Source organism: Gavia stellata, chromosome 17 (genome assembly GCF_030936135.1).
Source record: "Gavia stellata isolate bGavSte3 chromosome 17, bGavSte3.hap2, whole genome shotgun sequence".
Taxonomy (NCBI): domain Eukaryota; kingdom Metazoa; phylum Chordata; class Aves; order Gaviiformes; family Gaviidae; genus Gavia; species Gavia stellata.
This window is the reverse complement of record NC_082610.1, coordinates 20,455,592-20,594,836: the sequence shown is the minus strand read 5'-3', so window position 1 is coordinate 20,594,836 and position 139,245 is coordinate 20,455,592. Positions and strand designations below refer to the sequence as shown.

Below are 139,245 nucleotides of genomic sequence, written 5' to 3'. Positions count from 1 at the left end.
TCTGCGGGGTCGCGTTCCTCATGCAGCGAGAATCGCAGCTCTGCTTGCGGCGAAGAGAGCGAACGCATGTGCGCACATGCTGTATCCGCAGTGGTTATGAGCGGGAAGCGTATCGGAACGCCGCTTGCCTTCTTTACCGGGCAGTGCCTGCTCGGGAAGGGGCTGCGGGGAAGGGGGGGATGCTCTTACCTTCTGCTGGTGCCGCTGGAATGCCAGGAATCCTCCCGCATCCCGGTTATCTGCCCGGAAAGCCTGAGCAGGGCGCCTGGCCTCTCTCTCGGCATAGCTCCGCTGGTTTCCCCACGCCTCCCTGAAAGAAACAGCACGGAAATCCAGAAGCCCCCCCCCAAGCGCATACATATTCCGAAAACCTTTATTGCACCTTTTCATAAGGCCGGGGAGCACGGTTTGCAGCACCTGCGGGTGCCCGGCACCCCGCAGCATTGAGTACTGTGGGTCCGGGGGTCCTGCACTCCGAAATTTCCTAGCAAGGGGATGCCGGTTGCTCTAAAAAATAAAACTCTTTGCAAATGTGTGCGAGAAAAACGCGGGAGTTAGCTTTACCCAGGGCTTGAAGGGGGGCACCCGAGCAACAGCCTGCCCCTGCGATAATAAAACAGCTTAAGAACTAAGTCTGATTTATTTTAAATTCTTTTTTTTTTTTCTTATGCTGAAGAAAAGCGAGTTACGGTTCAGGCGCTTGGTAGCTTTGGATACCCGCAGGCCCCAGCGAGCGTGCTGAGGAGCTTGCCAGGCTTGACCAAACCTTTTGGCAGCGGGTGGCGGCCGGTCTGAATCATCCCAGGGTGCTCCCTTCCCTGCTCTTTGAAATAGGACTTGACTAAAAAAGGTAGCGTGGTGTAACTGCTGAAGATACAGGGATTTACTGCGCCCGGGCGAATAGAGGAGCTTCTGTGCCGAAGTATTTTGGGGACTGGATGGAAAATGGGATTGGGTGGGAGCCGGTTGGCTCCGGCACCGTGCGTGTTCTCCACCTCCACGGTGGAGCCGTGTGTCGTGGTCGGCTTCGCCGTCGCCACGCGCTGCAGAGAAATATTGCCCGAGTGCATCTGCTGGGGTCTCCCCGGTTCATCTCGGCCACATCCTTTCAACAGCTCTCTGCCCTGTCCCCTTTGTGTCTTCTGCTATGGGGAAAAACCTCCAGCGGTGGCTTGGAAGTGACCCAAGCCCACGTTCTGCCATCCCCCCATGTGCCAGCGCAGGTGATGCTTTGGGACCAAATCCAGACAAGGGGTTGAGCCTTCCTGGCTGGGAGGCCGTGATGCACGTGCCAAGGCTTCGGAGCAGGGTGTTTCCTCGAGTCGGGCGCTGCGGAGAGCTAGGAAGAAGTCCGGGTGCTGCTTGGTGATGGGTTGCTCTGTGCCCGAGTTTGAGTAGAGGCGTGAGGGATGTTTTTAAGTATTAGCTCTGTGTATATGCGTTGTTTTTAAGAGCATCTTTTTAAGGGATGTTCCTCGATCTGTCCCAACTTGTCTATGCCCTTGTAAACCTGTGTAGTCAAATTAAGGCATAAGCGTGTCTCCACGGAAGGTTTATAACAAAATCCTATTATTGTAAATGATTGCTAACAATTTTATGCCCATTTTTCAGATGCCAAGTTCATGAGCTTCTAAAAGCAGCTGATTATCTGGCTTTTTGTGGACTGGAGTCAGCACTTTCTTGAGGGCTGGGGTGCTTCCAGCTGCCCCGGGGCTAGTCATCTAAAATAACTCGTTGCTTCAAAAAAAAGATGGGGGGGGGGGAAGAAAACCCCAAATCCCGCAACACTTCTTACCTGGATCAGCCCTGAGCTGGAAACTTTGGGACAGTCGAGCGCTGCCTGAATTCGGGGAAGGCTTCGTCTGCTGCGTCGTAACCCCGCTGCAGCGCAGGACCTGCTGGAGCTCTTGGTCTTGGGAACCACATACTCAAACCTCCCCAGGTTCCCCCCCAACAAGTGCCTCCTGCGTAACTGGGAGGACTGGCGATGGGATGCCGCGGTGTTCTCAACGGCGTTTTGGGGTCCGGCGTCCCCCATGGAGGTCCCCCATGGAGGTCCCCCATGGAGGTCCCCCATGGAGGTCCCCCATGATGCTAGACCTAGAGCACGGGGACTTTGAGGGCACCTATAGCATCCTATAGGAGAGCAGCTGGGTCAGCAGAGAAGCCCGGCGAGCGGCAGCATCCCCGTTGCTCCCCGCTTTTCCTGCCAGCCCCGGGGAAGCCGTTGGCAAGGGCTGGGAGCACCCGGCTGGTGGTGCGAAGCTGCCCAGCCGAGGGATCGTGGGGAGAGCGTATTTTAGGGTTTTGGCTGGGTTAATGATTCCTGCTGGGAATATTGCTTTTCCCAGGAGGCGTGAGTGCGCAGCGGGGAGCTGGTCTCTGCCTCTGGATGCTTGCCTGAGGCGGCTGGTGGTGTGCAGGGGGTTGGATGAACGCCACCGACATCTCTAGCTAAGAATAAAGATGGGTTGGGTTGGGGGTTTTTTGGAGGCTTTGTGGTTGCTGTTTTCACTTGCTGATTTTTATTTCTTTTCCAAGTTCTGGCAGCGTTTGGAGGTGGCAGTGCTCCTTTCTGCAAAGGGCCAAACATACTCGCGGTGGGAAGACGAGGTGATGGGCTTTTACTTCTTTGCGTGTCGTGATCGGTGCTGGCTGGTTCCTGCGACATAAACCCCCCGCCGCTTCTCTGAGGGGTAACTTGAGCTTAATTAATTGTTGGAAAGCAGCTCCCGGTCTCCTTGGGCTCTTGACCAGTATGTCCAGGTCTTTTCTTAATGGTTTGTGCCTGTAGAAAGTCAGGCGTTTCCCAAGCTTGCTCCCAGGACATCCCTCCTTCCTCTCCTCTCTGCCCTGATTCCTCTGGGACGGGGCTTTCTCAGGGCGGCTCGTCGAGTCCTCGGGGTCCCATCCCAAAGGGGTGGCTCTGCGAGGCTTTCCCAGGGCTAACCCAGCCTGGGTTGTACCAGGTCGTACCACGTCATACCTGGTCCAAGATAGTCCCACCTTGCCCCACCATCGGTGGGGGAGAAAAGCTGTATCTGCACAGGGATTTGTATCGCGGAAAGGATTCCTGTAGGGGTTTTTTTAAAAAAAAAAAAAAAAAAATTCTTTTCTATTGCTCTTTCTAGTCTTTTAAAAATCTTATAAACTCAGCATCTTGTGTTGTGAAAGGGCATTTGCTCTCCCACTCCGGCAGGGAAGTATCCCTGGGACCCAGGAGCGGGCGCGCGAGGAACAACACGGCTTTGCATCTTCGAGATGCTGCACGCCGAGGACTAGTTGTCCCTCAACTCTGCTTCGCCTCGGGGAATTTTGGGAGCGTTTTAATGTGGTTCGAGGATTGCCTAGGCTGCGGCGTTGGACTTGGTGCTGTCCTCTTTGAATTCGTTTGGCTTTTTAATGACCTGCTGGGAGTATAAAGAAGTTGGGGTAGGAGGTTCAAAAGGCTGTTTCCCCAAAGCGACCCCAGCTGAGCGTGAGTTGCGTGAGGATGAAGCTCCTAAATGCTTCTGAAAAAACAAGATATTTTTATTACACCCCTCTCCGCGCAGGCGGGAGGGCCGGCGCGGTTCCCGGCACTGGTTCCCATCCTATCTTGGTCCTTCAGGTATCGCCGGGTGCCGGCGGAGCCCTTGACCCGCCGGTGTTTGGAAGGAGGACGCCTACGTGTGGGGCGGGAGATGGAGCCCTTTGCTGGCATCGAAACCCCTTCAGCCCGAGGTTCGCCGCCTCCCAGCAAGGCGGCTTCGGGGATTATAGTCCTGCAGCCGGGATCTCCGTCGCTTGTTGAAGGACGGTGACTTGTACCCCGCGACGGATGGCCCCTCGCGTTTCCGTGCCAGATCGGGGATTGAGTTGCCTCTCCAGAGATGTGCCTCCATTTTAGTGCTTTAAAGAGCTTGTTATCTCTGGGTGGGTTCGGGCGGGGATGGAGAGCACCTCTGCCTAATTAATCATGTGCAAGCAGAGACTTCTAAAATACCCAAGTGTCTTATCAAAGGTTTCAGCCTGGATTAATTCTGGGTCTCTTGTTTATTTGACTCTGCGTCTGTGTGTGAGGGGAAAGAAAGGAGCGATTTCAGCTCTTGGCAAATGGTCATTAAAGGCCTTTTTAATCCTACAAAGTTATAAATAAATGCCCGTGGCGGCATGCACCTGCATATTCATCAGTGCATCCTCTCCTCCGGAGACCCAACAGCGCGTCCTTGGCGTGTGGCCGCTTTCCGAAGCAGGGTAGGAAACGGCGAGTTATCCTGGAAATGGAAAATAAAATCTGGAAGGTTTATCCCCGCTTTTGCATTTGCGAATTTCTTAATTACCCTCTCCCCTAGGATGAGAATTGGCGTGGAAAGAGGATCGCTGGTGGCTGACGCCAGCTCTTCCGAAGGAGGCTGGAAGGCAGGTTGTAGGGAGAATATTTGTAGGTCATTTGGCTTTTTCATGTCCCTGGTCCTGCTCGGAGGAGAGGTGCAGAGCCTGAATTTTCCTGTAATCCTATGGAAATGAAAGACATGATTGCTTTGAGATGAGACAGGGAGTGCCTGTCTCCGCTTGCCTCGCAGGTGGCCAAGGTGCATCTCGTCCTCTGGGCTGGACCGGGTGAGCATCACGAGGAAGCTGCGCTTTGAGGGTCGTTTCTGGCTCTTCTGGAGGCATTGGGAGAAATAGCTCGTTGGTTGGGTTTTCCCCATTTTGGTCTCGCCCTTGGGGAGGGAAAAAATGGAAATTTGGAGGAAATTGAAACACTTCTCCTCCTCTTTGCCTGGGGAGGAGAAAGCAGGTACTTTGGGTACTTCGGAGTATTTCCAAGGCTTGAACAGGCTCTTGCATCTCCAGATTTGCAGCATTCCTCCTGCATCCCGCGTGATGAGAAAGATAAGCTGTTTTCTGACTTGGGGAACGGGCTGCGTGTAATAACGGGGGAATATTCACAAATTGCGTCGTGCTTTCGCTGATGAGCGCTGCGGAAGATGAACGTGGCGGAGATGCCGGAGCTGCTGGCAGATGCGTGCCGGGGTTGTGTTTGTGTGCGGATGGTCTGGCAAATACCCCTCGGAGCCTGGCTTTTATGAGCTGGCTTGTAAACGACGCCCTGAAGACGACGGGCGTTTGGGCATCCTGGAGCCGCTGGGCTGGGGCTTGCAGCTGGGCAGCGGCTGCAGGTACAGCGGTGCCTTGACAGCTGAAGAACGAGCACCAAATTTTTTTGTATTAAAAATAAAGGCAATAGTTTTAGGGGAAAAATTGGGGGGGGGATGGACTCAACCCTGAAAGGTTTTCAAGTCCAACCCCTAATCCTGAAGACTGATCTAGGTCAGCCTAGAGCCCAAAGGTACCTAGACCCAGCCTTGCCCCTGTGCTGGGAGCTGAACACCTAAATACTTTCCCAGCCCCTCCTGCGCTCGGCATCCAGGCGGGTTCAATTGCACAAGAAAAAAGGAGCGTGGCAATGCAAGAGCCTTTCCTCTCTCCTCTCTTATCTACACGTTGTTGCTAATTTTGCTTCGCCCCCTTGAGAAGAAAACATGAATTGACTCTCGGCTGCTTTCACGAAGTCGCCCTTCGCTGGCTCGTCTGGAGTTGGTGGCGGTGGTTACGGCAAGAGCGGGTGCTGCTCATGTTTCCCTTGCAAACCTTCATCTTTAGGGCACGCTTTGCTAGCCAGCCTTGCCAGCTCTTCTCCCCCCATGGACGGTAACCATTAGTGCTGCGGGGGAGAAATACGATGCGTGAAGGGGAGGAAGATGATCCTTCCCCTTCCAGGCTGAAACGCTGTAACGTGAGTGTGTGCAGTAGGTGAAGGGGTTGGGGTTTTTCTTGCGTCTTTTAATTTATAATGAGCTTTCGGTTGGTTGCTCATCTGCGGGGTGGACGGGCTAGTAAACATCCCTGAAATGTCATCGCTGCCCGCGATCCTTGATGTTTCAACACGGCTCTCAACGCTGGCCCGCCACGGCCACAAATCTTGGCTCGTCTAAGAGGGGAAAAAAAGTTCCCCAGCTCCTTCCCAGTTGTTTCCGAAGCCTTTGTGTGGCTCCGATACTGCAGCAGACCCAAAAGCTTGGGTGAAAGAAACGGCGAGAGAAATCCCCGCAGGTGGAGCTGGGATGGGCTGAGTCGGCCGGGGCATGAGTGTCCCTCCCCTAAATCTCTGCCGAAGGCCATCACCCCGAGGGCCATCCGCATCCTGCATCGCAGCCCTGGGCAGGATTTGTCCCCAGCTCTTCCCGCCCTACTCGGCATCGGCCAGCCTCGCCGGTACACCCCGGGCATGTTAGCGTGGGTCTGTAATTTTGGGGAGGAAGTGGAGCAGAAAATCCCCAAGCCTCTGTTTTGCTCTTAATGGGGGGTTGCTGGTGTGGTGCTGACGGTTGCGAGATCCTAATGTGTGGGACATGTCCCCCTTGGGGTGCCGGGGGACTTCGGCGGAGGTCTGTGGCTTCAGGCCCAAGTGATGCTTCAGCTCTTGAGCGATGCAAGTGCCATGGGACTTAATTTCCCTGGTCTTGGCCCTTCGATCTCCTTTGGGTGCAAAAAGCCCTTGAAATATGGATGTAACTTCTGCAGATGCTGAGTGTGCGTTAGGCATCGTACGATGCCCCCAGCAGAAGCCGCTGGCTGTCGGAGCCCGGGGGGTGCACGTGGGCTGGGATCCATCCGCACGTCTCGGGTAAAGCTGCACCTTCAGGGTATGTTTGCAGTGGTTATCCCCGTCCCCAGCTGGGGTTTCTCCAGCTGAAGGAGGAGAGAAAAGCAGAGTCCACAAAGCCCTCGTGTGGTTTCGAAATTACTGATTTCAGTAATTTGCTGATTTTTTTTTTCAGGCTTGCTGTCAGGCATGCCGTGGCAGAGCAGGGAGCTGAACGGGGCATGATGGGTGGACCATGGATGGTCCCCAAGGATGCGGGGACTATTATGGCCACCCCTAAATAAGCCACTCGGCTGTGAATTAGAGCCCCGTGCCTGCTGCTTCCTTGCTCCTGGGTGCTTGTGGCCGCCTTGCATAAGAGCTGGCGGCTTCAATAGGCCTGGGGGGTGAGTAACGCTTGCACACCCTCCCTGTGAAGAGGATGAGAGCTGCCTCTCTGGGCTGTGACAGCTCTGGTAGGACTCGTTTGTCACCTCTCGAGCTCATTTAACCCCTGTCAACTCTGTGCTGGGATGGAGTAACCCATTTGCTGCTCCAGGCTGGAGCTCCGCGCCTGTGTCCTGCCCCCATGCTGCAGGAGAGGATGAGGACCTCTTTGGTGGGTGGCTCTTGGCTGCTTTGCACAAGGCCAGGAGATGGTGTCCGTTCAGGATCCCGGGGCCAGCGTCCTCAGGACGAACATGGCACCATGGAAAGGTTCCTGCACCATGTCGCTGCGGGCAGGGTTTTGCCTGGTGCTCCCTGCTGCGGTGGCAGTCACCATCGGTGGTCACCACTCTGCTGCGTGGACAGCTCCTTCAGAGCTGTGGCTGATCATCTTCACCCAACGCGGGACCTGCCAGCCTGGGAAGAGCCATGGTGTCAACCCTTGCCGTGGCTGATCATCTCCACCCAGCGTTGGACCTGCCAGCCTGGGAAGAGCCATGGTGTCAACCCTTGCCGTGGCTGATCATCTCCACCCAGCATGGGACCTGCCAGCCCGAGAAGAGCCACAGTGTCAACCCTTACCATGGCTGATCATCTCCACCCAGCGTTGGACCTGCCGGTGGCGTCAACCCTTGGCCACGGCCTCAACCTTTGACCACGGCATCGCCTTCTGGCCTGGGATGACGTGCCATGGAAAGCCCAGCCGAGTTGCTCTGTCCCTGCAACACCTTAGCTGAGAGCAGGTGATGCCACTCCAAAAGAGGGACCCGAGGCAGGAGGACACTGTCGATGGGCTGGCAGGGAGCCTGGGCCGCGGCCCGTCCCCTCCAACCTGCCACAGGATTAGCGCGGTCAGGAGGCTTCGGTTCCCTGTAGATCTTCTCCATGTTGGGTCGCTTCTCCACACCTGAGAAACGTGGTGGGACAGAAGCCTCTGGAGCATTTTGGCACACGGGCAAGTACCACCTCTTCCCGTTGGTGCCCAGGAGCTGGGCCCGGTGCTTCCGGCAGGGAGGGACCTCAGGAAGCATAAAATAACTGCTGGATGCGTCACCGCAGCAGCTGATCCAGGGCGGTGAGTCACGGCCAGCCTGCCAGCGCTCCGGCACGCGGGATGGCAGCATGGGGCCACTCCTCCCCTCCCCTCGCCGCTTGCTGTTTAATCATGTATTGGGGTTTTGTTTTTTTTTTTTACTCGTGTGTCCGCAGGCAGCTGGGATGAGCATCCCCCTCCCCAGCGTCGGGCGGGAGAGGAGCGAGAGGGTCGGGTTCAAAGAAGGAATAAAATAACCAAGAGTACCCCAGCATCCGCCCGGAGCGCATCCAAAGGGATGCAGAGCTGCTGGTCCCCATGCACACCTTGGTCCTCCTTGGATGGTGGGCTCATCACAGCCTGCTCTCAAGTACAAATACATCTTCATTTATTAATTACGAGTCTTTATAACCCTACCCCCAGCCCACACCCTGACCCAAAAAGTTGGTCTTCTGGCTTTTTGCAGTTTTAATTCAGTTTGTCGGGGAGCTCTCCCAGTGCCGCTGCTCTCCCGCCTGCCCGGCCCCGTGCCCCGCTCTCTGCCGGGGCTTGACATAGCGAGGGAGGCGAGTGAACCCCCAAAAATGGGTGAAACCTCAGCGCTGGCGGGTTGCTCGGCTCAAAACCTGGTCCCAGACGGTGCTTGTGAGGAGCTCTGGTAGAGGCGTTTGGGATGCAGCGGGGTTTGGGTCGCAGCTGGCCTTGCTGTTGGGTGCAAAGTTGGTGGGTTTTTCCTAACTGAATACTTTTTTTTTCCTTGTGTGTGGCAAAACGCGGGAGAAAGGCACTTGCAAAGTGTTCGCCATCCTCGGCTGGAAGGTGCTGTCTCAGCTTCTGAGGGGACATGGGTGGGGGTCCCTGCAAATCGGTGGCGGTCCTCGCTTCCGTAGGGCGACTGGCCAATTTTCTTGGCTGGCCGTGTAGTATTTCAGGGCCAGGGAGGACACCGGACCCTTGCGAGTCCCGGCAGCCATCAGGATGGCGGTTTGCGGGAGCCACGTAAAACGCGCATCCTCCCGCACGTGCCGAAACGCTCCTTCATCTCCTCCCCCTTTAGCCCGACGGCTTCGGGGAGGCTGGGAGGCAGCAGCGCCAGGGAACAAAATAAAGCTGCAAGATCTGAGATCGCTAATTTTTTAACTTTTTTTTCTTTTTTTTTAGCGTCAGCATTTGAAATTCCAACTCCCAGTTAGGAAATTTTGTTGAAGTCGTGGTATGAATCATCCCTACTCTCAATTTTAGGACCCATCGCATGGGGAAGGGAGCAGAAAATAAGTCACTTTGTTAATCTGCTTCCAATAAAAACGATTTAGAAATCCAGAACGGAGCGGAGGGGGGGGAATAAGAGTAAAACGAGAGCAGCTTTTGGGAGCGGCCGTCACGCGTCCTGGCGCCCGCAGCCACCTGCTCACTTCCCCGTGCTGTTTTCGGGGGCCTGGCAGCTGCCTGCACTTCTGGTTCATGATCAAAGTGGCTTTATAGAGCGAATACAAACAGAGGCAGCTGGAAACTGAGAAGCGCCGCTTCCCCGAGAACAGCGATTCTCACCCCCCAAAAAAAAAAAAAAAGTCCTTTTCGCTCGCTGGTGGTGTAACGAAGGCAGCCGCTAATTACAGCAAGGGGTCGGCAGTGAAGTTTGGGGAGAGGGGGGGTCATACTTCCGAGTGGAGCAACGAGACCGCCCGTCAGCTGCTGAATTTTTAGGAGTGATGGTAAAGAGCTGGCGGGGTACGGCGGAGGTGATGCTGGGGGCGAGGTGGAGGTTTTGGGGTTTATTACCTGGTGGTTTTTAGGGGGTTGGGTGTTTTGTTTTTTTTTAACCAGGGTGATGCTGGCGTGGTGGGATATTGGGGACTAGATGTTGCCTGCGGTTTGTCATGTGTCATCCCCGTCCGTCCCCCCTTGAGCAGGGACTGGGGAGTGCGAGGAGCATCGCTGGTCCCCCCCCAGGTGAGGATGAGCTGCCTTCATCCCGTGAGCCCAGGGCTTTGGGGGATGAGGGGCAGCCGGGCTGGTTTTAGGTGGGCTGGGGGAGCTGATCCTGCCCTGGGAAGGGGCGAGGAGGGCAGGCAGAGGAGGGGGCAGCCCCCAGCCCTATTTACCACCCCCATGCAAGGGGGTGGATAACATCCCCTATCCAGCAGCGAGCTGGGGACGGCGACCCCCAAAAACCCCAGGGGTTACGGCGAGCGATCGGTGAACGGGGACCCCCTGTGCTTGCAAGGATTTAAGGAAATAGCGATAAAACCGGTTGGATTTTGGGGTGCTGGGGGATGCGGCACGGGGAGATGCAGCGAGGAGGGACGCGCCGGCTGCTTTTTGGCAGGGGGGTCCCCCATATCGGGAGAAAAGCCGGCCGCCGCTCCCAGCTTTTTGGCGGTGGTGTGCCGTGCGCTGGCTGCTGGTAAATGATTGCCGGAGCGGGCGGCCAAGGCGGGGCCGGAGGTTGGTGCCGGGTTTGAACCCAAACAGGTGCCTGGGACTGGGGTGCTGGCGGCCATCCCGCTCCCGCACCCGGCAGCGTTCGGTCAACCGCTGGATTTTTTGGGCAAGGTGAGGCTGTGCGACGCGGCTCAACCGTCTGGGTGATTTTTTTGGTGTTTATTTTTAAGCTCCTGCCCTCCCCACGGGGTCGAGTCAGGGGAAGCCGCGTTCGATGCTAGCCGGGTCCCTGGCCGGGCTGGAGCGATGCTCCCCGGGATGCGTTGCCACCCCAAATTTGGTGTTAGGGTGCCGCAGCGGCAGGGGAGGGCGGGGGGACGGTGGCTTCGGGGTGAGCTGGGTGGTGCCGCGGCGGCGCCTGGACTTTGCTCCGCACCGGGGGGCCGGTTGCAGCCTTGAATGCAGAAGGCTGGGGGGAGCGGTGCCAAAACCCAGCTTTGAAATGAAATTGGGCAAAACCTTGCAAATTTTAGTGGGTTTGGGCTCACAGGGAGGTCGGCCGAGCCCAAGGTGCCCTTCACCCCCACCCGTTTTCCCCGGCCGCCCAGCCAAAGCAAACATGAGCTCAGCGCCGAGGTATTTGCGGCGGCCGCTCCGTGCCCGCGCTCCGTGCCCTCGTTTCGGAGGTGGGCAGAGGGGTGGCACCGAGGGGACGCGGCACCCGCGGGGAACGGCCTCGCCGAGCCGTATCTTCCCCCGTTTCTCCTTGCCTTTCTCGCACCCTGGCTAAAATCCCTCGTGGCCGGAGGCGGAACCCTTCGAGCCCAGCCTTGGATTACTGGAGCAGGCAACAAAAAATAAGCAAGACGTGGTGTTTAACCCGAGGTCAAGCTTTCTCGCAGCCCGGCTGCAAACTTGGGAGAGCCGGAGCTGCAGGATGGAGAGGCTGCGACCAGCTGCGTTAGGTTGGGAAAACGGTTTGGGACCCTCTGGACGGAGGGCCTGGATATTTCCAATGTACGTTCCTCTGCCCGGGGCTTTCAGGCAAGGCTGATGCTAGAAAAAAGAGTGTTACGGGGGAAAAAGATACATCTTTGTTTGCACGGCGTTTTCAAACACTGTAAGCTCAAATATTTGAGTTCTTTACAGCTTGTGCTTAATTTTTATTATTCTTTGCCTTTTTTTATTATTCTTTGTCTTTTTCTTTTTTTTTCTTATTCCTTTTCTTTTTTTTTCTTATTCCTTTTCTTTTTTTTTCTTATTCTTTTTCTTTTTTTTCTTATTCTTTTTCTTTTTTTTTCTTATTCTTTTTCTTTCTTATTCTTTTTCTTTTTTTTTCTTATTCTTTTTCTTTTTTTTTCTTATTCTTTTTCTTTTTTTTTTTTCTTATTCTTTTTCTTTTTTTTTTTTCTTATTCTTTTTCTTTTTTTTAAGACTGTCACCGTTGTTGAGCTGCTGGAAGAGGCAGGAGTTGGGTGCGCCCGGGCTAACAGGCGTTATTTTAACGCAGGAGGAGTAACCGCCGGCTGGGAGTCGAGCTGGACCCCGGTGTTGGGCAGAGCATCCCGCGGGAGCCCGGGCTTCGCCGCGGGCGTTCGTGCCTGGCTCCCTCTCCCAAACCCCAACTTTGCTCACTCTTTTTTCTGTGGAAAGCCTCTTTATTTTAATTTCTTAATCCCTCTCTGATAAATTGATATGGAGGTAACTAGATTAAAATGTCTGCACCTTCTCTCAATATCCCATTGCGAGGGTGGGCAGCCGGCGGTTTCTGCGTGTTTTCCAGTATTGTTTGGAAAATCCCCCGGTGTCACGCTGCCAAATTGTCAGAGAAATCGCAGTGGAAGTCCAGCAAACCCATTAAAAGTCTGCGCTCGCAGCAGAAATAACCTGGGCATCTTCTTCTGGGCGCCGTGCAGGCGCACAAACCCCGTCATTTCCCACCACGGAAAGGTTTGGAGCCGCTGCCCAGACGTGAGCAAAACAAAAAAAGCTGGGTTTTTTTTTTCCCAGATGAACATCGGTGCTTTAATATCAACAAAAAATGCAATCCGTGCGCAGGGAGAGCCGCGGAGATGGATGGAGGGCGGCAGCGAGCAACTGCTTGGTCCAGGATGCACCTCACGGGATGCCGGCGTTAAAGCTGATTTAATGACGCTGCTCTTAAAGCGTCTCGTATTCCTCGTTAGCGGCTTGGGATGGAAACCTGGTTTCTTCTCTCCCCGCAGGCAGTCCGTCCTGCGATGACCCAGCGCACCTGAGGCCCGGCAGCCGCGGGGATGGAGCTGAAGGTCTGGGTGGACGGGATCCAGAGGGTCGTCTGCGGCGTCTCGGAGCAAACCACCTGCCAAGAAGTGGTCATCGCCTTGGCGCGGGCCATCGGTGAGCCACCTCCGTCTGCTGGGGGCATGCCCCTTTGCGGGCGGAGGCATCTGCCGAGGGGATGCCCCGTCTGCAGGCGCTTCCCGGGAAGAGGAGACCTTGGGTGGGTGGGGGTCCGGCTCTGGGGCGGTGGGGATGTCACAGCACCTCGGCACACCGCTGCTGGCCGTGGCTTTCCCCGTCTGACGTGCTCACCTCCTCCCGGCAGGTCAGACGGGCCGCTACGTGCTGGTGCAGAAGCTGCGGGAGAAGGAGCGGCAGCTGCTGCCGCTGGAGTGTCCCTTGGAGTCGCTGGCCAAGTGCGGGCAGTATGCCAACGACGTGCAGTTCGTCCTGCGGCGGACGGGCCCCAGTGTGGCCGAGCGGCCCTCCTCGGAGGGCGTTCCCCAAGCCCCCGAGAGGACGTTCATCCGGGCTAGTTTGCCTATCAAGCCCAGGCCCACCGGCACGGATGCACCCCGGTGCCGGGAGCCGAAAAAATCCATGACCTTCAACTTGGGTCCTGCAGGCTCCGGCGACCCGTTCGCCATGAGCCGCTGGAGGCACCAAGCACGGGAAGGGATGGACTTGGAGGGCGGTGGGGTTGTCCAACCCTCCAAGGAGGAGCTGTTTAGGAGGGTGCTGTGGCAGCAGGAGCAGCTCCATTCCTTGGAGGCCCACGGGGACACCCTGGAGACGGACCTACGGCTCTGGGAGCGCGGCCGGCTCGCCGGCCAGGAGGATGAGATCCTCTACCTGGAGCACCTGGTGCGGAGGAACGAGACGGAGCTGGGCGAGGAGGAGTTTTGGCAGAGCGAGCTCCGGCTGGAGAAGGAGTGTGAGCGGGAGCGGCAGGAGCGGGTTAGGAGCCTGCGGGCCAGCCTGGAGGAGTACACCCAAAGGATCTACGAGCTGAGCGCCCGGACCGAAGCCCTGCAGGAGGAGATCCAGTGGGAGATGGCCGAGAGGGCCAAGAGGGGGAAGGAGACCCCTGTGCCCAGCCCCACAGAGCTGGAGGACATGGCCACCAAGATGAAGAGGGACCTGGAGGCCAAGGTCAAGCAAGGCACCCAGCTGGAGAGCAACCTGGCCAGCGTGGAGAAGGCCCTGGAGGAAGCTGAAAGGAACCTGCAGGTACATAGGACCGGGCTGAGCGGCCCCATGGGGTAGTAGGACCTTCGGGAGGGCATGGGACCGGCTTTCCAGCGGCATGGGGCTGATGGGTTGAGTGGGGTTGGCCCTGCCCCACCTGGCCGGTGAGCGTGGGGCTGGGTGCGCGGAGGTGGCTCAGCGGCGGTGACCGCTGTCGGGGGGACACCACCGCTCTCACCCGGCCGGCGCAGGGTCCCGCGCCCATCGCTCTCCGTGCAAGCTGCGTCTGGGCTGGGGCTCCTGCTGGCTGGAGCACGGGGAGCACAGCGTCACCCCGCTCCGGCACGGACCATGGTGCTGGAAGAAGTGGTCCGCGTGCGGGGTCAGTGGTATTGGCGCAAGGTTCGGTGTCATCCTGGGTAAAGGAGTCACGGAGGGGGATAGCGTAGGTCCCCATGGCGCCTGTGCACGAAGCCTTTTGACCATGCAAGCTGTGCAGGGGCTCGGGCTCATCGCGGGGAGATGGCAGCCGTGGGGCTGAGCCATGATGCCCCCCGCCTCGCCTGTCCCGGCCCCCCCCAGCATCAGGGGGTCCAGACGCTGCGTGATGCCCGCCCTCCACCCCCCGGGTCCCCTTCGGTGGAGCAAAAGGGAGAAGCTTTTTGCCCAGCCAGGCGGTGGTAGCCACCCTTCCCCAGGGCGGCCATGCTTCCAGCATCTCGTCTTGAGCATCGCGTTTGCGGCCGGCGTCTCCCAGCGCCGCGGCGGCCGCCATTTGACGGCTGCTCGCACCCTCTTGTGGAGACGCAGCAAAGCAGGGCTGTCCCCAAAACAACACCTTCCTCACCCCCGCTGGGCACCCCGCTTCCCGCAGACCCTCGGAGAGGGGCGGCTGAGCCGCCGTACCCCAAGGTCCCCTCCACCGACTCGGGGACGGTGAGCCCCGGCTGGGGAAGCAGCCCCCCGGGGGGTATGCCAGCTGGTTTTGGGGCACGGGGGGGACAGGCGGCTCACCCTGTCCCCCTGCCTCGGTGTGTGTTTTGCAGGCCCAGACCCAAGAGCTGGAGGAGTTAAATAAGGAGCTGAGGCAGTGTAATTTGCAGCAGTTTATTCAGCAGACGGGGGCCACGGTGACTGTCCTGCAGGCCAGGTCCGAGGAGGACGCCCAGCCGGAGCCGAGCCCGCGCGAGCTGCCAGCCTGCCGGAGAAACGGAGGTCAGCACGCCGCCGCCGGCTCGGCCGCGGGGGCTGCTCCGCGGGACCCCCGCCCGCTCCCTGCCTCCCCCTCCAAGGGGGTTGGCCCCAAAACTGGCCGGTTCTGCCCTGGGCGCTGAAGTTAGGCAGCAGGGACGGGGTTTCGGTGGTGGTACAGCAGTCGCTCACCACCTTGGGGGTCTCTGGGGTCTGCCAGCCCCGGCGCTCCTTCCTCCTCACCCCCGTTGAAGCCTCGGGGCTGCTCGTAGCCATGCTCAGGGGTCAGATCCTGCGTTGCTGCTTTTGGGGCCGGGGCGGCTGCAGGCAGCTTTCCTTCGTAGCGTTGCCGCATGCCACCGCGGCGGTGGCAAAAAGCAGGCGGCTGAGGGCCAGCATCACCCCCCGATGACCTCTTTGCGTTTGGCGAGGGAAGGGCGAGCGTGGTGGCCGAGGCCATGTCCGCATCCTCGCAGGGACGAGAGGAGGCGGCGGGGGGTCTAGTGGAAGGGGACAGGGGAAATCAGGGACCCAACTGTTTCTCCTCCGGAGCACCCGGAGAGGGTGACGTGGCTGCCCCGCAGCACTGCAGCGGTCGTGCCCGGCGAGCACGGGAGACGCGAGCCCTGCCTGAGCCAGGCGTTTTTTCCCCATCCCGTAGGCTTTCCTCCCACCGCCGGTGCCGACTCGCCTCCCCGGGCCAGCACCAAGCAGCTCCTCGGCCACGCCAGGACCCTGCCGGAGCCCCTGGTGTCCAGCCTGAACCCCGAGGGTGCGTACGTCCCCGTGGGCCCCGGGGAGCGCGAGCCGGGCTGGGGAGGATGCCTGGGAAGGGGGGAGAGGCTTTCGCTGCCCAAAATGGGCTGCAGAGAGCGAGCGTCCGCTGGGAGCGGGAGGCCGGAGCTATTTATAGATACCATTAGGAAGAGAAAAGCTTACACCCCGGCGGCCTCCGCTCTGCTGCCAGGGGCTCGTGCGCTGGCGGTCCGGCTCTCTGCCCTGCCGGGAGCCGTGGAGGGTGCTCCTCATCCCCTCTCCGGCCGCCCCGCATCCCTCGGGTCTAAGACCTTGCTAGGGTTAAGACAGGGAGGATTTGGTTCCCGTCTTTTACAGGAGTCATTTTGCTCCATCTTAGGGACCAGTTCACCCCAAAACCCTTTCTACCTCCCGTGACCCTTTTTCCACCTTGCACCACGTTTTCGGGTGCAGCAAAAACAAGCTGCGGTGTCCCCGCCCGCCGTGGCGATGCTGCCTGCATCCCGGCATCCCATTCCCACCCGCACCACCATCCCCTCAGCGAAACCCTACTGCCATCCTCCTCACGGCCCAAAATGTCCCTCCCCGTCTCACCGGATGCTGCGGCGTCTGCATCTCCATCTCCCGGTCCAGGCTTTGCGCTCGCGTACGTCCTGTTTTCCATTCCCCTTTTCTTTTCGCGAGCGCTCGCCCACCGCGATGGGGTCGCTCAGGTTGGGTTTGTCTTTTGTCTTGCAGTCGTATCAACCAGGCAGAGCATCTGGAGGTAGAAGGGCCCGGCCAGCGGAGGATCGATTGCCTTGCAAGTGTAACTGTATAAATAAACCGTATTATATATATATAAATATATATATATATTTTTTACCGCTTTATATCGTGGATGGATGGATGTGGACAGCCAGACAGAGTATTTTTACAGACTGTAAAGTAAACCCAGAGACCAACGACACAAAGCAACCCTCTTCCCCTGCGGATGGAAGCGACCCCCTTCTATTTTTTTAAAGCGCTTTCTAGACTCAACAGAAAACAGCGGCGCTCCCGTTCCGCGTAAGCCTCCTCAAAAGACCCATCGTGCGTTCGGAAAAGTTCTCGCTCCTTTGCCTAAGGGAGCGAAGCTGCGGTGGAGACCTGCCTGGAGGCTCGCCCGGATGGAGCAAGTCAAGGGGGTTTTACAGCATCTCGCCGCAGCAAGCGGGGCCGTGACAAACAGCTTCTTCACTGGCTGCAGGGGAGGCACAAGAGCAGCTTTAAGAGAAATTTCTGCCCCCCTCTTTTTTTATTAATAGAAGAAACCTGTGGTAGAAACCCCCTTTCCACGGTGCCACGGACCAGGCTTCAAGGGAGCAGGGAACATACAGCGGGGGCTTGGTTTTCTTCAATCCACTTAATTTTTCAACTTGTTTTTAAAATAAAATCGCAGAACGCGCCCTTCCCGCTGGCAGCTCGGGCGGGGAGCAGGACCGAAACGCTCTTGGTGACATTTCACTGATTTATTTTTTTTTTTTACTTGATGGCCAGTAGTTACTCTCGGTTTTTGTTCATCTGTCCCAGTGGGTCGCCTTGGACTTTAATTGCGAAACCAAAGCGGTTTGGGGAGGGGATGGGTTTGTCCAGGAGGTCCCCGAGCCTGTTTTCAACACGTCGTATGCAAAAAACCAAACGTGAGTGGGGCAGAGCGTTCGCCGTAAAACCCCGCTTTCCCCGTGCGAATGTAATCCTGCGTGCCGCGGTTTTAATTTTCAATAAATCTTTGGGAAAGGATTTGAGCAAAGCCAGCGTGAGCGTGCTGTTGGGGCCCGGGGCGAGCCGTCCCCGCCAGCCCCTGGTCCGGTGTGCGACGGGCACGTCCGAGCGGTTGCGCACTCCGCAGCCCCCTCTTTCATTTCGAAGCCATCTCTTTCCATTTGCCGAATTAAAGCTGTTAAGTATTTTATGACCGAATGCATCTTACGTGCACGCTGCTCTTCTTTCCTATTTTTTTTTTTTCTTTAAATCAAAGTGCTTTATGACCAGCGGATGAAGCTTGTCTCCGGTGAGAGGGCGGCTGTCTCTGGGATGAAACATGGCAGCGTTTTAATAATGCACGGCAGCAGCTCGGAGCATTTTAGGACAGGAGGCGAAGGGGATGGCGCTCGGCTGCAGATGGGAGCAGGTAAGGGGGAAACCTCCCGTTCCCCTCCGTCTGCACCCGGATAACCGCGAGCAAGAACGTCGGCTCTCGCTCTCCATCAGCCTCTCCCCTGAGGCTCTGCTGGGCTCTGGTCCCCGGGGACGTGCCCCTCGTAAAGGTGATTTTCGAGGTGCCACCGCAGCTCCGCGGGTTGGTCAAGTGCTGTTGAAGGACTCAAGTTGGCTTCGTTGGGAGAGCGCGGGTGCAGCCGCGTCTCTGGTTACGACTGGAGAGCTGCCGGAGCAGGGAGATGCAATTGTAGAGTTGTCTTTTTTGAATGAGGAGGGGTGTATTTTTTGGTGGTTTTTTATGCCCCTCCTCGCTAACCTTAACTCCTTTTCCCTGAGAGACGTGATTTAAAAATACATTTGCTCCACGCAGCCGCATTAAGGAGTTTCTTCCCCTGCTTGCTTGCTTTTGGGGCTTCTTGCGCTCGTTTTTTGGACTCTCGCTTTTAAAATGAGACCCCACCTTGCTAAGGAGAGAAGCGGAGCGTGATGAAGGTTGTAAAGAGCATTTCGGTGCTGCTTGACGGGGCGGGGGGAAAAAACACCCGAAAAGCGGGTTCGGAAAATCTGCTTGCCTTGGAGGTGGCCAGATTTTGGGATGTTACGTGAAGTCCTCCGCGTGCCGCGGAAAAACTCCCCTCCACGGGTTAAAAACTGGATCTTTGGCTCTTGGGGCTACATTTGTAGCTTTGCCTTCTGCAAAATAAATGGGAATAAAGAGAAAAGTGTCGTCACTTATGGCACCTCCCACTGGGAAAAACAGGACCGAAAATTATTTTGCATCTCTGATTTTTGCGTGGGATTTTTACCCTGCGCTTCCACTTATATATTATTCAATTATTATTTTTGCGGGTTATTTCTCTTCAGCCATGATCTGACGGGCCCAACCAGCACCAATCTTTCTTGGGGGCGGGGGGGAACAAGGGTTTAAAAAACATCTATCCCGGCAGATTTTGGCCCTGCAGCTGATGCCCCTTGGCTGGGATGCCGGATTTGGAACTGCTGCGTGGGATGGGGGACAGTCTAATTCGGCTGCGTCGCCCACCGAGGTCTGAGAATCGGGCGTGGGGTTAGGGAGAGCGCCGTGGCCGGGGGCTAACTCTGTTTTTTCAGCTCAGGGCTGTGGCGTTTTGCGGATTTTTTTTTTCATTTGGTGTCCTATAAAGCAGCCCCCAGCCGCTGCCAAGGCAGGGGTGTTTCGTAAGGTAATAAATTACTTTGATTAACGCCTCTCCCCCTGCCGTGCTGCACGAGAGGCGTTAATCAAACTCATTTATTAACTTAGGAAACTCCCCAGCCGCGGGTGACCTATATTCCTCCCGGCACGGGGGGTGTGCGACGGCACGGCCAGCGTGCGGGTCCCCGCGCGTTATTTAACCGAGCGAGGCTCGATACCCGCGCTGGCTCCCCCGCCTTTCCCCTTTTATCTGCTCTAAAGGCTGTGTCAATAATACATTTCTGCCATTGAATATTTTATTGAAGGTTTGACTTTTTTGCTGCTCGCAATTCCCATTTCAAGGCTGCGTGATTGTTCCTAATTAAAATTTTATGCCCTGGGAGAAGCCTTCTTGCTACAGTGGAGATGATGCTGTCCTTTTCTAGGCCACTACAGAGCGGTAGGAAGGAATTACTCATTGTTATGAGATTAAACCAAAGCAAATAAATTATTGTTTTTTCCCCTTAAAAAACAAACCAAAAGCCCCACGTACGGCGCGTACTGGAGAGGGAACAACTGGCTCGCGGGCGAGGCAGGGATCCAAGCGTACGGGGTGGCTCGAGGATGCTGTGCCAGGGTGAGCGGGCAGACGCGTCCCCGCGTCCCTCGGGTGCCACAGGGCAGCTTCATCCTTCCCTGCGGCAGGCGGGAATGGGCTTCAGGGCTTCTCCCTCGTAGGATGCTTCTCACCCCCAGCTCCAGTGCCATCTAAAAATCACGAAGCCGAGGATGTATGTTTTTCGCTGGCGAAGGGGCCCAGCATCTTTTTTTTTTTTCTTTTTTTTTTTTTTTTAAATGAAATAAATCTGCAAGCTACCTGCAGGCTCTCTCAGCACAAGGAACCATTCAGAAGAGTAATTCAGCCACCTCCAGCCTTCCTGGGGCTCTTCTCCTCTCCACGTTACCCAACATTTTTTTATTTTTTTTTTACTATTGCATAAGAAAAACGCCTCCCAGCTCCTCACCCATCTACCCCGGACTGTGTCGGCTTGTCAGGCCGGGCATCCTCCGCAGATGGTGGTCAGGGCGCCAGCGCTGCCCCAGGCCAGCACAGCTGCAGACACTTGAAACATCCCCAATTCGCAGTCGCGGATTTGTACGAGCTCCTCAGTGTTGGGGTTTGGGTTTCCGCTCCCCCCCCACCACCTAAATTTCATCTAGGGCGTTAGAAGCATTTGTGTTGCCTCCCAGCCCCTGGATTTGGCAAGCAGCTTTTAAAGCACACGCTTCAGCACCAGTTATATAAGGAAAGGTGTGAACGACTGGAGGAGAAACTGCCTCTTGGGGTTTTTTTTGCTCCCCAAGCGGCGTACAGATGCTCTGCCGCTCGCTCCCGGCTGCACAGCTCCTACAAGGGTCGTACACTGCAGATGGAGAAGAGAAGCTATTTGAACCGGCACGCATGTCCGTGCAGGGAGCGTTGTCTGCTCTCCCTACGATGATTTTCCTTTCTCTGTCTCAGGGTAAAGACTGAGCGTATTCTACCTTGCCCTGGAAAAAAAAAAAAATCCTAAAGCACTAGAGGAGGCCGGGAAATTTTCTTGTTTATGGATGAGCAAGTTTCTCTCTCCCAACGGAACCTCCTGCCAGCAGAAATATTTGTTTTTTTTTTTTAATGTATTATATAAGTCCCTGCTTGCATTTAACTGACTGACTTCCTCTTAAACAATTTATGTACTCCTATTCCTCACAGGCCAGCTTGCTCCTTCGGCGAAGCTCACCACGTAGGACCTGCCGCTGGCGGACGTTATAGACGGAACGCGACAAGGCGCTTCCCAACGCTGGTGCTTGAAGCGTCAGGCCCGCTCGCTTCCCTCCGCGAAGCGCTGAAACAAGAGAACAAAATCTTTGAGGAGCGCAGCGAGTCCCTTCAGCTTAACGGCCCTGACGCTCAGCACCTTCCCCTCCTGTAAGGCGCACCCCTGGCTCGCCCCAAAAATCTTACAGCGTCAGTTCTGAGCGAGAGCTTTTAGCACCCGACTACTCTTGTTACCGGGCTACGTCTCACCTTACGAATCTGCTGGTTAGCTACTGAAAAACGTGAAATTAAGGGGCATCTTAGTGGATTTTCTCAGTGCGCGGGAGCACCCTTGGGCTAGGGCAGGGGTGAAGGCACCGATGGGGTTTCCGCTTGATGGACAACCGGGTGGCAGCCGTGCTTCTCCTTTTCAAGCCAACTTCACCGGCCACAGAGGCAAAATAAGAGATGGGAGGCACAGGGCGCGTACCGCACGTCAGACGCGTCACTGAGAAGGCGCAGCCTTCCTCTTCAGCTGCTCCGGCGCCCTGGGTTACAGTAATAAGCACCCAAACACTGGTTTTGCACTATTTATTGAAGGCTTCAGGTGAAAGCACAGCAGGTTAGTTTTGAATCACGCCACAAGAATTTTAAAAACAGGAATTGAGCTGTATGCCCCCCCCCCCACCCCCCGGCTTACTGGAGACACACACACACAAAAAAAAAATAGCAAAACCAAACAAACTTCCCTTCAACCCCTTGCCTTTGCTTACTGGAGCTGAACAGGATGGTTCTGCAGGTAGCGGGAAGTCGGAAGCGTTCATACCACGGCGCTGCTCGTGGGAACCGGGACAAGTCTTGCCAGGCGACCCGCGGAGCTGCTTCTGCCAGCGGCATCTCCGGGGGTTAGTCATCGGGCAGCACAGTCCCAAACGCAGGGCTAGTTCTTCAAAGAGAAACAGAGCGCCTTCATTTTCAGATACGGGTTTGTTACGTGCGCGGTCCCCCGTGAAACGGGGTGGTAGGGGACTGCGGGGCTTCAGGTTTAGCTGGCTCGTACACAGGTGTATTTTGCACCGGGGTTTCCCCCCTCTCCCCGCGGCCCCACCGTGCTGCCGCCTGCGCGGGACCAGCAGTGGGAAGATGCTGTAGGTGCAGCCGGGGAGGAGGAAAGCCACCTGGGGCTGAGAAAGCTTCGAGCTTGTTCCCCCCACCCCACCCCGTCCCCATCAAAAAAAGGGCCCATTTGGCTTTTGGAACAAGTGCGAAAGCAGCTTTGGTAAATTGAGGCGGTTTTTCCCTCTCTTTCCAGCGTGTTTGAGCACCCTGGATTCACCCAGTCTGCGCGGGGCACAGAGGGACTGATTTTTTCTTGCGGAAGAGCAGATGCTCCTCCAGGACCCGGGGTGGGGGGGCGTGGGGGAGAAACGACAAATGAGCGCAGGCAGCAGAGATGGGGACAGGCAAAATTACTCCGTGAGAGACTTTATTAGTGCAGAGGACGCGTTGCTCTGTCTTCCGTGCAATTAACTACTTACTGACCAGAGCGCTGCCGATTCCTTCAGATCAAGCCTTTACAACGGGCCAGGGCTACACGTGAGCAGCCCAAGCAAGAGGGAGAATACCTGAGCCCTTTCAGGGAACCTCGGCCGGCTGCGGTGAATCCTAGCTGGTTCTCATGAGGCTAAGCTGCTGATGAAGCTGCGCTGCGCTTCAAAAAAAGACACTTTTCAACTCCCCGGCTTCTTCGCCGTCCCAAAAATCGCAAGAGAGAACTTTGCAGGAGAAGCAATCCGCTTCGTCACTTCCTCCGTTTCTAGTGACAGCCACCCTGGGCGGCTGGAGGAGTCCCTGCCCGGCGCGATCTTCCTGCTCCTCAGGGCCATGAAGTCAGAGTCCCCCGTGTGACATCACAGCACGATCGCGCAAAGCAGCTCTGCCAGCGCCCAGCCGGGGCCGGGGGGGGCCGACAGAGCCCCGGCGCAAGAAGTGGAAAGCGGCGAGCAAAGGTGAGGGGCAGGATGGGAAAGAAAGCGGCGAGGAAAAAGGAGAGCGAGGCTGGTTTCTGCTTCTGGTTTAACAGACTGGCGAGTCTCTCTTTAAAGGTGACTCATCCGGGGCAACGCCAGGCACGGTTTCTTCTGTTAACACACCCTTGGCAATAGCAGTTCAGTTAGTCACTGGCTGGGCATCAAGACGTCACCGGCTGGGATGGAGCGACTCTTTAACTTGGTGCGGAGTCCACCGGCGCTTATTTACTTTGGAGAAGAGCAGGGGAGGAGAGAGGGGGGCACGCCGTCCCTCCCGTGCAACTCTACCGCCGACTCTTCGCGCCCGCCGCCACGGCCCGCTCCCCTTCACCCCCGCTCCCGCCGGCCACACCGAGCCCCGCCGCGAGACGCGTGAAGTCTTTTCACGCTCCGGCGTGCGGCGCGGCCGATGGCGGGAGGCTACCGACCGCAGGCCGGCCTAAGGGTGGGAAGGCGCCGGAGGCTTTGGGTGAGGGGGAGGCGACTCCTTTACGCGCTGGAGCCCCTCGGCTGGGTGGCGGGGAGGGGAGGCCGGCGTCGCGGCGGCGAGGCGCGGGTCCGTGGCGGCGAGGCGAGGCGAGGCGAGGCGAGGCCAGGCGAGGCGAGGCGAGGCGAGGCGAGGCGGCCGCACAGCGATGTCCGAGGAGCAGGTTAGCCGCTGTCACACGCACAGTGGAGTCGGCGAGAGCACAATGTGCGTTAGTCAGTGGCTCACCTGCTCCTGGAGGGTGACAGGGGGCGGCGGGGCCCGCCCTGCAGCACAGGAGACACTTGGGCAGCCTGAAGGATGGCGCCGTACCCGGGCTCCGCTCCGCGCCCCGGCACGGAGGGCTGCAGCTCCGCGTACCCGCCCCCGGGACGGGCTCCCTCGTGCCGCCCCGCGGTCGGCGGCGCCCCGCCGTTCGCGGGGCGGCGGTGGTGTCTATGTGTGTGTGGGGGGGTGTCTCGTTCCCGTCGCGGCCGCCGCTCACCTGCGCTCCCGCCGCTCCGCGCTCCCCCCCGTCGCCGCCGCCGCCAACTTCTCGCTCTGTCCCGGCCCGGCCCACGCCGCGCGCCGCGGCCCCTCGCCCCGCCCACCACGCCGCGCTGGCCAATCGTAACGCCGCCCGCCCGCCCGCCGGCCCCGCCCCCACGCCGCAGCGTCCAATGGCGGCTCCGTCCCCGCCCGCCGGCAGCGGCGGAGGGGCGGGGCGGGGCGGGGCGAGCGGCGCGGGGCTCCCCCCCCCCCCGCGAGTGACAGCGGCGGGCGCGGCGCGTTCGCTTCTGCACGTCGCTGCTGCGGGGAGGAACCATTTGTACCTGTTGAACCGCCGCCCGCCTCCCGCTCACCCCGCCCCGCCGACCCCCTCCCCGCCCTCGCCGCTTCGCCTCACGCCGGCGGCCGCCGGCGGCACCCCCGTACCCCGCCGCCGCCCGCGGGGAGCCCCTTCCCCCTCACACCCCGGAGCACCGCCGTTCCGCCCCCCCCCCCCCCGCTTCTCTCCCCCCTTCCCCTCCGTCCCCTTCCCGCCCCCGCCCGGCCCATGGTACGGTCCGCCGGGGCCGTGCCATCAGGGCAGTGTCGGGGCGCACGTAGGCGGTGTGCGCGCGGCGCGGGGGGGGGGGGGGGCCGTTGGCGCGCGCCGCCCAACGGCCGCCGCTCGCGCCGCGGGCGGGAACGAGGGGATCCCGTCGGCCGTCCTCCTCCCCCCTCAGCCGCCGCCGCGCGCGTCGTTGTATTAAATTTCACGTAGTTACGTTAATTTTTTTTTTTTGTTTTTTCTTCTCAGATTCTTTTTCTTTCCCTCCTTCCCCGCGCGCCCCTGCCAGCGCCGGGGGGTGCGCACGGTTCCTCACGCCAAGGGGGGGGCCCTCGGCCTGCGCGGCCCCTCCACGCCTGGTGGGGTCAGGGCCTGGGCGCCTCCGGAGCCTTCTTCCAGTAACTCCTCTTCCCCCCAAAAAACCCTGACGGGCTGTGGAAGGCCGCCTGGACCTGCTGATCCTACAGGTCTTTTCCAGCCCCAGTGATTCTGTGATTCTCGGGGTAACGGTGCACAACTCCGCATGGGGAGAGCTCGCTGTCGCCCGCCAACCTACAAGCCGGCAGCCGCTCCGACGGCTGAAACGCTGGAAATTTTAGGGCGGCTCAAGGAGGATTTGCTAAGCGTCAAAGAGACCCTTTACGGACAGGCGTAGCACCGTCCCGCGGAGGTGAAGAGCCGTGTTTGGGGACAGACGGAGAGGTGGGCATCGAGCCGGCAAGCTGGCTCCCATCTGCCCGAAGCCACACGCCTTCCTCAGACCGGAAAACAGCGCAGGGGGAGCGGGCACGTTCGGTGGGATCCCCGCTTCACAGAATCACAGAATCACTACGGTTGGAAAGGACCTGTAAGATCATCAAGTCCAACCATCACCCCACCACCACCATGCCCACTCAACCATGTCCCGCCACGTCCACACGTTCCTTCATCCGTACTGCTGATCTTCAGGATGAAACACTTCGGGCGCGAACACGGGCGCTGAGCAAACGGCGGCCGGACACCGCATCCCTGCTGAACCGATAACGCACGCCGTCTAGCAAAAGACACGAGCGCTGCGTCCCTTGTGAAAACTTCCCTTGCGTCAGCTGTCGCGGCTCTGGCGGGCGTTTTGCAATCTGGTGCTTTTCCTGCGAGGTGTGGTGCGAGATTTGGAAGGGAAAGCCAGTGCAGGTTCCCTGAGAGCTGGTGGCGATTCCCCGCCGAAAGGATTTCCCTACGTGTCTTGCTGGAGCGCTTACCAGTCATCCACGGCCCCGCTCTCCCGCTGCCGCTGGAGGGGGGGGGACACGGGGGACAGCCCCACTTCTGCGTGACAGCCTGCACAATGACAGCCTCTGTTGTCGTTTTGTGTGCGTGCTACGTGGGGGTTTTTTGTTTTCGCCCAGCAGCTGTAGGGAAAAAGTCACGTATTTTACATCTTCCCCAACACTGGGCTCACACCCGGATTGGAGCGAAGTCGGCCGTGGAGCACGCTGGCCCCCGCGCCCTCCGGGGTGAGCCAACACAAAAAGCAAGGCCCGGCTGTGGAAAATACTCTCTTTGTTTAAAAATAGGTATTTTGTGCGGAGTAACGTGGCTGGGTAGTGTCCCGACACCCCCCTGCAAGCACGGCTGCTTCTGCCGGGCCGCTCCGCAGGGCACGGGGCACGCGTGCTGTCGGCTGCTGTGCTCCACCAAGTCCCGCATCTCTTCTTCCAGGCACTGCCTTACATTTCAGGTTTTACTTAAAACCCAAAAATAAATAAAATCCTTCTTCCCCCGACACAGAGCGCACAGGGAAGGAGTGTGTTCCGAAGCGGCACTCGCACAGCCGGCTGCCTGCACAGCTGAGCCCTGCACGTTGCTCAGACCTCCCCGGGTGCCGTGTTAAACCGTCCGGCGTGGAGCGGGGCTGGAGGGACGCCAGCCCAGCGGCACGGCGGGCGGACGGCCGAGCTGCGGCGGGCAAAGCGCTCTCCTGCAGCCTGAGTGAAGGGCGTGATGGGTGCTCGTTCTGGAGGTGCCATCGTCTGTGTCTTTACACCAACAACGGGACACCCCCCCGGGCTCAGAGGACCGTCTGCCATTGCCCCGGCGAGGCTCTGGGCCTGGGGGCTTCGCAGCAAGGCCGGTGGGTGCTGTTCACCCTCCGCTCCCGCTCCGAACGAGCTCGTGGCTCAGCCCTTAATCTCCTGGATGAAATTTCCTGCTGACACGGCCAGTGCTGCCTGAGGAGAGCCCCCGCTTATTCCAGCCCTGCAGCTCTTCCCTTTGTTCCCAGCCGGCTTTCAGTCGGCCCCCGCCTGTGCGGTGACAGGGAACCGTGGCTGCTGATGGCGGGAGGAAGCCGAAAGGGGGAACATGCCCCCGTCCTACCCCCGTGGGGCCGGCGAACGCCCTATCCGTTAACGTGCAACTAAAAAGCTGCCCCTTAACAGCGCAGGCCTTGTCTTTCCAAACACGAGGCGCTTTGTGTGTACTGGCTGTGGCTTTACCAGCGTTCCCCCCCCCGTCCCATCCCGCCTCGCCCTTCTCCCGAAGCCCCGAGCGGGCAGGCAGCAGCAAGGCTGGCGCAGGTTTTGCTCCGCTCTGCGTTTTCAGGAAAAGGACCGTGTTTTCTCCCCCCGGCCCCCATCTGCTGTCTGACAATGACCCGAGTGTCTGCGAGGACGTGCGCGTTCGCTCTCGGTCACGTCCGGGCGGCCGAGGCTCAGGCAGAGAGCGGCGGCTGATGAAACAGGGCGAGAGGGGGAAGAAGAACAACTCCTCCTCCGTGGCGTGCGTGCCATCACCCAGAGGAACGGGAACACTCGGTGGGGATCCGCCGCACGTAGTTAGAGGGGAAAAAAACCCCGTCAGCCGCGGCCCGCGTCGCCTGAGGGAGGTATTCGCAATCGATCCGTGCCCCTCGGAGATCTCCTCCTCGGAGACCAGCCCGCCCTGCCGCGGCTGCTGTGGGGCTGCCGGCAGCCCAGCCGCCGGCCCCGGGGCTCACCCCGCGGGCTGAGGCCGCCGAGCCCGCCGAGGTGTGGCGGATCTCCGGAGGTGCGGCGCCGGGGGGGGGGGCGGAGGCAGCCGGGCGGGCCCGGTCCCCGCCAGCCCCCCGCGGGCCTCGCAGCCTCGACACCCGCGGGGCTCGGTGGCCTTTGTGCAACCCGCCCCGCTCCAAGCTCGGGGACACCGGCCGAAGGGACAGCGAGCGCCCTGGGGATGCCGGGGGGGACGCCGGACGCTTCCGCGGGGCAACCAGGAGCCGCCGGGGCCCGGCGCCCCCGTCCCCGCACTGTCCCCGGCGCTGTCCGCGGGGACTGAGCTCCCTCCCCTCAGGGCGGTGCGGCCCCGCCCTCCCGCGGCTCCGCCGTGGTACAGCCCGGCGCACCCCTCCTCCGATGGTTCGGTCCCGCTGCCATTCTCCCCCCCTTCCCCGGAATGGTTCACCCCGTCGCCGCGCTCCTTCCCACCTCCCCCCGCCGCACGCGCGCGCAGTGGTTCAGCCCTCCGGCCGCGCCGGCTGGCGCCGGCACCGTAACCCGGAAGTGTTCCCGCAACACTTCCGGGTCGAGGGGGCTTCCGGCCGTGGAATCCGTTACGCAGGCCCGGCCCGGTTATGTGAGCGCCGGGGCCTTCTCCTCGCGTGAGTGCCCGGGAACGGGGGGCGGCTACCGGGGCCTGCCTGGGCGGAGCGGGGCGGCGGCGGGGTCCGGGCCCGGGCCGAGGGGGCGGCGGCGTCGGGCCGCGGGCCGGAGTTGCGCGGAGCGGCCGTTCCCCGCCGCGGCGGGCTGCCAGCTCCGGAGGGAAACTGCCCCGCCGCGCTCGGCATTGTTTATATTTACTTAATCTTGTTGCTATAAACGCGCTTATTTATTGTTTTATTCTCTGAGTAATCGCTGGCGGCTGTCGGGAGATGCGGCTGAGCGGCACCGCTGCGGGGGGGCTGCCCCCGGCCCGGCCTCCTCCCGGGGGTGTTTTCCGGGCTGTCCGGAGCCGCCTTTCTCGTGGAAGCTGTCCCGCCCGCTATACAGCGGCCGAGCAGGCGGCGAAGGCGTCTCTCTGCGCGGGGGGGTGTGGACCTGCGCGGCGGCGGCCCCGTGCTGGGGAGCGATCCGGAGCGGTGGAGCAGGCAGCTTCCTTCGCTGCGGCAAAGAAGATTTACTAAATAAACGCCAACGTTTCTGGCGTGCCCGCCCCGCTTCCCGTTGTTTGTGGTGCACGCGTGAGTGCGTTTGAAGAAGTTAGAAGCTATCTCAGCCTTTTCCAGTGAAGTCACTGGGCCTCTCGCCTACCAAGTAGAAATGAAGTTTTCCTGCAAGCATTTTTTTTAGCTCGCCTTAGCTTATTCCAAAAGCGCGTTTAGGCTTAAAAACTTTGCCTTGAGGGACCTGTGCTTACTGACAGGTTTTTAAGCTGTGGAGCTGGTGCCCTTCACTGGGCGCCCCATGTTCAATAACAGTCTGTGCGGGGGTGCTTTTTGGCCCTGCGGTTACTGTTTTTCCTGCTGGTTGTTGCATGGATGCATCACTGATGTGTTGCAGAGGTGTTCACTGTGTTATTTCCTTTCTTGAAGGTCATTGGGTCTTGGTATCTTTTGTTATGGCTCTGCATAAAAAAACAAACCCCAAAAATCATAGAAGTGCAGGAGGGTTTTGTTTGGTTTTTTGGGGTGGTTTGGGGTTTTTTTTCCCAGCCGTGCCCATAAACAGCAGGGAAAGCTGTAGTTAAAGATGGGAATGGTGTGAAAGACTGATGCTGAAAAGGAACTTACCGGTAAGGGTGACTCTTTCTAAGAAAAGAAGTCTGTTAAGAAAGAGGAGGATGTGCAGCGTTGGAGAGTGTTTGATTCACAGCTGGAAATGGAGCCAGTGGCTTCAGGGAATTGCAGGCTGGGAATTGTACGGAGCTCGGCTGCCGCTTTGAATACAGAGGTACCAAACGCCCAGCTGCTCCTCTGGGTAAGGTGCTGCACTTCAAAAGTGCCTTTGCAAAGCCTGTGCGTTGCTTTGTTTGCGTTACAAGCTCCCCGAAGAGTGCAGTGTCAGCTCCTGGGGAAACTTCAGTGGATGGTTTTGGTCCTGGAATTTAGGGTGGCTACGTTTAGGGCAGGGCCTGGATGGGGGAAAGATAAGCGCTTCCTTACCTACCCCGGGATTAATTTTCTGTGCCTTATCTGTTAGGTTCTTAGGTGCTTCCATTATTTAAATCGTTGCATGGGCAGTTCTGATAGCGGTATTTAAGAGTTAATCTTTTTGTAACTTAAACAGGGGAAAGTTGGATCTAAATTTAGAGGGATTTTTTTAAAGCTCCCTGTGCATGCTGGATTGGCACTGCGTGGCTGTAGGAGTCTCTCGTTAATCTGAATACTTTCCCTGCCTGGTTCCTCTTACTTTTACCTTTGGAACGTGGTGGCGGCAGATACTAGTCACACCATGTCCAGGTGTTTTCCAACCGGGTACAACCGTGATTTTTACAACTCTTTATTTTCTTTGCTTTCAGCATAGCATATGAAATGGGAAACAAAGCCAAGTGCTTTCTAATGTGTGACACTGATTTTTCCAGAGGGAACTGAATTGTTTGGTTGATTTGGCAGGGGGGAATCAAACCAAAAAAAAAAAACTAAATAAAGCAGATGTGCCGACGAGAGCAGAAAGCTCATGTGTTTGAGTATTTAGTAGACTTTAAATTCAGTTATAAGTGCTCTTTGGAACACGACTGCTCAATAATTGCCCATGAAATTAGATCAGCATTCAAAACCACCCTGTGAGAAAATCCAGCTGACTTGTTTTCTTTGCCTGTGTATAATGCTGAACGTTACCCACGCAGATTAAAATAAATGCCTTGTCTAGTAGCTCTTCTGTTTCTAAAAACTAGAAACTACTGTAAGAAGTTGGTGATGGAGGAGATCGGTTGGTGCTAGAAAGGAAGGTGCGTACGACTGGGGGAGTCGCTCGCTGTTGTAGGCGGCTCCATCGGCTTCGTGTCAGAATGAGATGGAGCTTGAGCGTGTTTTGCAGACCGTGGCTCCTCTGACGGTTAGAAGCCTGCACTTGCCTTCTAGCTGGAACGTACTTAAAGTACCTTAAAATACTGGTTTGTGGTAATGCGTGAGGATCTTAGTTCAAAAAGTGAGATGTTTACTGCAGTGCTTGTTTGATAAACATTTGTTCTGGAGGAAGCACTTCATCTTCTCTGTTCTTAAAGCCAGCAGAAAACCCCGTTGCTAATACGGCTTGAAGGAAAGTATTTGTAATTGCTATTTGATTGTACAATTAAAATGACTTAAGGCAGCTCGATGTAAAAGTGTAATCTGTCTTAACAGCAAAGCCCAGGCTTACGATTAATACCGCAGCAGAGCCGGTGCTGCGGTAGGCACGCAGCGCTCCGTGCAAACCCGACTTGGCCCTAGTGAGGTTGCGCCTCTGTGAAGGGAACCTAGGGCTGGGGAGGAGCGCTGGTGCATGTAAAGTGATCGAACACCTGCCACGTGCTCATCGTTTTTGCGGTTTGATGTTTTATTAAAATATTGTGAGGCTCTTCTGAATGAGAATTTGAAAACGGGGGGATGTTAAGGAGGAGGAGTACGGTGTCTGCCTTTAGCAGACCTGGTGCGTAACCTGTAATTCAAGTACTGGACGTGTTGTGCGCAGACTGCAAACGTGCGAACGTTGCACCTGCCCAGGGAATTGAAATGGGTTGTGCTGTAAGCGGCGATGCCTTGCGTTAGTGGTATCGAGTCCAAAGACAAGGGATCTCTGGCCAGGTTACGCTGCATCTGCGTTCGCGAGCTGCCTGCTGGGGACGCATCCTAAATTACTCAAACAGAGTCTTCAAAGCGGGATGCAGAAGAGAGGATCAGCGGATGTGAGAGCCTCCGCTGCTGGAGGGCTGTATGCAGAGTACTGCACACCATGGGATTTTCCACGTGAGCAGGCAGCGAGGGGCTGGATACAGCAGTGAGGGCAGGTCCTTGGCACCCCTAAAACTGAAAGCAGCTGTAGTTGCCTCAGCCGAATGGCCTTCAGGGATAACCGGCTGCTTTTTAGCAGTCTGGGCTTTTATGTTACAGAAGTGCATAGTTAAGGTTTGCCTCAGAGCAACGACTACAATCTCCTTTTTAACGAAACTTCTTGGTTTACATAATAAAAATAAAAATGTTTCCTATCTATTTTGTATCTACCGGCTGTAGCTCAGGGGGGTTAGAAAAATTCTGATGTGGCAAGTGCTGGAACAAAAGCTGGGCTTTTGTACAGGTGGGTGAGCTCTCTGAAGTGTGTCATGAACGTGTTTGTGTTTCACGGTGGTAATTTGTTTGAAATGTCTCCCATAAGAAAAAAAACCTTGGAGATGCTGCTTATTGTTCTTAAAAAATAGGAGAACAAGCTCTCGTATTAGGTTTATAGTCAACTTTGGTTTCCTTCTTTTTTCCTTAAGAGCAGCTGCCCAGTTTGGAAAAGGTTGTTGATAAAATAGGATTTGTGATGTGCTTAAAATCTCAAATTCAGTTCATTTCGCTTGGTTTCTCCTTGTCTGTTCCCAGCTGTCCACAAAACAGACGACTTTTACTGACAAGATTTGAAGACTTCATTGTTTGCTGCAATACCAGATTTTTCCTTAACTCCGAGTTTTGCCTCCGAGCAAAGTACAAGCTTGCATTTGCGGCATAAATATGTCAGTTTAGATTGTCAAGTCACAAGTGCTGATTTGTTTGCCTCTGTGCTTAAAGGATATGTTTCCGTGGAGTAGCAGGGCGAAAATAACATGGGTAGTTGTTTTATTCCACAGCAGTGAAGAAATGCATGCTGTTTGGAAATGTAGTTAAGTATATGTTGGTCAGAACTGTGGTTTGTGGGAATCACTTCGGAAAAGAAAAAGATCCTTTCCTCACTGTGCTTACTGCTTTGCTTTAAGGAGAACTAGGGAGCAGGGGAACGAAGGTCATTATGGTGGTGAAGTGGAGGCTTAGCCACGGTTTTACCCCCGCGGTGGCTTTGGTTAGTGGCTTTGGCTGGCCGCTGTCATCCGCCGTGGCTCGGGAGTGCCGTAGCTGGCTGGACGTGGCAGCGGCGGCTCAGCAGGAACCCGCTCTGTTCCCACAGCCTGCCCATGGGGAAGCGATACAGGCAGAGGCTCTGCATAAAATCTGAATACGCTATGGAAATTCCTGCTATATAACATAACAAATACGCCTGCCGCTGCCCTGCTATGGGACCGGTGCTGCTGGTCTCTGCCCTTACGTATCCTGGCTGTAACATTGCCGCAGATTTTGCATTGCTGTAGCTAACTTAGCTTTTGAGAGGATATTATATAATTGAGTTTCAGTTTGAATAATTCATACATACGCACTGCTGAAACTTGAAAAATTTCCGGTGTTTCTTCCTACTTTTTTTTCAGTTACATTATGGAGTGACTGGCTTTTGATGAGTCTGCGTGTTTTGAGCCAACATAAATTGTTTTTTAAACACAGTCCTGTTAACAGCCACGAATTTAGCTAAAAGTTTAAACCTCTATTTAGGCAAGATTCTTACTGAGGTTAGGAGAAATCTTTACCAAGAACTTGATTGTGTTGAAGCTTGATCTTTTTTTCTTTTTAGCTTTTTTTTTTTTCCCCGAGCATTGAAGACTCCATTTGCAGTTTAGTCTGGTTTAGCGAAGCCTACATTTTTAAGGCTCTTAAGTGCAGAGCTGTGCTACGTGGCTCAAAAAGGGAGAGTGCAAGTAAAGACACACGTCAAGAGTACTTGAATAAAACATAATGTTTTGTTCCAAAAATTCTTTTAATATGCAAGATATGTAATGCGGAGCAGGGAGAGTAGGAGAAGAGCACCCGATTGAAACTTTTTTGCCACGCTTATAGAAGAATCCAATTTTTTTTTCGTATCGCGATATGACATGTAGCTTTAAGTGTCAATGAATTATATTTTTCCATGACTTGCTTATAGAAGCTTGCAGGGATCTGTCTGTCTTAATGTTTCGTAGCGTTATATATTAAAAGCTCTGGTTTGATTGTCATTATGAATTTGGATCATGAGACATCTCTTGGTATCTGTCAGTTTTATTGCCAGTCTGTGCTAATGCACAGCAATTAATGTGATTGCATTAATATGCATCAAATGAAGTCTCCTCCTTTCTGCGGAGTAATGGTTGTGAGGTCTGAGACTTCTCTATTTCACGACAGAGCTGTGAAAGGCCTTTTTTTAAAAAGACCTAAAATACGTAGTCTGTCTTTCTTATTTCTTTTCAGTTGAGCAAGATTGTGTGTTTCAAATCAAAATACTCTTTGTCATCCCGTTAGGCCTTGTTCAGAGGGCCTCTGGTTCCTTTCAATTTTGCATTTTACTGCTAGTCCACAGGATGGTTTTGGTGTTTGCAGGTTTTCTATTCTTATTTTTCAGTGCGGAGTTCTGGTTATACCATTTTCTGTCACCTGGGAGCCCAAGATAAAGCTGAATCTTTCACCTAACTGAGTTTCACAGGCAGTTGGTTTCATCTAGCTCAGCAGGGACGCGACGCTTCACGTAACGATAACTGCTTACCTCTAGCCACCTCTGACTTGAAACTGGGAAAACCAGTCAATGGTGCGAGGAGCCTTTGCTGTAGAGCGATGTCCCTTCTACCGTTCACGTCTCCGCAGATGCCTTGGGTGCTCTTTGCCGGGCTGACGCCTGCTCTGCTTGCGTAGGTGGTACACTGCCTCACTGAAGTCTGCCTTCTTGCAGGGAGCGGATTCCAAATGTCCTGCCATGGATGATGACAGCCAGGATGAGCTGATAAACAAGAATGCTGCGCTAGGCAAGGGCAAAAGACAGAGTCTCGCGCTCCTCAGTGAAACAGGTAAATGCAGCCTCTCTGCATGTGCGCATTTATAGTCCTAGGTTGGACAGCCTATTGGTTTAACCTCCAAAGAGAAGTAAAGATACGTTTTTGACCATTTATTTCCTTTTCCCTGAGAATTTTTTTGGTTTGCTTCCTAAATTCTGTTTCTTGAACTGCTGGCATGCTTCCCTTGAGTTTCTCAGAACAGGCAGCTTTAATACCACTGAGGCAATCTGGGTTTTCACTTCCTGTATAACGCCCTGAGCAGGAGTTCTGGTGTGTCCTTCACTGTTCTGCCTGTCTGTGTGCATCAAACAGCTATTTCCTCTCTTCTTCGCTTTTCTTTTTAAGAAAGCAATGGTGGAAATAGCTGTGATTCAGAAGATGATACCAGAAGTGAGGAGGAAGAAGATGACACTGAGGAAGAGGGAGGTGAGGAGGACAAGGAAGAAAGTCAAGATGAAGAACTAGAAGGTAGGTCTGTTAACGTGAGTTAACGGGCATTTTTTTTAATAACTGGAGGAAGAGTGGGATGAAAGCTTTTCCTCCAGAAATTAACCATGAAATGTAAATCCACAGATGCTGCTGCATCAGGCCGATGCCCAAATCCTACAGTAATAAACAAACAAGTAATATTCCCCAATTTCTAAGTTTTTAAAGCACTTGTATGTTTGAAGACTATCTGCTAGCCAAAGTGGTGTAGTTATAGTCAGTAGGAGTGAACTCTGCCCCAGCATGAGTAGAAAAAAAAAGTCAAAATTGCAGCAATGGCTCATGCTATCTTTTTACTTATGAAAAGCAGGTTTGTTTGTTTGCTTTCGCATGGGGCTCTAAAGTGAATGTTGTGATGGGGAGTTTTGGAAATAAATTACCACTGCTGTTAAGCCTAGGGAGGAGGGAAGAAGACTTGACTGATTTTTCTTTGAAAAAAGGAGTGTGGCAGTTATTTGGATTTGTTAATTTTACTGAAAACATACTCTGTAGACACATGTACTTCTGAAACTGCAGCACTCAAATTAGTGTTTGGATAGACAAAAATAGAGTTTTTTGTCACAGCTTGAAGCTTGTTGGGAAGGCAGGAGCACAGTTTCCAAGTTACTGGTTAGGCTGATTTGAACACAGACTAAAAAGTTGACACCAGGTGCCAAAAAGTTTAATTAATCCATCGTTTAGAGTATTCTCGGCTATGTCCAGACAGGAGAAGTCAATAAAAAAGACAAAAGACAAAGGCCTCATTTTCATCGCTGAAAAAAAATCAACAGAACAACAGCCACCCCCACCCCCTAAAAAAACCCAACCAACCAAACAAAAAAAGTGAGAGTGGTTTTTAGGTAACTTTTCGCTGCTTCTTGAAAATGACAACTTAATTCACAGGTTTTAGGGAAAGACCAACACACGACTGTATTTTGTACGAAAAATATAAACACCTTTCAACAATGTGTGCTGAGTGTTTAAAATTAATTTTACTCAAAACCAAGCTTCTTTAAGCAGTCTCCAGCTAGGCACCCAGATCCCTTGACTCTCAAAATCATGATTTACTGGTGAAATCTTTAATCTGCTCTTCTGCAGGTAAACGTATGGCGGCTGCTTGTTGTCTGGAGTGTCTATTTTAAAAAAAAAAAAGTTGGATACACGATAACTTTATTATAACTTTATTCTTTAACTTCAGTGTTCAGTGGTCACCTGACATATCCTACTCTCTTCTTGTTTTGATAATCTGTTGTTTTTCTGCTGTCTGTCCTTTTAATCTCTTACAAGACTAGTCATGTTATCAGGCTTTATTTTTTGCCAGAGTAATCCATTGCTTTTTAGTGAAGGGATTTAGGAAAAAAAGAAAACGGCGGAATATATTGCCTCAAACTGGGGAGGCTGTGCTTCACCCTTGCAGCCCTGTAAAATAAGCTTACTTGGAATTTTCTGAGAACTGGTACCCCATCCTGCCCACCCCCTCTGCCCTTGCTGATGAAGCCCTGCAGCACACGAGAGTTCTTTTTCATCTCTCGCTTTTTAAGATTGCGAAGACTATGATGAAGAAGAGGAAGAGGAGGAAGAAACTGAGGCCGCTGTGGGGGGAATGACCGATTCTCTGAAATTAGAGCCACACGTAAACGGAGCGAGCATTTCCTCTGATGAGGACGGTGAAAACTGCCCCATCTGCCTCAACACGTTTAGGGATCAGGCTGTTGGGACTCCTGAGAACTGTTCCCATTACTTCTGCTTGGACTGCATCGTGGAGTGGTCTAAGGTGAGCTGGTTTGTCCCTGATGTCCTGTGGCCTTCTGGTGTGCTCTGCTCTCTCCCCTCTGATCGTGCTGTTCTGCTGTAATGAGAACAAAACATTGTAATATTTGTATTTGCTTTCTTAGGCTTTTTTACATAGACTTGGCTTACTGCTCTGTTTGGCAGGATTCACATTTCTGAGGTGTGGATCTGTTTTTCTTGTACCCATCCTGATCTGTGCTGTTCTCTGAAAGCTATAATGTCATAAGCAAGTGTGTTTGTAGGCATCTAAAATTCTTTTTTTCAAGTCAAGACACCAGTAATACTGGTTTTCTGTGTGTGTGTGTATTTCTCTGTGTATCTACCCTTATCTCTTGTTGAATTCTGTGTTGTGGCCATTGGATGGGGGTCTGTTGCGACAGCGAACATTTAAACATAGAAAAGATGTAAAAGAATACTGACTAAATCAGCAGTTTGCTCTGGATTCAGTTTTCAGTCAGAGTTCCTTGCCACCTAACTCTGTAGTTCCCATAATCATAATCCAGGGTGAGAATTACAACAAAACTTACTGTGCATGCAGCAGTACCAGTGCAAATTGAATTAAAAAATAAAAAAAATCACTTTTACTGAATATATTAGTAAGCCATTTCCAGTTGCTTATTCATCCAAAAGAAAGAAAATGCCCTAAAACCTGAGCACTGTTTCAAGGCAATGTTTGGAAGAACTTTGATGTTGCTTTGGTAATTGAATAATAATTAAATGACTTTGGTATAATAAATGCTTTTCTAAAAATGCATGTTTTCTCTGATACAATAGGTTGTTTGTAAACCAGATAAGTACTTAAAATGTCAAGACCAATAGCTGTTAAAATGACTACTACATTAAATCAATGCTTATTACATTAATAATTGAGGATTTCCTTTTTAAATTGAATCAAGAGATATGCTTATTAACGGTATGGGGAATTTTTTTTTCTCTTTCTAGAATGCAAACTCCTGCCCAGTGGATCGAATCCTCTTTAAGTACATTAGCATTCGGGCACATTTTGGTGGGAAAATCTTAAAAAAGGTAAGCTTTCTACCGTAACCAACAACAAGGCCAATTGCCATAAAATAGCTATTCAAAGGTTTACACTTGTAGCATATTTATCTGATATTTGGTATTTGGATGATTTACTTCTTTCCTATTTTGAGATTGCCTTTTAAGGAACTGTAACAATTTTTCTTCCTCCTTAACCACGTTTCCTGCAGTATTGTGTGTGGATTGAAGCATGGCATCGTTTCTGAGGGCAAAAAAAGCTGGTTTTTATAACTGCCTCTTTTGCCTAATGGACATTTGACTCTAAGCTGTTCTGCATTGATAAGCCTGTCCACATGGGGAAAATGCCCCACATACTGCAACTGCTGTTATAATATGAATAATCTAGGCTATACGTGATCTTTTCCTTACGTCTTGCTATCAGCTGTGCTGTGTAGCAGTCAGGTTTGTAAGGGGGGAGAGACACAAGGCAATAGTAGAGCTCTTAAAGGTACAGGCTGAGTGTGCCACTAGTCTCTCACAAAAGAATATGGAAGAGCTGTCATTGCTTTTTACTAATACCAGAAACATGTTGGTTTTCAGGGGACACTTAGGAGTTTGATGCTCTGTTTTCATAAACTGATGGTTTATTATTACATGTTTACATTTTAACAGAAGTGCGAATTAACATATGTTACTCATATGTTATGGGGGGGAAAGCTAAGCTTACGCTCTTCTTTTTGTCTTGTTTTTGGGGTTTTTTTGTTTGTTTGACTACTTTTGATCTTATTTGGCAATTTTGGATTCGCCTGTTCTTAAAATGCAGTTTTCAATAGTTGTTAATGTCTGACATAGATGAGTTCAATAGATGTTTTCAAGCATTTGATCGTGTCCTGGATGGTGTTGAAAGAACTAAAGGAAGGTTCTGGTGTGTAACAGCCATTTTAGTTCATTCACTTTTAGATTTTGCTGCAGGTACTGTTAACGTGACAGAATTTTAAAAAGTGCCACGTTCTGCATAAAATGTGAATCTGTCTTTTATTTAGATTCCTGTTGAGAACACGAAAACTCAGGGTAATGATGGAGAGGATGACCCAACCTTCTGTGAGGTGTGTGGCAGAAGTGACCGTGAGGATCGCCTGCTGCTGTGTGATGGCTGTGATGCAGGGTAAGAAAGGTCCAAATGAACGTAGCACCTGCACGATTGCAGATAGCACTGCAGGGCTGGCCAGCGTTTGGTCCACAGGCACTACCTGGTCTGTAGGCTGCACCTTGGGGCTCTCTTCAGGCTCATCGTGTGGCCAGACTTGTCTCCATGTGCTTGTAGAGCAGGCATCCCCATGATGCGATGGATCCTTTTTCTGGTCATGTAGCAGCGTATGTGTGGAGAGTCCTGCACACATCAGTGCTGCAGACCACCAAAACAGGTGACCGTACCTTCAAGCGATGATGACGTTTGCTCATCCGTGCAACATCTGGGTGCATGGAAGGTAAAAAACATACATCCTTTACGTCTCCTCGAGAGCATGCATGACTTGTCACAACTGACTGGGCATTGGTGCTGTGCAGGAGAAGTGCTTAAACTTCACAGTTCCATGAAATTTTGAGGTCTTTATAGCCACAGCTGTTAAATGATTCCTTTACTCTTGCTTACTTCTGCCTCGGCCTAACATATCTCTTTTTTTCCCCTCCTTGATTAATGAAATAATTGTTTAAATAGAGGCATCAAGATACTGGAATAGAACTTTGGGCCTACTGTATTCTGCTATAATTTAAAGCTCTTATACTGTTTAATCATTCTTGCAGCATTGCCAGTCTGATGATGTCAAAAGTTACCCATTGAACAAAGAGAGATACTTGCTTGCAAAGAATATGTAAAATAATCTTTCAAAAAATTACTTCTAGTAAGCTAACTAGACGTCAGGCAAGTCTAGTTTTGTCTTTGTATTCTGTAGTGTCCATATACACTGATTCACCTTCTGGAGAAGAGACAAAATCAGGAATGCTGAATATTCTTAAGCGTGTCATCAGAACACTGAGTTTAAAATACTTAACCAGAACCAGCGTTTCATAGGTCTTATCTGAAGTAGTGTCTTTCGGTTCTTTCTGAACTTTCATAAGCCTTATCTGAACTCAGGATATTGCTTCAGATTTTCCTTTGTGGTCTCTTAATAGTTCCTCTGATTTTTTTTTTATTTTTTTTTTTTCCCCCCTCAAGTCTGATACAGTTTCTGATTTTTATCTTATTTTCCTAAAATAAGTTCTTTATAAATGCTTGAATTCTAGAGTTAGCACTTCTGGAAGCACTTCCTGAAGAAAGAACTTGCAGTCTTTACTAGCTCTCCATGGCTGAGATGAACTATAGAAAAATGTAGAATAGCATGCTTCAAATCCTAGTTTTATTCTTCTACATTCTTTGTCTGACCTGACACTGGAGTGAAAATTTTGTCAGTTATTTTTGCCAACAGTTTTAAAGCCAATGGAGTCATCCTGTCTTTCCATTGCTTTTAGCTAGACGTGGCTTTTCACAATGTCTAAACTGTGTGGTATAATGCTATTATCTTATGAATTTTGGTTATGGTTTAAGTAATCAAATCTTTTTCCATTGAAACCATTTTCAGGTAAGACTTGTTGGAATGTGATAACCTAACTTTCTGAACTGTGTAACAATAGCATTAAGATTGGTATGAATACAAAAGTGTGCACGTCTAGATGCTTGAACAAACATTAGAAGAAGTGTTAATTGCATTAATGGTGTGACACATTAATGTGTGACTTCATTCAGGTTACCAAGTAGCAAGAAGAGAGTAACAGTGATATAGAGATAGAGGTCAAGAAGATGAAGAACAGGGCAAAATTCTTTAATTTCATAGATCTCATTTTTCTTACTGTTTGTGAGGACTGAGACAGAATAATGAGGCAGAAGGTCCCCAAAAGCATCCATGCATTCCGTAAAGGTACAAGAAAGAAGTCCAAAATCAGTTCTTCACTGCCAGTCACAGAGCCCAAGAGATGTGTTGAGGACTTGATGGCCAGTGTCTCTTGCCCTCTGCGTTGCACACAAATAATCCTGGCCAGACCACTTGGGAACACACAGTCTTTGTGCTTGTGAGTGGGTGGGTACAAGAGTGCAAGTATAGAATCATAGAATCGTTTAGGTTGGAAAAGACCTTTAAGATCATCAAGTCCAACCGTTAACCTAACGCTGCCAAATCCACCACTAAACCACGTCCCTAGGCACCACAACTACATGTCTTTTAAATACATCCAGGGATGGTGACTCCACCACCTCCCTGGACAGCCTGTTCCAATGCTTGATAACCCGTTCAGTGAAGAAACTTTTCCTAATATCCAATCTAAACCTCCCCTGGTGCAACTTGAGGCCATTTCCTCTTGTCCTATCACTTGTTACTTGGGAGAAGAGACCAACACCCACCTCGCAACAACCCCCTTTCAGGTAGTTGCAGAGAGCGATGAGGTCTCCCCTCAGCCTCCTCTTCTCCAGACTGAACACCCCCAGCTCCCTCAGCCGCTCCTCATCAGACTTGTGCTCCAGACCCCTCACCAGCTTCGTTGCCCTTCTCTGGACACGCTCCAGCACCTCAATGTCCTTCTGGTAGTGGGGGGCCCAAAACTGAACACAGGATTCGAGGTGCGGCCTCAGCAGTGCCGAGTACAGGGGGACAATCACTTCCCTACTCCTGCTGCCACACTGTTTCTGACACAGGCCAGGATGCTGTTGGTCTTCTTGGCCACCTGGGCACACTGCTGGCTCATATTCAGCTGCCTGTTTATCAGCACCCCCAGCTCCTTTTCCGCCGGGCAGCCTTCCAGCCACTCGTCCCCAAGCCTGTAGCGTTGTGTGGGGTTGTTGTGACCCAAGTGCAGGACCCAGCACTCAGCTTTGTTGAACCTCACACAGTTGGCCTGGGCCCATCGATCCAGCCTGTCCCTCTGCAGAGCCTTCCTGCCCTCGAGCAGACCAACACTCCCACCCAACTTGGTGTTATCTGCAGACTTACTGAGGGAGCACTTGATCCCCTCGTCCAGACCATTGATAAATATATTAAACAGAACTGGCTCCAACACTGAGCCCTGGGGGACACTGCTTGTGACCAGCTTCCACCTGGAATTAACTCCATTCACCACAAATCTCTTGGCTCGGCTGTCCAGCCGGTTTTTTACCCAGCGAAGAGTACACCCGTGCAAGCCATGAGCCGTCAGTTTCTCTAGGAGAATGCTGTGGGAAATGGTGTCAAAGGCTTTACTAAAGTCCAAGACAACATCCACAGCCTTTCCCTCGTCCGCTAAGCGGGTCACCTTGTCATAGAAGGAGATCAGGTTGGTCAAGCAGGACCTGCCTTTGATAAACCTGTGCTGACTGGGCCTGATCACCTGGTTGTTCTGTACATGGTAATGAAGGCACTCAAGATGATCTGCTCCATAACCTTCCCTGGCACCGAGGTCAGACTGACAGGCCTGTAGTTCCCCAAATCCTCCTTTCGCCCCTTCTTGTAGATGGGTGTCACATTTGCTAATGTCCAGTCCACTGGGACCTCCCCAGTTAGCCAGGACTGCTGGTACATGATGGAAAGTGGTTTGGTGAGCACTTCGGCCGGCTCCCTTGGTACCCTTGGGTGGATTCCATCCGGTCCCATATACTTGTGTATGTCTACATGGTGTAGCAGGTTGCTAACCACTTCCCCTTGGATTATGGGGGATTCGTTCTGCTCCCTGTCTTCCAGCTCAGGGGGCTGGGTGCCCCAAGAACAACTGGTCTTAGTATTAAAGGCTGAGGCAAAGAAGGCATTAAGTACCTAAGCCTGTTCCTCGTCCTTTGTCACTATGTTTCCCCCCGCATCCAATAAAGGATGGAGTTTCTCCTTAGCCCTCCTTTTGTTGCTAATGTATTTATAGAAATGGTTTTTTGTTCCCTTTAACAGCAGTAGCCAGATTAAGTTCTAGTTGGGCTTTGGCCCTTCTAATTTTCTCCCTGTATAACCTTATGATATCCTTGTAGTCCTCCTGAGTTGCCTGTCCCTTCTTCCAAAGGTCGTGAACTCTCTTCTTTTTTCCCTGAGTTCCATCCAAAGCTCTCTGTTCAGCCAGGCCAGTCTTCTTCCTCGCCGGCTCGTCTTTCAGCACATAGGGACAGCCTGCTCCTGCACCTTGAAGGTGTCCTTCTTGAAGAATGTCCAGCCTTCCTGGACTCCCTTGCCCTTCAGGACTGCCTCCCAAGGGACTGTCAACCAGGCTCCTAAACAGGCCAAAGTCTGCCCTCCGGAAGTCCAGGGTAGCAGTTCTGCTGACCCTTCCTTCTCTAACAATCGAAAACTCTTTATCATTTCATGATTGCTGTACCCAAGATGGCCTCTACCCATCACATCCCCCACAAGTCCTTCTGTGTTCACAGAAAACATGTCCAGCGGGGCGCCTTCCCTAGTTGGCTCCCTCACCAGCTGTGTCAGGAAGTTATCTTCCACATGCTCCAGGTCCTCCTAGACTGTTTCCTCTCTGCTGTATTGTATTTCCAGCAGACGTCTGGTAAGTTGAAATCCTCCACGAGAACAAGGGCTAGTGATTGTGAGACTTCTCCCAGCTGCTTATAGAATATTGTGTCTGCCTCTTCATCCTGATTGGGTGGTTTATAACAGACTCCCACCATGATATCTGCCTTGTTGGCCTTCCCCCTGATTCTTACCCACAAACACTCAACCCTATCAGCACCATCATTAACCTCTAGACAATCAAAACACTCCTTGACATACAGGGCTACCCCACTACCTCTCTTTCCTTGCCTGTCCCTTCTGAAGAGTTATAGCCATCCATTCATTGCAGCACTCCAGTTGTGCGAGTCATGCCACCATGCTTCCGTGATGGCAACTATGTCATAGTTTTCCTGCTGCGCAATGGCTTCCAGCTCCTCCTGTTTGTTGCCCGTGCTGCGTGCATTGGTGTTGATGCATTTCAGCTGGGCTGTTGATCCCGCCACCTTTTTGGGGGGAGAAGCCCTAATTCCTACGTCACCATTCTCAGGCACTTCCGTGGTTTCTAACACGTATCAATAACCATTGCGTGTTTGCTGCTGTGTGGATCTCCATCCCCTACCTCCACTGAGATGGCAGACCGAAGGACCTCTCTAGCACACTGTCCCCCAAATGTTGGTGTGCTGCCCCCAGGCTTGTCTCTAGTGAGCCTGGTTTTATCCCTTTCCCCCTTCAAATCTAGTTTGGAGCTCTTTCAATGAGCCCTGCTAACCCCTGTGCAAAGATCCTTTTCCCCCTTTGAGACAGGTGTACTCCATCTGTTGCCAGCAGGCCTGGTGTCGTGTAAACCGGTCCATGATCAAAAAACCCAAAATTCTGCCAGTGACGCCAGTCTCGGAGCCAGTTATTGATTTGTGGGGTCTTCCTGTTTCTTCCCTCATCATTCCCTGCAACTGGAAGGATAGAGGAGAGCACTATTTGTGCTCTTGATCCCTTTACCAGTCGTCCCAAGGCCCTGAAGTCTCTCTTGATTGCCCTCGGACTTCTTGTTGCAACTGCATCACTGTCTACCTGAAAAATCAATAATGGATAATAATCCAAGGGCCGTACCAGGGTAGGAAGCTTTCTCTTCTCATCTTTAACCCATGTCCCAGGGAGGCAGCAGACTTCCCTAAGAAGTGGGTCTGGTTGGTATATTGGGCCTTCTGTTCCCCTCAGGAGAGAGTCTGCTGTGACAATGACCCGTCTTTTTTTCGTTATGGAAGCAGTTTTGACGCAGGGCCTAAGCCGACTTATCCTCGGCGACACCTCCAGGCTAGCTGAACCATCGTCCTTGTCCTTGTTATTGTTCAGTTCCACTTGCAGAGCCTCGTACCTATTATGCAAGGGCACCTGGGAAGGTGGGGTAGTGACAGAGGAGATGCGCCTGCTGCGCCAGGCAGCAGGTAAATGAACCGGAGAGTATGAGTTTGAGTAAAATCAATTTACTTTGAGGTTTTTTGTAAAACAAGTATCACCTTATCCTTCTATAAGATCTGGCATTGAGTTTTGTTATGATGGGTTTCTGTGTAATGAGGTTCCTTCCCTATCTAGGGGACTCTAGATAGCTGTTGCAATAGGTTCTCCAGTGTCCAAAGTTTTAGGGCTGAAAGTCTTTGTTTGTCCAGTGGGTCATAATGTGACTTCAGAAATCCCAAAGATAATTTGAAAAGTATGTAATGAAGTTCTTGCTACGAGTACTTTTGTTATGACTTTGGCCTGAACCTAACAATATTGCTTGTCAGAATACTATTTTGGGGAAATGATCTCTTTCCTGGTAGCTGGCAGTTGGAGAACAAACTCTCCTTTCCCAGAGAAGGAAAATACTTTGCTACTCTAATTTTAAAGTAATGATTTTTTGCAAACATAATTTTTCAACTTCATCTTCTTAAGTCTCTGAAAGAGTGTAAAGTGTCATTGGCTAAGGTGCACTCTTTCACGCAAGAAGGACGTGATTTTCCATTTTGTATTGACAATTAATATATTTTAGTATAAACATAATATTGGTGGTTTTGACAGTTCAGCTGCAAATTGAGCTTATCACAACGTGGTGGGGAACAGGTTTGAAAGACACGATCTGAAGTTGGGCTGATGGGTTGAAGGTAATTTAACAGCTGTAGTCCCTCTGTGGTTTTTTTGTATTGCTATAAAATGGGGTTAGAGCATCAGACGGATGTTCCTTCCCTTTCCTTACTCTGTAGCCAGGCACTGAGATATGTTATCAGGCAGTGAATTTTGGCATGGGAAGGTGAAACAGAGAGCTTCGCTTTTTTTTCCTTTACTTGTTTCAGAGTTAAACACTGTACTACATCAGAAATAACAGTAGGGTTTTTTTCTTTTAGAAAAAGAACAAAGTTGGTCATAGAAATGTTGCTGATTTGAACCTGAAACTTAGTTGAAGGCTGTGATCTCTCCGTGTTCCTTGCCTAGGGGAACTTGGTCTAAGCACGTGGTTTTCATGGGAAGCATCTCATTTACTTGGGAAATCTCTTTTAATTCTTTTTAGCAGTGTAACTCGGACACAAGTTGCTTCAAAAATTCTGTGCTACTAAGCCATTCGCTTTGGCTGGGTTTTAATTGCTGAAAATGGTATTGAACAAACGACAGAACCCAAGTTGGGTAACGTTGAAGGGCTTTCCTGGGTAGCTTCTCTGTAAGTGGTTGGTGAGACTGTTCAGTCTAGCTGCTCAGCCTGGTGGGTAGAGAACATTTCAAAAGGTCTACCTAAGGGAGCATTGTGCTCTCTTCTTTCCCTTGGAGATTTGATAGGGACGAGCCCGGTTTGCAGTTGGATGGTGTTTGGAAGTCAGTGTGGTTAGTCTCCAGTCCTGCAAGGAGCCGTATGAAGCCAGTGACTGACCGATGCTCTGCAATCCAGCTTGTGCAGTTACACAGAAATCCGTATCACCGGTTGTCTTAATCATGCCACGTGTATGTGTGGTGCAATGCATTTATTCAATGTAACGAGGCATTGCAGTTGACCTGTGTCTAGCCATGCAAAATAAAATGTTCAGAAGTACCGGTAACATTAATACTATGTTGCTTTGCAGGAAACGGATGTTGTTTCCTGATTGCCTGTCTCCCCAGCGTCTCAATACTTCTCTCCTTTCTCTTTGCTGCCGTCAGTTTTGGTTCTGCACGTTTCTTGCAGCTTGGGTTCAAATGGCAAGCGATACACCACACAGCAAGGGAAAAACGCTCACTTTTCTGAGCTTCTTTGAGTCTAAAGTGATCAAAATACCACCTAGAATTGAAGACCTTATATAATATAAGTATCAGGTAGCATTGTTTCTCTGGAGATTGGTAGAAGCATCGTTTCAAGCTTAAGAAAATGTGTTCGCCTTTTGTAGCATGTGGATAGAGGTAAAAGGCTCTCTTCCCTTGGTAAGGAGCACACTGTTTGGGGTTTTTTTTAATTATTTTACTTTTTTTTCTTTTCTCAAGGTATCACATGGAATGCCTTAATCCACCTCTGAGTGAAGTCCCTGTAGATGAATGGTTCTGTCCAGCCTGTGCCCCCATGGATGTCAGTGCTGCTGCAGGTAAGGGTTTCGTGGTATCCAGTCAAAGTAAATATTTTTCTCCTGACTTAGATGATGTGAAGCATGTGCTGTTTTGAAGAGATGTTTTACCCCTGGTTTTATCTGTTCTAAATAATTGTTTTGATAGGCATTCTGTCTTGAACCTCAAGAGTTGACTTGAACTCTTGACTGATAAGAGGATCTTGTTTATTAAGACTTTCATCTGCAGTTACAACCTGTGGAGCTGCTGCTTATAAGCATTCTTGAACCTTCCTGAGGCAAGCCCAGCACCTTAGTGCAACTGCATTGTATTACATTGGAAAGAATTTATTACTGTCCTGACCTCAGATTGCCAAGGTAGCAGCAATTTCTGTTACCTAGAAAATAATCTTTCTGCGTTACAGTTGAAGCAATGGTGTCTGTGCTCATTTCCTTTTGAGAGGATAATGTCTGCCTTTGGAGGTGATTGGTTTAAGAAAGGGAATACTGATTTTTTTATTATTTTTTTTGTCCAAAATTGTTGAAATGCTTTCACCTGTAGAAAGACAAGTGACCTGGGTGTATTTTCTTTCAAGATACAGATCATGTCAGTGAAGAAGAGGTTGCTGCCCTTGTAGCTGACGTTATTCCCACCACCAGTAGGCTACGCCCTCACGTCCGAACCCGAGCTATAGCCAGAACTCGGCAGAGCGAACGAGTTAGGGCGACAGTGAACAGAAACCGGATAACAACAGCGCAACAAATTCAGGTATTTAGGGGTATTTGCTATTAAGCCTCTAGAAGAACCTTGTGGAAGAGTTGAAATCAGTCCCCCCTTAAGTAGCTCAGCTGTCTGTGTTGACTGTCCATAGCATAATGGTTAGTAGTTGTGGAGTTCTTTTAAATTAAGATGTTAGAACGTGTGCAAATAGAGTGCAGCGCGTGACCAAGACTCTCTATTTTGAAATCTGCGGTAGCTTCCTCTCTTAATCTACATTTTTATCACCTCAGCTGTGAGCAAAATAGTATTTTTATTCCCAGTGGCTGTTAATGCACAGTTTGTGCGCCACTTCTGGTTTTTTAGCATGCTTTTTTTGCAGAGACAGGGCATGGTTATTTGACGTTTGTGTATTTGCTTGTTTGTCTTCTTGCCCCCTTTCCCATAGCGGTAGGACCTGTTGGCCACCTTCAGCCAAATTGAAGAGAAAAATTTAGTATTTTTAAGGTTTGTATGTTTTTGTGAAAATCAGCCTCTTACTGATGAGAAAAAACCTAGGTGCTAGTGTCCTCAGTGATGTGGCAGTGTGAGTTCAACCACATTAACAGGTACCAGAGAATCTGTGCAAGAAAGTATCCCAAATACCCGAGGTCCCTCAAATCCTTTATTCATTGAACTCTGTACTGAAGATGGCTGCAGCTGATATGTTTCTGGATGTTTCTGTTGGCGGGAATAGTTACGATCCTTTAGGTAATAATTAGTATGCTGCAAACTGACAACTTTCAAACTTGGGCATCTCCTGCCTGCTTTGCCCTCTGGCTTTAGCCAAAGCACTCTACCTGTCACTTGCATAAATATAAAAAAGCTTAAATTGCGCAGGAGCATATGGTGGCTTAGTGTGGAAGCAGAGCCTGTAAATAACCTCCATGGGACTACTGATGCTTTAATTGGTTCTTCATTAATGCTGCTGTTGAATTTGATAGAAACATGTGAAATTCTACAACTTTTGAAAGGAAGAGGAGGATCTGACTTGACATTAGGAAAATTGTTTTTCCCCTGGGGACGGTCAACCGTAGGAATAGATTACTTGGACAGTTTTTGAAATCTCTTGTCTCTGGTGGCTTTCAGCACCCGCCTGAAGAAAGGCCTAACCAGCCTGGTTTGAATTCAGTGTTGACCAGTGAACAGAAAGGTCAGACCCTTCTGAGGGACACCCCGAGATCCTGTCCCACCTGAATTACTCTGTGATTCTATGAAAATAAACTTGGTTTCATCTGACAGTAACATGCCATTTTGGTTTTGATTGTGTTAAGTCAGTTTTTTTCCAAAGATAGGAAAATATAGAAAAGAGGGAGAAGGGAAGAGTGGATAAAACTAAGTATTTCTTCAAGTCCGTCAGCTGGCTGTGGATTCCGGGTTGGGTCTGCTATAAAATCTCTCCTTGGAGTGTGAAGTGCAGACTGGGGAAAGATTGAATTGGAGGCAGGAGGTCTGGCAGATTAAGCTTTCCCTTGTAATCCAGTTGAAAAGGTCCCATGAGAAAGAAAAAAGGAAATGCACTTGAGATTATGAAGTGCCTCAACTTCATGAGCTACACTTCTATATTCTGTAACTTCAGGCAGAAGAAACAGAGGTAAATAAAGACAGGCTTAAGGGAAGCAAAACAAAATGCCAAAATCTGGGGGGGAAAAGTGGAGGTTTTCCATTATCTTATCTTCCTGCTGGTTAGGAAGAACAGTCTACTGTTAATTAGTTCCCCGCGGTTTACCTGTTACATTTCTCAACAAAATCATTGTAAGTGGGAGGAGAGACATTTGTAGCAAATCCCAAATTATCTGAATTACAGCAGTAAGTACAGTTTGAAATAGGTGCCTTGAACCAAGAGCTAGCTTGCCGTAAGTTTTTATCACACTTTTTTCCCTTGATTTAAAGACTTCCCAGAGTGCTTTAGCAGTCCTTAAATTCATTAAGTCCTCCACAGTGGAGGTCACCGTATTTGGCTGCCAACCCCCCTGTCTCCAAACCCAGGCCTTTTAATTTCAACTTTACAAGAATTAATAAAATAGAAAAACCTGATGAATGATTTGATGCACTGTTGTTAAACAATTAATCTGAGTTGTCAGGGCTATATGTTGAAAAAAATAACTGTAGAAGAATGTTGTTTGAGGTGAAAGGCTACGCAAGGAAACTGCTAGTGCTTTTCTTTTTTTCCCTACCTGTTGTTTTAGAAATAGCATGTCGCTGTCTCCTGCAGATGAGAGTGGTGCTGCCTGGGGACTTTACCGTTGCATAGTAGTGCAAGCCTGGGAGCCCAACACTTCCCATTCAAGAAGCTCTGATTCTCAATCTGTGGCGATTATTACAAACTATACCTAGAAAGGCACTATTACTTATTCCCTTTGTCTCTGAATAAAAGTCCATCTTATTCTAGCTTGTGCCTTGAGTTGACCGAAGCTTAATTCCACTGGTTAAAGAGTGCATAAGCTGTTGTCCTCAAAGCATAGAGAGGTGCTGATTTCAGATCCTTGGAAAGCTTTAGTATTCGGGGAGGCGGCTTGTTTTGTAACTCATCTGTTTTTCTATCGGTGCCTAAACTAGTGGTGGTTAACTAGATGCACTATTTTAGGCCCTTCTAGAAAAATAAATATGCTTAGGCTAATGTTCAGGGCTTTCCTTACTCCATCCTGTTCTCCTCCAATTCAGAGAACCTTCCGTAGTATTTATTGGCACCCATGATATTTAAAACAATGACATTCTAATAAAAATAGCTCAGTAAAATAGTTTGGAGCATGCATTAGTGACACTAACAGAGAAGCCTGGCGAAATAGCTTCAATTCCTCTTACTATGGAAGTATACATTTCTGTTGGAGTATTCTATTTGCAAACATTTTGCAGTTTGAAGCTTCTTTGCCGCTGCAAGATACTCTAAAGCCATTCTTCTCTCGTGTTTGTGCCACATATGCATTTTGCAACTGTACAAGGATCTGATGCATATGCTCTTTTAGAAAGTAAGCACAGTGAATAATGTGTAACATCAGAGGCATCTTCGCATCTGCTACGCTCATAGGAAACTTTACTAGTTCTTGATGCATTGTAGTTGCTTGAAGAAAGGAGAGGGTGTAGGAAAGATGTCCCTGCCCATGGCAGGGGGGGCGGACTAGATGATCTTTAAAGGTCCCCTCCAACCCAAACCATTCTATGATTCTATGACATTTTAGGAATATGGTTGGTGTGGGCATGGCCAACTTAACATATATGTTGAGAGAAACCTACTCTTAACATCTTTCCAACCAAAAGAAGGAGCAAACCTGTGCTATGTTTGCCCAGCAAGGAGGCTTTGAGTTCACATTCTGAGGCTGGTGGTTCAGCATCCATACGCTTCAAATGTGTTTGTTTAAATGTGGTTGACCCTTGAGTATAGAGAGGAAGAGGAATTTGAACCTTGTAGGAGCAGCCCTTGCTTATTGCAGTGAAGTGATGCTCTGGAGGGGGATTCACACCTGCCATTTCAGTGAGTTCCCTGAGGTGTGTGTTTGAGATCCTGCCTCTGGACATGTCTCGCAGCATTAGGTAAATCTGACCTAAAGAATGAGGAGTTTTAAGACGGGGGACCTGTACTATGTTGGCTTTTCAGTCTTTGCTCATCACATTTTGCTGCGTGATGAGCCAGAGGTCAGTTAGGTGGGTTTGGGAAAGTTCTTAAGTGAACTTTTTCATTGAGGAAATGTCAGTCTCAGGGATTGTTCTCATTTAAAGAGTCAGAGTTAGGCTAGCCATGACTTGTAATACTGAGGGAGACTGAAGAGCAAGATCATGTTCTCCTTAATATGACAGTCAATAGGTGAGAAAGGTGTCATAATTGCTTAACTGGCAGCTTGGTGACACGAGTGCTTCTCATTCGAATCTCAAATCCATTTTTCATCAAATGCTTTTATAACTAACTTGTTGCTGACCTTTAGAAACCTGTATCATGTAACTTCTGATCCCCCACACAGCACGTGCCAAGGTACCTCATGTCTTCTCTTCTGGATGAAACAATTGAGGCAGTTGTAGCAGGCCTAAACACAGCCATCTACCAGCGTCCTCTTACACCGCGGGCTCCTGCTAGGCAGAAGAGAAGAACAGGTAAGGGCATTGGACACCTTCTGTCGTTCCCATCTGCAAGAATAAAAGCTTTGGGAAGATGAGTTTGAATCATACAAAATACTCTGTATGCTGCCACACCTGTGCAGCTACAGAAGTATACCACGTGCATTTTCTTCTTTCCCCATACTGCCTCTGCCCACAAGTGTCTTGAAGGTTGCTTTAAAATAAATCCTAATGATTTCACTTTTTCTGCTCTGCTGTTTTATACTGTTGCAGCACACTGTAGGTCTCTTTGAGCTGCTTTGTGTGCCATGGGAGAATGAAAAAGGGAGTACAGAATAAAATACAGTGCCAGCACTTAGCCGATACTTGGTTGTCTTTTGTCCCATCAGGTAGGAGGAAGAAAGTAGGAGGCAAAAAAAGAACTCAGACGAAATCTTCTGCTGGGAAGAAGAGTTCAGGGACACAGCTGAAGAGACGCAAGCGTCCGACAAAGAAGAGAAGGGGGAAAAAGATGAGAGTAAGATCACACGTGAGTTTCTACCAGTGTCGGTATCTGCCATTTTTCAGCCATCTGTAAAAGCACTATAACGTGGGATTCAGTGGAAACAATACTGTCTTATAATGATAGCAGATAACTTTTTTCTGGTGGGAGCATGTGCAGGATGTGTCCAGTGTACTTCAGAAAGATGCTGTACGTGGAAACGAATTGCAGCTTCCAGGCAGGCCTGCTGGATTTGCTGACAGATCCTGTTACCTGAACTGCAAGGATAACACTGTAAAGCATGTCCTGCAAGGCTTTGTGTTATGCCTTGCCATTCAGCTGTAGTGCTTACTTGGTGCTGATGCAAGTTAAGTTAAAATTGCCACCACTGATGCTTTTTTAATAGGCTGTGGATGTTTGTTGTTGCAAACCCAGTTCATCAGCCATAAGGTATGCTGAAATAATAAGCCTTGTGAAAACCTTTAATAAGATCTATGGGGTTATTCAAAGGCTAGAATCTGTGGATAGTGTTCTCACGTGAACTATACTGAATACTCTGCACCAGCTTGACTTTTGTCCTCGGCTGCCTTAACTAGAGTTTACATCCTACAGCCAGAACTGTCCCTCCAGCATTTAATAAGGAATTGACAATTTTGAATGACATCATTAAAGATTTTTAGAAACGTAACTTATCTGGTCACTTAAATCTGATACGTGCAATCTCTGTATGAAGTGACATATAGGCCATAGTTGGAAGTTTAATAAATGCTTTAAAAAAAATAGAGACAATAAATGCACACCACTTCTGCTACCGACCGTAGTAACCTGATGACTGTACTTAGCCTAAGTGAAGCATTTGGGGCTTTAAACCCAGGGTGCATACCTGCCGTAACATACAAATAACTTAGGCTCTTTATTTGTGCAGGTGAAAAATGAGGTTACTACTCGCTCCCGTATTGCAAGAACCCTTGGTCTTAGTAAACCTGTGCGTGGGGCCTCGCTTCCTTCCATGTACAAACCAATGGAGCCCTCACTTGGTCTGATGAGAGCAGATATTGGTGCAGCTTCTCTGTCTGTGTTTGGAGATCCGTATGAGTTGGATCCTTACGAAAGGTAAGATATCTTTGGATTATGATCAGGGACCTGATAATTTCCCAAGTGTCGGGTTGTTTGTACACATGACTTTTTGTAGAGTGTAGATCTCGCATATGAAGACAGCTTTGGATACACAGCTCATAATAACACATTGGCCTGTTCGTTCTTTCTTTCCTTCTTGGCTGAGTTGCTGAGCTCTTGCAGAATCAGCCTTCTTTGAAGAGGTATGCTGAAATAATAAGCCTTGTGAAAACCTTTAGTAAGATCTATGGGGTTATTCAAAGGCTAGAATCTGAAGGAGTCAGATCCTAATCAGCCATTTTCTATTTATTTATTTTAAATTAAGATAGCTAGCATCTTTGGTATCCAATAAACAGTAACTCCACATAGAATTAAATGGACCTGTGGAATCTTCCAAGTTTCTCCTTTTCCCATCTTCACTTTTCCAGACGCTTTAAATTCAGGAGGAATCTTACTATGCCATAGTTTGTGTCTTAAGCTTTTGATTTTGGGGAGGGGACATCTGAAATTATTGCTGGTGAAATTTAATTTTCCAATGAATAAGTCTTTTTGATCCTATCATAAAAGGAAAGTACCCATTTAATATTTTAAAAATAAAAATCTACACTTGAATCTCTGCTGGCTGAGTTACGCTGTTCTATTTATGTAGCCACAGAAAATAAGCATATTGCACAAATCTTTTTTTACTGTATCATAATAAAACAAACGATGCTCTCTAACCATATCTGTCCTCGTAGCATTATCTACTTCATCTATTTGACATGAAAAGCATTCAGACAATTTCAGGGTTCGTGTGTGTGTGTTTTACCCCCAGTAACGAAGAGGTTCCAGCAAATCCAGATTCACCAGTGAGTGCCAAAAGAAGAGTTCTCTCCCAGTCAGCACTGAGGTCTCACCGTCCAGTAGCTAGACCTATTTCTGTGGGACTTCCCAGGTAAAAATCCATCAAGTATTTACTTAATTTTTTTCTTAATTGTCTAATGACCCTAACAAAAGAGCAGACTGGGTTTAACTCTTTTCTTACCCTGAGTATTTGAAAGAGTGTGTGTGCGTGCGCATGCCTGCACATGCGTAGATAAATAACCACAGCATTTTATGCAAGAATTCTTTTTTTATGTTGAAGAACATACACTTATTCTTTCATAATAGCTCTTAACTATTGCACTGAAATTTCAAATTAGTATTTCCACCCTAATCTGGCTGCTCTTGCTTTCTGTTTTGGGACTGTTTAATAACCCCATTAGTATGTTTTAAATCCAAGTCTCATTAACCTTTAGAAAAATGCTTATTTGAGAGGGCCTGGGAATTTAATTGCACAGCCAGAGGAGATGAGGGATGTACCCACCTCACCCAATTCCTCTGCCATTTGTTGGAGCTCAGAAAATTGAGAGAAAACTCCCTGATCCTGTTGCTTTTCTGTCTGACAGATGTCTGTGCGTGTGCAAATTGTGCGCCTCTGTGCCCGCCGGGGCCAGGGAGCATGGCTGGGTGCCTCCCACTGGCACCCATAGTGGGTGTTCAGGACTGGGGTGTAGGACGCAGTGCAGAGGGGTAGGACACAGGGAGCAGGAGCATGACGAGAAGAAAAGGGATGAGGAAAATGACTGAGGCAGGTACCAACCGAGTCATAGAAAACTGCAAGGCTGAGGGAGCTGAAGACTAGGAGAAATGGAGGGAGCTCAGCTGAAATGATTAAAAATGTGAGAGGCTTACATGGCTGTCCTCTAATGCATCTGACTTATGGCGAAGGTTGGTGTCTCAGGATTAAGATAGTATATTTCTATGATAACTTGGAATATTTCTCTACCTTTCCCACCTCAATCCTGAAGGAAACGTTTCAGGAAGCTTTCCGTGTCCTCCCGAGTTATTTGAGTAGCACATTGTTTAGGAGGTAGAACTGTTTAGATGAAATTCAGCTTTTCTAAAGGCTTGGTTCACCTGGACTACATTGAGTTTCCTGGTCTGGCCTGGGCAGCCAATTCTTTTAGCCTTCCCATTTTGTCTTTCTATTGTATGTTATTACAGGGTTTTGGTGTACATCATGCTTGGAAAGCTTGCTTTGTTGTCACACAGGAATGAAATGTAGCTCCCTCTGAGAGCTTGGGTCTGTTGGTCCCTTTTAAAGTTGTAGGGTTTCTTCTTTTTTTTTTTTAAAAAAAAAAAAAAAACAAGCAAAACAAACCCCAAAATCTCACCAACACAAAAGCAAAGAAAGAAAAACGAAAAAGCCACACCCCAACACCAAAAACACTCAAACCTTTTTCAGTCCGTATTCCAAGATCGGAGAACTTACAATTAAACCGTTTTCATAAGATTGAGTAATGCATAAAGCGGAGTGTTTGTGTTGTCCCGTGTGCGGGAGCACTGCTCTTGTTTTTCAGTGTAATTCCTCCTATGCCATGCTCTTAGCTACCCTACCAGTAGGCACCTATATGTATTTTGACTGGTGCTAAACACTGGTTCAAACTGCATCAATTTTTTTAGATAGCAGTGTAGGCCTGAGGACTACATTTGTGATCGTGATTTGGTGGGGGGAAGAGAGGCAGCTGGGATGGAAATACCTGTGAAGTGCTGAACAATGGTTTACACTTCAAAAATGCATCTTAAATGCACTGGGAAATTAATCTTGATATGCGACACAGTGAGCACCACTCTTAAATAAGACTAAAATCATTTGCTTACCAAAGGTCTCTGGTATGATTACATGCTTTCCTATCCTGTGGTGTTCCTGTGAGAAGTCAATAAAAGCTTCACCTTCTGTTTGTCAGAGGGAGATGGGGGCTGAATGACTCTAGTGAAGCCAAAACTACAAGTAAACTTCCCTGGCTGACCTCTGTTTATGCCCTTGATTTTGGTTTCTTTTTAATGTAATGTGTGTGTATAGAACAAGTGCTGTAAGAGTAAAGGAAATATAACCCCTCTGAAACATGCAGAAGCAGTGTACCTGCCATGAGTCCTGATCAAGAAGCAGAAGCTGCTCCTGTGCCTGATCTGTTGGGAAGTATCCTGTCTGGACAGAGCTTTCTCATGATGAGTAGTTCGGATGTGGTCATCAACAGAGATGGTTCGCTGACAGCAAAGAAGGCAGGTAAGGGTTTGGCACTTCATAGTGCAGTTAGCCTCTTTGTTTCATCCCCGTCTGCCGTCGTTCTACAGGCTGCATAGCTTCAAACATAAGGATACTCTTATTGAGAGTTTGAATATATAGGATGGATTCAGTAGTTGCCTGCAGTAATCCATCTAATAAGATTCTTACGTATGCTCTGAAATAGCGTTACTTGTCTCTGTTCTAATTCCAGAGCTAAGACGTTACTGGAGGATTTTGGTTTTAATAGGTAGTTTTCTTCTTTCAAAAGTACTGCACTGTAGTTTCATGCTTTGTTATAAAAAACGGAGGACTGGATAGAGCAGACTTATCTTAGTACCCAATTCTTCTGGCATTTGTCATGCATTGCTGCCATGCCTGTGAACTGTGCTTCGGTTTGAAGAGCAGTGATGAGGACCTTGGCAAGAAGTTTCTTTGCAAAAGTAGAGCCCTAGAATATATGCTATCATCTTCAGCTGTGTCTTCCCTTGGCATGGTATTATTTGGAAAGAATCTCTTCAAATTGAAACTTAGAGCTTTATTCTTAAAGTAAGTACCTATAACATCCTCTGTTATAGTCATTTTTATCCATCAGCGACTACAGGATAATAAACATGAGTCTGGTGATAGCTACAGAACACAATGATTTATTTCCTAAACATTAGTGACCTCAAAGATGCAGTTGTCTGGCATTAAACCTTGAGCATCTGACGAAAAGAACTATTGGACTGCCTTATGTGACTGTGTGGTATGTCTGCAAACCAAAGTGGAACTTAAAATAATTAGCTCAGTACTCCTTTTAATGTTGGGGGGAAACGTCCAGATACGTACTGAAAAGCTTAATTGTTTGCTTGTGTGCCCTAGCTCCACTTCACAGAAAATCAACGAATGACTCGAGAGTGGATGATGGTGCAGGACATAACACCCAACCGAGTACAGTGCACTCAGGGACCACAGCAAGCAGCTCCATTGATGGACCTTCAGTTTCCTCAGGGCTGAGTACTCGCACCAGACCCTCCTCCTCAAGTTTGTCTTCATCACCTTCACCCTCACTGAGCAGGATTGAGCCTGCAGCAAACCCTGCACAGACTACATCAGAAAAGGCAACTGTAAAATCAGAATATTCAATGACACCCAGGTCTGTTCAGACTCAGAATATAGCTACTCTGAGCAGGCATGGCTCCAAGTCAGATGAAATGCCCAGATTTGATAGAAACTCTAAGAGCTTTGCACCCACTGACTCATCTTCAAAGCCCCTTAGCTGTAACTTGAATTCTGGCTCAAAAGCTGTGACTGTGAGGCAGCCACTAAAACCACCTCCCAAGAGAATTGACATTTTTGAGCTTCCCAGGATACCAAAGATTAAAAAGGAAACCAGCAGCAAGCAGGTGGAGCCAGAACCCACAGGAAGCCAAAGCTGTGACATCCCCAGCTCCTGTATAACCCAGCTGACTGGCAAAGAGAGCACTAATCAGCCAGGAAAGGGTAGCAAGGTGGAAAGTCAGAAGTCAAACGCCAAGGAATCTCAGCAACAAACGCGTACAAGCGGGGTGTCTTTTTCTAGCAATACAGGCGTGTATAGCAGTTCATCGCTACTGGGCACTTCGAGGAGCAAAGGCCCAAGCTCTTTCGAGAGTTTTAAAATCAATATTCCTGGAAACGCAGGGCATCCCAGCAGACTGTCTAACCCAGGATTTTGTAACACCTTCCGCCCTGTGGACGACAAAGTGCAACAGAAAGAGAGTCCTTCACCTCTTTTCTCAGTTAAGAAAAAGCAGGTCAAAAGTGAAATATATGATCCCTTTGAGCCCACAGGATCGGACTCGAGTTCGGCAAGCAGCAGTCCTGAAAGGCTCGGCTCAGGGATCCCGCTAACTAACATTACCAGGACTATTTCCATTGAAAATCCAAAAGTTCAAATGTTTCAAACTGTCCGTCGTTTCACCCCTTACATGGTAGAAAATATATTTGGATCTGAGGCTGACTCCGACGTACCATCTAGTAACATAGAGTCTCATGATGATGTGACGGTAGAAAGCAGGATTGTAGAACAGATCTCTGATACAGATGAACGAGACAATATGGATGAGGAAGACTTTCTAAGCAGTCCTTGCACTTCATCTGCTGTTAAGCAAATTTCTAATGCAGAGTGTTTAAAGGAGGAAAGCAGAGAGGGCCCTAATGTGTTCTTTAATGCTGAAGAATTGATTAGACCTAATATTAACGTGAAACTAGAACCAGATAGTCCCTCAAAGAATGATGGGCAGCCCAAAGTCCAAAAGGTAGAACAAACAGAGAGGCGATCGCGTTCCAGATCCTGTTCAAACTCCAGCTCCCGAAGCAAGAAGAAGATGAAAAGGAAAAAGGCACTTGTCAAAGAGCGTAAGAGATCCCGATCAGGGTCTAGGGGCAGAGCACACTCAAGGGACCGAAGCTCCAGATCTACCTCTTGGTCAGGTGGAGAAGAGCATAGCAAAACACACTCATTGAAACCCAAGAGCAGGAGGTCTTCTACTGACCGTTCTAGCAGTCACGAACGATCTAAAAAAAAGAAAATGAAGGATAAAACCAAGGATAAAAAGGCAAAAACTTCTTGGTCTAGGGAGAAAAGGAAATCTAGGTCACGTTCAGGTAGTCCTGGAAGTACTTCTGAGTTTCACGAAAATAGGAAAAAGAAAAGACGGTCTCGATCAAGATCAAGACGGAGGGAACGTTCCCGGTCAAATAGCATTGAGAGGACTAAAAGGCGGAAACACAGGAGAGACAAAAGCTATGAGAGGTATGATAAAGATAGTAGCTTGAGGTCAAGGGACAGAAAGAGATCGAGATCCAGGTCTCGGGAGAGGAGAAAGTGGAGGTCTCGGTCTCGGTCTGCATCTCGATCTCGGGAGCACAAAAGCAGCAAATCAAAGGACAAAAGACCACGATCGAGATCACGCTCCAAAGAAAGAAAACACAGATCGAAAGAGACCTCGCTTCCTCCTCCACCAGAAAAGGATCAAAAGCCTCCAGTTGAAAACGTGTCCAGGTGTCTGGAGCAACCCCATTCCTTCAAACAAGAGCCAAAGGAGGAGCTAGTACTAGAAGAGCTTTCCATAACCATCCAACCAAATGTCAAAGTTGAGGAAATACAGGCCGAGACCCCAGTTCAACTGAGAGAGGCCCAAGAAACTGTAAAGGTAGAGCCCATCTGTCAGGAAGTGACTGGTGAAACTGCATTCCCTGTGCCAGAGATCGCAAACATTTGTGTTCCAATTGGCAATGTGGATTCTTTTGCTGAAACAGAATTAATGAGTCGTAGAGATCCAGCAATGCTCGGTAGCTGTAGCAATGCAAACCTTGAGATTACAGTTAAAATAGAAAATACTGCGTTATGTCCATCTCTGATGGAACCACCCCCAAAGAAGGAAGTTACCATGCACGCTCCGACTGAGGCTGCGCCAATTCAAAGCTCATCCAAAATAACCGATGGTGCGAAGGAGGTTAAAGATGAGTGCTTTGTGTCAAATGAGAAAACCGGTAATTTCAGCAAGCCTGAACTGGAGGTGGTACCTCAGGGTCCTGCATTGAAATCAAAAGCACCAGTGAAGAGAGTTACCTGGAATCTTCAAGAAGAAGAAAGCGGCACATTGTCTGCCGCAAAAATTCCAAGTAAGTCTTTCTTTCGGAAAACAAACAGCAGTTGAGGCAGGCTGTATCAGGCTTAGGGTTTCGGTGCCTGGCTAACCCTGGTTGTAGTGTAACAGCTCTGTCATCTGAGCTGGGGTGATCCTATGGTTTGCAATCCCGAGAGCTGGCATTTTGCACTTGTTGAAATCATGAGGTGTGAGTTGTGTTAATGAATCAGAGCGGACATGCTGTCAGCACAGCTCAGCTAGCCAACGGCAGCTTGTTTGGCCGTGAAGCGCGTATTGCAACCTGATCTCTGAACTGGCAGCCCGTGTTCCGCCCTTTCTGCAGTTAACTAGAATGGTTGGTTTGCCTTCAGAATTTATAACTTTCTCAGAACCAAGGAGCGTGACAAATCTCTGTAGCTTGCTCCTGTGAGCTCTGCTAAGCCAAGGCTGCTAGAAACAGTTTGGCTTGGGACCCTGTGCTATGTGTGTTGACAGAGTTGCTTGTGTGGTTCTCATTGGTTATGGAAACCCAGTAAAAAGCAATTGCTCAAGGGGATGATAAGTCCTCTATTATCAGAAGCTTTAAAATGTTGATGACCGCTAAACAAAATCTTTTTACAGCTAGCTTTGTTGTTAGATCCTTTTTATTTTGATTTTTTAAAATATAATTGGTCTTGAATCTCTGACCCATTAGGTTCATTTTGTTCTTAAATGTTTTCTATTCCTTCTCTTGGGGAACCTAGGGATGCCGTTTTACAAACTTCAGCGAGCAAAAGAAGGGGCCTGGAAAGCAGAGGACTTGAACCAAACGTTAAATCAGGTGCAGTTAAATGAGCCTCCTCCAACCAATTATATGATTCCTGAGCCTATGTTTCCTGATCTAGATTCCTCTCAGGTTGGTTCCTATTCCGGCACCCAAGTGTCATGGAAGGCATCCCACCTCATCCGTGCCCTCGTTGTGCAACACCCTCCTCTCATGGCAGAGTTCGCCTTCCTCTGCGTGTGGTACATTTCATATAGACCATACACCTCAGCAGTCCTCTAATCATTTAATCTCTCAGGTGGTCCTTACAGTTGAAGAAGCACATTTTCTTTTAATTCTGCTCTACACATGCAGCTTCTGTTTTCAGCAGTAACTTGTGCAAAGATGGTACTGTTTGAGAAGCTGTGAGCTTCTCCCTGATTGTGTTCAGGCTGTAAAAATTGGCCCCGTGGCATTGGTCCGTGCCATCAGTCTGTGTTGTCCACCAGTTAAAAGGTGAGCGGGGCTGGTGCGAGCTGCTGGTGCACAGAGACCTAGCTGAGGGCTGGGATGTTAGCCTCCCTGATTTAAACTGGTAATGACTTGCCTGTTTGAGTGGATAAAAGGTGCTCTGAAAATCCTCATCTGATGCTCTCTCTTCTAAGTACAAGCATTTACGAAATGCTATCTGTTTCACAGGTGTACTGTCAAAATATACCTTTGACGCCACCTCTACCCTCAAGCCTTCCCCCCTATGCCCCTGTCAGCCAGCCCACGGTTCAGTTTATCATGCAGGGTAGTCTTCCAGCGCTTGGCTGCATGGCAGGACAGAGCCTGACTCCGGAGCCGGGCAGCCTGGCTACTGCATCTGAACCAGGAATCCAAGCTGCTTCTGTTGGAAACGCGGAGGAAAAGATCAAAGCACCCAAACCTCCAGTGGATAAAACGAAAAATGAGGAAGTGAGTGAATGCTATCGAGTAGCAAACACATAACATTAGTGAGCTGTTTATTTGATCTTTTAAAGTTTGGGGGTTTTCAACTTTCTCTGTACTGTATTTTCCCAGCCCCTGTTGTCACTGTTGTTTTTGGTGACTGACTGTGCTAACCCAGGAGAGGCAGGCAATCCTTTCTTTGAATTCTTTTGGGATTTACTCCATTTGATGGTTCTAGTTTCTACTGCTTCATAGCAATAAGACAGAGAGGGATTAAAGCATCTAAAATGCGTTTTTAGAGTTCTGAAACTTTCTTGCATGAATGTTTGGAAGGGGCTTTCCAGAAGCCAGAATGTCTAAATTTCTCTGAACACCTGGTTTTCTCCTTTCCCCTCCAGCTTGGAAATTAATGTCAGTTCTCATAACAGTCCTGTAGAGAGGTAGGACTGTATCTTGCTGCTTATCAGCACTGAAAATGCAGAGATAGTAAAATACTTTGGAGATTTTGCAGTGCTAGTAGTCCCTTGCTGCTGAGTTTTGGGTTTGCTGTACACACCATCTGCTGTAAGCATAGTGGATGTTAACACAAGAACAAAAACTTCTTAGCCAAGTATTTTACTTTCTACCACAAAACAAGAGAGTAAGATACTTTTCCCACCGAACCTGCCGTTTATGAACAGCAGTTTTTATGAACTTGTTTTGATAGAATATGTTCTGATGTCGTCTGTAATCCTGAATTTATAGGCAACTCTGCAATTTTCAGAATGCCTTTAGAGCTACCTGAAGCTTTATATTCGTAGGTGTGACTTGCTGCTTTTAGAATCTGATGCCTCTCGATGGATGTATGTTTACTTCAGAGGTGTTGGAAGGGAAGGAGGAGACCAGAATTAATAAGCGGACATTGTAGTCACTTGCTTAAAACGCATTCTCTAAGACAGAATAACTGTTACGCAAAACAAGGTTCCTCATCATGCGAACTGGTATTTGTTCCCAGATTGCAATTTACAGTAAAGGAAATCGCTTTGAGGCTAGCTTTTACTTGGGTCGTTGAAAGTGTGAAGTGAGTGTTTTCATTGTTAGAGCATTTCTAAGAAAAACAGATTCAGAAAGCATTCCCAAGACAGCACAAGGTGATGAACTTCTCTTTGCTGTGCAGTACATGAAGAAGCTTCACATGCAGGAAAGGGCTGTGGAAGAAGTGAAACTTGCTATTAAACCTTTTTACCAGAAGAGGGAGATTACAAAGGAGGAGTACAAGAACATTCTTCGAAAAGCAGTGCAAAAGGTAAGGTGACAGTGAAATGAAGAGGAGGAGCTGTGCAGATCGTTAAGTAAGTGGCAGTACTTCGGATTGCACTTGCCAGCTTCAGCAATTACATGCCGTAACTGAGTAGCTGATCTTTGGACGCTGACTCGTACTCTGCAGTCTTGTCACGAAGCAGTAGTAGCTTTAAGCAGGACTGAGAGGTGCCATTGATGAGAGCTGTCAGGCTGTTCCTTTTAGAAGATTGTGTTTTCAGTGGTCCAGAACATTGCTAAGCTTAAGCTACCTGAGCCGAAATGTTAACACGGTACGTGCCTTGGGTGAGAATGGTCTAATCTCTCTCATTAAGAGCTTCAGCCAGAAGCGTTGAGCTGTTTCTGATGAGGTGAGAAAATACTTTGTGCGTTAATTCCTTGAGCATCTGTGGTGTCCCTGAACTTTGGAAGAGGGCCTTGTAATTTGGCTGATGTTGACTTCTGTCTCAAATCTTAGTGCTGACCAGGTCATGGCTAAAAAAGACCTGATCAGCAGGTAAATGTGGTCTTGTGAGAGTGAGTAATGCTCTTGCGGTCAAGGCAGTTAAACGATACCCCAGAGAACTGTATTCTCTCCCTGCTCTGCATTCTTGCTATCATCCGTCATAAATCAAAATTCCTGAGATAGCGGCTGCAATTTCACATCTTCTACGTGACCCATATGAACCTTAAGTGTGGTTTGTAGGAGAGCTGAGCAACACCAATTGCTGCTGAGGTCACTGTGAACTCTTCTCTGAACACTGATAAAGTTCTTTGTAGGGTCCGTTCTTTCTCCCGTATCTCAAAATGGGCCCTCAAAACTGCCAGATTCTTTTAATCTGAGCATCGCTTCTTCAAAATAGTCAGAAAAATGGGAAATCAACACTTCCTTGATTACCAAGTATTGTGTAAAACTGGCTGGACAGAAAAGCCTGTAGTAAAAATGAATAATTCTGCTTTCAGACATGCTTCTGCATTCAGTTGGTGCTCAGTAGAATAAGCCCTGGGTCTTTTCTGGAATGCTTGAAGTAAAATATTACTCTTACCCTTGTTGAGTTTTTTGCTTTATGTATCCTGCTGAGAGACTCGAGGGCCTGTGCAGGAATCAATTCCCCTGGCAGGCTTAGGGCTTCTCGATCATTTGTCGCCTGCCTGAACTGCTGTAACACTGTTAATTGACCGAATGCTTTTTCTAATCCCTTGTAGATCTGTCACAGCAAAAGTGGAGAGATCAACCCTATGAAGGTCGCTAATCTGGTGAAGGCATATGTGGAAAAATACAAACATATGAGGAAACATAAGAAATCCGATGGTGAAGATACACGGGAAGTGGAAAACTGAGAGCAAGCCACAGCCAGCATGACTTGGACTGAACTTAACTCTGGCTGCAAACAGAATGCCAGAGGGAGTCACAGATCTGCAGTTGCATCTCATTGAACACAAAGTGCAGAGACGCAGGATTATAATAGGACTTATCTGCGGAACCTTCTTTTGAATTGTTTCCATATGGGAATGAACTTGGGGTTTTTTTTGCATTACCTACAGATGTAGAAGTAAATAACAATCAAATGCCTCAGACCAGCAGAGTAATTCGAGGGGAAACACAGAAGAGATTAATGTTTGGGACTCCCGGATTGCTACAGTTTTCAGGGTTACTTTGATCACATTTTTGGGCTGTGCGCCTGTCTTGCTAAAAGTTTAAGCGGGACACCACTTTTCATATACAGTATATTGAGAGCTGTATACTGTTTCCCTTGTGTTTATTTATCAAAATATGGATTGTCTTTAGAAACTTCTGATTTAATACTTGAAATGTTGTATTTTTAGCCTGTTCGATGGTGAGCGAAGCTTTACTCGCTCTGTCATTTGGGGATTGCAGAAATGAGCTAACCTTTATAAATTTACTTCAGAAACACTGCCCAAGCCGTGGTGTTTATTTACATTCTGTTGGAAGTATCTCATTAGTGAAAATTTTAATTTCGGGGTGGGAGACTGTGTTGCACTTCTGTAAATAATGCACTGATGGCTGGTTTTGTGTCTGCCTTTCAGGAAAAAATGAAACAGAAAGCAAGCGTTGTGAATTTTCAGTCACAAGCTGGAGGCATAAGGTTGAACTGATGTACAAAGCAGAAATGTGACAGAATTTATAAAGTTATTTTGAATGGTTTTAGTCCTATAGCAGGTGTCATTTCTTTCTCTTACAGCTGCCTCTTGCCGTGGGTATTCTGTATAAACCTGCAGCCGTGGCTCTTGTGTAAGGAATACTGTGTTTCTGGAAGAGGGTTGGAGCTGGATAAGTAATTGCTGTTCCTCCTCTGTAGGAGGACTGGTTTTCCTATCAAGATGCAGAGGAGGCCAGCACGTGTACTGACTGCATCTTGCTTTCTTTAAAAGCACTCCTTGTCCGCATGTACTGCAAGAGCAACTGATCTTTTGAGTGATCATCTGAAATACAGTCGCTTACAAATACATTCAGCGCCCTTGAGCCTGACAAAAAGCATTATTTCCTATCTAACCATGGTAGGGAGAAGACATTTAACAGGGAAGCTGAAGAGAAAACCACTAAGTTACGACTTAGAAACTGGCTTTCCCTTCAACAGGAACTGAATGTACGTGGCCTCTTAGAGGGTGCTTGGAAACTGCCCTCTTTGAGGATAGTCTTGCTGCTTGTCTTCAAAGAGGAAACAGGCTCTCTAGAGTGAGTTTTATAAAGCAAATAACTGCAGCTCTTCTTTTTATTTACCCGGTGAGCATAGGAAAACTCACAAACAGCGAGACCTTTAATCCCCTGCTGGCGTTCCTAGCTTTTCATGAACTCTGATTTTGATTATAAGATTTTTGTCTGCACACTGTAATTTCGGCTGTGGGTCCAAACAGGTGCTTTGGGGACTTCTTTATTTAAACAAAACAAGCCCATATAGCAGTACTGTCTGGGCTGGCGAAACGCTTCACTCCCGTTATTCACCATCCTACAGTTGTGTTTATGGACAAGCCCTGAGCATTTTGGAGTTACAGAATCACTAAGGTTGGAAAAGACCTGTAAGATGATGATCTTACCAACCATCAACTCAACCCTACCATGCCCACTCAACCATGTCCCACAGTGCCACGTCCACAGGTTCCTTGAACACCTCCAGGGATGGTGACTCCACCACCTCCCTGGGCAGCCTCTTCCAGTGCTTCACCACTCTCTCAGTGAAGAAATTTTTCCTAATATCCAGCCTGAACCTCCCCTGGCAAAACTTGAGGCCATTTCCTCTTGTCCTGTCACTCATCACTTGGGAGAAGAGGCTGACACCCTCTTCTCTGCAACCCCCTTTCAGGTAGTTGCAGAGAGCGATGAGGTCTCCCCTCAGCCTCCTCTTCTCCAGACTGAACAACCCCAGCTCCCTCAGCCGCTCCTCATCAGACTTGTGCTCCAGACCCCTCACCAGCTCCGTCGCCCTTCTCTGGACACGCTCCAGCACCTCAATGTCCTTCTTGGAGTGAGGGGCCCAAAACTGAACACAGCATTCGAGGTGCGGCCTCACCAGTGCCAAGTACAGGGGCACGATCACCTCCCTACTCCCGCTGCCACACTATTTCTGATACAGGCCAGGATGCCGTTGGCCTTCTTGGCCACCTGGGCACACTGCTGGCTCATATTCAGCCGGCTGTCGACCACCAACACCCCCAGGTCCTTTTCCACCAGGCAGCTTTCCAGCCACTCGTCCCCAAGCCTGTAGCGTTGCGTGGGGTTGTTGTGACCCAAGTGCAGGACCCGGCACTTGGCCTTGTTGAACCTCACACAGTTGGCCTGGGCCCATCGATCCAGCCTGTCCAGATCCCTCTGCAGAGCCTCCCTACCCTCCAGCAGATCAACACTCCCACCCAACTTGGTGTCATCTGCAAACTTACTGAGGGAGCATTTGATCCCCTCGTCCCGACCATTGATAAATATATTAAACAAGACCGGCCCCAAAACTGAGCCCTGGGGGACACCGCATGTGACCGGCCGCCAACTGGATTTAACTCCGTTCACCACCACTCTCTGGGCTCGGCCATCCAGCCAGTTTTTTACCCAGTGAAGGGTGCGCCCATCCAAGCCATGAGCAGTCAGTTTCTCCAGGAGAAGGCAGTGGGAAACAGTGTCAAGGGCTTTACTGAAGCCCAGGTGAACAACATCCACAGCCTTTCCCTCATCCCCTAAGCGGGTCAAGTTCTCATAGAAGGAGATCAGGTTGGTCAAGCAGGACCTGCCTTTCATAAACCCGTGCTGGCTGGACCTGACCCCTTGGTTGTCCTGCACGTGCCCCGATCTTTCTTGGCTCTGTTTGCTTCCTATATGAAAGTAAGTGCAGCCTGAATGGAGTCTGAAGGATTGATAACTTTCTTAGGGATTGATAGCTTTCTTTGAAGATTTTGGAACAAAGGCTCACTAAGACTGCAAAAGAATAAGAACTGGAAGAGAAGCTTTAGTTTTAAAGCTAACCGTGTAGCGAGAATATATAGCTAGCAGATGGGTGTGGCGTTGTAAATACAAACGCTGATGATGATTGATTTCTTGACAAAGTTTGGAAACTTTGATGGCGCTGTTAGCACAAGTATGAGAGAGCGTGATCTAGTTGTGAATACACTTAGGCTGGAAACTGGACACTTTTGGATGTATCAGAGGAACAATTCTGGAATAACCTGCCTGCATGAAAAAGGGTAGGCAGCGTGAAAAACAAAGCTTGCCCAAATAATAGAAGCAACTACATTGTTGACCAGGAAGACAATGTCAGTCTGTTTTGTTCCTCAACCTGATTCACCGCTTTAAAGTCTTGGTTAGTGTTAGCCTTGAATTAGCAGTAAAGCTAACAGCCTGTTGCAAGCTATGTTAGGAGTGCATGTACTGTAAGGACTGTTAAATTTCAGTTACCTCTGCCCCTGCCATTGCCCGGAGGAGCAATGAAGCTGAAGACTATACCTTCTGCATGTGCTTTCTCCTGAAGCTACGTGAACAAGAATACTGGTTCTTTCATTCTGTCTACCGTTAAAAATAAATCCAGCAAATTGTAAGCTGCCCCTTGGGAGAGGCAATGAGAAACAGAACCAAAAATGCCTCTTCTGGCGTGTCCTCTAGAAAAGTTTTTCTAGTATACCATGTATACTACTTGCATTCTTTTTTTTTTTCTTCTTCCTTCTGGTTGACCCTCGTGGATCAGATGCTGCTACCTGTTTAAGGGAAGAAATCTTATTTATTCAGCACATGCAGTAGTTTGGTAGTAGCATAACCTCTTGTTAGAGTCGTTTCCCTCCTCTGCAACAGTGGTAACACCAAAAGCTCCTTTAGCAAAGGCTGTAAGAAGTTGACCCAGGAGCTACTCTGCCACCATCGTTGTCTCATAGGTGACCTCCAGAGCTGCTTTCGGGACATACCCATGGCCCTGGTGTCTGGCCAGCAGTGCTTGGGGTGTTGGGAGCTGCTCTGAGGATGGATGGAGAAAGAGAGGGTGGGGTTCGTGGGCAGAGCTCTGGGAGGCGGGGAGCGAAACGAGAGGAGGAAACGAAAAGGGGAGGCCGAGCGACCGGGAGGATCCAGCTGGTGCCACGCTGCAGGGCCATGGCCCAGCCCAGAGCCTGTGAGTAGCTGCCGCGGCTCTTTGCCGCTCTGGTTCAGAGCGGTGGTGGGAGCCCTTTGGGTTGTCTCTCTGATGGCGCTGGAGGAGAGACCGGGTGTTTGGGAGAGGGTGAAAGCTTGCTTTCCTGCTGGGCTCGTTGAATGTCCCCGTTTTAGGTGGTGATGCTGAGCACTGATAATGAGTTGGTCCTGAGCAGGCAGCCTTGCGCAAGGGGATGCCTTGCGCAAGAGGACGCCGTGCTCAGCATCGTCTGGTGAGGAAGTGAAACGAGGGAGAGGAAAGCAAATCTGGTCATGGTCTGCTCTAGTATCGTGTGATCCCCATCCCATATCCCCCTGGCGCTCTTCTCGCCTGCAAACCTCTGTGCTCTAAACACCCTCCTTTTGGAGATGTTCTCGGCCACCACCGAGTCCCTTCTTGTGCGCCCTGCCCTGCGGGGGACCCCACTGTCCCTGCGTTATTCCCCCGGTCTCCCGGGGCTGGGATCACCTCTGTGGGGAATTGCAGCGTGCATCTGGAGCAGGGGGAGGATGTGAGAGAGGAAGTGTCTGAACTTCTTAGCCCTGGTCTCAACGCATCTCCCGAGCCGTGGTCGAGACCTGAGGGTGTGCTGGGTGAGTTGTTTGGAGAGCAGCTCTCCTCCTGACGTCGGCTCTGCCCTCCCAGCCTGCTGCTGCGTTTAGAAACCCGCCGGTTTCGGGGTAGCCACATCTGCGGCTGGAGCTCTCGCAGTGCTTTAATGAGAGCAAAGCTGTTAATGTGGCGCTTGGGCTACAGGTCAACATCTGGTGGGCAACATTTCTTCCTGTGTCTTCAGGCCCAGCCAAGATCCTTGTGCTTCGGCGTTGGTTCCTCTCTTGAGAGGACACAGGAGCTGCTCAAGTAGCAGCTGTGGTCGCGCTGTTCAACCAGCTCCTGGGTTTTGCCTCTGCTTTTCCTTGCCGGCCGAAATGATCCCCAAGTCGTGCAGTGCTCAAGGGAAAAAAGCGGTCTGCAACCCGATGGGTGACAGTCTCTCTTAACCACCTTCCCTGTCCCGTGCATCCAGGTCAGGAGCAGGAGGACGCTTTGCGTGAAGTGACTCTCTCTACCCAGAGGCTGCGCGTGCTGCCTCCGGCAGTCCTGAGCAACCCTGCGCTGGAGAGCCTTGACCTTGACAGGAATAAGCTCAGGAGCATCACCGGCATTTCTAAGCTTTGCAACCTGAAGAAGCTGATACTGTCCAAGAATGAGATTGTGGACTTTCCCAGTGAAATCCAGAGCCTGGTCTGTTTAGAGAAGCTTGAGCTGAATCAGAACCAAATCCGGGTCATCCCGGAGGGGGTTTTCTCCCATCTCCTCAGGCTTAAACACTTGCGGCTGAACAACAACCGTCTCAGTGCCCTCCCCAGGGACCTGGCAGCTTGTCGAGGCAGCCTCCAGTACCTCAACATCTCCAACAACCTGTTCCGGACCTTCCCCCAGCCTGTCCTGCAGCTGGCACACTTACAGGAGCTCCACGTGCAGAATAATGCCCTTCGCCAGCTCCCCAAGGAGCTCTTCCAGGGACAATCCCTGAAAATGTTCAAGGCCAATGGGAACCCCCTCCGGGAGCCGCCCAGTGAAGTGTGCGCTGGTGGCATCCAGCAGATCCGGAATTACTTCAACCAGCTTCAACATGGTTCAGGGCAGGAGGACAAGAGAGTCAAAACCATGTTCCTGGGGGCCTCACTGGCGGGGAAGTCCACTATCTGCAAAAGCCTGAAGCAAGGGCAAACCAAACTGGTGCCCAAGGAAGAGCGAACGGTTGGGATAGAGATCAGCGAGTTCCGGATCGAGGACTTCACGTTTCTTTTCTGGGATTTTGCCGGCCAGCTGGAGTACTACATGACTCACCACGTGTTCATCACCCCACAGGCGCTTGTCATCCTCGTCATCAATCTCCACATGTAAGTGCGGAGCTGCTTTGGAGTCAAAGTAGAGTGGGAGAAGAAAAAAGGGTGTGGGGAAGCTTTCCCCCGTGCGGGTTCACATCATTTCCATTGGACCTTGATGCCTGGTCTTCTCACCACTGGAGTAGCCAGCTCTCCTTCTCCCCCTTTTTGCAGATCACTCTTTTAATTAAGCCACTAGAGCTGCCATCACCTTACCAAAGTCTTCTGTTTTGAGGGGTTAGATGAGCATTAACTCTTTATGTGACAATTGATCCCCATCTAAACGGCTTTGCTTTCTGCCTTGGAAATACCTCTACGAGCTCTCCTGTATCTTGTGGTGCTCCCTGAACGTAGAGGGAACATCAGGCTTGGGCTGTGTGGTACAGAGGGATGCTCCCATCCACAGCAGGGATGGACTCTGCTACACCCCGTAGCTTTAACTGGCTTAGCTTGAGGATGGGAAACTTAAGGATGAGCTTGGACACGGCCCGTGACAGCTTAGGAGATCTGAGCTCTTCTCCAGTAATCCCCTGGGACAGCACAGGGTGCATTGTCAGGCCTGTGCTGGTGGAATTTGGCTGGAGATCTGGAAGGTTAGAGGTGAATTTGGCATTTTCTTTCTCTCTCTCCCCAGGTACCAAACTAACAACAAGACTTTCAAGGAGCTCGTCGGTTTCTGGATCAACAACCTGTCCATGCGAGTCCCAAACTCCGTGGTGCTTCCCGTGGGAACCCATGTGGACTGCTGCCGGGAGGAGGAGGTGGAGGAGAAGAGGCGTGACATCATGGCCAAGATCGTGGCCATGCTGGCAGAGAGAAAAAGAAACCTCGCTCACTTCATGGACAACTTGGAGGGCAGCGAGGAGCCCGAGTTTTACGTGGACCAGTGGGAGAGGCTGAAGGAGATGGAGGGCTGCATGTTGACCGTAGGGCTGAGATTATCGTGGTTCCTTGCTGTCTGTGGTCACCCTGTTATCTCTGGCAGCCCAGCGTGCTACTGGCGATGATGACCTGGTGCTAATGCTGCTACTGCAGCCGCTCCCCGGGGCTGGGGTGGGTGTGGTAACCCCTGGCTGTGACCTGCTGGGTCCTTGTCCCTGCTCGGCGATGGGCATCTCCTCCTGTGGCTTGTAGCAAGTGCATGGGGAGGAGTGTGAGGGGGGCATTTACCATCCCCAGGTGATTTTTTCCGGGAACTGCTGCAGAGCAAAGGTGTGAAGGAAGCGTGCTCCAAAGCTGAGCCAGCAGTGTGTCCCATCCTTGGTCACCTCCTTGGCATTACGTCCCTCCTTTACCGCATAGGCTAAAAGACTCCTCTGGATGTGCTTTTGGCAGGTGTGTGCTTTCTCTCTTCCAGATCTTAAACTTAGTTGCTGTCAACTGCACGGATCACCGTGATATCAAAAAGCTCGAGACCACTATTCTGGAGCACGTGAAGAATGAGGAGCTCTTCCCCGAGGTCGTCCGAGTGCTGCCGCCCGTCTACAGGCAGGTGGAAGCTGCCATTGTAGATATTGCACAGAGCGAGGAGATGGCAGACCACGGTGAGTGGTCCATCGCCCCTGCCACACCTTCCTGGGAGGACCTGCTGTCCTGCGGCTGGGACGGGCTCTCCGGTGCTTGCTGCACCTTCTAGCCCCGCTTGCGTGGTCGTGGGGTCGCTGCTGAAGGCTTAGCAGTGTTAGTGCTGGAGCATTAAGTGCTACCACCCAGCTCTGTCATTATGAGCATCTGCCCCCCAGGCAGGTGCCTAGGGAAAAGCATAGGAAAAGGCCAAGCATGTCTTCACCAGGAGGCTCTGCCAACATCTACCAACCTGTGCTTGGAGGTACCCTGAGTTGACCACGTTGTCTGGTGCAGCTGGTGAGGCCGCACCTCGAATCCTGTGTTCAGTTTTGGGCCCCTCACTACAAGAAGGACATTGAGGTGCTGGAGCGTGTCCAGAGAAGGGCGACGGAGCTGGTGAGGGGTCTGGAGCACAAGTGTGATGAGGAGCGGCTGAGGGAGCTGGGGTTGTTCAGTCTGGAGAAGAGGAGGCTGAGGGGAGACCTCATCGCTCTCTACAACTACCTGAAAGGGGGTTGTGGTGAGGTGGGTGTTGGTCTCTTCTCCCAAGTGACAAGTGACAGGACAAGAGGAAATGGCCTCAAGTTGTGCCAGGGGAGGTTCAGGCTGGATATTAGGAAAAATTTCTTTACTGACAGAGTGGTGAGACACTGGCAGAGGCTGCCCAGGGAGGTGGTGGAGTCACCATCCCTGGAGGTGTTCAAGGAACGTGTGGACGTGGCATTGCAGGACATGGTTTAGTGGGCACGGTGGGGTTGGGTTGATGGTTGGACTTGATGATCTTACAGGTCTTTTCCAACCTTAATGATTCTGTGATTCTTTCCAGTAACGGTGTTCTTTCTCCCCTTTGCCCTATAAGCAATTAAAAAATCTTGCAGGCAGGAGCTCCACAGCCTCAATGCTTCTGTGTAGTTTCCAAACCTATGGCTGGCTAACTTTATTTAATGGCCTGTAGCCCTCCCTAACCCCTTCTCCGTGTCTCCTGTGACTTAGCAGGACTAGCAGGCAGCCCCGGCTCCTTGCTTACATACCTAAAGCAGGTATGAACACCACCAGCACCCGCTGTTGTCTCTGGCTCCCCTGGCCACTGTAGGATTAGAGGATGAGGAGCAAATGCTTTTCTTTTGTGGAGATAAGCCAGGTTTTGTTGCCTGACTAAATGTCGATCTGAGGTTTAACTGGCAATCTGAGGTTTTCTGGCTGGATACAAACCTGCTCTCTCAAACAATGAGAAAAACCCAGTATTATTAGCCTCGTTTTTCAGATGCTCCGTTGAGGTCCTGGCAGGCTGTTGGCACCGCTGAGGCAAGGCAAGACCATGGGAGCCACAGGGTGACAGTGGGACAGCTGAGGATGGGCAAAGCCTTTTGGGCCACAGCCGCTGAGCATTGTGCTGGTCCCAGCTGCTTCCCCAGGGACGGCATGGGTGACGTTGGGTGCTGCTGGTGTTCGTTTGCTCTCCAAAGCATCAGCCTTGGAATGCAGGTGTCCGAGGGATGCATGCTGAGCTCCCACGTCTCCCTCTAGGCATGATGGACCTCCAGTACCTGCTCAGCAAACTCTCCCAGTGCGAGCACCTGGCCAACCTAGGCAGAGAGCTTCTCCAGGACATCTTGCGGTACCTCCACCGCATCGGGCTTGTCGTGTGGTACGAGGAAATCAAGCACCTGGAAAGCACTGTTTTTCTCCAACCTACCTTCCTAATAACTATGTTCAAGGTGAGCGTGGGGATCAGGACCATCTTCTCTGCAGGGCCCAAGCTCCAGAGCTTTGCGGGGCTCCTCTCATTGCTGTCTCTTCTCTCCTTCTCTTCCCACCCAGCTCCTTGTGAGGTACCGCCTAGTCCAGCAACTCGAGAGCATCTCCGTGGACACGCTGATCGGGGAACATGCCACCATCAGAGACAGGTCCAACTGGGTGTGGACCTTCAGGTCAAAGGCAATGCTGTGCCACCGGGCCGTGCGTGCCTTGGTGAAGCACCAGCTCTGTTCGGAAGGGATGTGGCACGTCTTTGAGGAAATCATGGGACACAGGCTTCACAGAGAGAGAGGGAAGCTCTTCAGCCTCCTGGAGCACTTTGAGCTCTGCCTGGAGGTGCGGCACGCCGCAGCACTTAACCCACAGGCCAGTGAGTTTGTGCCTGGAAAGCCGTGGGAGACAACGCGGGGCCAAGGCGAGTCCTGGTACTTGTTCCCAACCTATCTGAACCAGACTGAAGAGGTCTCTGAGGTGTGGGGAGGAGATCACCCCGAGGACCTCCACATCCGTGCCTACTTCTCACCCGAAATACCGGAGGGTTTCTTCCAGAGGTAAGCAGTGGTTTCCAGCCCTCGATGAGGCTGCATGGTTCAGGGTTTGCTCGGTGCAGCGCCAGTATGACTGCCAGCAAGCCCTTGGCTGTTGAGACCGTATCAGCTGAGGCATGAGGCTGAGACTCAGGAGACCAGGGTGGCTTCTTACCTCTGCCATGGATGTACCATTTCGATGTTTGCTGCCTGGACATGAGTGAGGACCACTCTCCTTCTGGTTCACCTTTCATCTGGGATGGTTTTTGGCTACTCTGTGCCCATCCAGGCAATCAGAGGTCTCCCAGTCCCACCTGAGGATGGTCCAGTTTCTACAGGTGCTGGGACTGTTCCAGTTTCTGGAAGTTCTCCTGTCCTTGTGGGGTTCTCAACTTGTGTCCAGAGTTTTATCTGATGGCCAACTCTGGAAGCAGCTCTTGGCTTATGAGGCTGCTCCTGCTGCTTGAGCTTTCAGTAGGACAGGGTCCTCATTTGGTGTCTGCCTCTGTTTCTACTGAAGTTGGGTTCATATCTTTCAAGTCCACCTGGTGCCACGCTTTCTGCCAGTGTTAGAGATAAGCAGGGAGGAGGGTGGTAAAAACCACGGGCAATCTCCTTGCAGGTTCCTGGTGAAAGCTTGCTCCTTCTACTCCACGCACTGGGTGGCCAAGGCGACCTGCCTGCTCGTATGCAATGGCAAACCTCTGCTGATCAAAGAGAATAACCAGAGGGCCTACAGCTACCTAGAGCTCCGGTGCAGAAAGCCGGCAGGAAGGAGAGGTAAGGATCCCTGATCCTTATTTCATGACTCCCAACCACATGTCTCTCCTTAGCCTCCCCCCCTGCCACCTCCACCCCTCTTGGCAGAGCGTCCCAGAAGCCTCTGCCACATGTCCTAAGCTGGCCAGGGTCCACCAGCAGTTCAATTAAAGATTGCCCCTTTCTCCATGCAACCTGGTTGGGATTCCTCTCAAGGTATCACATGAAAGTGATGATAGGCTGGATATTAGGAAAAAATGCTTTCCTGAGAGAGTGGTGAAGCACTGGAACAGGCTGCCCAGGAAGGTGTTGGAGTCACCATCCCTGGAGGTGTTCAAGGAACGTGTGGACATGGCACTGCGGGACATGGTTTAATGGGCATGGTGGGGTTGGGTTGATGGTTGGACTTGATGACGTTACAGGTCTTTTCCAACCTTAATGATTCTGTGATTCCATGAAAGTGGAAAGTCAAGTTTTCAGTCTTCTCATGCAGCAAATGGGTCATCCTTCCCCATAAGGTCCCAGCAGCGTACCGTCTCAGGCAGGGTCTCCAAGTGATAAGCAAAAGGGCCACATGAGTTGGGGAGCTCTTCCAACATATCTTTAAATTCCCTTTGAAGGCTGATGGACCTTGGTTAACTTGAGGAACAGAGCTGGTCCAACCGTTCTGACTGTGGTCTGGTGGGCTGGAAGCCATGCGTGTATCACCACAGCAGCTCCTAGGCTGCCATGGTTGGGTGGCTGTGAGTAAGCGAGACATTCTCCTTTTGCCTGGAAGGTTTCCAGTTTGCCTGGGACTTCCTCATGGCAGTTGTGTCCATCGTCCAGAAGCTCGCCGAGGAGTGGCCAGGGCTGCACGTGTGTGTGAAGACCCCCTGCCGAACGACCGGCTGTCCCGCGGAGCTCATCTGGCCGGACATGGATGGCACAAATGCCATGTACGTATGTGCTGTGCCCCTCCAAGCTGAGGGCTGGAGCCGGGTGGTTGCTACTGCAATGCTGGTGGGGCTGGTCAGCTTCTAAAAGCCATGTGACATTAGTGGCGAAACTCGCCGGGCACTACGTTGCCCTTCTCCTGACCATAGCAGCCCGTGTCCCACGTGGTGTTAGCATTTACTTGTGTGGGAAATTCAAGCGTGGAAAGAAAAATGAGAGTTGAGCCTCTGGGGCTCAGGCAGACAATGTCCACTGCGGCCAGGTGCCCACAAGTCCCCCATTTCACGAAGAGCTGAAGGTGCTCAGGCACCCGGGAAGGCAGCGGCCGTCCCACCAACGGCAGAACCTCAGGTCGGGGTGGAAAGAGGGAGCCTCTTCCATCACCCTGGCACCATCTTCCATGGGAAGTGCTGTGGGCAGCTCCTGCCCCTTCTTCTTCTCGGGGCTTTTTCTTCCGCAGGACGAAGGAAGACGTTAAAACCTGTGGGACCTGCGGGCACCGCTTTGGCGCAGAGCTGCTCCTGCCCAAAGGTGAGTCCCATGGTCCTGGCTTTGTGCCGCAGCGGTGCTCAGCGGGGAGGAGGGCTGAGGGTTTCCTGGAGCTGAGGTGCTGACGGTGTCTCCCCACCCCACAGTGCCCAAGCAGCTGGAGGAGCCCCCGGCACAGCCCCCTCCTCATTATTACATGACAAGCTACGGGACCACCACCAGCGGCCCCAGCAGCATCCACATCAACCAGCAGGTAAGGGGCTGCCCCCTCCCCTTGCCCAGGGTCCGGCACTGATGGCCAGGCTCCTCCTCGCCCCTCGCTCCTGAAATAAGGGGGTGCAGCTGCTTCCAGCTGGGCAGGGGACACCCCATCTTTGGGCAGCCCTCTGGTTACCACACTCCTCCCTGAGCTACCACCACCTCTGCGCCTCAGAGCTGAGCTCTGGGTGCTTCACCTTGCAGTTACTGCCTTGTTTTTCCAGAACATCTCCAGTGAGTAACTCCGGGCCAGCGGGGAGGCACTCGCCGAAGAAAGAAGAGTTAATATTTTTGTTTAGCCAAAGCCAAGCTGTCCTCAAAACGCTTTGCTTGCAAGTCACTTAATGCATGGAAATAAATGCATCAATAAACGCAACCCTTCCTGCGTGGGAAGTCACCTCATTCACATGGAAGTAAGGGGGAGAAGGCGCTCCCCTACGAGCCCGCTGCCGGCAGGAGCTTTGCTGGGACAAGGCTGGCCATGGACCCCCATGGTTTTGGGGGACGGAGGGGGCGAAGGTCTCGGACTGATAGTGGGAGCAGATATGCGGGCAACATCAGCAAGCAGGAACCACCTTTCTATACATATATATATATTTAAACTTAGAAAACTTGAAAAAATAAATCTGTAAATGACCACACTCCACAAAAACACACGTTAGCAGCTGACGGAGGGGAAAAGTGTCAGCTCCGGGACCGGCCGGTGAAGCTGTCCTTGGCGTGGGGAGAGCGGAGGAGGAACGGTCCCCACCATAAGGCGTCTCGTCACGGTGTTCCTGGGGGGGTCGGCTAGTGCCCGTCCCGGGGCGCCGTGGGGAGTGGGGTGGGTGGGGGTCAGTCTATCTGCATGTTGCACTGCTCGATGAGCTCGAAGAGGCTGAAGGAGTCGGAGAGCTGCAGGCTGACGGTACCGCTGTCGAGGGAGGAGGCTCCCTCCCGCAGCATTTGCTCGTGCCAGTACTCGCAGAACTTGGGCACCAGCTGCGGCAGCAAACCGGCAGGGTTACGGGCAGGGTTGGGGCAGCTGCCTGATGTGGCCGCGGTGCCCCGCACAGCCCCGTCCTCCTGGAGCGGAGGAAGGAGGTGTGCGGGGCACCCTGTATCTCCCCCAGCCCCTGAGGGTCCCCATCCCTGGGCAGCTGCCTCCCACCCCACCCTGCCCAGCCCCCAAGGGGCTCCTGTCCCCGTCAGCTCCCCCCTTGTCACGGGTGGCCCTCCCTGGACTCCTGGCCCCCCCTATTTCCCTTGCTCCCCGAGGGTTCCCCTCCCTGAGCACCCAGCCCCAAGGGGCCGCTCCTTGGGCACCCAGACCCCCATCCGCCCTGGACCCCGATGGTCTCCCTCCTCGGGCACCCAGACCGGCATGTCCCCGGACACTGAGGGTCCCCTTCCTTGGGCTCCCAGACCCCTATCTCCACCGGACACCGAGGGTCTCCCTCCTCGGGCACACAGACACTCGCCTCCCTGGCCCCTGAGGGTGCCCCTCCCCGGACCCCGAGGAACCCCCCCATCTCCCCCGGACCCCAAGGGTCCCCTTCCCCAGACACCCATCTCCCCCCAGCTCCCAAGGTAGCCCCTCCTCCCTGGATACCCAGATCCCCATCTGCCCCACACCCCGAGGGTCTCCCTCCTCGGGCACCCAGAGCCTCACCTCCCACAGACCTCCAGCGTCCCCCTCCTTGGGCACCCAGCCCCCCATCTCCCCCAGCCCCCCAAGAGCCTCCCCCTCCCTGGTTAGCAGTGGGGCCGTGGGGGGTGTTGGCCCCCGCACCTTGACCAGGATGAGCTTGGACTCCTTGGGCTTGGCCTTGGAGAAGGACTGCCCGAAGCAGAGGTAGATGGTGAAGTCGGGGGACTGCTGCCTTCGGCCGTTGCGGAAGTCCCTCAGCTCTGCGAGGGGAGACAGACCTCAGTTTTGGGGTGAGCCCGGGGGACGCCCAAGGGTTGGGAAGGGTCAGATGCTCGTGACATCCTGGAGCTGGCTCCCATGAGCCCCAAAACCAGGGGTGGGGTGGGGAGGGTAGAAACATGGGGACACCACCCCGCTGCCCACCTGTGCAAAAGTCATTGAAGTCAAAGATGGGGGTTTCCTGGTTTCGGCAGAGCAGGTTGGGCGGGGGGTCCTCATCGCCCTCGAGCTGCCGGGACAGGGCCCAGAAGACCCTACACTTCTTCAGGCGGGTGGCGAAGAGCTTGTGGGCGCGTTGCTCCAGCTGTAGCCCCGCGCTGACCAGCAGCTCCTCGGTGAAACGCCGCTGCTTGCTGTCGGCCAGCTCGGCGGGGCTGGGGAAGCGCACCAAGCGCCCGGGACGCAGGGCCACCGCCGGGTCGGAGGGCTGGTACACCAGCAGGCACCGGCTGCCCCTCACCTCCTCCTGGTGGAAGAGCCTCCCCCGGTAGAAGATGCTGACGTCCAAGATGGGGATGATGCCATCTGCAACGGGCAGCGATCAGCAGCCGCATCCCCCAAACCCAAATGCTGCCTCTCCCCGCCCCCGAGCATTAATAACTATCAACAATTATCCTATTTATTATTAATAATTATTATAATTATTTGTGGCTGTTGATAATTAATAACCCTCACCTGTGTTATCCTCTGGTGGCGGCGGCGGCGGCACAGGGCTGGCGGCGGGGGCGAAGAGCATCACCTCCTCCGGTGAGGGCACGGGGACAGTGGCCTCCGGCGGGTGGCATGGCAGTGCCACGGCCGCTGCGGCGGGAGATGGGCAGCGTCGGCATCGCGATTCAGGGTGCAGCGGGGTGGGGGGGGTGCTTTGGCATGGGGTGCACATGGCAGTACCCCAGACTCTTCCCACCCCGTTACGGCGTTCCCATGCCCAGGGCTGGCTCCTGCCCCACAGCACCCACCTGGCTCCTCCAGCAGCATGGGGTCCGGGGGGCTGTAGGCACCCAAGGGGTGCTGCTCCACCGTGGGCACCCATTGCTGAAATGCCGGTGGGTGGGTGCAGTTGTTTTGGCTGGGGTCTGGGTGAGGCTGGAGCAGGGTGTCCTGTTGGGGGGGGTCCCCTGCAGAGAAATCACCGGTGGGAAGGGGCTGGGGTCACCCACTCATGGTGTCACCCACCCCCTGAGTGGGGCTGGTCTCACCTGCAGGCGCCCAGGATGGGTTTGAGGGGCCGAGGTCGCGGGGGGAGATGTCGCACTGCTGCAGCACCCACTGCAGCGCTTCCAGGTCCTCCAGCAGCTGGGGCCGTGCGGGGTCGCTGCTGCCTGAGGCGGGGGTACAGCGGGTGGGAGGTCTCACAACCCCAAAAACAGCCCCGGCTGAGCCTATCGGGGTGCCCCCCAAAAAATTGGGGGACCAGAACCTACCTGGTGGGGCAATTTCTGAGGCCAAGTCTTGGGGGTCGAGCTCCAGCTGCTAAGGGAAGTGGGATGGGGTCTCACCGCTGTGGATGGGGGCACCCAGCCTCCCCCTGCCCCGCATTTTGGCTGGGTGCTGGGCTCCAAGGACATGGGGGTGCAATGCCTGAGCAGCGGCACTGGGGACCCCCCAGCCCGCCATGCCCACCCCGTTACCTGCGGCTGCTGGTGCAGTGGCTGCTGGTCCACCACAGGGTCAGGGCTGCCAAAATCTCCCTCCTCGCCGTGCAAGAGGGCGGCTGGAAGGAGAGCGGAGTCAGCGGGGTCTCCGGAGATCGCCGCCCCCCACTCCCACCCCCGCCTCCTCCCTGGGGCCAGGATCACCTGGCGCGATGGCGAAGACCTTGTGCGGGTCATCACCACACTTGGAGCGGTCCTCCAGCAGCACGAACATGCGGGTGCTCCTCAGGGCGCAGCGGAAGTTGGTCTTCCACTTGGCCGGGTCCTCAGGGCACCCCTCGTACCGCCCGCTCGCCTTTGCCCAGGCCTGGGGGGGTGTGGGGAGGGTTGAGCATAGGGACCCTGGCTCCACCATCCGCTCAGGGATGCCTGCTCTCCCCCTGCCTCCCCAGTTCCTGCACTCACCCAACTTGAATGTCTTGAGCTTGCTGCTGGTCACCCCATCCCACCACCCTGGAAGACCTCAAGCTCACCCCTGGTGACCCCCATCCCACCCACCTCCTAACCCCCCATTCCACCCACCTCGAAGACCTCAAGCTCTCCCCTGGTGACCCCCCCATCCCACCCACCTCGAAGACATCAAGCTCACCCCTGGTGACCCCCATCCCACCACCTCAAAGATGTGGAGCTCGCCCCTAGTGACCCCCATCCCACCCACCTCAAAGACCTCGAGCTCTCCCCTGGTGACCCCCCCATGCCACCCACCTCAAAGACCTTGAGCTCACCCCTGGTGACCCCCATCCCACCCATCTCATAACGCCCCATCCACCCACCTCAAAGACCTCGATCTCTCCCCTGGTGACCCCCAGCCCACCCACCTCGAAGACCTCAATCTCTCCCCTGGTGACCCCCATCCCACCCACCTCGAAGACCTCAAGCTCGCCACTGGTGACCCCCCATCCACCCACCTCATGACCGCCCATCCCACCACCTCAAAGATGTGGAGCTCGCCCCTGGTGACCCTCATCCCATCCACCTCATAACCCCCCATCCACCCACCTGGAAGACCTCGAGCTCTCCCCTGGTGACCCCCATCCCACACACCTTGAACCCCCCATCCACCCACCTCGAAGACCTCGATCTCTCCCCTGGTGACCCCCATCCCACCCACCTCGAAGACCCCGAGCTCACCCCTAGTGACCCACCATGCCACCCAACTCATGACCCCCCATCCCACCCACCTTGAAGACCTTGATCTCTCCCCTGGTGACCCCTATCCCACCCACCACAAAGACCTCAAGCTCGCCCCTAGTGACCCCACATCCCACCCACCTCGAAGACCTCGAGCTCTCCCCTGGTGACCCCCAGCCCACCCACCTGGAAGACCCCGAGCTCACCGCTGCTGGCCCCCATCCCATCAACCTCGAAGACCTTGAGCTCGCCCCTCGTGACCCCCATCCCACCCACCTCAAAGACCTCGAGCTCTTCCCTGGTGACCCCCCATCCCACCCACCTCATGACTCCCCATCCCACCCATCTCGAAGACCTTGATCTCTCCCCTGGTGACCCCCATCCTACCCACCTTGAAGACCTCGAGCTCACCCCTGGTGACCCCCCATCCCACCCATCTCATAACCCCCCATCCACCCATCTCGAAGACCTCGATCTCTCCCCTGGTGACCCCCATCCCACCCACCTCATGACCCCCCATCCCACCCATCTCGAAGACCTTGATCTCTCCCCTGGTGAGCCCCATCCCACCCACTTTGAATACCTCAAGCTCACCCCTGGTGACCCCCATCCCACCCATCTCATAACCCCCCATCCACCCACCTCGAAGACCTCGAGCTCACCCCTAGTGACCCACCATGCCACCCAACTCATGACCCCCCATCCCACCCACCTTGAAGACCTTGATCTTTCCCCTGGTGACCCCTATCCCACCCACCACAAAGACCTCGAGCTCGCCCCTAGTGACCCCCCATCCCACCCACCTCGAAGACCTCGAGCTCTTCCCTGGTGACCCCCCATGCCACCCACCTCATGACTCCCCATCCCACCCATCTCGAAGACCTTGATCTCTCCCCTGGTGACCCCCATCCTACCCACCTTGAAGACCCCGAGCTCACCCCTAGTGACCCACCATGCCACCCACCTCATAACCCCCCATCCACCCACCTCGAAGACCTCGATCTCTCCCCTGGTGACCCCCAGCCCACCCACCTCATGACCCCCCATCCCACCCACCTCAAAGACCTCAAGCTCACCCCTGGTGACCCCCATCCCACCCATCTCATAACCCCCCATCCACCCACCTCGAAGACCTCGATCTCTCCCCTGGTGACCCCCAGCCCACCCACCTGGAAGACCCCGAGCTCACCGCTGCTGGCCCCCATCCCATCAACCTCGAAGACCTTGAGCTCGCCCCTCGTGACCCCCATCCCACCCACCTCAAAGACCTCGAGCTCTTCCCTGGTGACCCCCCATCCCACCCACCTCATGACTCCCCATCCCACCCATCTCGAAGACCTTGATCTCTCCCCTGGTGACCCCCATCCTACCCACCTTGAAGACCTCGAGCTCACCCCTGGTGACCCCCCATCCCACCCATCTCATAACCCCCCATCCACCCATCTCGAAGACCTCGATCTCTCCCCTGGTGACCCCCATCCCACCCACCTCATGACCCCCCATCCCACCCATCTCGAAGACCTTGATCTCTCCCCTGGTGAGCCCCATCCCACCCACTTTGAATACCTCAAGCTCACCCCTGGTGACCCCCATCCCACCCATCTCATAACCCCCCATCCACCCACCTCGAAGACCTCGAGCTCACCCCTAGTGACCCACCATGCCACCCAACTCATGACCCCCCATCCCACCCACCTTGAAGACCTTGATCTTTCCCCTGGTGACCCCTATCCCACCCACCACAAAGACCTCGAGCTCGCCCCTAGTGACCCCCCATCCCACCCACCTCGAAGACCTCGAGCTCTTCCCTGGTGACCCCCCATGCCACCCACCTCATGACTCCCCATCCCACCCATCTCGAAGACCTTGATCTCTCCCCTGGTGACCCCCATCCTACCCACCTTGAAGACCTCGAGCTCACCCCTGGTGACCCCCATCCCACCCACCTCATAACCCCCCATCCACCCACCTCGAAGACCTCGATCTCTCCCCTGGTGACCCCCAGCCCACCCACCTCATGACCCCCCATCCCACCCACCTCAAAGACCTCAAGCTCACCCCTGGTGACCCCCATCCCACCCATCTCATAACCCCCCATCCACCCACCTCGAAGACCTCGATCTCTCCCCTGGTGACCCCCAGCCCACCCACCTGGAAGACCCCGAGCTCATCGCCGCTGGCCCCCATCCCATCAACCTCGAAGACCTTGAGCTCGCCCCTCGTGACCCCCATCCCACCCACCTCAAAGACCTCGAGCTCTTCCCTGGTGACCCCCCATGCCACCCACCTCATGACCCCCCATCCCACCCACCTCAAAGACCTTGAGCTCACCCCTGGTGACCCCCATCCCACCCAACTCGAAGACCTCGATCTCTCCCCTGGTGACCCCCATCCCACCAACCTGGAAGACCCCGAGCTCACCGCTGCTGGCCCCCATCCCATCAACCTTGAAGACCTCAAGCTCACCCCTGGTGACCCCCATCCCACCCACCTCATAACCACCCATCCACCCACCTCGAAGACCTCGAGCTCCCCCCTGGTGACCCCCCATGCCACCCACCTCATGACCCCCCATCCCACCCACCTTGAAGACCTCCACGTCGCTGCTGGTGACATCCTTCCTGGCGTTGTGCTTCCAGGGGACGCGGAAGGCGCTTCGGGCCGGGTCGGTCCAGCGCAGCCCCCGGTAGCTCCCGCTGCTGACGGCGCTCACCAGCCAAGGCCCGAACCGCAGCTTCTGGCCCTCCCTGCGGGCACGGGGCCGTCACCGGGGGGGGGGACGGGACACACACACACACACAGGACCGGGACCCCCCCAGGGACGGCCACCCGGGGCGGGGGGAGCTGCTTACCCCTCGCTCTGCAGCTCTGCCATAGTGCCGCGGGGTCCCCCCGCAGTCCTGCGGGACCCGGGGCCGGTGGGTGACCTCAGCTCGGGGGGGCGGCCACCTCCCGCCCGCCCTTTTATCCACCCCCCCTCCCTTCCCCCCCCCCCGCTCCCGGTTTCCTGGAAACCACGTGACCCTTCCGAAAGTGAAAGTGTTCCCTTAGTGCCGCGGGGGGGGGGGGGGGGGGGTGTGTCACACCCGCCGGTCCCCACTCGGCCCCAGCGATGAGCCCGGGGGATGCTCCTGGTCCCCGCCTGGACCCCCCCCCCGGGGGGATGTTGGTTGTGGACCCCCTCCCCAAATTAATACTAATTAAACCAAAAATCATCCGGATTTACCCCTTGTCCTGCGCCGGGGTGGGACGCAGACCTCGGTGGGCAACGGGCAGGATCAGGCCCCAAGCTGCGGGGGGGGGCTGAAAGGTACCCCCACATTGGGGTCACTCCCCACGGGCCGTCGTGGCCCCAAAAGTACCGGCGCTGGTGCCGGACGGCTGCGCCCCGAAATGAAGCAGCGCAGGTTGGTGAAGAGCAAAGGGCAGGCGGGTGGTGGGGACACCCCGAAATGCTCAGGCTCGGCCCGAAAGCACCTGCACCCACCGCCGCCGCCGGGGCTTTCCGGGGTGCACCGGCGGCAGCCCCGGGGAAGGCAGGGCTGGGCCTTGGGGCTGGAAATCCCCCTGGCTTTTTTATTTACTTATTTATTGCATTTCTTGTCACCCTTCTTCTTTCAGGCTGCCTCAGTTTCCCCGCTAAGTGCGTGCTATAAAAAAATTAAGAAATAAAAGCAAAACCCAGGAGGGCAGCGAGTCGCGCTCCCCACATCCAAGGGCCGGTTTTCCCAGCGCTCTCTTTTCCCATAAAGCCGGGGCGCTGCCATGGGCCTGGCATTGCTCCCGGCATCGCGCCTACTCCCGGCTTCTCAGGTTGAACATCCGCAGAGGCGGGTGTTGGAGGAGCCCGGCCGCCCTCGGCCGTGGTAGGAGAGGGGCCGGGAGCCGCTGGCACACGGTTTCTGCGCCTCGGTGGGATTTGGGGGCTGCTCGGTATGCGAAACGGCCATCGCGAGCATCTCCAGCGCAGCCATCCGGCATGGCGGCACCGCGGTTTTATGCCAAAAAAAGAAGGGGAAAAAAAAAAAAGGAGGAAAATCAACCCCAGGGTGGTGCATCAGCCCTGTGTGTGTCTGTGCTTCAGGGCCAGCACCACCCCTGCAAAGGGATGAACCCCGTGGGGGGTCCCCACCAGCCATGCGGCCCCGAAAGCGAGGGGGGGAGCGGGTGGAGGTGGGAGCGGGGTGCCAGCAGCAGCACGGCCCCCCACCCCGGAAAGGGGAAGCGGCACCCAGCAGCTGGTTTCCAGTAACGCGGGTCCCAGGCACGGCCGCCCGTGACAGAAAAGGGTCACCCTGGGCCTCGGACCATTGCGGTGCAGGTTATGTCGATTTTTTGCATTAAATTAGAGGAAAATCAGCAAATAACCATGATTTCAGGCAGGTCACGCGCGCCCAAGCGCTCGCCCTCGTTGCTCTTCCTTCAGTCCGGTTGAGCTCTGCGGGGAACGGTAAAACAAACCAAAAAACCCAGAGAATCGCAGGACTTTTTCCCAAATTTATTACCCAAGGACTAGAGTGCTGGTCATCAGGGCTGAAGCACAGGATTTTGGCCTCTTTCCCCCTATGTTTCTTGCTTTCGAGGAAATTTCCCCTTCTTTCCGGGAACTCCTGCATGGTTTTCCAGGACATTCCCCTTTATTTTCCAGGAAATTTCTCCCTTCCTTCCTAAAAAATCCCGCTATGGCTTTGTAGGAAGTTCCTCCATCACTTTCCAGGCAATTTCCCTGTTGCTTTGCAGGATATTTCCCTCCCCTTGCTTTCCAGGAAATTCCTCCCTTGCTTCCTGGGAAATTTCCTTATTGCTTTCTAGAGTCCTCCATTGCTTTCTAGGAATTTTCTCCCTGCTTTACAGGACTTCTATTGCTTTCTAGGAAATTTCCCCATGACTCTTGCTCCCTGGGAAGCAATTATTTCCCAAGAAATGTCATTCTTCCAGTCCAGGAATTTTTCCTTTTGATTTCCAGCAATTCCTCCTTTGCTTTCGGGGAAATTTCCCCTCTAGGAAATAGCACTGTTACTTTCTTAAGAAATGCCACTTTTGCTTTTCAGGCATTGCCCTGGTAGTTGAAGAAATTCCCTCCCTGCTCTCTAGGAGTTTTCCTCCTTTGATTTCCAGGCTATCCCCCCTATGGCCTTCTAGGAAGTTCCCCTATTGCTTTCTACAAACTTCCAGAATATTTCCTCTTTGCTTTTGAGGAATTCCTCCTAGTGCTCTCTAGAAGTAAATTTCCCCTTCCTTTTCCTGGCTATTTTACCGACGCTTTCGAGGTTGGTTGCCCTTTGCTTTCCAGGAAATTTCCCTTTTGCTTTGCAGGAATTTCCCCCCAGGGCTTTAATAAATTTCCTCCTTGCGTTCCAGGAAATTTCACCCAAATCGACGCACCCGCCCGAACCCGTGACAGGGGCGCAGGGCACCTCCACCAAAACACGTTTGAGGGCAGTGAACACCACGAACTGGAGCCACAAGAGCCATGGTCAGGGCAGGAGCAAGGGCCAGGGGTGACATGGGACAAGGTACGGCGGAAAAGGGCCTGGGGTGGGCGGAGGACCCTCTGCCAGAGGGACCTGGTAGGACGCAGGAGGTGACCCCATGCTGGCTGTCGTTCCCTGCCCCGGGGAGCAGAGGTGCGTTTCTCTAAGCGTATTTATTTACTTTTATTCCTCACCGCTGCAATCGATGCTCAGAGGTTTCTGTTAATGGGTGATGAATTAAGTTGATGGCAATTCTCCTATTTTAAACTCTTATTTTTTGGCCAGCGGGGCCACAGTCGCTACCCCCTGCCACCTCCCGCTGCCCTCCTGACTCAAGGATGTGTCCAAGCAACTAAAAATCAGCCCCGTTCAGGTCACCAGCTCCAACGTGGTGGAAGAAGAGCTGGAGGTTTTGGGAGGAAGAGTCAGTTTTACAAAGAGGTTTTTAGAAGCCTCCAAAAGGACAAGGAGGGCTTTCCCGGAACCTCAGCCCTTCACTGCACCAAATTCTCTTCCAAACGTAACCCCACGCTACAAACCTGCGCCCTCCTGCAGCCGCATTCACCCAGCTCCGGCGGGCAAGCGTTGCAGGGAGAAGGGCAAGAAGAAACCCCACTACTTTTATCGGCAAGGCTTCTTTCAGGGCCCCTCCTTGTAAATCACAAAGCAGCAAGGAATAGGGCACCTTAAAAAAAAAAAAAAGAATATTTCTCTTTTAATCCACCCAAGGGAAATCCAGAGCAAGAGCAGCATCACAGCACTACACACAGCACGGACATCTATCATCGTCTTTGCACAGATTCCTTCCCAGATACACGGAGAAGTCATTAAGAAGGAAAAAAAGAAAGAAAATTATTCACATATGCAAAGTAACAAGTAACAAATCAGCCACAGAACAACTTTTTCAAAGAGAAAAAAGGACCCATCAAGGAAGAACGCCCTCAACACACAGGTTTTGCGAAAACCTCACCCAAGAACGTTGAAACAGAGGTGGTTTTCTTTTAAACATTAAAAACAGGGATTTTTTTTTTTTAATTAATTTAAATATACATTTGAAACACAAACACCAAGCAAGCGCCTGGAGAACAAAGCGAAAAGAAGAAGGAATGAAAAGTGAATTCGACCAGTTTAATTTAAACACCAAAGTCGGGTGGATTGCACCAAATGGAATAAATAATGGAGAAGATCACGTTGGGTTGGTAGATCTCGCGCTTAAAATCATTTAAAGTAGAATTAATTACACAGCCCGGGAGAGTACTGAACGAGGAAGTCCTCTGACAAGTGACGGGAGCTGGGCCAGCGTCCCTTTGACAGAGCGGGCTGGATTTGCCCCCCCGTCACCCAACATCGATCACCGCCCCAGAAGCGAGGGGGATGGCGATTTTTCATGATCCCGAGGACTCGACCCCGTAATCACGGAGGAGCTCCTTGCTCGGGGTGCGGGAACTCTCCGCCTCTTCCACACGGGCCGGTTCCAACCACACCCAAGTCAAACAGCAAAGAACACGGAGACCTCGTGGTTTCACCTTGCAAGGTGAGCGCACAGGCGTGGCGGATTCTAGCCAAGGTTGGGCACCGCGTGCCTCCTTTCAGGCACCTGGGGCCAGGCTGGAAAAAAAAAACAAACCCACCCCACATCAGCTAATCTACACCTGCGGCCACCGCTTTATCACCCCGGGGACAAGCAGGCTGAAGGAATGTAAGTGGTTTCTTGATGTTTGGTTTTCCCTCCCCACAACCCCTGTATTAAAAAAGAAAAAAACCCAACAAACAAACAAAAACCCCAAAGAAAAACAAGTTGATCCCAAGTTCCTCTCCCTCCCCTGCCTGTAGCCAAGTAGTGAAGCACCTTCGGACATTCGTGTGATCCCACAGATATGTTCCCTACAGAGCAAACATCTCATCCCTGCACCTCACCCGGATGTGCCTGTGACACCTAGTTAGGAGGGACATCCCTTTGCTTTAAAACAAAAATAATTACAAAAGCAATAGTAACGATCCCCTTTCCCTTCCTCTGATCTCCAGGAAGTTCATCTAAGTCCAACTCATTTTTGAGAAATGGAGAAGGGAGGGATGAAGGTTTCCAGGCCAAGGAACTTGCCAGATCCCGCACCCCCCCTCCGTGCCTCCGGCGGCGATGAGATGAGCCCCCTTTGCGCAGCGCCCGCTCTCGACCCGGGGCCAGCAGAGCCGAGGAGGGGCCGAGGGGACACAGCTGCCCCTCCAGCTCCTCCTCAGATAGCTGGCAACTCCAGGAAGAAAGAGGGGGACCAGGATGGATGAGGGCTCAGGTTCTTTCTTTCCCATTCCTCTTGCTCCCCAAGGTTGGAAGGAGACTTCAGGGTCTGCAAGCCCAGCCTGTGCTTACCAGTGTCCTTAAGAATGACAATTTAAAAACAAAAAAAGGAAAGAAAAAAAAAAATATATGCATAATTAGGTATTGTCCGTGGAAGGAGCGGGAGGGGACAGGTTCCAGACCGAGACAGAAAAGGGACTCGTTCGCTCATCTGGAGACCACGTCCCCTCGGCGTCCCCGCGCGAACCCTTTGTGCTGTTGCTCTGACACCAATCGACACGGATGACAAACACGGGGATGAATTCGGCGCCGGAGAGGGCGGGAGGGCACACACAGGCGCTCTGGGACTAGGCCCGGTGCTTGGGGAGCATGTCCAGCAGGAACTCCGCAATGCCAATGAAGTAGACAACTTGTGCGATGCCGAAGAGAGGAGCAATGACCAGGGCTCGGCAGTATGCCCCTTTCAGGAAGGCCATGGGCCCTTCCTTCTGCCAGATCTTCCTGGGGAGAGATGACACAGACAGGTAAGCGTCCATCCCACCCCTCCACCAGGCCAGGAGAGCCTCTGGCCATGCCCTGGCCTTCTGCCTTCCTCCAGAGACTGCTGTCGCCCGGCACTGCCTCCCCAGCCCATCATCCACCATCCCGCACGCGCTCTGCCAACGGCCACGCAGGAACGTCCCTCGTCCCTACGTCTGGCCAGGAGCAGGAGCGTCTGCCTGGGTTTGGATGTACAGCTAAGACAACCCCACGCTTGCATCGAAGAGGTCCCCCCAGTCAAAAGTTGGGGCCAACTCCGCCCTCAGTATGAGACACAGCCAGATGGCGAGAGACTCTGGCTACAACAGCAACACAGAAGCAGAGTGCGTGTGTTTTGTAACTCCCTTCGTGTTTTGAAGCAGCCAGACCACAATTTAGCAAAGGGTCAGAGGAGAGCGTGGCTGGGGACAGCCCAGCCAGCCAGTGCTCCCGGGAGGGATATGAGACTTCACAGAATCACTAAGGTTGGAAAAGACCTGTAAGATCATCAAGTCCAACCATCAACCAAAAAACACCACTATGCCCATTAAACCATGTCCCGCAGTGCCTCATCCACACGTTCCTTGAACACCTCCAGTGATGGTGACTCCACCACCTCCCTGGGCAGTTTATTCCAGTGTCTCACCACTCTCTCAGGAAAGACATTTTTCCTAATATCCAGCCTGAACCTTCCCTGGTGCAACTTGAGGCCATTTCCTCTTGTCCTATCCCTTGTCACTTGGGAGAAGAGACCAACACCCACCTCCCCACAACCCCCTTTCAGGTAGTTGTAGAGAGCGATAAGGTCTCCCCTCAGCCTCCTCTTCTCCAGACTGAACAACCCCAGCTCCCTCAGCCGCTCCTCATCACACTTGTGCTCCAGACCCCTCACCAGCTCCGTCGCCCTTCTCTGGACACGCTCCAGCACCTCAATGTCCTTCTTGGAGTGAGGGGCCCAAAACTGAACACAGCATTCGAGGTGCGGCCTCACCAGCGCCGAGTACAGGGGCACGATCACCTCCCTACTCCCGCTGCCACACTGTTTCTGATACAGAAATGCTTAATGCTGTAGGATTTTTGGACAACGGGGTCTTGGGAGAGACAACCACAGCATCGCCTCCCTTTGCAGAAATAAAATCTCAGTGTTACGACTGTTGGGGTTTTGACAAAAGCATTTAAATATAAATGCTATATTTACCTTCCTCAAAACAGGAAGAAGTTCTCTTTTATATACCCATATATATGAACATTATATGTCTGGTCATATATCTATAGGTCTAGATAGATAAAAGCACAGGTTCAGAGGGAACCTGAAACCGAGAAGCAGCTGGTGGGGTCTGGAAGCCGCACGGCCTGCCTGGCAGCAGCAGATGCCGTACATCTGATGGGGTGGCCTGCTTCCCCAGGAGTCTTACTTGGTGCAGTCCAGGATTCCTGAGTAGGTGTCCTCGTTTACTCCTCTCTGCAAGGACTGCAGCCGCGTTTTGATCACTGGGGAGAAAAAAAGAGAAGAGACAGAGGTGAGCACTGGGAATGCAGCACGCTCTTCAGCAGGCGAGAGCCACCCTGAGAGTAATGTCTTTGAAACACAGTCGGAAGGAGATCACCAAGATCACAGACCATTTTCAGGTATTTATCAGCAAAACAGGGGAAAACAAACCCGTTCCTTTACAAATGGATAAAAGAAAAACACAGCCACCCAAAACCCAACCCACTCCCCTCGCTGTGACCAGGGTTTCTAAGGCTGAGTTAAGCTTTAAACGCTTCCAAATTCAGATTATCTTTCTGCAAAGTGGGAACCGATTTCTCAAATACTCAGCTCCTTCTGGAAGAAATATCTAAAATATACGAGCCTGCTCTTACATTTCTTCACACCTTGGAGCATGTGCAATGTTGGGGAGAGAGGAGTTACTTTCTGGTGTTTTTCACAGTGGAGAAACCAAGGCAATATTTAAGGCAGATGCTGTGGAGCAGGAGCAAAGGCTGCAGATCTGAGACTCGCCCCGGTTGTCCGTGACTGCATGCATGTCAATGGTTTGCATACTATCACTCCACGTGGGAACGTGCCTTTTCAGGGGCGTGTTCGCAGCCCTTCCTGCGAAGAATGACTGAAATGAAGGACACCCTCTTCCTGACTTACCTAGCGAGCACTGCAAACCTCTGTGTAAGCTGTGGCCAAAGGTATAGCTCAGCCAAAGGAAACATCATCGGAGCTGGAGGCAGCTCAGACAGCAGAGCTCCCCTCCTCTGTCTCCCCGTGCGCTCATGCTGCGAAGGGGCTGGCACGGTCATCCTCCTCCTCACCTAGCCCACTCGTGGTGCCAGGCCACCAGCACCCCACGGGACTCACCATCGCAAGGGTTGACAGCCACCGCAGCTGTACTGCCAGCCACACATCCGGAGAGGAAGGACACGTAGAACGGAGCCTTGACATTGGGGTCTTTCTGGCCCAGCTTGTTCAGGTTTGCAAACAGCGGGAAGTAAACGATGGAGAACGGGACATCCCTGCGGTGGGGAGGGAGGAAGGGGAAGAAAGAAGAACAAGGGTGAGCAAAGTCAAGGGGGGGACACCAACAAACTGACCATCAAAGAAAGGGCTGCAAGCATCACGCGTTGGCAGCACAGCCACGAGCGCAACGCAGACATCCCAGCTTTGCGATTGCAACGCGGACAGGAGCCGAAACTCAGCAGGGGCAAAACTGACTGCACAAAGAACAGGCCCACGGGAGGCATGCAGCCCTGCAGAGTCAATGGCCTCCCTGTGATTTTTCAACCATCAAACCGAAGACCCCAGCACATTCGGAGGTCAATCGTTTTGTCCACTTTTGTTAATTACAGGAGGTTCGCATCCTGCCCCCCGTCCCAGCAGGCGTTGCTTTAGCTCTGCCTTTGTTAAAGCTAGAGGAGAGTCACTCTGTGAAAGCCCAGGTAAAGAGTGTCAGAGAGGGTACCAGTCCTTGCATCCAACAGCTCCACGGGCCAGAACCCGTTTCACGCTCTGGAGGCTGACAGTTTTGCTTTGCTAGCTCACAAGGACTTCTCTATAGTGTTAAAATATGGACCACGGGGGAGACAAAAACTTCCCACAGAAAGCAGCAGAATTAAATCTTCCAGGAATAAAAGGCAGACTCCCTCACTTCCCTGATCTTCACTTCTTTAATGTGCAAAACCTGTGCATGGAAACCAAACCAAATCAAACCCGCACCTCCTGAAGCCAACACCCCCTTCGCAGGCTCATCCCCTGGATGGCTGGTGCTTTACGTTCCAAACTAGGAACGCCGGTGCCCTGTGCTCAACCCCACGCCGTCCTACCTTAGCAGCGTGGCTCCCAGGCCCTTGTAGAGTCCCGCAATGCCTTTGCTCCGCAGCAGCTCCCTTGTTATCTGCATTGCTGTGGTGCGCGTTTCCACCGCTGGCTCCGCCGCCCCCGCCACAGAGGAAGAGGAGAGCTGGGCCTGCGCTGCCATCAGCTTCTTCTGGGCCGCTGGGAAGGAGAGGAGAGAGCACTGGTTTGCAAGATGCTCAACAGCAGTCTCTTGCCGCCCAGTGCCACGGGACAAGGAGGAAGAGGCAGATGTCCAGGCGCACCAAAACACGCAGACCAAGGCCAGCCAGGTGCCCTGCAAGCTTTTGCTCCCTGTCTGCCCATCTCCCTCAGCCTGGGGCAACTCATCTTGTCCCCGTCTCAGAGCTGGCTGCTGCCACACCACAACGCCGTCCGCTGCACTCTCCTGCCGACTGGTTTTACCTAAGCAGGAGGAGCCCGTCGCGCACGACTTCCATGGTGCGGAGGAAAGGAGCTACCGTGAGCAGCTTCCTGCTTCCAGCTACGTCCCCGAGTCCCCAGTAGGACAAATGAAAGATATTAATGAACGAGGGAGGTTCAACACTTCTGGTCTTTGCTTCCTTCCCTTGAAAGCTGCACTAGGTACGCCACATTTATACACGCAGCCTTTTCAAACTGATGCATTTCTGCTCTTTGGCCAGAAGATGGAGAGCTCAATCTGTAGGCAATCCTCTGGCTGCCACCAGCACACCACAGGTCTCTCGCCACACAGAGAACAGGCTGTTCGCAGCAGCAAAAACCTCTTCTGAACCGTCAAACCACGGTTTAATTCCTTCAAACATTTTAAAATAATATGCACAAAGAGGATAAGGTCTGCATTAAGAAGAGCGAAGAGAGGAAAGACAAAGTAAATCTGTGATTATTCAGGAACGGCGCATCAAAGGAGAGATTAAAGGACCATTTTCCGTAAAGGGCCACAAACGTGGTATCTAAGTGCGATGCAGGGCTCCTGGGGAATAAGGCCGTACCCTGGGCTGACCTCTGGAAGAGATTAAGGCGACAGCGAACAGCTCTTTCGCCCAGATCCTCCGTGCCAGACTCTGGTCTGCGTTCTCACCAAAAACACCCCCGTGTTTCGCCCAAAAGGCTCGCGCTCCCTCCTGCCTCTGCCTGCCAGCTCCTGCCCACAGCCCCGAGAGCCTGACCCCAAACCTCTTCCGAATCCAGCGTGCCAGGAGGATTTTATTTACTGTTTCAGCCGAGACAACTGCTGCTTTGTCCAAAGGAAAAAAAAAAAAGAAGATAAAGAGGGGAGAAGTCATTTGGAAAGAACACATCCCTGTGGGAAGCTGTTAGGGAGGTGCCACAGGAGGGTAGAAGAGAGAATAGACATCAGAAAACATGGAGATGGAGGAAGCACCACAGGAGAAGCACTGGAAGATGCTAATCCCTTCTTGGGTGCACAGTAACTAACAAGTTTTAATCACTCACAAGCTGACCCCTCAGTCATCTCTCCTGTCTCTCTCCATCCACCAGCAGCATTTGCTGTTTCACTTGTTGCCAAGTCTATTGCTTTGAGCAAAAAAAAAAATAATCATCACCTTTTGTAAGTTCAAGGGCTTCTGCAAAGCCAGGTGAGCAAAGGGTGAGGAGAAATGAGCTGGGAAGAGGAGGAGAAACTTCTGCTACAGCCTGAGAGATACCTCTGACTTGGGAGAGCAGGGGGAAGGAAAAGGCTTTTCTCCGCACATTCCCTCCTCCTCTGCCTTGGGAGAGTAGGGGGAAGGAAAAGGCTTTTCTCCACACATTCCCTCCTCCTCTGCCTTGACAGCCCAGTCCCAGCTCTTTTCCCGCTGCCTGCTCAGTGCACAGGGAAGAGAAACCCACGTACCAATTCGCCCGGCATCCTGCAGCTGGATTTTGAGCATCTCCATGGGAGTGGTGACAATCACCTGGCAGGTACCCGCACCGCAGCCCGCCAGCATCTCCCTCAGCAGCGTCAGCTTTTTCCTGCCCGAAGAAAAAGAGAGAAAGAGTCAGTCGGAGGAGGTGGCCTGGAGTAACACCGGGGCAGCTGGGTGTAGGGGCTCGGGCCACACCACTGACCCTGGGGGTTACAGGAGAGGCAGCCCAGGGGACGGGAGAACCTGCCAGGCTTGACAGTACAGCATAGCCCAGGCTTGGCATCTCTGCCGGCATCACCCGATCTGGAGGAAGAGACCCTATTTTGGCCCCAAAACCAGAACATTCAGAAAAAGCCACAAGCCCAGCCCAGAAGAACCCCAGACGGGAGCACGCAACCCTCTCCAGCCCCAGACAGAGAGCTGCAGCTCTCTTCCAGCCTGACATTGCCCCCCAGAAAGGGTATCACTTCAGAGGAGAAAGCCTTCAGAAAAGGTATCGCTTCAGAGGGCACCGGAGGACCTGAGCATTAAGAGGGATAAGCAGCTTTCCTTCTGCCAGCCTAGTCCTTTAAACACCGTCAACATCTCCACAAACAGAGACCACAGGGCAAGGAGCAAGGGGGGAAACAATTCGAGTTGCTGCTTTAGAGTTCTCCACCTAAGGCAAAATAAATAGCGAACACGAGAGTCAGGGAGGCAGTGCCCCTGTGGTTAGGAGTTGTTTCACCTCACCAGCCTTTCCAAACCTGAAAAAGTAGCCTTTGCACTAAACTGGCCCTGCCTGAGGCACAAGGGATGGGATGGACCCCCAGCACCGCAGCTTTGCGCATCCTCTGCACTAGACAGCAGGGATTATCAGCAACGTGTTCCTGCCTAACAAAACGCAGCATTTCATAGCTCCCTCCACCCCAAAGCCACAAAACAGCCTAGCTAAGGCTAAAAAGAGGAACTCAGGACGCAAATGCTCAGAAAGCCTCAATTTTCAGAAACTGATGAGTTTTCACCCTGTAAAAAATCTCACCCCTTGGCACGAGAAAACACTGACTTGATTAAAAAGTGCCTCTGATCTGCTCTTTTCTAAGAGGACAAAAAAAAAACAAACCCAAAACCCATATAAATCACACAGCCAGAGGGAAACAGCCTCCTCTTTTTTTCCTGTTTTAAATGCAAGTACTATTTTTACTCCTCCCAGCCCTGCTCCTGCAGCAATACCTCATCGTAATCTGCTCAAAGCGAGTCTCGCCACTATGGCAAAAGCAGTCCCACAATGACACGCTCTATTCCCTTGCAAAACCAAGCCACGCTCCCTTACCGGGGGTTTCATACGCGCACACGCACAGCACAGCTGCGGCACTGCAGGCCAGCAAAGAAGTTTCAATGCCAACCCTATAGGAAAGGGAGGGGAGATGCGCCGTAATCCTGCTGGTCCACGACGACGTCAGCCGGGCTGATTTCTCCACCTCTCATCTTCTCCAGGAAGGATATTGGAGCAGGGGATTAAAGGCGCAGAGCCACAACGGAGATTACCAGCAACTAAATATAGAGCTCTCCTGCGATGCTGAAAGGAGGAACATTTCACGGTCTCTCCTTTCCAAATTCCCCCCCTAGACGAGAAGCCACAAAGAACAATCCCTCCCACGGACTTACGCACACGGGCGCTGAAGTGTGCGCAGCAAGCTTTCCTGGAGGTACGCAGGTATTAGGGCGCGCAAATCCAGAGGTCCCCCCCGGCATTGACGCCTGGAGGTGGCCAACCTGTGCCTCTCGGGCGGCCTGAAGCACAGCACCAGTCTCTGCACGGCTCGGTACAGCCAGCAGCAAGGCTGCACAACGTCTAGCCCAGCCGTGGGAGGAAGCAAACCACCCAAAGGAGCTGGCTGCCAGCACAGCAGAGCATCTCCCACTTTAGCAAGAACCCTGGAGCATCCCTGGAGTACACGTCTCCCAGCTTTCACCCAGGGCGACTGCTTTGATACGCAGTTCAAAAGATCAAGAAGATTTGCCCTACCTGTTCGTCTATGGACCATTATTGCAGCCAACAAAAGTCAGCCTGGCTTGACTGAACTCCACGGAGCTACGCCAGCGTGACCCAGCGAAGGATTTATGCGCCTGGGTGTATTTTAGAGATGTCAAACAGGTACATCAAAAGCGTCTAGAACAAGGGCTTTCAGCTTTTGGTTTGCATATCCTGGGAACTGGGGGGAGTCCAAGGAAAAAAATAGCCTAAGATAAGCAAATCTTTTGTCAGGAGGTTTAAAATTTGCCATACAGGGGTCAGAGTCCCCTTGCAATACCTCACCAGTCTGCACATAAAAGGAATTTGAAAACAGTTCATCTCTAGATGACGAAGGGGTTTAAATATTTAAGGCACCACAGGCCTTATCCTCAGTAGTTTAAAAACTGGCACATCTCAACTAACTTCAAAAGCTGCAACACCGGCAAGGATCTGGTCCTACAAATGCAGAAACCATCTTTTATCACAGCAAGAGGGTGTTAAATATAACATGTACACAATAGCCCCCAACTCCGCACTGGCAGAAATCAGTTGTTCCACTTTTTTAACTGACATGCAATTAATTAGGGACAAATCAACAGTGTCAAATGGGAGGGGGAGAAGATTCACACTCGCTCTAAATTAGAATTTCAAACCATCGCTGAAGAGTAAGAAAGTCAAAAAGCAGGAACTAAAGGTTTACGGAGGGTTTTTCAAGAGCAACGCGTCAGTCCGAAGTTAAGATCTCTGAAAGCATCGGTATATTGATGTCATATGGGAGCAGAGTAGGATTTTTTCTGAGTTTCTGAAAAATCTTGACCACGTAGGAGTTGACTGTGCTTGGGCAGGGACCAAAACCAGCCATTCTGGAATAGGGATGACAAGATTTCCAAAGACAGGAAATCTTTGACCTAAGGCTGGTTGACAGCCGGCTGAAGATGAGCCAGCAGTGTGCCCAGGTGGCCAAGAAGGCCAACGGCATCCTGGCCTGTATCAGAAATGGTGTGAGCAGCAGGAGCAGGGAGGGGATCGTGCCCCTGTACTCGGCGCTGGTGAGGCCGCACCTCGAATGCTGTGTTCAGTTTTGGGCCCCTCACTCCAAGAAGGACATTGAGGTGCTGGAGCGTGTCCAGAGAAGGGCGACGGAGCTGGTGAGGGGTCTGGAGCACAAGTCTGATGAGGAGCGGCTGAGGGAGCTGGGGTTGTTCAGTCTGGAGAAGAGGAGGCTGAGGGGAGACCTCATCGCTCTCTGCAACTACCTGAAAGGGGGTTGTGGTGAGGTGGGTGTTGGTCTCTTCTCCCAAGTGACAAGTGATAGGACAAGAGGAAATGGCCTCAGGTTGCACCAGGGGAGGTTTAGGCTGCATATTAGGAAAAATTTCTTTACAGAGAGAGTGGTGAGACACTGGCAGAGGCTGCCCAGGGAGGTGGTGGAGTCACCATCCCTGGAGGTGTTCAAGGAATGTGTGGACGTGGCACTGTGAAACATGGTTGAGTGGGCATGGTGGGGTTGGTTGATGGTTGGACTTGATGATCTTACAGGTCTTTTCCGACCTTAATGATTCTGTGAAACATCCATACAAAGCCATATGTTCCTATTTGCTACCCAAGAGGCTACTGTCCCCAGCTTTGACGTCACCTTCCTCACTCATAGAATAACTCCTACCTCTGGTCTATCAACCCAAAAGATTGTAGAAAGCTCCCCAAGAGTTTCAAACCAGAGCAACTCAGCTGCTTTCAAACAATTTAAATAGTGGGTCTTTGATATGAATTAGGGGACCAACACACAGCAGTTGCCCTTCAAAGGGAGGGCAACCCGTCTGCCGCAGTCCCATGGGGACGTGCACACAAACTGCCAGTCAATCCCTTTAACCCAACCCCTGATCTTCCAAGAAGGAACAACAAGCTATTACAACTGCGCTTCAGAAAAGCTGGAGCTACAATGCTGGGAAATGTAAAAGCAAGGAAGTTCCCATTACAAGCTCCCTCTGACTTCCAGCGCCAGCTTAAAAATGCCTCAGACAAGCAAAACAAAGCACTGATGTGGGACAGATCCACCTCAAAGTTACGCCACCAGATAAAATGTCGCTCTGGCAGTCGTTACTCCAGGTACGGCACAACCCATCTCTGGCTGCAGGAGCTCTGTGTTGCGTGTTTGGACTAAATCAAGAGGAAGGTGACTCTGTGCCTGCACCCATTACATCAGGTTTGCCCTGGTGGGAGATGCCAAGTGTTTTGTTCCAATACGAATGTCTCTGGAAGTGAACAACGGACAGGGCAACACGTCTGGGCATGTTGAACACTGACACAACCCGTGCTTTGTCCCAAGACACGCGCCTGGAATGGAGACAAGGGCAATGCTCCTCTCATGGGTGTATTCTGTGATTAAACAGCCCAACTCTAGCTCCCTCTAGATTAACAGTTGAAAGTGCATTTACTTTCTGGCTGACCTTTGATGCCTACAACTTCAACCTACCCTAATTCCCTGAGCCTCTGTGTGCTAAATAAAAGACACCGCCCCCCCCAAACAGCTATCCCTGAATAGGCACAGTGAGATTATCAGCTCTTAACTGCCTCCTTCTCTAGGGGAAGGGCTGGATTCCCCCACCTACAAGTGCCGGTGGGTTGGACGAGGGTTATCTGCATTAAAGAAGCGTCTGGACATCCAGTGGATAACTACAGGAGAGGCTGCCTTGGCCCAAAAGGGTTCCTGTCCAGAGACAGACTAAAACACAGCATGTGCAAGGTGGCACAGCAGCTCAGCACCAGGACTAGCAGCAGCATCCCTCCTTCCTAAACCAAGAGCCTCACTTTACAGCCTGTCGACGAGCATTTTGCAGCTCAAGGATCAACCGGGCCATGCAATGGCTAGTCAAACAGATGCCACAGAAGAGATGGTCCGAGTATTTTAGGAGAGCCTGAAAGAGGAGCAGATGGGGGAAGGAGCTGTGGGGAGACGTGTCAGCTGGGAAGGCAATGGAGGACAATCTCCAGTCTCCCCATCTGCGTGGGAGAGAAGGAAAAGCGCCTTGCTTGTCTCAGGATTACAGTTGGTTATTTCTCTTCTCTGAGCAAAGCTACAAGGCAGAGGGAAGCAGAAAGGAAGAAAATTTGCTGGCATCAGCAAAGACACAATTAACGCAATCGTGCTGGTCCTCCTAGGAAGCCGAGCCGCTAAGTCAGCAGATTGCCAGCCTTTCCTCCAGAACAGCAAACAAAACGAAGGTCAAGATTAAAGAGGACGGGAGATGTAAGGGAATAACACACCTTGGAGAAGAGCAGCAGGAAACTCATCCAGGGACACTGGAGTGTTTTTATGAGCAAGGAATTGTTTTTATAAAAAGCCACGAGACAATTTTTGCTATAGCCAAGGCAGAGTATTTAACCAAGAATGTGAAAAACTAACAACAAAAACCAAACATGCCAAACACAACGGCTGTCTGCCACTCAACACTTTGGAGAAAAACATGAAACCTTGCAGGGCGCTTTAAAGGGACTGGGTTTTATGAAGTATTTAACACTTAAATTCAAAGAGGACATAAAAAGTAGGCAATACTCACATCTATCAAAAGAGGCCTCACACGCTGAGCACCCAAAAAGGAACAATGTACTTTAAATGCATGCTGGGGTACTATGGATTTAAATCGCTTTCTTAGCTTCATACCCAATGCTTCACACTCAAGTGCTTCACTTAGCCCTGGTGACTCTTCTTCTCACATCCTCTGCTCCGGACAATGAAGCTGCTGCTATTTTAACAGCAGCTGTGAGCTTACGGGTCTCGCAACACATCCAGATTTAGAAATCCAGAGGGAAAAAAAAAATCCCATCTGTTTCCAGCAGCCTGAAGGTTGGAAGTTTCCCCTCTCTCTCTCTCTTGTGTCCTGCCTTTCCCAGCTGCGTGGTCCGGCCAGCACAGAGTGCCACAGGAACAAGGACCTGTCTGAAGACTTGTGGGTCACCTCTTCTACTTCTTCTTCTTGGGCCCCTCACTCCAAGAAGGACATTGAGGTGCTGGAGCGTGTCCAGAGAAGGGCGACGAAGCTGGTGAGGGGTCTGGAGCACAAGTCTGATGAGGAGCGGCTGAGGGAGCTGGGGTTGTTCAGTCTGGAGAAGAGGAGGCTGAGGGGAGACCTCATCGCTCTCTGCAACTACCTGAAAGGGGATTGTGGGGAGGTGAGTGTTGCTCTCTTCTCCCACGTGACAAACGACAGGACAAGAGGAAATGGCCTCAAGTTGCACCAGGGGAGGTTTAGGCTGGATATTTGGAAAAAATTATTTCCTGAGAGAGTGGTGAAGCATTGGAACAGGCTGCCCAGGGAGGCGGTGAAGTCACCATCCCTGGAGGTGTTCAAGGAATGTGTGGCCGTGGCACTGTGGGACATGGTTGAGTGGGCATGGTGGGGTTGGGTTGATGGTTGGACTTGATGATCTTACAGGTGTTTTCCAACCTTAGTGATTCTGTGATTCTCCTGGGAACTGCAGAGGCCCTCAGGCCAAAATCATCACAGGACCATGTTTGACCCCTATTGTCTTTCCCAGTCAGGGTCACAGGGTGCCCTTCAGGTTTTGTAGTATCTTGATTTTCCTCCTTTCCTCCATGGCATAGCAAGAGGGTTTCCAGCAATCACACAACTCACCCAGGTCTCCCTTGCTCCCGGACAGCTTGGGAGGACCAACAGAGATTTGTTTCCTCATGAAACAAGAAGCTGTAGCATTGGGCTGTCATAACGGTCTCGACATCAAAATAGAAACCGGCAAAGAAGCAGAAATCAAGTCCCCTAGCTTGTGAGCACACATTCTTCCTGCATCAAAAGGAGGGGGAAAGTGTTGTACGGGCAGAAGTGCCCCCCCAAGCAAGTCCCAGGGTGGAGAGGGCTGCAGGAACAAACATCTCCAGACTTAGGGAGATGGGCGCACCAACAATGGCACAAGGTCCCACATGAGGTCCTGCTGCCCCAGTGCTCTACCTCCAGCAGCATCCAAGAGGACGGCCAGGGAAAAGGGAGTCTAGCACAAACCTGCAGTGATACATCCCCAAAATACTCTCCAGCAATTTGCAGCCTGGAGCTTCCTACGCCACAGGTGTTGTTTTCAGCCTGGCCTTTCAAAAAACAGGCTTTATGCCACTTTTTTTTCCCTAGCAGTTTAAAAGCAAGTTCATTTCAACACTAAGTTTTTCAAAGGAAAAATAAAAAACTAATGCACACTAAAAGTTGTTGCGTAACTTGCGGCTATTTTGGGTCATGCTAGATTTGCCACGCTCTCTCTGGACCACACGTGCTTATTCCACTTGCACGTGGAGGACACACTCAGCATATTTTAATCAGCAAATACTGATAGAACATGCACATTTTATCAGACAAGGACCTCCAATTCATACAACACATTTCAAGCAAGACAAGTGCTAGAAGTTTAGCCACAAAGGCATTCAATGTCAAACAGGTCCAGCAGACTTTTGCAGCTCTGAGTCAGAAAAGCACCAGAGCATCCTTTGGGATGCTGCCCTAAGAGCGCAGCACACTATGAATGTATAGCAGATAGTCTGGCTTGTGCAAAAAGGATTTTGATGGAATTGAACCAAGATCTTGGTGGCTCACCATTAAAAACAGCCTTACGCTGAGCCTAACTCCCCCAGCTGCGCTTTACACCATATAACACCTTGACTCTTGCAATTACACATCCAGAAATGAAACCACATTGACAGGGCAGGCAGCTTGAATCTTCACCTAATCCCTGAGCTATTTTGCTGTTCATACCTAGGCTTTGTCTGGAGCTGTGAAATAGGTGGCCCAGCCTTGCTATGGGCTAGCAGGTACGTACCCTGTTCGGCCCTGGGTAGGAGAGGCGTTTGGATTCCAGCACTGCTAATCCTGCCCTGTCTTACAAAGACAACTCGGGAGGAGGGACAGAAGCATCTCAAGGGAGAAACCTGCAGACTGCGAGCAGCTTGGGAAGAGGGAGCAAGAGCAAGGCAAACCCTTGGGGGACACACAGCTTCGTGACTCGATGAAATGGCCCCTCACCATCGCTCCTATTTGCCACGCGCGCTCCAGATGGGAAAAGATCCTGTGAACTGCCAAAGGCAAGGTAGCATGCAAGGACTGCAGCACGGCCAGGCACAACCCCTCCGGCAGGTTACATACTCCGTCCCCAGGCCTGGGATTTCCCTAGCATGGAGGAAAAGGATCCCATGATAAGCAGCTGGCTGCCCTGCAGTTTCTAAGGGTCCTTATCCTCCCTGGTAATGTCATGGCCTTTTCCATCACACCCTGCTCCCCGTGCACTAAGCAAGGTCAAAGCATGCACCGGACCTTCCAGCTAGATCCCAGGTTCATAGCCTATACCAGCCTGCAAGGCATTTTCTTTCCCATCACATCTGGGAGTGACATTTCTAGTTAGAAACACCTTAAACCATCTATCACAGCAGTATCAAGGCTCTGCCTCTCTGTCCAGCTCACGCTGGCTATCCTCACGAGCAGTGCTGACCAGATTTCATTCATCCAAGCCCCCCAGGGTGGCTGAATGAGATGAGTGACCCCGACTCCACATGCTGCCTAGGCTCTTGTCACCTAACTGTGGCCCAACCTTTCTCTTCTCTAAAGGAGTTAAAAATGCTTCGTGTCGAGACACAAAGGCTCCCCACTACCTGAGCGGTATCACACTCCTGCTCCAGGTCACTGTAGTGCCAGTCCCATCAGTGCGTGTGTGTTAGGAGAACAGGGTATCTTATCCTTGGCAAAACCCTCTAGCTCTTTTATTCCGAATCAAGCACATCGTGCTTGTGGAAACGGCTGTATCCCAGTGCCCCAAACACCTCCTCAAAGCCTGCCTCAGCACTGCGAGGCAGACACACACATTTGTCCCGTGAGGAGGTCTTTACATCTCATGGTGCACGAGATCTACTGACAGGCACGTCATGTTTTAACGGCTGAAACATCACAGCAGCGATTGCTCTCACAGAACGCCAAATATGTTGCAATGCTGGTCTGATTCCTTCCGTGCGCCACCTTCTCAGTGGCGGTACAAAGCGTGGCAGCTTGGCAGCCTTTTGTCTCCCCTATACAACCTACTAAGCCCCCACTTCGTAGGTGGTGGCAAAAAAAAAGCTGTGCTCCTGTCTACTGCAGTACGCCAGGGCCCGCCGTGCTGTCTGCTGCAGGGATCAGACCCACCGCTTGGTAGAAGCGAGGAGCAATAAGGACATCATTACCTCCCACTGTCTGAGCAGAGCACAGAAGAGACACTATTTGAAGAGACAGAAAATCACAAACAGCTGCAAGCCCATGAGTCACACAGACGTACGTTGGCTGCTACTTTAAAAGACTCCAGAATGAAAAAAAATTAGGCACATAAAAAAACCCTAGATCCTCAACCTGCGTCAGTCCACAATCTCCACCGAAGTTGTTGAGCCGCTGATCTGCGGCAGCCGAGACTGATGTGGTACGTTATGGGAAGTTGTTAAACCAAGTAATCGTGGCAGAGCTTTGCATTTTCAGGGAGGCTCCACCTCATCACTGCTGATGGGAAGAGTCAGAAAACAGCCTGCTTGGGATATGATCCTAACTGCTGTCACTGAGGACTGGAGACAGTGCCCTTCACTGGCTGTCTCTGGAGAAAGGTCTCGGTCGGAAGGGAGTCACAAGTGCTCTCCAAATTGCAAGGGAAATATCTTGGTGAAGACAGCATTAAATATTCAGGGTCTGGCCCCTCTCAACTGCTCAGCTAGCATCTTATTTCACATTTAATTCACATGAACCAACCCCCACTGGCAAGCTAAACAGATAATTTTATTCCTTCAGCATTTATTTGCAGGTCAGCTGCCGGGCAATGCTGCAAGTGGCCTTTGTCAATTCAGATTCGCCACCTTTCTAAAACTATTTTCAAGCTACAAAAGGATGAGAGGGATGCTAAGTTTGGGGTCTACAGAACTTGACTTGCCATCTGTTCAAGCCAGAAAGAGCGTAACAGCATCCAATAGGACGCTGAGGACAAGGGTCCTCCCAGCAGCTGTCTGAGCAGTGATCGGTGCCATTGGGTTCCTCTCAAATATTCTGCCTACAAATTCTGGATCTGCTAACCTTGGCTTAGATCTGGGACTATTTTTAGAAGCTTGAATAAAAAGCAGTCATCCAGTGGAGTGCTTTTCACTTCCTATTTTAGACGCTACATCCTTAGCCCGAATGTAATCGCCGGCTGAGCTGTTCAAGGTCAACTCATATTTCAGCCGTCACATCACCCCATTCCACCTTTGCCCTGACATCTCACCAGACTTGTCCCAAGAGCCGGTGTCCTTTAAGTTGAACGCAAAAGGTCTGCAGCCCCTACTCACCCGTCTTTGGAGAGGTGATGCCGAAAGAAGTCATTGGCTGCCAGTTTGATAGCCTTTTCTGGTGTCACTAGAGTCAGGTTCACCGCAGCCCCTGGGCAAGGAAAAGAGGAAAAGGCCGTTGGAGAATGAGAACAAAGGAACCGTTAACTGGATCTTTCAGGAATGCGTTGTAACTCCTGCTTGAAACCAAGGACTGATGAAGGAGAGCTCCCAATGCACCAAAGCGGTTTAGAAACATGAAACACCACTGGAAATTAATAGGATTTCCACCTCCCAACACCTTGGGTTTTTGAAAACATCCCCTGATGTGTTTCTACTCCATTTGCAATGTGGTTTTTGTAATTTCTTTAGCTTCACTACTACCTCCCACCATGCATACATGCATCCTCTTCTCTCATCCAAGGATGCATTCCTACGAATCCAGAAGGATGCAGATCAGACCTTCAAGAAAGGAGTACAAGTTGGATTAATAACCAGTCTCAACCCCTTTGCAAATATTTTGTGATGCTGAGAAGGAAAAGTCCCCATGCCCACCTTCCGGCTAGTGTCCCTGCCCCACCACTGCCAAAAGCAGAGCCGCTTTCTTCCCAGGCAGCCCAGAAAAGGCAGAGCCATTGAAAGACCTGGAGCCTGGTTGAAGTCAACTGGCTCATCTGCACAGAAGTCGGTCAGCTCTAGACCGACCCTTGGAGTTAAGTGGCTTCCTTCGTATACCACCGTTGGGTGTCACCCTCAGAATAGTCACCGTTGAAGTGGCTTTTTGTCCACCACAAGCTGCATGTGCAGAAATTCCCCTCCCAGCACCATGGCAAGGCTTGCTGGGGGAGCTGGGGTGTGAACAAGCCTTGGCTCCCCCAGCACCCGCCGGAGCGCCCTTTTGTCAGGAGCAACAAAGAGCAAATCCCCGCATTGTGCCTGCTACAATGAAAGGTCTTCGTGACCTGGCCGGCTGCTGTGAGCCAGGGACACCAGCATTAGTGCAACACAGCGGCTGGGAGGCAGCTTTCAAGCTGCCCTGGGGGAAATGGGGTGAGGGGAGGGCCAGTCCCTTCTCAGCATACTGGGTTTTGCACCATTAGATTAACGCTCCAGAATATTCTCCTCCTTTTAAATCTTATGGCTCAAGGAGTCCTCCAGTAGATGACTGCAAGCTCTCCCCGCCTGCACTGAAGCATACTGAGGTCCAAGCCCTCCCGAGGAGCTTCGCTTCAGACTTGCTAATGGCCTATGAACACCTTTGCAAGGACAAACACGAATACTACGGTATACCTGTTGCATTTATGCCTGCTGTAGAGATTTAACAACTTGTCCCAAAGCTCCGTTTTCCAAAGAGAAGCAGGTGGAGAAGCCTGCACTCCCACTAGGCTCCGAAGACTTGGCGGGGTTCATTTTCAGGAGGTTTGAACACAAGTTGACAGGAGCTATAAGGGCTCAACACACCTAAAGAAAGGCAACTCAGTCCTCTGTTCCTCAGGATGGAGTCCCCTCCCTCCAGAAATTATTAAAGGACTCCTGAATTAGACATGGAAAGACATAGGTTTAGGGGGCTTTGCTCAGATCAGGAAGCAAAGTTGCAACTGGGACTTCTGGGACTGGTACAACTGGGGCCAGGACAAGGGAATCCTTGGCTCCCCATCCTCTGCTCAGAGGACACATCACGCGGGAAATTGCAGCAAGAAAACAGACAGCCTTTGCTGGGCAGGGCTAGGCAGCGCAACACATTTTCCCCCCTTCCGACTATCACGTTCAGATTTTGCAGAAAATATAGAATAACACCGCCTCGAAGCAAGCTAAGCCAATGCATTCATTCCACACTGGCCATGACATCCAACAAATGCCATCATCTTCTACAAGAGCCTAATTATCTAGCCAGGGAGGCGGGCAGCCCTCTCACACTCCTGGGTTTTTGCAAACTTGTAAGTGTACCAACGATTGCGCTGCTTCAGTTTGATGTGCTTCCTACACATCACATCCCCCCGCCATGGCTCTTGCATGTGATGAGAAGCCACCCAGACATGACCCTCATGCTCTACCTCCACCTTTTAATGTCAGCCCTACGAGGATCTACAAAGCAAATCCACACAGCCTGATTGTTAAGTGGAAGTGGCTACCTGTGAAGTGTTTCCTCAAATGCCAAGTTGAAGACAACTTCAAACTCACTCCTAATTGCTGGAAAGTAAAACACCCATACATTACTGACGTGCAGCACGAATAACCATTTCCTTGGGAAAAACAAGGAGAGAGGAAAAAAAAAAAAAAAAGAATAAACGCGCTACTCTAACACCAGTGCAAAGAGTTCATTGAAAGAAAAAACCACAAACTCCAAACCATCAAGCAAGAAAGGTAAGCGAGAAGTACGCTTCCACGTGCTGACCTCCTCCAGGAACCAAGAGGCTTTCACAGCAATTTCTCCTTCAATTGCAAATAAGGTAGAGCGTAAAAACACACAATATACAGAGAAAAGTTAATGAACCTGGGTTTTCTCCTACATCTTTGATATTTTCAGTAAAGCTGCTTAGCAGAGAATGGATAATCCCTGTCCTCAGTAATCCATAACAGCTTCAGTTCACTGGAGGAGGAGAAATGAGACACTTCAACTGCCGGCTGTACGCTTTTCATGGCATTTCCTACCTTTTTACAAAATCTCATAGCTCTTCAGTTCTAGCTAGGCCAATGACTATTTCCCTGATTAAAGCTAAGCCTGGCCTACAGGCAACGCTACGCGTACCAAAAGCAACGACAGACAAACAGAATGCAAAAATAAATTGCAAACATTAAAAAATAGAAAGTCTTTTGAAAAGAAGCACTACGAAGAATGCAATCAAGTAGAAGCAAAACCAGTTGTTTGCCAACTGAAGTTCTAAGTCCCCTCTTCTCACCGAGCCTCGGGTTTTGTCATTAAAAGACATTTCTCATAGAAGCCCTTACGTACCGCCAGCAACCTACATAACAGGGGGATTGAGTCAACCCCAGGGCGGCACTGGTGTATGTGGGAGGTGTTATTAGCAGAGGCCGGGGAAGGCTGCCACACTACTGTAGCTAAACTGCAGCAACCCTCCAAACGTCATCAGCAAAGGGAATTTTCCCAGCCGGATCTAGACCTTCAGCTCCCGCCAGCTAGGCTAAACGGCTGGTCTGCAAACAGCAGTGGGGCTTTCCAGGACGCGTGCTGGGATGTATAGGTGGCTTCTGGATGGACTGTAGCAGGGAGCAGTGAGAACACCTCTCCGAGGTCCCCTTCCACTAGTGTCCACGTGGCCCAGGAGCCCACAGGCAGCATGGAGTCGTTCGCTTGGCATCACGTCTGAAGGCAGCATACCGTCATCCCTTGAGCATAGGGCAGGGCTAGACAGCACTGCTGCTACCGAGATGTTACGGAAAAAACGTGAGAAGAAAACCCTCCTCTTCCTCCCCCAAACAAACCCAACAATCCCTGTAACTTTTAGGAAAGAATTTGAGAGAAACGTTGGGACTGCCTTATAGATCACACAATTTATTACGGGCTACTCATACAGAGCGAGAACTGACTACCCACATGTACACCTTAAGAGATGATTTGCAGAAAAGCATCCTATAAGCTCAAGCCTCTCTCCTGTCCGCACTGAGGAGCTTCGATTCACACGTGAAGGTGACCTGAAGTCACACAGTGGGAATGGCTGTGCCCAAGCAGACCCTTTCTGTCCCCCAACAGAGACCAAGTGCCCTGCAACGACGACTGACGCGCTTGTGACTCCTCCACGGGGCACAGCAGCTGCCACTTTAGCATATTAACATATAATCCTCCCAATTTCAGCTTAAAGGCTGAAAATAAGAGCTTGTGAGTCATACAGCAACTTCTGCTGGGGAGCTGGGACAGATGGAGGGAGCAGGAACCAATCCCACCACCTGATTTCCATCCTCCCCTGTCTGCAAGGCTGAGCCACCTCTTTACCTTCTTCCCAGAAAAGCGCTTGCATTCTTCACGAATCTTGGATGTATTTTACCTGCCCATCCTCTCCCCGAGAGGGAGGGAAGGGCTGTTAACATCAGCTCACAGAACTGAGCGCAGAGGCCAGGACTGCTATATTTGGAGGACTCACCTTTGCACCCTGGCCATGCTGAAATATCTATGAATTGCTGGAAGGAACTGGAGCTATTCACAGAAGTCCTCTCCAAACCCAGCTCCTCATTTAATAGTCAGTGGTGACAAGTAAATTCAAGCCACTGTCAGCTCCCTGAACAGAGCGGGTACAAAATTAGTGGGACGTGGACCAAGCTGACCAGACTCTTTATGGCTGGGAAAAGCAAAAGCTATGCAAAACCCTCTGCACCCTTTGAGATTTCTGCTTGGGAGCGAAAAGTGGCCTGGAGATACACATCCCCTCCACCACCCTACACCTTACAGGACTGAGCTGTCTCTCTCAAAAGCCCTGATGGGTCCTACAGTCTCCCCTGTAAGTTTGCAGGAACAACTTCTTCCTTCTGCTCCCCAGCAAGCAGCCTGCCACTGCGTATTTACAGCCAAAGTTAATGCAGCCTCAGTTCCTGGCTGGGAACACAGAAGCAGCCAGCTTCTGGGAAAAATCAAGGGGGAACGCGTCACCGCTAGCATTGAAGATGGAGCTTGCCAGGGTTCCTCGGGGTTATTTGTCTCATTGCCTGCTCCCAGGAAAGCTGGTGCGAAGCAACCAATCCATCCCCGGCATCCACCCCACTCCCCTGAAACGCCCACCAGCAAGTTGGGCAAGAGACGCTGCCTCAACAGCCAGCGCCTGCTCCCAGGATGGCCGGCCGCAGCGTCTCCGTTCCCTTAGGAGCTATGGAAGAAGTGGCAAGAGACGCTACTGCTGCCAACAGCAAGGCGCCAGCATCTCCGGACTCCGGCTTGAAAAAACAAAGAGCAAGGACTCACTTAATCAAAGCAGTACTTTAATCACGCTTTATCAGTGAATGAGTGCCACAAAAGAATGCTATCTGAACGCCTCGGAGATAAAAACTGCCTATTCAGGCAATTGAATACCAGTATAGAAAATGAACCAGAGTTCAGTGTCAGCTAAGCCAGCTAGACTGTGCCAAAAGCCAAGAAGGTATTCCACATTTTCCTCTGCTGCAAGTCACGTCAGAATTTGGCCTGCTGTTCCTCTCTCTTCAAAAATCTTTAAAAACTTTCAAGGATTTTGTGTTTAAACTCAAAAAGGTATAATGTCAACTGAGGAACTCACTGCTGCAACGGACAGCCTAAGCCAAGGAGCCAGGAGATTTCTAGTAGGTTAGCACAGGACCAAACGGCTGAAGCTCCACCATGAGCCAACCACTGATTTTCTTACCACCCCAAGGGAGTTTTTTCTGGGGGCAGGTTATTTTTAATTTTATTTTTATTTGCAGCTTGTCTCGGGCATGCTTCAGAGACAGCTAGTTTTGGAGACAAGCTACCAACTAGATGGGACAGCAGTCCTGGCCACATTGGAGGTGGGCTTTGACGTAAATTCAATCGTCAACCACAAAGTAAGACACTTCAAGAGGTTTGACTGCCCCTCTGACAGAAGTTACCATGCCCAAGCTGGGAAACACACACATACAGTCCTGAAACAAAGTCCAGCAGCTTCACTTAAACTGCTAGTAAAGGTGAACTTCAGTAAACGGTAAGGTTTAACCCCAAAACAGCCACGGCGAGGACTCAAGCCCTCAATGGTGCAGACCTGAGCAGACAGTGGCGCGGAGGAGTTTATTTTCAGAAACAGCTGCATTTTTCAACATCTTAGGCTATTGCTAGGTTATTGCTTTATAAGCCAGAGAATATAGGCTTTTCCTCCCACTTACGCACCAGTGCTTCCAAGGCAAAAACCTGCGCCGTGCCTGACTCAGCTTTACTTACCTCTGTACATGCCAAAGTAGCCTTCCGACCGAATTGTTTTAATGAGGCAGTCAGACCTGCAAACAAAACAGAGAGAGATAAACCACAGGAGCTCAAAGGTGGGTGAGGGCAGAGAAAAACAAAACAAATCTCTCGGAGTGGTTTTCATTTCTGATCTGTCAGCAAAACCCTGAGCCGAGAAGGGAACCGCGTCAGCCGCTGAATGCGCCATTGTTCAAGCCCGAGTCCAATTTCAGCCCCTAATTCACAGGGGCTTTGAAACCTCCGGCTCACCCCGCACGCGCTGTCTGCTTTCTAGAAACACAAAAGGGAAAAGTGTCACTGCAAGGGCTGTTTATCCAGGGTCCCCTGTGGCAAATGCGCATGAGATGCTCTAACAAGCAGATCCCCACGCACATGTTTTTAAATCCAGCTCTGGAAGGGAAAATAAGGGGGGCCAAAACCCCCAGTGCTAACTTGCTTGAGTTACTCCGTGAAATTCGACACAAGGCACACAAACACTAGATGACCCGAACGCTCAGTCATCTGTGACCTCCCACACAGATTAAAGCACTTACTTTTAACACATCAGGTCCCACAGCAGGCTGCGAGCACTCAGGCTCTCACCCTGGGAAGAGAGCGGCAGGATGCCGCGGAGGTCTGCTCCAAGGGGAAAACTGTCGCCTTCTTTGTTTCAACTACATTTACTGCAAATGGGAAAACTGTGCAGAGCACTGGAATAGCTCAAAGCCTTTCGAAGGCACAGATACGCACCTAACGAACCCAGAGGCGCAGTTCAGAAAGGCAGAGCAGATCCCCTGGCAGTTTCCCTCGCTGGACCACGGCTGCACGAAGCCCGGGCGCTGGCTGAAGGTTGCTTTGGGGTCTTTGGGAAGGGATGGGTACTTGCCATGGCCATAGGGGAAGGGAGAGGTGCACATGCATGCGTGCGGACATAATTAAGGAACAAAAGGCTCTTTTAAGTAGTAATAAGGGAAGTGTAGCTGATGAAAATAGGAATACATTTCTAAGGGATTTGGCAACACAAGGAGTAAACTTCATCTCTGCTCTGTAGTAGTGCTGAGGTGGGAGAGAAGGAAATACAGAGTTCCCTGGAGGGCTTTATGGGTCAAGACTCTTCTGGGGTACCCCGTGTTATTTGTGAAAAGCCCATCCTGCATTGCTGCCAGTCGTGGCAACGAGTTTACCCACTCTGCTGGGACTCCCTGCACCCTTCGGGACCCTGTCTTTCACACACCCCACCCCAGCTCCTGCAGCTTTCACGCACTCATCCGTTCTTGGGAGCAGCCCCCCCAACACATTTGCAAGCCCCAAAAATCTCAGGGCACCTTTGTCCTATCCCCCCCCATCAAGCTCTTCCACCGCAATGGTGGAGAGGCAAGGCATTTTCCCCAACTCAGCGGTGCTGCTTTGAACAAGCCGCGGCAGAGAGGGGAGTGGGAAAAGCGGCTCCCCACCACGCTCACGCAGCCCTGCTGCCTCACCGTAAGGTTTGCACGTCACTCCCAGGCCCTCAAGCTGCAGCAGAGCAAGACAGAGCCAAGGGCATGCCCAGCTCCTTTCTCTCCCTGGAAAGGGAGCCAACAGCCAACTAAAATTATACATAACATACCTGGGGCAGCGCAGCTCAAAAGCCCAGCTCTCTCCAGCCCTCAGGGCTGCTCCAAAGTGTCTTTGGCTCTTTCAAGGGAAAGGCTCCCCTGATGCCAAAGGTCTCTCGAGCTGAGCAGAAGTCAGGCATGCTGTCTTAAAGCAAGACAGCCAAAATTTTAAATGAATTTGCTGCCTTCCTGGGTGTTCAGCAGACACCTTTGAGATCTGGTATCGATGGGCATACAGTATTTCCTGAAAAACAAGCCCCTGCAACTGAGGAGCTCAGACAAGCCCTCCCAAATCCCTAGCTAACACAAGGGTGTCTCTGAAAACGTGCTCCATGCACGGTAACAGCATCCTCTTAGTGCCTTTCCCTTGCTTGCTTAGGTAGGACATAGGATGGCCTGATGTTATCTAAAGGATGTGTTATCCCCATTAATTCCTTGTCTCTGCTGGCCCCTCGGCCCCCAAAAGACCCTTTCACTTATCCCCATCGGCCCAAGCTCGCTTTCCCTACAGCTGCTGCCAATGCCAGAGGAACACCTCCAGCATTACTCATTCACATCCAGGCTTTGTCGCCAACTCTTAGGAGGAGCCAGCTCAAATATACAGGGTAAATCCTGTGTATTCCTTAGCGGTGCCTCATCCCACAACAATTCCTGGCTACGGAGCAGATCTGCACTCGACTGCTGGAGGTTAAAATCCTCTCTCCTACTGAGCTCCCCTCCAGAGATGAGGCATCCTGGCATGCAGTCCCAAGGGGAGCCTACAAATCCTCCATCCTGCCCGAACTCCTGTTGCTGTTGCCTACCAGGTCAGGGGGAGAAGCGATCCTCAGGGAGGAGAAGCAATCCGCAGCCGCGGCAGGAGCGGGACACAACAAAGAGGAGAGGATAGGCAAGACAAGAGGCCACGTCCTGCCAGCACGCCTGGGCACATAAACAACGCAGGGAGCGGAGAGCGCTGTAACTGTCAAGGGAAGCATCAGTCTGCCGTGGCATGCCAGAGCCTACAACCTAAACTCACGCATAATTACATCTCATCAGCTAGAACAAGGAGGCCCGGAGAGTAAAACCATCAACGTACAGAGTATTTCATCTTAGGACACACATCATCAGTCCCAGTCCCTTCTCCCCGCTCAATGACACCAGTACTTTTGGAAAACTAAGGCCTGACTCTGGTTCCTAGGACAAAACATCTTGTGCTGAGTGTGGTGCACATTCCCACAGCAGATACACAGCCCTAAGCATCCCACACAAATCCCAGCTGAATTTGGTGGGCTGGATATATTCATGCCTTCTTTTCCTACAGCCTGCGGCACTTCATTCTTTTGGACATAGGACTGCTAGGGTAACTACAGCATGTGGCAACCTGTGATCCTTCAAAAGGTCTGCATGCAGTGCTCTAGACTGGGAATGGGTGACTGCTTTCCTCTTTTTAAAACTGACACAGCAAAGGAAGGGATAGTAACCTTCAATATGAGAGTCACGGAAACAGAAGAGAGGCAGAAATTCCCTCACGCACCTAATTGTGGCCCAGCAGAGAATGAAACAGGGCTCCTTGTGTTTTGGTCCTGAGCCCTGACAGCAGCGAACACGCTGCTCCCAAGCAAGGGATGCAAACAGAGGTGCCCTCTGCAGAGATCTCGCATGCTGGGCTCAGCAGCCTGAAGAGCTGCTTTATTTGCTTTATCTGCTCTAGCACAGCTTAGTTCAAGATTGTCCCCTGGCTTTTCTGGGGACAGCCCAGTTCCTAGAAATGCTGAAGTCACCTGAAAGAGGTAACAAAGTGGAAGGACTCCCCACCGAAAGCCCCGGAGGATGCTGCTGGTGCGGGCGGTACTCACATGCTGGTGTACATCCGCTGGCCATTCTGCTGGTTCTGCAGGCGAGTTTTTGCCAGGTCAATGGGAAATACACAGGTGACCCCGATCAGCCCAGCTATCCCTCCATTGATCAGCTTGGCAGGTAAACTGTAAAGGGATGAGATGCAGAGAAACACATGTCTTAGCACTAGGATAACGTCAGGGGAGGGAAAGAGGAAAGAATGGAGCTCTTTTGCATGACCAGAGTTAACGCAACGCTGTGCAACAAGGCTCTCCCCCGCCCCAGCACGAAGGGAGCTCTGCCTCAAGGCAAAGCTTGGCCCTTGTTGTACACACAGAGGAGGAGGGGAAAGCAGCACATAGCATCAGGACAAACTGCTGATGAGCGGAATGGAGCCAAACAGCTAAGCCACACATCGCTAAGAGCAAGGAAAAACCCCGTTCCCCAGGACCCAAGGGTTTCTGTTGTCCCTAGAGGAGAAAAGACAGAGCGCTGGACCATCTACCACATGGACAGACTTCAGTTAGGGTCTGATGGCATCCAAGACAGCAGGTCTACTGGCGAATACTTTTCAGCACCGCAACCGTGACATGTCAGCTGCTACCATCATGTGGGAACAAGCCCAGCAGAAGCACCCAGCTGGCAGCTGAGGAGCAGACGGTTGCAGCTCCAGGAAAGTGTTTCCAGCCCACCGCCCGGGGCGAGGGGAACACACACAAACCAATAGTCTGGCGAAACCACCAAACTGGCAGCCTGCACGGCCGCAGATGCAGAGATGTGAGCTCATACCTCTTGGGGAAATCAAAACCTGGCTGGCTGCACGCGCTTCCAAAACGCGGGGCTTTTTCCGCTCTCCTTTGTGTTCCCACAGGGAATTCTTGCAAGTGGTGCTGAGTGAAAGCCACATCAGCTAAACATGGGTTCCCAGTAAATTCAATTACAAAAAATGTCCGGCACTTATATGCTCAATAAACCGCTACACACAGAGAGTAAGGAAGCCTATTTGAGTCAGCTCCCTCCAATAAAGCACAGGATACGGCTCCCTGAATACAGGATGTTTCGGATATTAAACTGACGGCTGACAGCAGTCCTAGATTGCAGCTGGGTGAGCAGGGAGGCTGAGTCCTCCCACGGTGGAACGGGCATGCTGCCTTTCACGACGGTGACATGATGCTCTGGATGGGGGCACAGACTGCATTACCCACTGGAAGCAGCAGCGGTGAGGCTGGCCATGGCATGGTGGGGTGAAGCTCTGCAAACACGTTCCCCCCCCAGCAGTGTTGCAGAGCACTCTGCATCGAGGGGCAATTGCAGGGACGATCAATAATGGGCCATGCTGAAAGAGCTGCCTCTCAGCTCCAGGTTCAAGGGAAAGGCAGGATATGGAGACTCAAGGTTTCAACTTGAGGTCTCCCTGGGGGACGCAGACAAGAGAGGGGTAGAAAAAAAATAAAAGTTTTTGCCCACAAGTGCTAAACATGACCTTGACACTCCAGGAAACTCCTTTCAGCCTCTGCTCTCCTGCAGCCAGAGCTCCTTCCTCCTCAACACCCGCACCAATACAACACCCCCCCCAAAAACCAACACACACACGCAGCCCCAGGGCTGGCACAGCTGGAAGAAGAGGTGCCAAGGACAGGCAGACAGACCTGAGCTCAGCCCACATCCCCAAACAAGACAGTGCTGACCGAGATTAGATCAAGCGTAGCACGTTAGGAAGGCAGGCCCAAATCAGTGCATGAGCTCAGCGCAGGGCCAGACTGCAAGATCTCACCAGCTCGAGACTCTGTTGCCTCAGGGATCTTTGCACCACAGTTTGAGAAGGGAATAGATTTGCCTGCAAACTCCTACGCTCAACTTGTTCTCAGGACATGGGAAAATTCCAAACAGTAAGCTTCACATCATGGCGCTCTCCTTATTTAACCCATAGTCACACTGAAAGAGGAGGTTAGAGACCAGATAAAAGCATGTCAAGATGGAGGCACCACTGGGAAGGAGGGTGTTGCAACGTATCAACCTCCCCAAATTCAGCTGCGAAGTCACTGCTGGCAGGTCGCAGACTTCAAGGCACAACCAGTGCCCGTTTCCAGCACTGTCATCGCTTCCCTAAGTGTCCCTGAAAGAGCCGGGGCAGGCAGACACTTGCCTCTCTCAGCCTGTTCCAACAGTGAAATCATCACATGGTTTATATCAGATGGGAGTGAGATAGAGACACGTGGCAAACATCTTGCCTGTAAGATGGCACCGTAAGTGCAAAAGATTCCCCAGTTTCAGCGCAGACCCCAGCAATAAAGGGGAATAGTCTGATGTGCCTGGACAAGCCAAAAATTTGGGCAATGTGGGCTGCAGAGAGCCTCTCACTCTGTTTGTGGGCGAGAAACCCTTGCTCAACACTCCCATCGCACCTGAATCCAACCATCCAGGTTCCCCCACGCGCACTTTGGAGGGAGACTGGTACGGATGGACTATGCGGCAGTATCCGGCGAGACGCTGAGATCAAGTTCCACATGCACTGCTGCAGAAATGCAATGCCCTTGATCCCACCTTGCAGCAAACCGCTGCTGTGGATTTTAGTCTTTCGGTATCAATCTCGTTTTGCTAAGGGGTGACATATGCATGCTGCAAGGGAAGAGAGGTTCAGTAGATCCTCCAAGCTTAAGCAGATCTTCTTGGCTTGGTTGCCTGTGACCGCTGCAGACCTGTGGTCGCATAGATGGGAGAGATGACCTCAGCAGGAAAGGTGAGGGATTTGGGGCACAGAGAAGAACCTGAGACAGAGGGCACTGCACCCGAATCAAAAGCTGTTTCCCTTGCGACTAAGTCATCCCACTTTTCACCTCAGTGCTCTCTGCTCTCTCATGGGATGAGAATGTGCCTGGTCTCTGTCCTATTTAGCTTCTGCACAGCTACTGCCTCTCACTACCTAGGTGCGCCGGGCTTAGTGAAACGGGGACAACACAGGCTAGCATACAAATAAAGCCATTTGCTCAGTTTAACCCGAGAAGGGATAGAAAGCGGTTCTCCTAGTGCTCCTCCTCAGCCCTGTAGCTATCAAGCTCCTGTCCACGCTGCGCACTGGAGGGGCTGAGGAAGATCTTCGAGGACGCGTCTCCCCTTCCTTCAAAATACCAAGCTTCAAATGACCACAGATATCTGGACCTTTTGCTCTGCTATCAGGGACATACACCCGTCAGGCTCCATGGAGGTGAATCTCAGCGTGCCCTTCATGGGTGTAAGAGAAGAGAGTGCCAAGTGCTCTCCAAATTGGGTCACTGATGCTGGGCAAACCTAGGCATGTAAACACTCCACAATGCTGTCTTGTTATCAGCACAGCTCAGGACTGGTTTCATTTGCAGAAGGCAGGCGGGCAGGAAGATATCCTAATCATGGCAAACACTAAGAAGGGGCAGCCCTCTTGCCTGTAGCATTTAGGCATTGCCAAGTCCTGGCCCTCTGTCAGGAGGTTTCATTCACCCGCTGACCCCTCCTGTCCTGAGCTGGTAACCTGAAAAATTAGATGTTAGAAGAGGAGCACAAAAAACCCCACAGGAATCCCACAGCATGTAGGGCTCATTTATCTGGGGCAACTTCACAAGCAGCAGAAAGTTAAAGCCACGTGCAGGACTGTGCAGATCCATCTGACACAGCTCTTAGGAAGCTAAGGGTACAACTGTATCTTTCCAGAAAACACATCCCTATTCATTTCCAGGGAGGACTCAAATCTAGGCTTTGCACATGCCAGGACCAACACTCTTAAGTTCCTGCTGTGCACTTAAGTGTCACTAATTATTGTTGGTACTTCATGTTCCTGCAATCACTCAAGCATTGACTGGCTTTAGAGGAAGAGCACGAGGCTGCATCTACGTGGACTTTGTAATTACAAGCCCCGCATCCTCGGCTGGTCAAGGAGCTGGCTTTGCTCCCTTGAAGTCAGCGAGCTGAAGTCAGCAGGTCAAGCTGACCTTTGAAAGAGGAAGCAAAAAGGAACAGACTTGTGGAGGGTAAAAAGCAGAGGGCAGAAAGAAAAAGGCAGTGAGAAAAAAGAACTGAAGAATGCAGAGATGTGACAACATGGCAAAGACAGAAAATAAGAGAAGGCTGAAAAAAAGGAGGTAAGAAAGGAGCAGAGAAGGAATCAGAACTGTTTAAGGGCAGAAGAGATGATCAGGTGATTTCCTCCAACCTCCTGTATCACACAAGGGATTAAGTTTGAAAGACTTTAAAAGAAAAATCTAAAGCACAACCAACAATTCAAAAATTTTTTTAAAAAAAAAGTTACCTGATCTGTTTATCAGCCATTTAATTCAAACTTGATCTTGTTAAGAAATGAATCTGTTCCTTCAAATCGTTCCTTGATTTCTTTTTCAGTCACTTCTTTTTCACTTCAGTTTCTTCCTGGGAAAGGAGAGAAAGACACCAAGGAGACAAAGTTGAGACACTTACACTCTTCCTGAAGCTCAGGTCCTGCTGGGCAGGCTGCAGGATGAGGCCAGCCGGGGAACGGGTGACTTAAGGGAACACCTGGTGTCCTCAGAGAGGATACTGAGCTCCAGAAGGAGCCTTATAAATGTGTGTGTGTGCGTATATAAATATACAAGCACGTGCGGAGGGAAGAGCTGCCAGAGTCATCAGGCTCCAGCAGCATGTGAGGAAGGGCAGCAGCCACGCGGTGCATGAGCTCTGCCCAGCATCCAGGAGAACAGTACCCCTCACAGCTCTCTCCGACTCCAGGGAGCGTTTCACACTGCACCAAGTGGACCTGCAACCTTCTGCAGGTCCACCCAGCCGCCCCAAGACAATCACGTGCCACCGCGAGATCCGTTCAGCACTTCCCTCCAACACATGTGTGCTGTTTCTAAAGGACGGTCTTCAAAAACCCTCTCCTCCAGTCGTTACAATCCTTCCTCCATTTCCCAGCCCAAATGGACAGTCCTTGCTCAGTCTTGTGCCAACATTGCCTTTTAAGTCGTGCCTCTCCCTCCCCAAGCTATTGATGTGACTTTGCCCTTTGGACCACTCCTTTCAGCTCAGTGCCTACTGGCACAGCACTGAAGCTCCACATCTGTAGGAAACGGTTCTCTTTAAAGACTCCTAATTGCTACTGTTTAACGAGAGCTGGCAGAAGTCACCACAAAAAGAAAGCTGGACACCGGAGAAAATTTCAGAAGCGGCCACAACCTTCAGCTTTCCGGAGGTGTCCTTGTCTCCCCATCACCTCCAACCTGGGAATGAGGTGCCCCATACTTTCATCAGGCATCTCAGCAGCACTCAGCCTCTCTCTTCCCTCTCCCCTTCCCGCTGCCACCTGGGTGGCGGAGCCAGAAGCAGAGGAGATATCTTCGCCCTTTGCCTCTGGAATGAAATTTGCCCCTTAACTGCAGATTTCCTAAGCCACACAGAATCGTGCATCCAAGAAGGTGGCTTTCAGGCTGACACTTCTGCTCTGGAGATACCACCCGAGGGACAGAGGCATTCCTGAGAATAAAAGGTCCCTGAAAGTGTAAAGAGCTGGTGATGGTGCAAACAGGTACGGGAAGGAGAGGGGGTGAGGTTACACACAGTTCAGCACGGACCTGCTCCCCTCCCTGTTACACCACGTGCCAAGGACAGGGCAGCATGAAAGCATTTGCACAGTCCCACGCTCCGACGAGACAAGACTAGAACTGCCTTTTCTGGAGTCCCACATTCAGCCAAAGCCACGAGAGACCAGCACACGGAGCTCACCAAGGAAAGGGGCTCCTCTCCAAAACATGGCACACGAACCTCACCCACTACACTACACCATTACACCTTCCATCCCGTCTGTGACCCCTCTTCAGGCAGTTTACCTGATCCCAACTAATCCGGGGAAGCAGACCTTAAAAGTCTCCAGCTCAGCTAAGTCTGCACTTTCCAAGTGAAAATCGCTTACACCTTTCGCTGCGTGTGCTTTCCTATGCATGTCCATAAGAGTAGTTTGTTTCAGGTTAATCTAATTCTCTACCAATTTAACCATAAGATGAAAATACAAAAATATAGGGAGAGCAGTTGCTGAAAGCCTGTAACCCTGGCATAAACAAGCCCTAACCATGAAAACTCACTTGATAACGTCTATACCCTCAATGAGATATTTCTGTTTATTGAGGCAGCAGCTCCGACAAAATACACGCACCGAGTGGTCCTGACACCCCAACTCCAAGCTCCGGCAAACTCCCCCCTTGTTGCCCCTGCTGCACCCTTCCCTGCAGAGGGGCACCCAGGAGGCCAGGCACCCATGGCGAAGGGCAACGCAAGACAACAAGGCTGCTAATATTCCCCACTGACGGGTAGCTGAAAGAGTCAGAGAGCGAGATGGACACGCAAAGGTATCACAGGGCTGTTTCTTACCTGCTGACACAAGTAGGGTGATGGAGGTGGGAGAAGATGCTCTGATGGAGGTGGGAGAAGATGCTCCCACACCAAGAGGGACTTGGGACAGCTGGGTTTAGCTCTCTCCTCCCTTTTTTTTTTTTCTCCTTTCGACTTTTGGCTTCAGCTCTCCAGTAACCACAGAGCCCTCTGCCGCTGTCTGACCCAGCTGGAAAACTGCTGCCGCTTCCCACCAGGGAACAGATGCTCCCGCTGCAGCTGCACAGCGGGAAGGGATAAAAAACAATCTTCCCGGGTTTAAAACCACCCGAAGTTACAGATTGCCTTGGTGCTGGCTGTACGGCCAGCAAATGCCAGGACTAGTATCATCTCCCCTAACAAAAGCTACTCAACTCATGGACGAGCGAGGAGAAGCGAACGATGCGATTATTTTACAGCAGACACCAGCGCTTGGTAACTGTTTATACAGCACCTGGCACAGCGGAAGCCCGAATGTCCGTGGCCAGGGAATTTTAATGCATTAAGGGATTTTAACGCACTGAAGTGGAAAGCTTATTTGAGCTGTTTGTTTTAAACAGAGCCTCAGCGAATGACCATTTGCAAAACAAACCCAAAGTCACCGCAAACTCTATCTGAGCGCTTTGCTGTAATTTACAGAACTCCCCGAGTCCCTTAAAAGATGGTGAATGATGAAGCATCCAGCACCCTGGCCGGGGAGTTCCTGGGGAGAGCCAGACCCCGGTCCCTCCCAGGGCAGCAAAATAGCTGCTGCAGTCCTACAGTGTGAGACGAGGGAAAAAACAGGCTGGGAAGAGAATGCCAGTAGTTTTACAGGATATTTAAACAACATTATACATCTAACCTAGAAAGAAAAGAGATTAAGTAAAGACCTAGACCTAAGTATATCTCCCCAGGAACACAGTGCTCTCGGAAGCTCAAAAATGCAAACAAAAACAGGCAAGCAAAGCTTCTGCAAGCAAGCAGGGGTGTAGCTCCAGGGCTTCCTACAGGAGCAGGGCTCGCATCTTCCCGGGAAACCTCCCATCAGCACCTGCATTGGGGCAGCAGACAAGCCAGCAGCACCAAAAAGGTGGCGATGCCTCAGAAAGCCTTTGTGTCGTTAAACTTCACGGCCAGGCGGACAACGATGCTGCTGGAACCGGGAACCTGCATGGCAGGAGGAGCAGAGGAGCCAGGAGGAAAACTGGTAGCGGGTGAGGAAACAAGAGTCACCAGAGACCCACCTCAAAGCCAAAGAGGCTGAGCAGCCGTCACAGAAGGGGGGTCCTAAAATCAAACATCCCGTAATTAAGAGAGCGAGAGCTGCGCAGGCGATGAATTATGTGGCGTTAATTCCTTCCTAGAGTGCTATTAACACAGCTGGACATGGATTAATGCCCCATTACTCGCACACTGGGACATCCCTTCTACATTTATTAAAATGATCAAGCAAATTAGTTTCAGAGTGACACGCACACCGCAGCACGGGGAATCGCCTCCATGTTAGACAGAGAAGCGGTGCAAACGGCCCGAAGCTCACACTACCATGCGTAGATAGCCCAAGAGCCTCAGCCCAGCCTCTCCCTTTTCCCAGCTCCCAAAATCCAACTCCAGAGAGCAAGAGAGCAGCCAGACTGGGGGTACCACAATGCAAACCCAGCCAGCTTTGGATGTATCTGGTCCTCACAGCCTCAGCCGCCGGCAAAATGGTGCTATTTTGCTCCCCTGCCTTGCCACACACCCTCATCCACCTACGCTACCCTGATGGTGAGGTTTTCTCCAGGATGGCCAACCTTTGCATACTGCAGACCTGCTGCGCTCCCGATCAGGCTGGGGCACAGGGCTGGACTCTCAACCTTCAGTTCTCGCCTTATCACCTAAAGGAAAAGTGCTTACCAGAGAAATCACAGCCCAGCCTGGGGCACGGAGGGGAGCACACAGCCTCATCACACGCCACGTGTGCTGTTGGCACGCTTGGATGGAGAGACAGGCACCAAACATCTCCACAAGCCGAGACATCACGGGAGAAGAAACAGGTTAAGCTTACCCACACCTCTTTGACCACGCTCATCAGGTTTATTGCCATCGCACCGCCCTATAAGTGTGGGTTGCCACCTCTACCCCCAGATGCCACTGCTCTGCCCACAGTCTGACCCTGGGGGTCCCCACAGCTCAGCACCCTCCTTCTTGTCCTGCTCTCCCTCTGCCAGAGCCACCGCTGGCATCCTCCAAGCCAGCCACAGGCTCCCAGTCCACCAGCTCCCCCAGTCCTGCCAGCAGCCCCCCCACAGAGGCCAGCTCTTGGCTTCTGCCCTCCAGCAGCCCTCCCATTCCCAGGCTCTCCCCTCCCCGGCAGCCCTGCTCAGAGCGCAGCTTCTTGGCCGCAGGCTGTCAGACACGCCGATTTATCTGAGCGCACGCAGGCTGCCGTTTTGACAGAAGATCTTTAGCCAACGTCAGCTGGCGCCGTGGCCGAAGGAAGCGATCCCGTCCTCTCCCTACACCCGAACGTGTGTTCCCATCCCCGCTTTCATGCCAGCACAAACATTTGTGCAGGGCAGTCAGGCAGGGATGAGACAGAACTGGAGGCCAGCACATGCTGGAGCTGTCACAGAAAGCAAACATTCAAACTACAACCTTGACTTGAAAATAAACAGCAGAAGGGGAAGACAGGACTCCCTTCTGCATATTTTCATTTGTCTTGAGAGCAGACAAACTCAGTGCCCCATCCAGAGAAGCCGACATCAAGAAGCAGGGCTCAGGGGGTGAGAGGAGGTAGCAAAGCCGTGCCAGCATCCACTGTGTCGAGAGGACACAGCCATGCGACCGCTCACAGTCAGAGAAGCGGAGGGGGGGAAGCAATCAGCAACTAGTAGCTGCTGGGAGAGGAGAAACCCTCTGGCATCAGCACACCACTTTCCTTCACAGCACAAACACATGTGAAGGTGTGGACACCCTGCCAAGTTTTGCTAGCGACCGAAGAAAAGCTGCCATCGCAACGATAAGGTTTAAGAAGTGCAAACTGAACTGCAAATACTTCCTGAGAGGAGCTGCTTTCTAGATGCGTGCTGGGCAAAAAGCGCACAAGGGATTCGGCACCAGGAAATCTCACCCAGGGAGAAGCTGTCGACCTGGCTCTCGCCTGCTCTGGTCATTTTGGGATAGAGGGGATGGAAGACATCGGTGGCAGTTTCATCTCTGCTGCTCGCTTGCCCTTAGGCTCTCAAAAGCAGGGACTGCCATGAATTTCCATGCAGCACCAGGCAGGGCATTAGTCCTCAATAAAACAAAGCAGCTCTCGAACACGCTGGTGGACGCTCCCCCACTGACACAGACTGTCACCTCTCCGTCTGCGCAGCAGGAACAACGTGGCCCCTTCGTACTATTCTGCCACCAGGCAGAAGCCCGGGGACTGCAGACGCAAACTCACCTGCCTTGCGGTCAGCGGCCAACTGTTCTCCTACGATGCTGGGCTTTGAAAGCACCGAGCCCAGGGCAGGTCCCCCCTCTGCCTCAGGTGAAAAAAGGCCAAAGTCCCAGCGGGGAGGTGCCACGCCGCCTGCCTGCACCATTGGCTGCTCACACCCCCATGGGGACAGGCTCAGTGGCACAGCGCCCGCTTGGCTCGTGAGACAGCAGGGATGCTGAGCCCTTAGCACACAGGGCGCTCGCTCCTCCTTCCCAACAGAGCCCTCAGCTCCTGCAGCCCCTTCCGTCCTCCGTGACTTACCTCTGCCTTGTGCGCCTTCCCTCCCGCTGGCTGCTCGGGGTGGGTGTCCCCCAGCACCCTCCTGTCTACAGCCAAAAATGCCAGAGCACGTTCGCAGTGAAAACAGTCAGGCTGGCACCCTTGCAAAACAGCAGGCAAACTTTGCCCCCGTATCTGGCCTCCACGCTCCTTGCAAACTGGGCTGAGACTGGGGAGCATCAACATCTCCATGCTGCAAGACCTTGTGATGATAGAAGAACACCTCCCTCATGCCACAAAGAAACAGGCAAGTTCGCTGGCAGTGTGGGACGGTCCCCAGGCTGAGAGCACATTAGAGAGGTGTTTGGCTTTGCAAACACAGGTGGTGGCAGTATAGATTTACCTGGATGCCCACAGAGGGGAAAAAGAGGACCAAAACTCCTCATTAGCAGCAAAGGCTCCTGAGCTCTCATTCCAGCTCCGTCACTGACTTGCCCTTTACCTTCAGACAGGATTTCCAACCACAACTGGCAGTCTGAGGAACACCCTGCTCCCATGACAACATTCCAGCTTAGGAAAAAACAAGCCGTGAACAAAAATAGTCCAACATCTTCGCAGAGGCGCTTGCCCCACCACGATTCTCTACCCATCTGGACCAGTGTAGTTGCCCATAATGTTGTGACAGGAAAGGAGCCACAACAGGGCCATGGTGGAAGTGTCACAGGGGACAATCCTGCAAGCCCCTGGACTACAGCAATGTCCTATATTCTGATACTGCATGCGCAGTGTCACAACTATCCTCTCCCCTGGGATTTACTTGAGATTATAGGAAATTCAGAGACTTTCACGCAACAGCAGTCAAGAAGACAAAACAGAGGCAGCAGAGACTGGCCTTTGAAACCCAGCCACCTCCACCACTTTCCGAGGAGGGAGAGGGCTCAGCACTCAAGAGCTTCTTTTGAGCTGGTCCAACCAACCCTACCATCTCAGGGACAAAAGTCCCACCGTCTGCTGGAGGCAGCTCTCTCTCTCTCTCCAGATTTGCCTGTTGGCCTCAGTCACCGGGGCCACCTGAATACAAAGCAAAAGAGTTACCCAAGATATCAAACAGACACTTTACTGTACCCAGAAACAGTCCCTCTGTCTGCTTGGCCTCGGCCACACTGGGAAAAGCCAACCTAGCTGTTGACTCCAAAGCAAGGATCGGAGTGAGTGGAGCAGCAGGTATTACTGGAAAGGAAGGAGACAAAAAAGCAGGGAAGGAGATGGGGATCCTCCTGCCTCCGGGCAGTAGGAGCAGGAGGAACACAGCCAGTTTTCCCACACTCTCCGCTCCGGGCTCTCCATCCTGCTGGAAGTGACAGGCTGGCCCCCCACTCCCAGCACAGCAACTTCGCCTGCTTTGCTGAGAAACCTTAAGCAGTAAGTCAAGACAACAAGCATCTTCCGTTACCTCTGCGAGAGCTAAGGCTTGGAGAAAGGCCTCCAAAAGGCACGGTGAGCAGGAAGAGAAATGCCTTCCTGACCTGGAGAGCTTCACCAGGCCAACCAAGCAGCAACTTGCTTAGATTAGTGCAGAAGCTGTTTGCCCTATTGCTTAACAGGGGGAGTTCCATGGAGGCCTCTCCTTGCATCAACACGATCTCTCTCCCAGACAAATCTCCTACCCCTCAGCTCTACCCCAGGACAGCTCAGGAAATGGAGTTCAGTTCATAGGTCCTAACAGCAGATCACTCTCCAGTTACCAGAGCGCATCCCACTTCCGCCAGGCGGAAAGGTTTGCAAAGGGCAACCGCTCAATGCCAAGCCATCTGCATTCGAGTCAGACGGAAAGGCTTGAGGCGCAGGCCTGTGCCAATCCGAAACAAACGCCGGATACGCCCTTTGTCTTTGCATGCGTTGGGAAACCGCCCCGGATCGAGAGCCTGAAAGTTGACGCTCATCTTGACGCTGGGCTTTCAGCACTGCATCACACCAGGAGGCCCCAGTGCAGATCTGGGACTGCGCAGACCTTTCGTCAAGGACAGTCCCTGGCCTGGAGGTTTTGCAAAGACGAGACAAGTGACGACAGCCGTTAGAAGGAGAAGTGACTCACCCAGGGCTCACACAGCAAGTCTTGCTGTCCAAGACATCAGGGCTGCAAAGCTGAAGGAACCAGAGGGAAGGTTTCAGCAGGACAAACGAGCTTGTAGTCATCTCACTGAGAACATACAGCAGAGTCCTGCTCCATGGCAGGGCAACACATTAAAACACTCTCATAAGGCAGCAATTGCAGTGCCTTCTTTCACAGGAGAGAGGGACAACAGGTCTAAAAGTGCTCACAGCACCCCTGACAAGACTGAGGGGAGCAAAGGAAACCCATGGGAGCTGTTAGCACCCTTCCCACCTCAACCTGCCTCCTCTCCAAGTTCTCAAAAAGGCAGTTGGGTCTAGTGGATGAGCCTCAAGAGACCTGGCTCCCCTGCTCTGCACAAATGCTACATCAAGCACGCTACAGCCCTGCTCCCCTCTCAGTCCTCTAAACACTTACAACACAAGTAACAAGCCTCTAAATTATGGACAACTACTCATGCTCAAAAGCAAACTCGGTCTTGGCTCTCCGTGGCTTCTACAGAAACATGGACCAAGAGGCGTAGGAGCCAGAGAGCAAAAAACCCTTTCCATGCGTCCCTTTATCATAAAATCTTCAGTGATGCGGTGACACGAGCTCAAAGCACAGCATTTTGCTTGAAAATAGTGGTGGGCTCCAGCCTTTGGTCTGTAGGGACCTGCAAGTCCCTGCACCAATTCAAAGGGATCTGTAAAAAGTAGCTACAGAACAGCTAATTCATATGCAAACACAATGAACTACAGGTATGTGGCAACTTCTAGAGAAAATTATTATTTAAATTAAATTACGTTTATAATGGCCTACATTATTTTGCAGCTGAAGGGCCAACAGTGGAAGCACAAGCAAACTGACAGATAGTAAAATTGCCCACACACGATCATGCTGGTGTACAAGCAAGTCTGCAGCTCGGACACCTTTGGACGATATAATTGGGTGCTTACTGCCAGTGATGCCCCCTTCCAAGTGCTGCTTGAGAAATCATGTACTCACGCATTGAACTGGCGTGATTCGAACTATTTTTAAACCCATCTTCCTCTGGATCAGTTCTCCATACCAGTTTTTATGAAATTACAGCTTCAGAGACATGCAGTATTAGCTGGATAAAGAGGACAGCTTCGCTAAGCTGGAGTCTGGCAGATGGGAGACAGAGCTGGGAAAACAAACAAGAACTTACATACAGCATTTCCTCTTCAATAATCTGTGGTGGTCAAGAAAAGGCAGAGCCAACTGACAGTGACAGGCAGACCAACCCTTTGATCTGGAAGGACTTGCCACTGAGAAACTAAATGATGGAAATCCCCCACTCAGGTGCTCTGCCAAGAGACTGGCAGAGTAGAAAAAAGGTTTCCCCCTCCCAATTTAAAATAATCACCATGCACAAAGCAGTAATTAAAAACACCAAATCAAGAAGCACAAGGGAAAGTGAGGGTCGGATTCTAGCTCACTCAGTAAGAATGAGGCAGAGCACTGAGCTGAGGTCCTGGGGCATGAAAGGGAGCGTTCATTCCCCACCAGCAACAAAACCAGGGCTCCTGGCTCTCAGCAGAGCGTTCTTCACTGAAAGAAAGGGACATCAGTGGCCCTCCTGGGTGGAATAAGCTTCTTTTTGGGCCAAACTGCAGCAGTACCTCATCAGAGCAACACCCAAACACCCACAGAGCTGTTCCTGTTCAATGCCTTGAAGTGTGTCCTCCTGGGAGGGTGCTGGCTCGCTGTGGCCAAACCCAAGGCTGCAGAGGGGAAGGACTGTCGGTGCTGTGCCCGCTGCGGACCCCTGTGAGAGCTGGCGGTCCTGTCTTGGGGCTAGCATGGGGTGCACAGGATGGACACGATGCAATTCAAGGCCTCCAGGACCCTGATGACGGCCCGCAAGTCGGAGAGCTTGGTGGCAGCTGTGTCAAGGACCGACTGTTATGGATGACCACAACCTTCACGTCACAAGACGAGTACGGTTTTTCGCAGAACGCTGCATGCGGCCCTACAAAAGGCTTTTGATCTTTGAAAGGGGGGGGAAATACAAACTCTTCCTCTTTTGAGAAGAAAGAAAAACAACTCACAAATCCAAATTTGTTTCCCCTACGTTGTATTCCTTCAGGCAGACGTTGAACAAGACACATGCCAGAAATAGCCCCAACTTAGTTACTCCAGGGCTATAAATTAAGCTCCTTTCCAGCCCAGCAGCTGCAGTACCTTCATCCAAGCATCGGGCAGTCCGAGGAACAGGCTCTAAGGAAGGAGAAATAAATTTATCTGCTCCAACCTGCTGCAGACAACTCATGCGCATCCCCTGTCACTCCACAGAGATCTCACAGGGACTTTTATTTTCCTGCTGTGCCTCCCAGGAGGGCCAGATCCTCAGCAGATGCAAGCCCAAAGAGGTCATCATCTCTGCTGGAGCCTGGGGACTTGGTCCCCCATCAGCTGCAGTGAGGGGGCACATTATTACAAGCACATACACACTTTTGTCCAATTTCATGGGGTTTCCTTACCCATCTGCCTGTAACAGCCCCATCTTCTCAACGACGCTCCTGCACAAACTCATGATGACCGGGAACAGGTCAGGCCCTGACAGCCCAAGCTTACTTGGCAAGGAGGAGAAACAGCAAATGAGAGAAGTAAAAAGAGGGAGGGGGAGCAGGCAGGATACCTGCATCTCACTCCAACAGCTCCTTACAGAAAACCTGACCAAGACTAGGCAAGCGCATCAGCTGCTTTCCAGCACCACTCTTCCCGCTCCTCCTTCCAGCTCCTGCTCGCCGCAAAGAGCATGACCGGTGATTATTGTGGGAAGGGGAAGAAGAGAAGAAACGCAGGAAGCCTCCTTTGCGTGCGTAGTGATCTCGGTTGAAAGGACCTCCAAAACCACTTAAGTCACTGGTTTTAGAAGCAGTGCAGGATCTTATCATCCCACGGGCAGGACTACAGGAACACATGCCACCGTCCTGGACTCGCAGGCTGCATCATTCCAGGGTGGTGGAGCACAAACTGGCATTCACCCCCATAACCTGCATCTTCTGAAAAAAACCCCAACCTGGTGGCAAGCATCCCGGGACCTAGCTAAGCTCTGTGCGTGGCAAGACCCAGACCAGCAAAAGGGACCGAGGACCATAGCACTGCAGAGAATGAAATAGCTTGCAACTGTTTTTTGTCCTTTCACGAGAACCTTGCCCTTTGCGGTCTCAGTTACGAACTGTGCCAGAATACACCAGTCACTTCCTCTGCCCTGGGATTCACCGAGGGGAAATAGAGTAGACGACGAAGCAAAATTACTATCAGTACCTAGCTCATAACCCGATTGGAACAGAGTTCAAGCACGGGTTGCTGAAGTTTATTTCTGTGTATTTCCGCCTCCCGGTCTGTGTCATATCATGCTGATTCAACCTATAGATCCTTTTCTACAGACAGCGTAGAGCACAGGAAATATCCAGGGCTGGCTGTTTAGCAAACCTGCACTGAAAGCTTCCTTCCGTCTACTGCGCCTGCTGCTAATTCCCTTCACGGCTGTGCTCATTAATGAAAATACAACACAATAAAAGAGAACCGCACACATATACACCTTGCCCAAATTCCCTCCACACTGGCTGATCCTGAGTCACCACCAGCGATTAACTGTTGCCATGCACTGAGGAGGACACGGTTATTAAATTAATAGGGGCTGCTTAACCTGGCTACAAATATACATGAGTTCTTTGTGCCTTAGTGAGCTAATAAGGCATGTGCTAATTACATTAATTCAAACAAGCCCAGCGTGCCCTGAGGGCAAAGGGAGAGAAGGGCGAAGCAAACCCAGGCTCTTTCATAATAGCTGCGCGGGAGCGGAAAGTACTTGCCTTGACACGGCTTTCAGAGGAGAAGCATAGGAACACTGCGGCTTGCACCCTACGGCTCACTCAGCCCAGCCTCCTGGTTAACGTGCCTTGCTCGTTCATCCAGCCCTTGGTGCAACGATAGACATGGGATCCCCTCTCCAAAGGGCCAGCCGGCTTGTCCCTTCCTTCCTCCGTGGCTCAGAGGACACTGCAAGCCTCGGGATGACACCCTGCTGCTTTGGGACCACGAGCCTGGGAACCTGCACCAGCCCCTTTCCCGCAGGGACCATGTGGCGCCGGCAGCCTCCAGCCACAGAGCAGCACCGGGGGCTGCAAGTCACCCAGCATCCCGCCACGCACCGCTCCTCACGCCGACCTGTCTCCTCCACGTCCCCGAAGTTGGCCGGGGACAGCTTGGCCGGCCAGGCAGCGCACAGAAGCTGTACTCACGCTGCAGCATGAGCTCAACCAAGTTAGGCAATCCCAACCGGCTCCCTAAACCTATCCGGCAAACGGGGGCAGGCGGGAGGGACCGTGTTCACCTCCCATGTCAAAATAGGAACAGAGCCTTCAGAAACAGGAAGGAAAGGGACAGACTGTGGCAGGGAGAAGCGAAAGGACAGCAGGAAAGAGAAACGCACAATCCCAGCGAGGTTCAGATACGCTCGGAGAGGAGTCTCCTGTCTCCCCAGCCCAAGGGTAACCAGATCCCTCACCTCTGCCATCCCTGGCCAGGAGTCTTCCTCAGCATCAGCTGTGCTCACACTAAGGGCATCTGCTAGGCACTGCCACCACCTCCTGGCATGCAAGGGAGGGAGAGGAAGAGGAAGAGGAAGAGGAGAGGAAGTCTATTTCTTTGCATCTCCAAGGACACGTGCTCACGGAGCGCTTTCTGAAGCACGTGCTTGTTCCTGTGAACACTAGGGGACTGTGCCAGAGCAAAGCAAACGTGTGGGGTTTTCTCCCCTCTGTTCCCACTTCTTCCTATACCACGTGCATCTGGCGGCACACAGGGCCATCCCCAGGAGGCCTGAAAAGCCCCCACCTTTCTCTGGCAGCAAGGACTATGCCATGTGAATTGCAGGGTGTTTTAAAGACATGATGCTGACTCTCACCCTCAAGGAGAGGATCTATAATCAGGCACCAGGCGAGATTATATCCAGGGCTGCGGAAGGGTAGTACAACGCAGTTTGTGCTGCAGAATGAGGCAGTGGTACAGGCTCAATGCAGTCTTGACAGTGGGTTGACAAAGAAAATGCAAATATTTTCACAAAGGAAACCATGCTAAGGATTTTTAGCCCCTGGAAAGTGCATCTCTCTCAAGCCACGTGATTCTCTTTCCCAGCAGAGGCTGTGGTTACTCAACAACTAGTCCAGCGTAACTTCAGGGTACTGCCAAAAAGGAGGGAGCTCTTCCTTTCTCCAGCACCTAGAGGAACTCATTTCAGACCAGGCCTATTCCCAGGTCAGTGTGTAGCTGTGAACACACAAATGCTTGTGCCGGCACAAAAAGAGAGAGGCAGGAGTGAGAAGCAGGGCTGCCCCTCTGGGCAGCAGCCTGACTTCTGTGGGCACTGAAAAAAACAAAAACCAAACAATAAACAACAATAAAATAGAACAAGAATCCCTCCAGGGAAGCCTTGGGAGATAAGGGCTTCAGTGCCCCGAGCAAAATGATTTAAAAGATCTAGAAATCCAGACCCCTGCGGAGCTAAATGCCAACCAATAGCTGTCACTTTGAGTCCCAAAGAGGGACTGGGTGAGCCTGGCTGGAAGAGCAATGCATCCAGCAAACCCCACACCCTGCCCCTGTAGCAAAGCCACAGTGCCTGGAGAGACCCAGCCACCAACGTGGGTGCCAACGCTAAAATATCATAGGTTAATGAAACAGGACCCCAGGGTCTGAAAGGACGTAAACCCTCCTGTGTCACGCTCCGGAGTTAGGAGCTGGGCTCCACCTAAGGCAAGGTGACAGAGAAGCATCGAGCAGGAGCCACCACACAAGCGTGCGAATGCTGGCGTACAGGCTGCAAGCTCAGCTGCTCGCTAGAGCCAGGACTGTATTTCAGGTGCCTTTTGTACAAGAGACCAGACACAGAGCGTAGACAGGATAACAAAAGGACATCTCCCAGCCTCCCAAACGCTTTGCAACAGCGGGTAGAGGCCTTTCCGAGGAAGGTAGCTTATTTCATTACTTCCCACCGCTGAAGGCAGAATTTGACTAATGCTCCCAGTACACTAGAAAAAATGCCAGTTAAATGTCATGTTAATCAATATTCCTTGCCTCTCAGCCACAGGAATGGTGATACAGGACACTGCTGCTGCTGCCAGTCCCTTTGCTGTGGGGGTATATGAACGTACCTGCTCTGCTCCTGCATCACAAACCGCATTTCTCTCCTCCCATCTCAGCTGTTTGCTTACGCCAAAGCTGTTCAGATCACAGCAAAATGGTTCCTTGCTAAACACGTGTCAGCGGCCCCACACAGGTCACATTGCTCCTAAAGAGGTTAGCAGCTCCTCCAGGGAAACTCGTACCCTCTCTGTGACAAACGGGGGAATTGTCAAGGGGACTGCAACCGCTGCCTGACGGCTCGGGAGTCTGTGGCATAATCCACCCACCAGCTCCCTGTTCATCCGGAGCGCTGTGAATCAGCAAGCTGCAAGGCAGGCAAGGCTTTCCCAGCAGGGAGACAATATATTTAGGAGGCTACAGGCAAATGAAAACACATACAGTCCTGCTCACCTAAACAGCGCAGATGGAGATGGGTTACACAAGAAAGGAAAAAGAACGAGAGGAAAAAATTGCAATAAGTTAAACTTGGAAAGTCATTCTCTGGACATTAAATGTCTCACCTGGCTACTCTGCATGCACAGTGTAATGCCTGCCAGATGTACCCACAAGAATTTACCTGACGCATTAAGCATCCTCAGTAAAGCGATTCATCTTGCATTGATTAAGAATTAGACCTGTTTTCAGGAAGTTTCCAAAAAGAAAAAAAAAAAAAGAAATCAGACCTGAAGCCCACCTCACAGCCCTGCTCCAACGACCAACCAACGCTGTCTCGCCAAAGAGCGCGTGGCAGGAACGGCAAATAGCATTAGACACAAAAAACTGTCGTGCCAGCGAGCAGCATAGCAGGCGCGTTGCGTTGGGAGACTAACAACAGTTTGGCAATGCAGGAACCAGACGCACTGCTCTGCTCCAGAGGTCCTCAGACAAGGACTTCTGGGCTGCGATGAACGATCCCCATCGGAGCCAGTTGTGGCTACTGGCGTGGGAACCTGCCTGCCCCATGGCAGAGCCCACACAAGAGGCAGGGCAACACTCTGCTGCTGCCACGGTTGGTGTCAGGACCCCAGGTCTGGTACCAGCTGGGGAAACCATGTTCTCCTTCCCCTCCAAGAGCAGTAACCTCATCAGGGGAGAGGGAGAAGGGAGGTTGGCCACAGCAGGCAGCTCTGCCAGAGTTCGTCAGGGTCCCTGACCGTGACGTGTAAACCCTCTCCCATCCCATGTCCTTTCAGGCTACCAGCAAGTTTGTCAGCTCATGTACATGCACAGGTGTGTCCAACAGCACATGCCCTTTGCCACGGCTGATCCATTCGCTTCCAGCTCCGGACCACCTCAATTTGCACTGCCACAGGTTCAGGCAACCGCACCAGCGCGAAAGGCGACCCGGTGTCAGGTCACGCCACGGCCTTCCCGCAATCTCGCCCGCAACGTCTCACAAGCTGCACGGCAGCCCCGCAGCCTCTCTCCCGCGAGCTGACCCCACGCCTCTGCAAACTGGTCAGGGCTCACCTCCACCAGAACAGCCCAGCAAGCGGGCACAGCCAAACCTTACCGCGGGGGAAGCGGGAGCTCGCGCCACGCCAGGGACCTGGCAGAGCCGCAGAGACTGAGTCAGCAGTGCACAGATGCCTCCCGAGCACGTAGAGGCTGCGGGAGCAGCCTGCTCAGCCTCCCCGGGAGCGTGCTGGCAGGCAGCACAGCGCACGGCGCACTCGAGCACGCGCCCACACACAGCTCAGCAGCGGCCTGGCATTTCTTCCCCCCTTTCCAAAGCTAAATTCAGACCATCTGTTGAAGTATTTCTGCAAATCATCCCTCTTTCAGGAAGGGCCGGGGGCTGAGTTTAGTTGTTTATATAGCGTCTGGCATTTCTGTAGCACTTATCGCTTCAGTATCCAAGCTATTTCCTTCAAGCTCTCCATTAGTTTTGAAGAAGAGTGGGGCACCAATGAATCTTCATTGTAGGTTTCTGGAAAAAAAGAAGGGCATCAAAAAGACAACAGCTGCTCAGGTCATGCACACATTTAGCTGCTAACAAAGCGAGCGGAACGGTTCAGGGGAAGGGGCTCAGGCCAACACAATGTGTTTCATGTCCTTTAAAAGAACTACTACCCTTAGAAAATAGCCTTCATAAACAACAGCTGCTCCCAAAGGATGAGATGAATCAACAAGTGCTCCTGTTGCCTTACAGAGAAGAGCTCAGCTTACCCAGGGCATGGAAAAGGAAGCTACCCCCATCCTTGAGAAAGCCAACACAAAATCAAAAAGGAAAACGAAGGACCCAGAAGGAGTGACCGTTTACTACATCAGATCATACCTTCTGCAACAGCTGCCACTGCTATTGCGTACAAGTGGCAAAACCCTGGAAGTGCTGCTGTCCCTGTGTGATTGTAGGGGACAGGGTCAGAGCCAGACATTTTACTGCTTATCCAAGGTCATGCTCTGAATCTGTGGCAAAGAAGAAAGCAGCACCCAAATTCACAGTTAGCCCCTGACATATCCTGTCCCTAAAACATGCTTCCTTCTTTTTTCATAAATGCCTAACTATCACAGAGCAAAGAGCACAGCGCTGAACGGGGCACCAAACAAGCTCCCAGTCTGCACGTGGCCTTGGACAAGGTGTTTCCATCCCACCCTACCTGGCAGGCAACAGGGAATTGCCCTCCTCTCCTCAGCCAAGGCGCGCAGGCAGCACACCCATTCAAGGCAGTAAGGGGTCAGACACCGCAGTGACAAGGACACAGTACTCGGCAGCAACAGAAGTGACAGATGCGCTGGTCCAGACTAAGCACACCACATGCCACCGCCTCCTTCCACGCGTTTATCCGTGCAAAGCCGGTGCTTGTCCTGGCTAGGAGCTTTCACATCACACGGCACAGCTCCTTGTTGAAGCAAAAAGGACTCCCTGGAAGCTGTGGTTGAATTCAGAAATGAAGGATCGCGGCTACTGGACTGCCTTGATCCAGACTAAGAACTCATCCGCGCAGCATCTCTCTCCTACTAAAAAGACGTGTTAAAAGTCCCATATCTTTGTGCTCTAACCAAAAAAGAAAAGCACACACCTTCCCTCTTCCCAAAGGCCTCCTCCAAGACACTTAGGCACCTAGTGCAGCGGCACCGCTGTCCTGTATAAGAGGCTAAGTTTTCCTTCTCCTTCCCTCTCCCCACCTTGTCCACGAAGCTCCTCATAGCTGGGACAGCCTTTAAATCAAGAGCATGAGCCCCAACCACGGAGCCAGACTCCAGGTAGGGCAGGCACAGTCTTTGATGGGACTTCAGTCACCTTCAGCTGCTCAAATTCATGTCATTCTGGGAAACTCAGCTGGATCACAGTCAACCTCTCTCCTTCTGGCCTCTGGATAAATGCTGCAGACCCAGGAAAGAAAACAAAAAATCCAGACAGGTCTCCAGATAAGCCACACACCAGCATCAGCACCAAAGGAAGGAGCAGGGCACAGGGAGGTTTGACAAGGCGTAGCCACCCACCCACACCAGCACCACCAAAACGAGAACAAGAACCGGTTATGAAAAGGTTTAACAAAATAAATGTAAGACTGCATTCCTGTGAACAGCTCACCACAGGCTGCATTAAATCAACAGAGACCCCACAAATTAAATAAACGGTATCCCTGACACCGAACAAGCATTGCTGCCCAGGTGCCTTTCCCTTCCCCAAGCAAATAATCTCCATGCGGGCGGCCCTCCTAAGACAGCAAGTATTCAAAGCTTTTACATTTGCAGATGTGTAAGAGGAAACTGCCAGACGGAAATCCAAACCACCCAGAGTGACAAGGTCTTTTCATTGGGTTTGTCTGGGGTTTTGCCTTGTTTTCTAAAGCTTTTGTACCCGCTGTTACTTTATCTTCACAACAACTGGAACTGCCCGACAATCAATACTGCAAGGTTAAAGCAACACCCAGTTTTGCGTTGGACAGCTCAATTTACCTCCTCCTTCCCACTAGCTTTGCGCTGGAAGGCAAACAGAAGAGGACAGGAAAAAATTATTTCTCTGCTGTTAGGATTAGCTGGAGCAACCCAGCGTTAGCTCTAGCAACCCGCCGTGCTGTTAGCTGGAAATGACCAAACGATGATCCCCACTCCAATCAGGCACAGTCCAGAGGACTCAGCCTTGCAGGAGAAGGAAGGCTTCATCAAATCACGGCGGGAGAAGGAAGGCTTCATCAAATCGTGGCACCAGGGAAGCCGAAACGCATTGTCCTGTTAGACCTCAGGCACCTCTTCGGCAGGGGAGAGGAGGTGCTTGCAGTCACATCCCGCTCTCTCACTGCGGACAGACAAGGCAATCGGCTCCAGCAAGGCTAAAGTCCATGTAGCTATTTATGAGAAATGCACAAAAAAAAAATTGCGTATGATATGTTCAAGAGTAAAAAATAAAAACAAGGCACTGGCTCGCATAGGCAGCATCCGTAGCTTGCTTGCCATGATAAGTAATTGATAATTCCTCCTAACTTTCTGGTAGCACGGATGTTTGGATACTTCTAAGACTGCCCGAATGTGCAAAGATGGGCAGCAAAGCAGGCGGCTTTTGCATTTCCTGGAAACACGGTTAAGGCTTCAGGCGAACACATACACAGATGTAAAAGGAATAATAACCAGTCCTTATGTACCTGCAGCAGCAGAAGGCAGGATGCTGTGACCGGGCAGATCCTTCCCCATCCTGCACTGCTGCTGTTGAAGGAGCAGCACAGGCACTGTCCTTACGCAGCACTGCAGATTTAAAGAGAGGAGCGGAGGCAGCTGGGACATCAGTGTGTCCAACTGGAAGCCTAACAGCACGTTAACAAACTTGTGAGCGACAGGCTAAAGAGGCTGTGTGCCCAGGCTCTTCCCATAGCTGGAGGGCTCCTACACGATGGCCCAACCTCAGCTGATGCAACCCAAATCTGCTCCACTGCCTCTGCCGGAGCTACATCAACTTACTCCAGTCAAGGGCCAAGGTGCATAGCTCTGGGACACCGCTGACCTGCCAGCGGCTGCGGAGAAACTTCATTCTGGGGAAAAACAAAACAAACCAAACAAAAAAAACCAACAGGGAGAAAAAACCCACTCTGAAAAAGGACAGGCAGGTACAAGGCAGGCTTAGGAGAAATGCCCCTCTGTTCTGAAACAGCCTAGAAAAGAGGAAACTGCAGAAACTCCCTTCGCAGGACATTAGCATCCTACCCTAATACACACGAACTGCAGCACTCAGGATCACAAGGCAACTCATTTGTCCCAACCATTCCAAACCTGGTTGGTTACACACCACCTCCCCAGCGCAGGCTCTCCTAACAACCTAACAAAAATATTTTTGCATTTTTCCACCCCTTTTCCTTCCCCCTTGGGGCCTAGTTCAAAGCTCTTTTATGTCATTCTGGCAGCACAATATGATTTTAGGCAGATAGAAACAGCCCATTAGGAGATACACCCTATGCAGGGCATCTTGCTGGCACTGGAAAGTTGGCAGCGCAAAATATTTGCAGTTCCCTGCCCCCAAGCGAGCCCAGGGATCAAGTGACAAAAGAAAGCATCGCGCTGGAACAAGGCAGAGGTGCTGCGAGACGGCACCAAGGGACACGAGTCCTTCCGTGGCTATGTTCAACGCTGCTAAACTTTTCTCCTTGCCACACAAGCCTTTCACCTCCCAAATTTCACAAGGACATACCACCTTCCAGCAGCTACTGTGAATTTGGCAATTGCCCTCCAAGAGTGTTTTACTTCCACAGTGGGTGAAAGAGAATCCAGAGGTTTGTCGACATCTGTAAAACAAGTAACCCCCAGCCCAGCAGCAAAGCCAAAGTCCAGCCCTTTGGAGGACTAGCGACGGAGACCACGCAGCCCTACACCGCACCTAGGCATTCCTTGCCGAGGGAGAAGGAGCAACTCATCAGTCACTCCTCTCCCAGCCTCCTGGCTGCAGATTATTCAGATAAAACCCAGAGTGCCAGGGAGAATTATTTTCACAACGTTGCACGGTCATCACATACGCTGCAACGAGGGCGTTCCCTAGATGAGGCTTTACCCCTCACGGAAAAGCTCTTCTTAAGGGAATCTGCAAAACTGGGCCGCTGGTCAGGGATGCTGGATCTAGACGTGTTTTACTCTAGCTAAACACAGCACAATGTTTTCCCAGCTAAAAACGCTGCTGCCCTCCTCCAGAAAATCTCTCCCTCCTACTATTTCACAATTCTCAGCATAACAGTTGCACAAGAACAACTGTATAGGCACATGAAATGCTCACAGCTCCTAAACGAGACTTTCCCCATTATAACACCCTCACCAGAGCACAGCTCCAAATCCTTACAGCTCCCAGGCTTCGAGGCACACCAAACCCCAGTCACTGCGTCTCGGTCCCTTCTCTCCATCACACCTTTGCCCTGATAGAGACCTACAACACCAAACGTGACGCATAAGCGAGCGGGGGGGCTGCTTCCCCACGAACGTGCTGCTGTCACCTTGGCCAGCCAGGTAGATATTTCCCTGTCTTGCCCACTAATTTAAATCTTGGCAGGAAAAGGGGAGCAAACGGCTCTGCCAGGCTGTCAGTGATTTCTACCTCCTAGTAACTTAATACAGCACACTACCCCTTCTTAAAACGGCACCAGGAGGATCTTCTAGGGCCCTGGCATCTTAGTAAGACATTAACAAGATTGCTGAGCATCAAACAAGACTGCAGACTTTCCTTCAGAGCAGTGCCGGGCTCCAATTTACGACACAGATTTGCTCCCTGTTCCAACTTG

The 139,245-nt window shown here is 51.7% G+C and overlaps 5 protein-coding genes across 7 annotated transcripts; 3 read left to right on the top strand and 2 right to left on the bottom strand.

Moving 5' to 3' along the window:
• The first annotated feature begins 12,769 nt into the window (after nucleotides 1–12,769).
• On the top strand, nucleotides 12,770–16,660 carry RASSF7 (Ras association domain family member 7). Its single transcript, XM_059826003.1, has 5 exons — nucleotides 12,770–12,872; nucleotides 13,081–13,985; nucleotides 14,990–15,158; nucleotides 15,796–15,906; nucleotides 16,629–16,660. Exons 1-5 carry the CDS (start codon nucleotides 12,770–12,772, stop codon nucleotides 16,658–16,660), a joined length of 1,320 nt encoding a protein of 439 aa, XP_059681986.1.
• An 11,486-nt stretch (nucleotides 16,661–28,146) lies between these two features.
• On the top strand, nucleotides 28,147–64,815 carry PHRF1 (PHD and ring finger domains 1). 3 transcript variants are annotated; one of them, XM_059825804.1, is made up of 18 exons: nucleotides 28,147–28,185; nucleotides 34,262–34,376; nucleotides 34,710–34,832; nucleotides 36,371–36,603; nucleotides 37,563–37,646; nucleotides 38,642–38,763; nucleotides 46,565–46,662; nucleotides 47,217–47,389; nucleotides 51,334–51,463; nucleotides 51,817–51,944; nucleotides 52,834–53,021; nucleotides 53,839–53,958; nucleotides 55,958–56,112; nucleotides 56,974–59,760; nucleotides 60,470–60,621; nucleotides 61,168–61,428; nucleotides 62,558–62,686; nucleotides 63,886–64,815. In XM_059825804.1, exons 2-18 carry the CDS (start codon nucleotides 34,286–34,288, stop codon nucleotides 64,018–64,020), a joined length of 5,109 nt encoding a protein of 1,702 aa, XP_059681787.1. In that variant the 5' UTR covers nucleotides 28,147–28,185; nucleotides 34,262–34,285; the 3' UTR covers nucleotides 64,021–64,815. The 3 variants fall into 3 exon arrangements, with proteins under 3 accessions (XP_059681787.1, XP_059681789.1, XP_059681788.1); XM_059825806.1 differs by having other exon boundaries at nucleotides 51,817–51,956; nucleotides 60,470–60,546; nucleotides 61,264–61,428; XM_059825805.1 differs by having other exon boundaries at nucleotides 51,817–51,956; nucleotides 60,470–60,546.
• A 3,448-nt stretch (nucleotides 64,816–68,263) lies between these two features.
• On the top strand, nucleotides 68,264–76,525 carry LOC104254480 (malignant fibrous histiocytoma-amplified sequence 1 homolog). Its single transcript, XM_059826048.1, has 10 exons — nucleotides 68,264–68,282; nucleotides 69,331–70,210; nucleotides 70,830–71,121; nucleotides 71,553–71,739; nucleotides 73,289–73,479; nucleotides 73,583–74,070; nucleotides 74,669–74,826; nucleotides 75,584–75,743; nucleotides 76,202–76,272; nucleotides 76,377–76,525. The coding sequence occupies exons 1-10, from the start codon at nucleotides 68,264–68,266 to the stop codon at nucleotides 76,523–76,525; spliced, it is 2,595 nt and encodes an 864-aa protein (XP_059682031.1).
• Nucleotides 76,526–77,318: 793 nt separating this feature from the next.
• On the bottom strand, nucleotides 77,319–84,058 carry IRF7 (interferon regulatory factor 7). The gene is made up of 11 exons (XM_059825712.1): nucleotides 84,036–84,058; nucleotides 83,768–83,930; nucleotides 80,197–80,359; nucleotides 80,029–80,111; nucleotides 79,822–79,867; nucleotides 79,570–79,719; nucleotides 79,357–79,515; nucleotides 79,073–79,198; nucleotides 78,542–78,922; nucleotides 78,260–78,378; nucleotides 77,319–77,469 (listed from the first exon to the last, which is right to left on the bottom strand). The coding sequence occupies exons 1-11, from the start codon at nucleotides 84,056–84,058 to the stop codon at nucleotides 77,323–77,325; spliced, it is 1,560 nt and encodes a 519-aa protein (XP_059681695.1). The 3' UTR covers nucleotides 77,319–77,322.
• A 4,818-nt stretch (nucleotides 84,059–88,876) lies between these two features.
• On the bottom strand, nucleotides 88,877–118,629 carry SLC25A22 (solute carrier family 25 member 22). Its single transcript, XM_059825713.1, has 9 exons — nucleotides 118,537–118,629; nucleotides 114,278–114,403; nucleotides 110,839–110,894; nucleotides 104,985–105,075; nucleotides 94,650–94,768; nucleotides 92,785–92,956; nucleotides 91,823–91,977; nucleotides 90,888–90,963; nucleotides 88,877–89,454 (listed from the first exon to the last, which is right to left on the bottom strand). Exons 1-9 carry the CDS (start codon nucleotides 118,554–118,556, stop codon nucleotides 89,301–89,303), a joined length of 969 nt encoding a protein of 322 aa, XP_059681696.1. The 5' UTR covers nucleotides 118,557–118,629; the 3' UTR covers nucleotides 88,877–89,300.
• Nucleotides 118,630–139,245: the final 20,616 nt, after the last annotated feature.

Excerpts from the sequence above, each read along its gene's own strand:
- RASSF7 (XM_059826003.1), top strand. The coding sequence starts at position 12,770 with ATGGAGCTGAAGGTCTGGGTGGACGGGATCCAGAGGGTCGTCTGCGGC. Across the intron at positions 12,873-13,080 it reads CGCCTTGGCGCGGGCCATCG|GTCAGACGGGCCGCTACGTG; the intron begins GTGAGCCACCTC and ends TCCTCCCGGCAG. Across the intron at positions 15,907-16,628 it reads GTCCAGCCTGAACCCCGAGG|TCGTATCAACCAGGCAGAGC; the intron begins GTGCGTACGTCC and ends TTTGTCTTGCAG.
- PHRF1 (XM_059825804.1), top strand. The coding sequence starts at position 34,286 with ATGGATGATGACAGCCAGGATGAGCTGATAAACAAGAATGCTGCGCTA. Across the intron at positions 46,663-47,216 it reads GGATGTCAGTGCTGCTGCAG|ATACAGATCATGTCAGTGAA; the intron begins GTAAGGGTTTCG and ends TTTTCTTTCAAG. Across the intron at positions 62,687-63,885 it reads TTCGAAAAGCAGTGCAAAAG|ATCTGTCACAGCAAAAGTGG; the intron begins GTAAGGTGACAG and ends AATCCCTTGTAG.
- LOC104254480 (XM_059826048.1), top strand. Across the intron at positions 71,122-71,552 it reads TGGAGGGCTGCATGTTGACC|ATCTTAAACTTAGTTGCTGT; the intron begins GTAGGGCTGAGA and ends TCTCTCTTCCAG. Across the intron at positions 75,744-76,201 it reads ATGGATGGCACAAATGCCAT|GACGAAGGAAGACGTTAAAA; the intron begins GTACGTATGTGC and ends TTTCTTCCGCAG.
- IRF7 (XM_059825712.1), bottom strand. The coding sequence starts at position 84,058 with ATGGCAGAGCTGCAGAGCGAGGG. Across the intron at positions 79,199-79,356 it reads CATGCTGCTGGAGGAGCCAG|CGGCCGTGGCACTGCCATGC; the intron begins GTGGGTGCTGTG and ends CTCCCGCCGCAG. Across the intron at positions 77,470-78,259 it reads CCAAGCTCATCCTGGTCAAG|CTGGTGCCCAAGTTCTGCGA; the intron begins GTGCGGGGGCCA and ends TTGCTGCCGCAG.
- SLC25A22 (XM_059825713.1), bottom strand. The coding sequence starts at position 118,556 with ATGGCTGATAAACAGATCAG. Across the intron at positions 114,404-118,536 it reads ATGGCTGATAAACAGATCAG|TTTACCTGCCAAGCTGATCA; the intron begins GTAACTTTTTTT and ends ATCCCTTTACAG. Across the intron at positions 110,895-114,277 it reads CAGCGGATGTACACCAGCAT|GTCTGACTGCCTCATTAAAA; the intron begins GTGAGTACCGCC and ends TTTTGTTTGCAG.